The sequence below is a fragment of the Pithys albifrons genome, chromosome 4 (assembly GCF_047495875.1).
Source record: "Pithys albifrons albifrons isolate INPA30051 chromosome 4, PitAlb_v1, whole genome shotgun sequence".
Classification (NCBI taxonomy): domain Eukaryota; kingdom Metazoa; phylum Chordata; class Aves; order Passeriformes; family Thamnophilidae; genus Pithys; species Pithys albifrons.
Genome location: NC_092461.1, coordinates 86,202,259 through 86,328,876, shown reverse-complemented (window position 1 = coordinate 86,328,876; position 126,618 = coordinate 86,202,259). Strand labels below are relative to the sequence as shown.

The 126,618-nt window shown below is 36.4% G+C and overlaps 2 protein-coding genes across 3 annotated transcripts; both read left to right on the top strand.

Annotated features, from left to right (window-relative positions):
* Window positions 1–7,030: 7,030 nt before the first annotated feature.
* TMX3 (thioredoxin related transmembrane protein 3) lies at window positions 7,031–35,827 on the top strand. Of its 2 annotated transcripts, XM_071554896.1 has the most exons (16): window positions 7,031–7,446; window positions 7,715–7,769; window positions 12,359–12,398; window positions 13,593–13,716; window positions 16,536–16,581; window positions 18,099–18,179; window positions 19,504–19,603; window positions 19,851–19,928; window positions 21,267–21,333; window positions 23,624–23,722; window positions 25,696–25,753; window positions 26,458–26,511; window positions 26,827–26,883; window positions 29,375–29,504; window positions 31,677–31,745; window positions 32,865–35,827. In XM_071554896.1, the coding sequence occupies exons 1-16, from the start codon at window positions 7,389–7,391 to the stop codon at window positions 33,129–33,131; spliced, it is 1,383 nt and encodes a 460-aa protein (XP_071410997.1). In that variant the 5' UTR covers window positions 7,031–7,388; the 3' UTR covers window positions 33,132–35,827. The 2 variants fall into 2 exon arrangements, with proteins under 2 accessions (XP_071410997.1, XP_071410999.1); XM_071554898.1 differs by lacking the exons at window positions 31,677–31,745; window positions 32,865–35,827 and adding an exon at window positions 31,585–31,670 and having other exon boundaries at window positions 7,338–7,446.
* An 18,960-nt stretch (window positions 35,828–54,787) lies between these two features.
* LOC139671663 (protein-glutamine gamma-glutamyltransferase 5-like) lies at window positions 54,788–70,226 on the top strand. Its single transcript, XM_071554895.1, has 13 exons — window positions 54,788–54,917; window positions 57,240–57,419; window positions 57,697–57,939; window positions 58,871–58,989; window positions 59,488–59,616; window positions 59,823–60,000; window positions 61,033–61,165; window positions 62,062–62,165; window positions 62,245–62,487; window positions 64,281–64,607; window positions 65,478–65,635; window positions 65,953–66,086; window positions 67,032–70,226. Exons 1-13 carry the CDS (start codon window positions 54,911–54,913, stop codon window positions 68,716–68,718), a joined length of 3,642 nt encoding a protein of 1,213 aa, XP_071410996.1. The 5' UTR covers window positions 54,788–54,910; the 3' UTR covers window positions 68,719–70,226.
* Window positions 70,227–126,618: the final 56,392 nt, after the last annotated feature.

Below are 126,618 nucleotides of genomic sequence, written 5' to 3'. Positions count from 1 at the left end.
CTCAATAATGACTACAGGGGGAAACCATAAACAGAGCCCACAGAAATATAAATCTGGTCACAAAAATGGTCAACAGAGACAATGCCAAGGACCATCCTGAAAGAGAGATCCTTTTCTGTCTTGGCACCCTGGGATGGTCCTCAGTGACTGGAAATGATGGAGGTGGTGGGCATTTATAAAATCTCATAACAACTGGATAATCTGCAAACCCCTGCAGCTTCAAGAACCTTCAACAGTAGTTAAAGGGGTCCAAGTAGACTAGTGCTTATGAAGTGTCAGAAAATCAAGCCTCTGGTGAAGAGGGAGACTGGAAGCTAGTTACTTCTGCTACTCAGAGAAAGGCTCCCACTCTTTTCCATTTGGAACATTTTGACAAGCAAGTGTCATCACTTATGTAACCGCCCAACCAGACAGTCACCAGCATGACAGAGAAAAGCTACATAACATCAGCAGGGAATCATTGCTTTAGTAACAGTATTATGTCAAATACAAACAGAAAAGTGTGAAAGGGGAAAAAGAACTTTATTTAGTAGCCTTAGTAGTGCTAAGAAGCAATGAATTTTTTTAACTGATAAAACCTAATAAGAAAGTGTATTCTAATTTAACTTTATATCTGGTGTAGGTTCAGAGTATTCGAACCATGTAAGCCATTCACACATTACCATGGGGAGACATTCCCCTATTAAGTGAATGACAATAATGAAACCTTGTTCTCAGATCCTGGATTCTGCAGTTACATCAAGTTAAAGAACTTCTTGCCAAACAAGTTGATGTAAATTCCAAAGCCATTATTTCTTTTACTGCAACCATCTTTCTCTGTTAAAGAAAAACAATACTTGCAAATAGAGGCATTCAGTTTTCTAGGCCAGAGCTAAAAATTATCAAGATGTACAAGTACTGTTTGTTTAAATTAGTCTGAATCAGGTCCTCAAGAATTTACTAATTACTTTTTCAACGTGTAATTTCTACTTTTTGCCTGTCTACTGACTCAAATTACAAGGTTTTTATTTGCCAGGTGACATCTGTTGCTCACCAAGAATACCTCTAAATTTATCTGACAATATTATTACTAATGTGCTTTGACTTAAATTACACCAGCAGCTATGTTAAGTAAATTAATATAAAGTATATTTTCTTTTGTCTTTTCATTCTTGCCTCCTATATGCTGAATATTTTTGGTGTAAAAAGATGTGGCTAAAATAGGAAGAAAATACTGTCCTTATGTTTCCTCTGGATGTCCCTAAAATACTATGAACATGTTATGGTTCCTATAGTCATAATGATGCTCAAGTATTCTGGCAGCCTGCAGAAGAGTGAAAATTAAAGTACAATACAGCTAAATACAAATCTCATAGAAGATAGGTCGCTAGAGTTTCATGCATTTCTTTTGCATTAATTATTCTCTTGGAGTTTCAAACTATATCAAATCAGTGTGGCAACATACAGAAGATCACTGCACCAACAATAACAGAAATTAAGATGTGAAAACCACCCCTCAACTGAAGTGTAAATGTAAGCATTGCAAAAAATTACTTCAAACTGTCTCAAAACATTTCTTTAAAAAAAAGAAAAAGGAAAAGAATGACTGCATTAATTAAATGACGTAATTGGCACAAGTCTGATAACTGCTGAAAAAACCCCCCACAAAGATAATTGCCAACAAAAATAATTCCAATGCCAATTTTGTTTCATTAGGGAAAAAACTGTAAAAACACATTCTAAATCTGGATAAAAATATTCTTATTCCTTGAAGTGGATAGCGTGTATTTCAGCAGCAAAAATTCAGTTTGACTGCCACCCACCCACACCCTGATTAAAACATAGATACCTAGGATTTGAAACTTACTTAGCAGATATGGAAAGAGTGGATGGAAGTTTTTTATTTTTTTTTTTTTTTTTATTTAGAAGGCAAGCCTAGCTGCTGGTTCAGAAGGCCATGGCTGGACGAGAGCACCTGTCCACATAGCTGCAGCAGCTTATGACAATGCCCAGCTGCATTACAAGGAGGTCAGGAATCTGCTGGAGCTGTGTGAACAAATCCCTTGCTGTGGGTGAGTGTCAAGGGCTGCTGTAGCAGGACAGCTACAGTCATGGAAACTGGGAGAAGCTGCTGTTGTCACCAGAGGCATTGCTCCAGGACCTGATTGACACTGTCTGCACGACAGTCTGGGAGTGGTGTGAGAAGAGATCTAACATTAGTATCCCATGTAATTACCTATCATGCTGTGTAATTGCCTGTAATTGCCTATTGTTTAAAGTATTATTAAAGTTTTTCTGTGGTAGCATATTCCTGTTCTTGCCAGTGTTTCCAGTGTAGAAAGCATTTCGTTCATATACTAACATGATGATCTGAACACTAAACTGACTCTGACATAACCCTTTGGTCATAATTTCAGTCTCTCAGAACAGACAAATCAGAAACAGAATACATAAACTGAATGCTGAAAATACGAAAATCAAATGTGTATTATTCTAAAAATTAAATTCTGGAATAAGTATATATTTACTTTTCTATAATATGCTATTTTTTTTCTTCCACATAACTCTGATAGGGAGGATCCAAGAAACATACTCATGATCAGCAATGAGAATTAATACCTAGTACATGCTGGATCATGTTAAGTGTTCTCAAAGTGATTTTCAAATTATATAGTACCATAAGATAGGAGGTTCTAAATAAGTGATATATTATAAATGATAAAGCAAACTTTAGAGCAAATCCAGCCAAAAAAAAAAAAATGTTTTTGCAAATATACCGAAAGACCACCAGATGTCTCTGTAAGAAAAAAATGTATATAAATATACAGAAATAAAAATGTAATGCTTAAAAAAATAATTCAATCTTCAACACATAAACACACAAACCCAACAAAAGCATAAACAAAGAAACAAACAAAAAGACCCAAACCCTAAGGATCAGATCAATTTTCAAAAGTAAAGTTATGCAGAAAGGTAAATTGTTAATGCAGGACCAGACAAGTCCTACTGCCAGTGTCAACAATTTTAATGCCATAAAAATTATGGCATTAATTCAGACTGTACTTCATGTTGGGCCCTGCAAAAACTGCAGGCATTCTTATGCAAAGCATGTAAAAATACCCAGTGTACCAATTCACATGTTCTAATTTGACAAGAATTTCCTTCACTACATGCTCATCACTACTTTTATTTTAATTACAACTAATGACAAACATGTGACTGGTTAGTTTGTTTTATTACACAGACCTAGGTACTGATGCAGCTAAAGTAGTACAGACCCACTATATAGATGCAGTCACTGTGGGAAGATACTACATATCACTACAGCTTATTCCTGTAGTGAAAGAGAAATAAACAGCACCAATAAAAACTATTTATAGCAGCATAATTTTGCATATTGTCTATTAAAATATTCAATATTAAATGATGCAATTACTGATAATCTTGATTGTGACAGCATAGTATTACACATGAAGACAAATACTTCCATTGTTGGTGTGTAGTTATACAAGTGCATAGATGTGTTTTCTAAAAATGTGACAACACAAAAACCGTTTGTTCACAAATGTGCACTTAACACTTTTGAATTAAAGTGCATATCCTCCTTCCCCTTCATTGCTGCAGTCCACCTGGTTCATATGAAAAGCTATTTAAGTAGTATTTATTCAGATTTTTGTTCTGCTTAACATGTCTTTCGACAGAAGTTGTGAGCACTGTAATTTTAACTACTTGATTAAAGCTAAATACCAAGGAAAGTACAGAACATGTGTTCCTTATTAATAAGAAATATATTTTTCTATATTTTCAAAATCTCTTTTAATTTTGAAATAGTTACTACGTTAATTCTGGGACTACTTCTACTAAAATTAAAATACATATTTTTCCACACTTTCTCAGATTTCACATAACAGCAAGGAAAACATGAATAGCTGGAAGAATTTTTTGAATAAAATCTTTGTGTAACTGTTCAGAAATACCATTTTGATGTTTAAGCATTTCATACAGTAGCAAATATATTTAGTAAATATCATACAATGAAATAAAAACATAAAGTAAAATTTATATAAAAGGAATAGTAATATATACTCCAAAAGAGTAGCATCATTGCAGGATACTGCTGGTAGCAAAATTAGAAGGCATGTGAATTTCTTGGTTTTCCTTCATTAGACAGTCTGTTTTCTTTCCAGCATCTCAGCTTCATGGCTTAACTTCTTTTCTTCCCTCCCTATGATGTGGGTTGCATTATTAACTGATCACCAAATCTACCTCCAAAACTTTGTCCATATCAGAATACTCTTACATCTTCCTCTATGGCTCTTTTTCTTGTTCAAGCTCTCATTTTGCTTTCTTTCCTCTTCCCCCCACATCCTTCTTTTATTCCACTCTTCCATCTCCTTCCTATATTTTTAATCTACTCCTTCCATACAAACTTTCATGCCTGGCTGGGCAGTGCTGGGAAGTCTCCTTTAATATGATGTCATGGATACATTATCCATTTTATAATAATAAAGAAGTGTACACAGAATTTTAATATTCTAAGTATTTTATTTATGCAAATATGTATTGAAATCAACCTTGATATTCTGTTTACAATGTTAACGAATCTAAGACAGAAATTCCCTTAAAGCACAAGTCCACACATTCCAGTAAGCTAAGTCCACAGTGTATAATTTAGATGGAGTTACAGGTAAATCCTTTTCCCTGCTTTTCAAAAGGGCCAGAAGAGTGGACAGTCTGCACAAACAGATCAAAAATTGCACTGCAAAGCTACCTTCAGCACGTCATAAGGCAAAGCCTGGATCTTGTCTTTGTTGAATTTCCCTGTCTAATAGGTTAAAAAAAAAGGGAACTATTTGAGACCTCAGGACCATTAAATCTTCCTACACAATATGAATTAAAAGGAGTCTTTGAACCCTTGTATGTTCAGTTTCCAATGTTTCATTGATTGCTGGTCTTCTTATAATTCCCACCTTTTCCAGCAGTACCTCCCAGAATTTCAACACTATTCTCCGGTTTTTTTGCTTCTTATCCTTTTTCATATCTCCTCAGTGTCTATATGAAATCAACCTTTTTCTACAGTAAATTCTCCAGTGAATTTAGCAATCTATGATTAGTAATACATTAATCCCACATTTTTTCAAACGAAATATTCATAGTAGAAATAATAAAAACACAAAAACTCCTTGACATTTCTTTAGACCTCATCCATCATTATTCAGTTTATTTGTTTTGCATTTTACATGCTTTTCCCATGATACTTTTACTTGGCTGCAGTGCAAGAACTATCTTTTATACACATTTTATGCAGTAAAGCTTCAGCAAAAACTGTATAAATAAATATAACATAGTGTTGTGTATATAGGTGTACATAAATCTAGTTACAAAGAACTAAATATACAGTGACTCCTTCATTTCAAGATAAAATATTTCAAGAATAGTGTACAAGCTTGTAAACTATTGGAAAAGACAACCTTGACTTGCTAAATGGAAAAGTTAGAACAATCATGTTCCATTAATTGCAAAGAGAATAAACTTCAAAGCTGACAAATACGAACTAGAGGGATTTACTCAAATCTATACAAAACTATATAAAATGTTTATTTCAATTTTAAAGTTATTTAAAGCCAACCATGAGCTATCTGAGTAAGAGAACAGGATTATACTAATTTAACAGTTCCTTGGCTATCCCCATTTTCTCCCGTATGGATTTTCTACTAAAAGATTGATGGACTAAATTGTTTTCATTGTCTCAGTCTAGACAGCAGCTAGATTAAGATCAAAAAGATGCCAACTTTCATTTGGTCAGGCAAACAGACAGTGAAATGCATGGAAAAGAAACTCTCTGCATTCAGTGAATAATTGTAAGAGTTTATCCAATTCGAATGTTAGGACCTTATTAGTTCTTCCATCACTGGGTGCGGGGAGATGAGGGGAAAAACCCCAAGTTAAATAGTCTTTTTAAGATTTAATGCTGAATAATCCTTCAGTGAAATGTGAGTAAAAATGTCCTTCATGCACCGGAGTCAGATATTTCAGAATTCAAGTGCGAGCTATGGCATTATAGGCCTTATTTCTCAGCCAATGAACATATGATATGGAAGTTGGCTTTTCCAATGGGCTGGACAACTCTGGGGATCATTTGATGAATCCAACATGCTTTACTCACAAAGCATTAAGAGAAGGGGAACAGCCAGGAGAACACCTATCCACATACATGTAAATACAAGCAGGTGTGCACACACATATACAGAGTAACCCAAAAATGAGACTAATTCCTTTTCCAACAAAGACCTCAAACATTTGCATGTACAGCTGAGGAAGGTAATTCCAGTAGAGGGAGAAAGGTGTATGCAAGAACTTGGACTGCAGGAGTCAAAACTGAGAAGGAACAGACCTTGAAGTCACAGAATGGCTGAGGTTGGCAGGGACCTCTGGAGGTCATTTGATCCAAATCCCCTGCTCAAACAGGACCATCAGGAGCTGGTTGTTCAGGGCCATCTGGAGCTGGTTGTTCAGGACCATGTCCAGGTGTCTTATGACTATCTCTTGAGGTGGGAGTCTGGTGGGGAGTGCTCAGTCACCCTCACAGTGAAAAAGTGTTTCCTGATGTTCTGTAAGATTCAGTTTATGTCTGTTGCCATTTGCCCTGTCACTGGGCACCACTGAAAACAGACTGGCTTTGTTCTATTTGCATCCCCCTTCAGGCAGATGTACACATTAATAAGGTCCTCCTGAGACTTCTCTTTCCCAGGCTGAGCAATCTAAGACTTGCTTTCTCTCAGCTTTTTGAAAAAGTGTTCTAGGCAGGTTTCCTTGACCTTTTGGAACCTGCAGGTCTGCACTGACAGATGAACAAGGTAGTCGAAAATAGGAGACTGCAACAGGTTTGAACACAAAGAGAAAGACAGGGCCGTCAAGCAGAAGGGAGGGAGTGTCTCACACCCACGCCGAAGGAGCGCTGCTGTCACCACAGCCCAGTGGCCCGCGACGGGCTCTACCCACGGCCGACAGGAGGCAACACGACAGGCAACACGCGTGTTTAGGCTCAGAGGAGGACGCGCTTTATTTTTCCAAGGAACCAGGGCACTGATTCGCCTGCACGAGAGTCTCCCCATTTGTGGGTAGATGACAACGCTCAGTCTCGCCGCGTCCCGACTCCGGGTCACGGTGTCACACTTCGCCTCCCCTGCCCCCCCGCTGCCTCTTTCAGCGGCGCGGTGAGCACAGGCCCGGGCCGTGGCAACCACCGCGGCCTCTGCCAGACTCGCCCCCCCCGCCCGCGGGAACGGCCCCACAGTGCGCGGGAACGGCCCCCAGGACTACCACCGCCCCCCGCCCGCGGCCTCCGCGCCTGCGCCGTCGGAAAAGGTCGGCGCTTCCCGTTCCGGCCGTGCCGCGGCTCTGGTAACATGGCAGCGGCAGCGGCAGCGGCAGGCAGGCCGTCGCGGGGCCTGCTCTGGGCGGCAGGTGATAGGCGGCGGCCGCTGGGCCTTCGGGGCTGGGGCTGGGGCTGGGGCTGGGGCTGGGGCTGGGGCTGGAGCTGGAGGGGAGGGGAAGGTGAAAACGGTGAGGGTGGGAGGCGGGCGAGAGGGCTGCGGGGAAGCGCTGGAGGCGTGTGGGGACGGGAGAGGGAGGAGGGGCGGCTGTCAGCGCGGTGAGCCTGTCCAGCTGGCGTGGGTGAGACCCCCGGAGTGGTTCGGACATCCCTCACGGATCGCTTTTCCTTGTCCCGCAGTGGTTGCACATGTCGTGGCGTCAGGCGCGGGTTTTGTGGAGGATCTGGACGAGTCGTAAGTACTGGGGCGTCTTGACTTATGGCCTAAATATTGCTTTGTTTTCTTAGGGGGATGATGACCCCGGACTTTGTGCATAGTGTGCTAGTCAAGAAAGCTGCTCTGGAAAAGTTTTTCTTAGCAGTAACGGCAGAAAGATTGTAGGCTGAATTATCATAGAATATCCTGTGTTGGAAGGGACCCTCAAGGCTCACCGAAGTTCAACTCCTGACACTGCACAGGACAGCCCCAAGAGTCACACCGTGTGCCTGAGAGCATTGTCCAAACGCTGCTTTAACTCTGTCGGTGCTGTGACCACTTCCCTGGGGAGCCTGGTCCAGTGCCCAACCACCGTCTGGATGAAGAACTTTTTCGTAATATCCAATCTAAACCTCCCCAACACAGCTTCATGGCATATCCTTGGGTCCTGTCACTGGTTACCCCCGAGAAGAGATCAGTGCCTGCCCATCAGCTTCCCCTCGTGAGGAAGTTGCAGACGGCAATGAGGCTTCCCCTCAGTCTCACCTATTAAGTAGGTTCAGTTCATGAAGCTGAGGAACAGTTTGATTTTTCAAATTTTTAAAGCTGTTACTGCAGCTAGTGTTGCCAAACTGTTGTTGGACTTCTTTTTCCTTTCCTTCTTTTTGGTAGCATCAATATATTGGTATATTCATGCCTGCCTCAAGTAAAATCTGACTGCTTTTAACCAAGTTATTAGAGTTTACTGCGTAGCTGCCATGACGGGTTGGGAGAAAAAGTGTAAGTGCATTCATGCATGACCAGAAACGGAAGAGGGAAAGAGGCCTGCAGGACTAGTTCGTGGCTGCTTGAAGTGACAGTTACATCCCAGTGTAAAAATGTGCCTTTACAACAGAATTAACCCCGAGACTGTGCAGGAGTTGAAATGGAAAGTCCTGCCATAAAGTTGGTTGTATAGTGCCAGTGGTTGTGTACTGCCTTGCTTTAGGGGTTTGATGGCTACATAGTTGCTGTCCCCCCCCCAAAATTGCCCAAAAATGGTTCTGGGATGTTTTGGTTTTTTTGTTAGATCAGCAAATTTACCTTAAGTGCTACAAAGCAGCGCAATTATTAGAATTGAAATAGAAGGTATGAAAAATAGTAGCTGGTAGGGGAGGAGAAGGTGGCATTATATGGCTGCTTTATGATAAAGTTCAGCCAGTTAAAGAGAATGTTTTCATGAGGGTTCCATCCACAATAAATTGCATCAGAAAGCTAAACACTAAGAAAACTATTCACCTTTTTACCACACTGCTTATTAAACGTAAGATCAAATGAGGTTCAGTGGATTTATGGGTGAGGGAAGGGAATTGTGGAATGGGTACTCCAGAGAGATACAGTAGCATCTCTGAGTGGTGTTGAGAAAAAGCAACTGAACACAGGAACTGTTTGGGCTCGATTTTCAAAGCTTGTTTTTTGAGACGTGACTCATCTTTTCAAGGTCTGAAGGTAGACTAAGTGAATGTATCTGTGCTCACATTCCCATATGTTTCCACAGGTGTGAATTTAAATGTATTTGCTGTTTTGGAGTGTGAAAGTATAATTCTGTAGTCACAAAACATTTATAAATAGCTGTCGGAAGAAAATTCCACTTTAGAACACTTGGTTGTTTCAACTACAAAACTGTATAGATACCTGTCTTTGCAGTTGTAGGAATTGATGTGTTCAGGACAGGTTTTGTGTTGTGGTTTTTATGGCTAATTGGCAAATGGTGAAAAAGGTCAGGAAATCAATTTTAAAATAACAAACCTGGGAGCAGTGACTGGAGAGATTTCAAATTTTACATTTTATTGGTACCTCAACGTGGAAGTTTTGCTGTTGCTGAAAGCTTTGGGGTTTATTTGAATTTTGACAGTTGTAAACAATACCAGCTAGTACAAAGTGCAGATCCCTTTCCCAAGCTTGCAGGCTATGGGAAAACAAGTAACAGAGCAGATCTAACAGGTGCAGGGTACTCAGCATCACCCAGCTGGGCCATGGAAGGGATGGAGAATGAGAGCTGTGGTACCTGTTGGCTTGTGCTGTTCTGATGGTGGATCTGTTGCCTCAGATCAGTACTCATCTTGCTGTGTTTGCAGACTTGTTCTGGTTTGATAATGAAGCAGTTAAGTAACCTGAGTAAAAAGGGAAATATTTTTCTGTCTGTGAGGATACATTGGTGGCTGAACCCAGGATCAGAAGCATCAGAAGAGGTGCAAGGGGAGTTAGAAGGAAGACAGCAAGGAATAAACACAACAGCTGGGTTAGTTTAAGGCCCTTGGTTTTCAGTTTTGCTTCATGCTGGGTTTTTTTTTGACTGTTCATTGTTAAGTGAGGTGCTTGGTTTAAGTGGAGATTGAGAGAATATTTGATCATGTAGTTTGGAAGACGTATGTATTTGAGACAAATAATTTTGATTCAAGGATGTGCAACACTTATGTCATCTTTTCACCAATGTGATTGTGCCTCTGTCCTCTAGGAGAGGATTGCACAGGTCAGTTATTAAAAAGAGACACTGAAATCTTACAATTGGAATTGTATTCATAGGACCTAGAAATACCACCTTCATAAGGTGCTTGAATCCTTTTTTGTACAGAGATTTCTGGTTTTGTTCAACAGTACTTTGTTAATATTGTCAAATAACTAAACCATTGACATGACCAAAACTAGAATGAGTTTCAGTAGTTAGGTTTTTGTCACGATTCAGATTTTAAGTTTCTGTGTAAGTTGATGAAGTAAGTGTAAATGAGTAGTACATTGAAATTTATTTTCGTAAAAACTATAGTATTTTTTTATATTTTCTTAGGCCAAAGGTATTACATGCCATTTGAATGTTCAATTTCCAGATGTTTCCTTGCTTTTCTGTTTTATTTGCTGTCTGCTGGTTTTGTAAGGTTTCAGTCTACCTTTCTCAGTGATTTGATGTTGTTTGTAATCACCTGTGACATTTGTACTGTGGCAGAGGAAGGAAAATGTTTCCTTGTAAATTCTTCTTCTACAAAGCAAAAGTGATATTCTAAATTGAAGCATGGCCCAGGCTCTTATGATACAGTAGCTACTTTCTGCCTCTTGCATCATAACCAATTATTTGACATTGTAATTGGGAGTTAACTGTAGCTCCGTTAGAGTTCTCAAGAGATGCCAGACTCTGACTGGTTCTTTCATTAGCTTTATAGCATTTAGGATGGTGAAGCAAATTTTTAGTGAGTTGGTCAACTAAGCAATTTTGTCACTTAAAAATACTGCTTTCCTAGAGTGCTTTTACATTAGTTGGAAATACCTTTCCTGCTATACAGGCTTTGCAACCTTGTTATGCAATCAATACAGAATGCTGGAATTTATCAGTGAAATGCTGCATTTCTAAGTTTCAAACACTCAGCACTGTAATTAAATTGTATATGTGATTTCTGAATTCTTTCTTTCAAACAGTAAGCCAACATCAGCATTAGTATTCTTCAAGACCATTGTGGACTATTACAGATTCAACTTTAAATGAAATATAATAAATGTTCTCTGGCTCTGCTTACTGCCTATGAGCCATTTGTAGACATGGTGTGTATTGGGAATTGATAGCTGGGCTATAACTTTTATTAATTGGATCTTGGATTGTAGATCACACACTGCATAATTATATAAAAATATTCATCTCCTCTCATAATAAGACTGTTGCAATATAAATACTGTATCATGTATGTTATAGCATGTGACACTACCCCCAGTCCTGGTCACTTTTATGAGGCCTGTCTTACAGAAAGAAACCTTATATTGAGTTGCTGACTTATTTAATTCTCTACATAGAAAACATTAACCAATGCAATAAGTCATGTTATCATGTAGTGACAACAGTTCATTGAAATGTGTAAGCAGAATTTTAGGAGGTACCAAATAATTTTGATTTATCAAATTATATTTCTGTTCTAGAGGTTTTAGCATTTAGTGACAGATTTACAGTTAATAAAGCTGGTCAGTTCATTTAAATATCATTTGATATCCTTAAGGATATTCAATAGTGCTTGTGTATCTCTGTTGTCAATAATGTAAATGTTTTTATTCCAGTAAGTTGGTTTCTTGTGTGCAACTTCAATAAAGCCATAAGGAGACACACACACAGTAGAATGTTAAGGGAGGTTGAACTAAAACTGCCTTGTGTGTTAATATTAGAGATAATTTAGTTACTTTACATTCAGTAAAGCTAAGATTAATGGTGTAAACCAATGCTCTAAGAGTCTGTATTGGCTGATCTATAAAAACATAATAGTCAACAATATTAAATGCAACTAAGATAACCGCAAAATAATTCTTCCTCTTAGATTACATATACTAATCAAATATCTTTTGTGTATATTCTTATTTCGTGATGGTTTGCTGTTTTCTTTTGTCATTTTCCAAGACAAAAACCCCAAACAAGTACAGCTTGTTTGAACCCACGGTACAGCTCTGTGTATAGTAGCACGTGCAGAGGCAATGTTTGTCCTAAAAAATATTAACTTCCTCTGTTTCCCCACACCCAAGGAAGAAACTTAATTATAGACTTTGCCTTTTTCACACATACACTTCGCTGTTTTATTTTCAGATATATGATTTGTTGGTTTCTGTTTTTCCCTTTTTAGATTTAAAGAAAACCGTAAGGATGATATTTGGCTTGTAGATGTGAGTATATGAGAAAAGTGGGAAGATCTGCTAGTGGAAATCAAAAGACAGGATGTGCAGTGCTACACTGTAGTAAGGCTGTTTCATCATTTGGAAAATTGTACATGATGCAGAAATTGTCATGACAGTAATTCTGACAGGATGGATAAGCAATCTGTCTGTATTGTTCAGGGTGAACCAGAAATTGACTGAATACTGGATGCAGATAGGCTTCATTTTATATTTTTTCGTTCTTGAAAAAAGAACACATATTACCTAACACAGTCAGGAGTGATACCCTCTTTTCAGAATTGTTACTGTTCCATTCTGTAATTATACTTGCTAATTTGTGCTCTAGACATGTATTATCACTGCAGGATCACCTGTATGAGAGGCTTCTTTTACTCTTCTAACTTTAGAAAGTTTCAGTGCTCCTTATTTCAGGGACAAGGAATTGTGAAAAAAAAAAGAGCTTTTTTGTGAGTGAGGTAAAATTCCTTTTATCTCATCTGAATACGTACTGTAATTCTCAAAATTGTATTCAGATTTGTGTTTTCTGAGTGGGAAAAAGTAAAGTAAACAAAATTCAACTTTGTGAGGTTGTGACCCGATCTTGTTATACCAAAACATTGATGTTTTCCCTAATAATTTCACTGAGGTGTTGCAGCAAGACATAGGTAGAAAGGTGAAATGAAGTCTCTCAGCTTTGCTTGGTCCTGAGAAAATGGAATCGATTTTTCACTGGGCTTCTATAAAAGTAGTCGCTGAAGAACTTAAATCCAGAGGGCAGTTTGGGGAAATACACATACTTATCTATTGCCCTTCCTTTCAAAATATATAATATTTCTCTGTTGACAAATTTTGACATAGTCCCAGAGAGATTGTTTACATGATCTATTAACTGTCAAAAAAAAAGAGGAAGGTAGTCCAAAAGGTTTTCAAAAATGTTACCACACAGTCAGTTTTTAAATAAGAAATCATATAATAATGCAACAATTTAATGTATTCTTTTGAAACTTGTGTTTTCATATTAAAAGTATGACCAAGTCATAAATTCTGTATGTCACGCTAGCCTTGTAACTAACTTGCAATTTTATTAAGACATAAGGAGCACCATGACTGGAAAATTAGCCTTGCTAATGATATAATGGTTAATTGTAGAATCAATTTCTACTAATTTTAATGGGTTTTTCATAAAATATTTTTGTTTCTCAGTTTTATGCACCTTGGTGTGGCCACTGCAAGAAACTAGAGCCTGTGTGGAATGAAGTGGGCATAGAAATGAGAAACATGGGCTCTCCAGTAAAAATTGGGAAGATGGATGCAACTTCCTTTTCTAGTAAGTATGGTTTGGTTGGGGGTAATTTCATTGCAGGCTCTGTTTTGAGACTAGTTTGACTTTTTTTTGTTAAGTCATTCTTCTATCTCAAAGGACAACTATGCAAACAGTCATTGGAGAACAATTTCCTGATCTTTCTCTTTCTGCAAGTGACAACTTGCTGTAGTGTGCAGTTTTTGTCACATTTGTTTCTGCCTGTGTAGGGGATTCTTCCTGACAAATGGAAGGTAAAAGCTTTTCAAAGATCTGCTTTTGATATGTGTCTTAGAGCACTTATATAAGCATTTTTATGTGCTGTGTCTTTTGACAGCATCCAGTTTTGGGTTCCTTGTATTACTATTGGAGGAATGCTTTTTTCTCTTTCTGTTATTCTTTTCAGGTAATCGGTCCTTAAGCTGTTACACAAAGCCTGCTGAAATCACTGAATTTATTGTTGAGCCAATTTCTTCCCATGTTTCTCTGCAAATGTCTTCTTGAAGAACCAAATTCAGCTCTAACACTTTCTATTTTGCTGATGTTTTTCCTATGTATTGACCTTTTCAAAGAAAACTCAAAACTTTAGCTGTTCAGAGAAGTGGTTTGAGTAGATGTGAGAGCGTTGTTGAATGTTTATCTGTATTTTCATTGTTTTCATATGCTTGTTTATTGTCATTTCACTTAAATCTATGTTGAACCAGGAGGATATTTAGGAAGGAAGGCATAGGGAGGATTGGGGCCCAAATGAGAGCTATATATAATAAAATTTTGTTAATACATGCAAGATTTTTAATTAATACCCATTAAATACAATTATTCAGCTGTGTTGTATTTGCCTAAAATATTATGCAGAATTCTTTTTTCACTGATATTCTGGTTTTTCTATGCTTACATACAGCAGAGTTTGGTCTTTTGAGATCGAAATGATTTTATCTCAAACACCAAATTATTGTATGTAGCTTTTTCTATAAAACCACATAAATTTGACTCCATGTATCTTAAAGATACTTATTTACTGTAGTAAGTCTGGGGAATAGAAGTTTCAAGTTAATTTTGTGGATCTCTAACTTAGCAGTCATATATATGTAAAATTCTAAATCATATAAATTGTATGAACTCTTACCTTGAAATATTTGCATCTGTCATCCTCATACTGAATTCTTATATTTTATACTTAGACCAGAATTGGCACATCGTTTTAGTTCTATAACTCAGTTTTGTATATAAAAATTACTAAAAGCTGCAAGGGTTCCTTTGTGACCTGGAAAAGTTTTTCTTCTCACATTTGTTGCCAGTTTCATAAAGAATGGTGTCCAATAAATCTTATGGAATAGCTTTATATTTTTATGTTGAACGTGGGAATTTTGCAACATCTGGATATGGAAAGCTTGAGTCAACTCTGCTTAATATCTTTCCAGTCTAAAGATTTGGTGAAATCAAAGTAATTTGGTCTAGAGAGTAACAGAAGGAAATGCAGCTGTAATGTGTAGACATATAACTAGGAAGGAACATGAGTGGTTGGCTCCACATAGTTTGTGTTCCTAATAGGAGTAGGAAAGTAGAGTGAAAAATCTGAACTCTGGGTAACTTGTCTTCAGAGAGCTGGCATCACAGATGAACATACAACTAGTTCAGTAACTGTTGTCTCTGGTAACTCTGTGTTATGAGGATACAGCAGTTCTATCAACAGAGCAATCACCTGGTGTGGTATTATTTGCATATTCAGGAGGGTTTGCCTCAAAGTTGACTGAACGTGATCAGAATAGCAATACAATACACCTCGGACAGACACAATTGCTGCTGTTTGCCTGTACCACATTCTTCATATGAAGTGAAGGTGATGATGTAAATAATAGGTCACCTCCAGGTTGTTGAGGGGATTTTGTTAATATCCAAAGGTGGGAGGTTTAAAAATAATGTATTAAAAATGTCTGTGTTCTAGTTCTGTTCATGCAGAGCTGTACAAGAGCTGTATAAGGAGAACTAAACTGTCTGTTGACAGCTGTCACGTGAAAGGGAGGAGACACAGAAATGCAAAGATTTCTATTCTTACCTGTATTAAATAAAAGTTATTAGCTATAAGCACCCTCAGAGTAATCAAAGCTTTATGGACCCAGCACTGCCTGCCGGACTCTGGACAGAACACAGGCTGGAAAGATTTTTGACTCCCCTGTGAGGACCACACTTAAGCCAGGGAGAAATTATTTGCTATAAGCGCCTCCAGAAAAAATTGGAGCCTTATGAAACCAACACTGCCTAACCACAAGGCCAGCACACAGGTTGGAAGGACTTCTGACCTCTGCTATTGAGGCAACACTTAATAGCAAAAAAAAAGAAAAGAACTTTCCTCACAGTAGCTCCCGAAATAGCATTTATTAATACAGGTACATGACAATGACTATATGGGTTACTTAGTCGGTGATAACATTTAACTGCAGGATTGTACAAAATACCCCAAAGACACTGGCACAAAACACATTTTACAGGCCACTCCAGCAGTATACCACTCCCATGAGAAACTTAACCAGCAGAGGATTGATTACTAAACAGAACTCAACAGTTCAACACCACGTGTAAACACACTCAGTAACCCAAAAGAAAAACAACAGGAAAAATACAGCTACTTCCCATTAACACAGATACACCCAGTGAGCTATAACAAATTATAACTAGTAAGGCATAAGAAAATAAAGTAAGAATTTAGTTGCTTACCCCTGCAATGTTGATGGAATGGGGAAGACAGGGTAGCTCTCAGGTTGCCCTCCCAGAGGTGGAAGTTTTTCTCCCCCAAGTTGCAGTTGAACTACACTTGGTTCACTTTGGCATTAACACATTTCTTTCAGGTATTGCATCTGAATTTGGAGTGCGAGGCTATCCAACAATAAAGCTGTAAGTTTACGCTTCCTGTTGAATTTCTAACACTGATTTCATAAAAGTAAAGGAAAAATAGTGCTGTCCATTTAAAAATCTCAAACAAACCAATCACATAAAAGACTTAAACCCCAAAACAAATAAAACCTCAAACACTTGACCCATCTCATGATGGTATTGTCTTTGCTTTCTACTGGAATGGTTTACTGTGAAATTTAGTCATATCCAACATCTTATTTAGAAACATAATTCTTAATAGGCAGGTTAACAAATTTTAAATTCATTTAACTGCTCTTTTGTATGCAATTTTGTAGAAGTGTGTGTATATGTCTTTCAAGTATACATACACACAATTATAATTGAAAGGAATGTTGTGCTCCATTTGATTTGACAGCTTTAGAGTGATTTTGGCAGTGAGTGCATACCTGAGTCTTGTTAACTTTTTGAAAGCTGCTGATTGCATTTTTTCATTTTCAGTTACCTCTCTCTTCACTGTAGTGTACCTCAAAAATTTCTTTAAATGACAGTATGGTTACTGTATAAGGTGAAGTGTGAGTGGAGATGTTTAACAAGAGAAGTATATGTAGGTTTTTTCTTCACAATTTAAATAAGTCAATGGAGACTAAAATTAGAGGAAAATACCAATCCATACTGATACTCTTATGTTCTTGCTAGTCCAGCACAAGGTCATATTAAGTACTCAGTAATTTTTAGTACTTTTTACTATGAAATACTGTGAGTTTTAGTAGGTAAGCAGACAGTGCTCATAATATGTAATAATAACTCTTACCAAGTTAGTTTTCTCAAAAAGGTAGCAGAGTTTATTAATCTTTAAGGATGAAAAATTTCATTGGCATATAGAGGCATTGAAAATTGAGTTTATCATTATTTTTTTTGCCTGTGAGTTTCCAAAATCTCTATGAACTCAGAGAACGCCTGTTAGAATTAGTAAAATGTACTATACTCTTAGAATGCAAGTGTGCTGTATCCGCTGTTAGCAGAGTACTGGTAGCTGACCAAGACGTTGTGGAAGCTTAATTTAATACATCAGTTTGGAAGGTTTTGCAGAGTATTTGATACCTCTCAATTATTTAAAAAAGCACCCCAAAAACATGAAAGAAGTTTATAAGTTTGTTTTTTATAAGGATTAATCTCTCAGTAGTATAAATGTTGAGTGTTTGGGGTTTGGTTTGGATGTGTAGTGGGGTTTTTTTTTATATGACCATAAGCAAATGTTCTAAATTATCTGTGTACTTACAAAGTAAATGGCTGCTGTGCACTAGAAAAAAGTAATTGTAAAAGAAGGCTAATTATTTTTACAAGTCAATAAATCAGATACTGTGTAAATATGTTTTTACGGCATAATTGCATTCTATCGTGTAATTAAGTTTTATGTTTTGCTGACTACTTCTTTTGCTTATTGCTTGCTAAAAGGTGACTGTAATAAACATGGAAGATTGAGTAATTCTACATGTGTAAATGTAGCTTAGGTCACTTCAATTCTGTTCTTTTTTCTGTCTTTCCTATTTATCTAGCTTAAAAGGTGACATGGCGTACAACTATAGAGGACCTAGAACCAAAGATGATATAGTTGAATTTGCTAATAGAGTGGCAGGGTAAGTATACTCTTTTGTGAAACTTGGTGGCTTAAAACTTGTGTAGCATTTTGAGGTGGGCCAAGAATTAGAATGGTTTGAAAAAGACCAAGATGCTGACATGAAGTTAAAAATTATATGTATGATACATATGACTATATGTGAGGCTGGTGGTGAGTGGTGTGGAGTACATAGAAACTGGCTACTCACAATCCCTTCTTTACAGTGCAAGAACTAAGGGCTTTTCAAAGTAGTGGAAACTGAACAAATGAAGCGCAGGGAAGTCAGAAACAAGAATGCCAGTGTAAATGTTGGCCGATAGATAGACATCAATACTAAGGCAGAAGATGTTTCATGCTCAGAAGTTGTGCATCTGAAAAGCTGTGGCCATAAGGCCATTTCCACATATGGTAATGCTTTTAGAGAATTGTTCGTAGCAATTTCATTTGGCTTTTTCTTTCTTCCCTACAGTGGCATGTGGCCTCAAAATGTTATTGATACATAATCACTGGGGAGAAAGAAAGTCACATTTCTTTCCTTTATTCTTAAAAATAGTTAAGAAGCCTTGATATAGGTACAATAATAGTTCAGAAGCCTGTAGTTTAGGAATATTGAGCAGTCAGAATTCTTTAGGATTATTTATTTCTAAGATCGCATTTCATAAGAGCTGTGCATGCATTCACAATTTTATCTCTCAGATGATTGAGACTTTATTGTGGCCTTTCACTAAGAGGTCTTGTAAGAAAAACAAAGAGACTTTATATCAGGCTCTGTGCTGACAGGATAAGGGGCTATGGTTTTAAGCAGAAATAGGATAGATTGAGATTAAATATAAGAAAGAAATTCTTTTACTATGGGAGTGGTGAGACAGTGGAATAGGTTGCCCAGAGAAATTGTGGATGCCCCGTCCTGGAAGTGTTCAAGGTCAGGCTCGGTGGGGCTTTGAGCAACCTGGTCTAGTGGAAAGTGTCCCTGCTTATGGTGAGAGGGTTGAACCAGATGATCTTAAAGGTCACTTCCAGTCCAGCTCAGTCAGTGATGTCATGCATGTTGACATTGTAGCAGCATTTTGTACTAAGATATCAATTTCAAATTTAAGTGTGCTGTTTGAGGAACACACCACGTTATTTTGAGGGGGAATTTTCTTTTTTCTTTTTTCCTTCTAGTTGAAAATAAAATAATAAACTGAAAAATTAATGTGCATTTTAGAATTTAAATTAGAAAAACTCCAAAACCCCAAAAAACCCACAAACAACTGTATGAAATTTTCTTACGGATTTTTATTTGGTTCAGTTTTTCAGATTGCAGAAACTGAGGTTGTCTTTCTCATTTTTTTCCCTCCCAGACCTCTTATCAGGCCACTTCCTAGCCAGCATATGTTTGAGCATGTGCAAAAGAGACATCGTGTGCTTTTTGTGTATGTTGGTGGTGAATCTCCTTTAAAGGTTTGGAGCTTGATTAAAAAAGTTACTTCTTTTGACTATTCACAGATTACTTTAAAATATCTTTTAAAAGACTGAAGTGTGTGCTTGTAACAAATTTGTGTGGTTTTTTACATTCATTAAAGTGTTTTTACAGTTTTGTCTTACCCATATTTTTAATTGCTCTTTGAAGATAAAGTATGTCACAAAGCTTTTGTTTGATCTATACGAAAAGTTCAGCAGTTTAAAAACATTGTTTGTATTTTTTCAGGAAAAATACATTGAAGTTGCTTCAGAACTAATAGTTTATACATACTTTTTTTCTGCCTCAGAAGATGTGGTGCCTGAGGTAAGCTTTTTCCATTCCTACTCTTTTCACAGAAATGGTGTTGTTCTTACATATATAATTTTGCTGTTTGGTTGGCACACAGATGGCTTCTTACAGTATATTTTCTTTTGATAGATTTCAAAGTAATTGCACTGAAACACATAATTTTTGAGTGTATATGAGGCAAGAATGCAAACCAAGTTTCAGTCTGTCATTGCTTTATTTTGGCCTAATTACTTGCTCAGTCATATTAATAAAATTAATCAGAACATACGTGGGACTCAATGTGGTCCATACAACCTGCTCAAGAAAGTAGATACTTGGATTTTTAGCCAATGCAAAAGTCTGGTTGCTCCCAACAGTACTTTCACCAACCACTTTTATAACTAATTTGAGGGTCTGTGCCGTGAAGTACTACTGGTGCCTTAGTAATCAGAGACATTAGTGAAGAGGTAAGTTATTTTCATCTTGTACAATACAGGTGATCAAAACATCAGTTTCTGTGTGGGGCTCAACCAGTCCAGTCTACTGGCTGCAGAATTCTCATGTGGCTCTTTGGAGGAGTCTGTAGCAAGGAAATTGTGTATAGTTAGTCACAGGGATAGAAAAAATTGGTACTACTATTGCTAGTCTAACCATTGTTGCTTACCTGTTGAAGCAAAATCAAGAGGCTTTTTCATTTATTGTTATCTTCAAGTGAGACTTAAGTCTACTCCATGCCTAATAAAGCATGATTTCAAAATTAGTTTGGGATTAGTGGGGTGAGGACTAGCATAATTTGTTGGCTTTTTTTTTAGGTAGCTGCATAATGTCGTAAGTAGAACTGGCCTCACTATAAATGGTGTATTGTTAGATTTCCAGAAGCCTTGTATCAAAGGCCACCTCAATTTGAATATTGCTATTTGCACTTCAGCCCCAGCTGAGCAAGAAAAGAACTGTTCAGTTGTGCAGTGGAAAAGGTGTAAAAGGCTGGAACTCTTTGAGATTCTGTGATCGCACTGGTGTAAGCAGTGAGCTTTTTTTCCCCCACAGAAGGTAATTTTCAATGTCATTAAGCTGAAGTAGTAATGGTATGCAGTATTCTATGGAGAGAAGCAAAAATGTTATGAAATTACTGGTTGCTACGGTTGTAACAAGCCTTTGCATTGTGAGATCTACCTCTCAAAAATACATTGATGTTGTGTTACTTTTAATATGCAGAACTTGATAAATTTATTCCAGCAAATGTAGAGAGAGAATATTTAAATGTACTTAGAGATTTTCCCCATGGACTGCATTTCCATATTTTCATATTTTTTTGTTTGTCTGTTTAAAAATCTTGTAATCTTTCATGGATTAATTGAAAACCAACTCTTTCAGTATGTGACATTGCCTGAATTGCCTGCTGTTATGGTCTTCAAAGATGGAACTTACTTTGTTTATGATGGTAAGTAAAAGTGGGCATTACCTTAAGATGAGATAGATATTTAAAGTATGTATGTAAAAACTGGAAAATTTGGGATTTTTTTCAAGGTTATGTGGGTGTTCTGGGAGATTCCCCGCTTTTAGGATAAGTAGCAGCTCCTTCAGGAAGAAGAGAAAAAAATGCAAGGAATTTGTTTTAGCAACACAAGTAGAAGTGATGATGCTTGCTTTGTGTCATGAGTAAGATGTAGATTCTAATATTATTGTTTTGCTGGTATGTGTCAAGAGTTATTCTTTCTCTCACTGTTCACTGTTCTCTCATCATATACTAAGTAGAAGAAAACTTACTGAAAAGGAATCACACATAAAATGAATTTACATTTTCAAACAGTGAATGAGATTTTCTGTAAGTGAGGAAATTAAACAAAACAAAAATAATCTCTTGAAATTAATTTTTTTCAGGTGTGTACTCTGCTCAGAGAGTGCGTGAAAGGTTCCAGGTTGAGCTTTTTTTGCCTTGAAAACACAGGCTATGTACTTTCTTAGTACAGCAAGCCTTCTTTAAAAAACTCAGGAGGAAGAGGCAGCTGATTCTGCCTGTATTCCCAGTTTTAAAATTTGGAGGGCCTTAACTGATAGCTTTGGGGCTATGTGACTTTCACATTTGTGTTATACTTTAGCAGGAAAGGATCAGACAGTGTACCCTCTCCTCTCCTCTCCTCTCCTCTCCTCTCCTCTCCTCTCCTCTCCTCTCCTCTCCTCTCCTCTCCTCTCCTCTCCTCTCCTCTCCTCTCCTCTCCTCTCCTCTCCTCTCCTCTCCTCTCCTCTCCTCTCCTCTCCTCTCCTCTCCTCTCCTCTCCTCTCCTCTCCTCTCCTCTCCTCTCCTCTCCTCTCCTCTCCTCTCCTCTCCTCTCCTCTCCTCTCCTCTCCTCTCCTCTCCTCTCCTCTCCTCTCCTCTCCTCTCCTCTCCTCTCCTCTCCTCTCCTCTCCTCTCCTCTCCTCTCCTCTCCTCTCCTCTCCTCTCCTCTCCTCTCCTCTCCTCTCCTCTCCTCTCCTCTCCTCTCCTCTCCTCTCCTCTCCTCTCCTCTCCTCTCCTCTCCTCTCCTCTCCTCTCCTCTCCTCTCAACTGACAGAGCGAACTGTGCATGCATAGAACAGTTGGCCATTCTGTCTATTTTTCCCTTCCTCAGTGTTCCTCACACAAAGAGGTTAAGGAGGTGTGGACTTGTAAATGGAGCAGTTGATACACTATTAAATAAATAGACTGCTTTAAATGGATAGACTGCTTTTGCTGACTTGTTCAGTGTGTTGACTGTGGAATGGCCACCTGAAACTGGTAGTTTTGTGACACTGCTGTTTATGCAGTGTATGTATGCAGTACATAATGCCGGTACACCTGCTGTTTAAATAAAAAAGGATATCTGCATGTATGGGTGTCCCTGTATGTGTTAGATTATACTCAGACTATACTGTAAGGCTTGTGCATTATAACTTGTTAGATGCATCTACACACACACATCCTTACGTGGCATATTGTGGGCTGCCCTGTAAGTACACCACTTACAAAAACATCTGCTCCTGGTTTAGTTTGTTTTAAGTGCAAGTTTTTGCTGTAAGTTAAAAACACATCTCTCTGAAGATAATTCTGCTGTTTTCATTTCTGAGGATGAGTAGTACCTCAGCAAAATATTCCAGATGGCCATAAAGGATATTTTTTGTGACTTCATAGAATGGATGTACTTGTCTTTCCTATTCAATCTGCTGCCTCCAGATAAAAATTCGCTCCCTAGTCTCCTTGATTTGCATTTAATTTTTTAAATTTTTTTTTTAAATCCTGGGGAAGGAAAGCTTGTAAGAGAAACCCTTTTGAATTAGCTTTTGCTGTATGGCCTGCTTGCTTTTTTCACAACTTTTTAAAACAAATGCAAGACTTGCAATAATCCAGGATTTTAATTCACTTTGTAAAAATTTTGCTCTCATAGTGTACCAGAAACATTATTTTAAGTCAAACAAATTATGACGATGCAGTTTAAGAGACTGAATGAGGTTATTATGTGCAACTGTTATGTATGATTGACTCTAAGAAAAAGTTCTGGCCAAATCTAGTTCAGTTCTCTGACCTTGTCTGGTGTTTTGGTTTGGGATTTTTTCCTTCCCCTTAGTAGAGGAAATGGATGCAGATCTGTGAAAAGCAATATCCTTGGAATTGCGTGCTACTATCTTATGGCACTGAAATAGTAAATCTGATGGCCTCTCTTAGGAAAAAATAATAGATGCATTAATTTTTCTTTTTCCTTTTTTTTTTTTGTTAGAGTATGAAGATGGTGATTTGTCATCCTGGATAAATAGAGAAAGGTTTCAAGGTTACCTTAATGTAGATGGCTTTACACTGTATGAACTTGGAGATACAGGTGAGATGCTGCTACCACTAAACCCTTTGACATCTCGTGTACTAAACAGTAAGAAAAAAGAGTTCTAAGGATATGGGGTTTTTTTAAATCTCAGAGTTAGAATTGATTGTGCCAGTCTTTTGTTAGTGTTGGTGAGACCTATTGTCTTGACTACAGGTTTCATCCAGAGCCTTGCCCTACAGCAGTGCTTTCCTCACAACATAAAACTTTGTATGTCTAATCCTGTAGTATTCACAAAAATTAGTAGGACTTTTAATTTAAGAGCACCTTAGGTTTTGCTTAAGTTATATATGAACTATTGGAATACCTGTGGGAATTTTATGACTAGATTTAGAAGTATCACATATGGACAGGTTTAGATGTCTTACTAATGGTTTTAGATATCTTTAAAACAGATATGGTAGGGAAGGGAATGGAGCATGTACCAAAGCTGACTTGGCTTAGGAAACCTAAGCTTTTCTCTAGTAAAATCTTTTGCAGGCCAAACAAAAATCATGCAGCCAAGTGACTTCTGGAATAGGCAAAGAACTTATACTGCTCTTAAAGTATACATACTCTGAGGTATCATAAAAAATGCTGAATGCTCTAAGTGTAGATTTTTCCAGGCCAGGGTACCTGATCATCTGTATTCCCTTTCAAAATACTTATATTCAATTGGCATTTAGTTCTTTCAGGTTTTAAGTATTAGGAAACATCTAGGTTCTTACATGTTTGTAAGGCTAATACTGTTACTCCTATATTTTAAACGGTTGCTTACAGAAGTGCTGTTACAAGTTTTTTAAATGTAGCATATTTCTTCCTGTTACATTTTTGTCTAACAATTACTCAAATTTTGAAAAAGAAAAATTTTGACTTTATTAATACAATGGAGAAATGATCATTTACTTTAAAGAAATTTACGTACCTGGAATTTATTTACATCATCTTTTGCAGTCTAAAAAGTAGTTGACTCCTAGTGTATTCACTAGGTAGTATCGTAGGGTATGGAAAGAAATGGGGAAAAGTGAGAATGGAGATATGGAAGAAGTGGGATGGGGAGAAGCTGTTGCTATTTCACAAGAAAGCCTAGGAACGAATCACTGATCTTGCCCTTAGAACTTTTCAGTATTATTGGAACAAAAGCGACTTTCTATTTTTGAGGAGAATGCTCCATGTGGCATGGTGATAAGTAGGAACAGAGCAATAGGTTGGCTTGGTGGAGAGGATTTTCAATAAATCATGGCGTCTGAAGAGAATTAAAAAATCAGCACTGTGTAGGCTTTAGTTAATCTGACTGATGACTGCACTGTTAGCAGATCTGCTTTCTAAACAGGAAGTGCTTAAGATTCCTTTGGCCAGCTTCTAATTCACCATATGAGTCTTTGGGTTTTGTTTTTTTATCCTTTTAATCAGAAAAACTTCACAAAGTAAATGTGTAAAATCTATATATTTTGGTGTTGGCCTTTAAGCTCCTCTGACAGGTCTGTGGACTAAATTGTCTTCTGATGTAATGAATTTTTGGCTGTGACAGTAAATTTTCCAATTTTTTTTTTCCCATAATCAAATTTTTAATAGTGTAAAAAGTAGTCTGTACTAAGTCCATACAATAATGATTCAGTGTCTTTTAATCAGCTTTTAATTGCCATTATTTAATAGTGGTCTCCATAGCCTCATATTTAGGTATATTCCAATTGCAGCTTTAGTAGGTACTTAATTTTTCTCTGTGTTTTCTCTTTTCAACTTCTTTCTATGGATATGCTTTTCATAGAAGGCTAGTGGTGTGGCATTAAGCCACATCTTCATTTATTTTCAGTAGCTTTTAGAAAACCACAGTTTGGTCATCTTGAAGATGCCCTTTGGTTTTGAGGTTGGTTTATACTTAAAAACTAATTCTTGTCCCTGGAGAGTATCTGCTCTTCTAGGTTGGCATATTTTCCATCTGTGAATGTTTGTTTCTTTTTAAATGGTTTCAAGAATTTTATTCCTTTTTTTAGGAAAACTTGTGGCAATTGCAGTCATTGATGATAAAAACTCTTCAGTGGAACATACCAGGTACAGAACTGAGTATTGGTGACACTGTGGGAGAAATGTGTTGGTATGACAAAGGGAACTTTGGAAGTTTTTTAATAATTAAGAAATTCTAGGTTAAACAAATGGGTTTAACTTGGAAATGTTCTCTAATTTTTGGCTTAGTGTACTTAATTTGCTTAATTTATGGCTCAGTTGAAGCACGTGTGAGTTCAGTGAGATGAAGGGAGTTTCTGAATCACTGCTCTGCCACTTGTTAATGAGATCACCTGAGCCAACAGTGATCTCACAGCGTTTAGAAACTATTGTGTCACCTTTTAAACACAGATCAGAGTACTTGAGCTCAGATGACTTTGAGATGAACTTAGTCAGTTTAAACAAATGACTGTACTTCAGTTCACTTGCATTAGAAATTAATTTAGTGATGCTTATATATTAGTTGTCTGTGGAACATTTAGAAAGGGGTTGGAGTTTATTGAAAAGACTGAGAGGAACAAGACCTTCCCCTGTCTGCTCCTGGTTGCATACATAACTCGACTATGAAAATACTGTTCAAGTACCTTGTATGCTATTTTCAACCTTTGGGAACCAAGCACAATGAACCAGGTGTTTTTGTTAATCCTTATTGCTGATGAGGTACAATTTGCTGCTTTCTGAGGAAATCTCTATTGTTTATATTTTGAAAGTGTATATCCTGGATTATCAATATAATTTTTTTTCACCTCCAGACTAAAATCTATTATTCAGGAAGTGGCTAGAGATTATCGGGATCACTTTCACAGGTAGGCACACATGGTACTCTGCTATCTCAATTGAGCTTCTGTACTAACCTTTCTAAGAAAGCAGTCTTTCTTTCTTATATAAAAAATGTTTTAGTGCCTGCTTTTATATTTGTATACTGATATTTAATAATACCATTCTATTAACTGAGTGTGTTTTGTTGTGCTGTCTTCTAGACCATCACTTTTTTGAATTGAATTGCTGAATGCATGCGTTTGTCTTCAGTTATAGGAAAAATATTTAAGGAAAAGCTTTTGCTGAATTCCACTATTTTGTTTTCTTTTTCATCATTCCTTTTTTCACTGTTTCTCTTACAGGGATTTCCAGTTTGGCCATATGGATGGAAATGATTATATTAATAGTTTACTAATGGAGTAAGTAAATTCTTATTTGAATATTCTTTCTTCTCTTATATTTGCTGTCAAGTATATTTAATTGAAAATAATCTTATGAAGAATTTCTGGCTTTCGTAGCTTAAAAAATAATTGCTGTCCTCAGAATTCAGGATGAAACACAGCGGTGCTTGTTTGTTAAATTAAACTGCAGAATTTAATATTAGGAGTTTGGCTTGATAATACAGATTGACAAGCTTATCTTGTAGTTCTGCTTTGCAAATTAATAACTGTTAGAATTGTAGGATTTTCATTCTTGATGTGTTTTTAAGACATGCACAGAAGTATGCTTCTGCAGAGAAGAAGCAAACAATGCTTGAAAGATGCTGTTTGCCCTTGATGTGTATGTGGTACATTTTGAAATACGTAAGTGGTTTAACAAGATGTTTGACAGTTGCTCTTGTTATGCATGATTAGAGTTCAGTTGCTTGGCATTTACAGTTGACTACTTGTTCTCCTCTGGCCTTTGGAGTGAAAGAAGGGAAAACTGTGGGTCTGTGTACCAGCTCTGTAAGTTTTCCAAATCTCTTTCTTGGGTGTCAGAGCGTTAATAAATTACGGGCTGTAAAGGATCTAGTAGCTTTATGGGGACACAGGGAGCACAAGATCTGGATTTCTGTGGGATGTCTGTAGATTAACACCTGAATACAATTCATTTGAAAACAATTGTCTCTCAATTCAAGTCAAGTAATGTGATTGAGCTTTGTAGTTGCCAAAAGTGAGACCTTCCTCACTTCATTAATTGCTTTTCCTTTTCAGGCTTTTATGTCGGACTGTCTGCTGAGCTGTTTCAGCTTGTTCATCTGGCAAAAAAATATTTTTTGTCTAGGCACTTTGGAAATGTACTTTGCTGATTCAACAAAACCCTTACACCTCTTTCCTTCTACTCTGCTGAGTACCAAAACTGATGTGCAGCGAAGTAGGGGAGGGAGATGAGATCCCTGGGAGGAAGGAAATGAAGGCAATAAAGACAAAACTGACACTTAGAGTGGTAGTGATTCAGTGGCAAGGTCTGTTCTGCTGGGGTGTTTAGCTGAATCTGCAAAATGCCTGATTTTAAAATTTGTAGTATAGGGCAAGTTGTTGTTCAAATACTCACAGACTTCTAATTATTTTCTAAACATTTCAAGTATAAGTGGAAAGCAGCAAAAAAATGCAGCAAATTATGTTCAGTGTGACAAGTAACTGTTATTAATGTGTCTATGTGAATAATTCAAGTACAACTGTATTGCAAATGCTTTGGTTTGTCACCAGATGGCAGTAAGTGGAAATAGAAAAGGTCCTGTGAATAGTAAGAAATGTATCACAGAATACTTTTTTACTATGCCAGAATCACATAGGAACAACTTCTGTTTCTTCACAAAGGACAGAGTATTGTACAATTTGTAGGAATAGAATTAGTAGACCCTGATAGAAGTACATCTATGAACTTGGCTATAAATCCATGAGTAGACATTACAGTTTTTCTGTCTCTTCAGCAGTAGATGAACATGCTTTTCTTGGATTAGTAAAGGTACAGTGAAAACTGAACACAAAAGAAGAAAATAGATTATGTGTTTTACTGAAAGCAAAAATTCAGCTTTGTGTAAGCAAAGGTGTATGTTAACTATCGGTGAATGTAGAGTATTAATTCCTCAGTTCTTGGAGGAAACACATTAAATGTGCTTTTATAAATCTCTGTACAGTATATAGATTCTCTGTATGGAGGTTGTCTTTCAGCTGCTCTACAATCAACTAAAAGAACTTCAGTTACCAAACAGTTAAATGCAATAGAAACACTGCGGTTTTGTTGGATTTTTTTTAGGAGTCTTTCTGCATCGCAGTAATAAAACTTCTGTTTTGACTGGGAAGATGTATTTTGGTACAAGTTCATAACTTGTTACCAGGCACTTGCAAAAATACCTGACTTGGTTTGAGTGCTTTTTACTTATATTTTTGGGGTTTTCCTAATAAATAGAAAATAAAAATATCAAAGAGAAAGTATGCTTAGAGAATCTTATGTTGCGAGTTGTCTCTATGGACAAATTTTTGTTTGGTTGGGATTTTAAAGTTCCTTTTAAAGGATGACATTATTTTGTTATTTCTCTAGTTACCCTTACAGTTTCTGTGGTGCCACCTTGAGAACTGAGAACATGGTCTTGAAGTATTCAACCTGCTTGGAAGTGTAGAAAGTTTTCATGTATAAACATTAAATTTTTCACTTTTAGGTTTGCATTTTAATTTAAATTAGAACCCAGAAAACTACACCTAAAATATGAGAAATATTTAGAATACTTTCAGTGACTCAACCATACTCAACCATTCAAGTGATTCTCTTCTCCCTTCTCTCATGCCTTTAAGGAACTGCTATAAAGAACACACAAGAAAATGAAGGTTAATGGATATCCTTTTAAATGATGTAGGGATGACTTGAATTCCAGTATTTTACATGGTAGTTCTTCAAATGTATAAACTGTCTGTTTTATGTTTCCAGTGACTTGACAGTCCCTACTATTGTTGTATTGAATACCTCCAATCAGCAGTATTTTCTACCAGATAGGCACATTGAGAGCACAGAAGACATGGTTCAGTTTATTAACAATATCTTGGATGGTACAGCTGAAGTAAGTCTTCATTGTGACTTGGAATATGTTGGTTGCTGTTTATTTCCTTAGGTGCTAAAGTGGAGAAAAGTTTTGGTAACTCGATTGTTATGCCATGTGTTTTATCTTCCTGTCCTATCTGCCTTATTGTCTTGTGTGCTGTCAGTAAATATGTGGTTGTGACTTCTGGAGTTGTGCTGTTCCTTGCTGTTCCGACTGCAGAACCTCTTGCAGAAGCAAATTTTATTTTGTTGACAGCATAATATCTGTTGGCTTCTTTTGATATTCCATGTATTGGTGCACTGGTGAATGGAGAGTTTTTTATGAATCATCTGGTTTCCATTAAATGCACTGGTTTAAAATTTTTATTATAGTGCATAATTCAACTGTGTTCTTTCTTTTGGATGGTAAATTAATCAAATGCAATAGCTGGATGAAAAGTTCAGATCCAAAAAACAGTGGTATACTTGCATTGCATGTTAGACAAGGACACAAGCTTACCCATGTCTGCTCTAAAACTAAAATCAAGCTGTCTTTTGTTAAAACAAAGTTAATAAATTCATCCGTAATTGATGGCTTGGATAATTTCTTACTATTTATTCTCTCCATATACTTTAAGTTAGACAGAAGGCTGTGTTGTGTGGATTGGAAAAGAGATCATGGATCAGAGCTTTCATTTGTGCTTATGTGGGAGGAAGGCTTTGCTGTGATGGGGAGCAGTGCTAGCAAATAATTTGGCTGCCTCCCAAGCGAACCCTGTGTTGGTTTAAGCCCCAGTTCACTGTACACTGAATGCTTACTGCGTTAGCTTTATCCCACTTTCCATTATGCCAGCAGTTTTAGGTTACTTGGTGATAATGGCAAGTAATGCTAAAGATCATTTCAGTCATATTGGGTACTTTGGTTTATTTAATCTGACAGATTAGTGTAGAAATATAATATAGGTGGATTTACTTGCTCTTCATGACCTTACTGCCTATGCTTCCAATTGCCATGGAAGGGGTATTACTATAACTTCTTTGTTCTTCAGTTCTCACTTTTTTAATGCTTTGTTAAGTGCGTTGAATTATATTATCAACATCTGTTAGTCTTTACTTGAATATATCCTTATGAAATTCATTTCTATCTAGTTTTTAACTTTAAGGAAATTCATTTGTGATGCCTCGGTTTGTTGCCATAGTGTCACTTGGGTCTTTCTATCTTTTGTTTGCAGTATTGCAGCTAGAATGATTAAAGGTCAGGCTAAATTCACATCTCAATGCAAGACAAAAATGCAGGATGTACCTTCATTTAAGCTGTCTGGTTTTAAGGTGTCTGTAGACATAAAATGGCACTACTTTGGCTACGTTCTTTGCCCAATAAGTTATTTGATTGTTGAGGAATGACAGTCTTCAAAGTATGCTGGTAAACAACTAATAGGATGTAGACTTTGTGAACCACAGAGAAATTTCTGAGAAATCCAACATCCCCGCGTTCCCTTCCTTGGAAAGTGTTGGATTATTCACCTTGACTTTCTTGTTATTTTCTGTAAGGCCCTGTAGGTAACCTTTTGTGAGTCTGTTTCATCTTGGTGGACTTTCTTGCTGTTTGAGAGGTTTTGGTCAGATCAAATGCTGATCAGTTGACTTCCACAATTGGATTTATTTCTCTAGAACCTTAGCAGGTTAAAACTAGTCCTGTTCAACAGACAGATTGCCCTCAGATTCATGTAGTTATTTTGAACACTGCTAAATTAGGTGGCAATGTAGGTATAGTCTTGACACAAATTTTGTTTATTGCACCTTCATGTCTCCTTTTTGTTTAGTTCTTAGTTTTTTCTAACCGTGCTGTCAAAATCCATAAATGGATATCCATCAGCTTCAGGAAAGTTCAGAAGATCTCAGCAGTTTTATCATTGTTGTATCAGGACAGTTGCTAGTTTTTGTTAGTGTTTATGGTAAGAGTGAGTGCTAGCCGACTTTTCAAGTTGACACTGATTGTTAAAGCAATTGTGAGAGACTTTTTCGTGAGACTATTGAATAATAGTTATCTAAACTTGACAAGTTGGAGTGTCTGGGCATCATGAGATGTAAGAATAATTACTTTTCATTTCCTTCTAAAGGGACTTAAGATTGCAAGGTCTGAAGAATGAACTTTTGGAATCATAACTGAAAAGTGTCAGCAGTTTTGACATGGTTCCATTTGAAATTTCAGGCACAGGGAGGTGATGGACTTCTGCAACGAATCAAGAGAATAATCTATGATGCCAAGTCTACTATAGTGGTAAGTTTTGTTTTCATTGAATTAAATGTTACCGTTGTCAATCAGGATGCAAATATTTTCAGAGGGTTAAAAATATTTTTGTACAAGTTGTTTTATATCATTTATATTGTAGGTATGTGTAAATTAGATTTAAGCCAAATGAACTTCTTGATTAAATTTTTTAATAATATATGTGATAAATATTCAACATGGGTTATTTTCTTAATTTTTCACTCTTTTTCTATATGTCTGACAAGTATTTTAAGGGATAGAACAGGGAAAATTCAAAATCTTTTCCTTGACCCTTTTGGCATGCTTTCCTGAAACTGGTAGCACTTCCAAGTTCTTAGAAATTTTACAGTTTTGGTCTAATTATGTAAATCATAAAGGGATTAAATACTATTCTTTGTGTAGATTTAAAGCAAATATTTGTATCATCTTTCTTATTAGCTAATGATACTTAACAAAGTTTTGTTAACTGAAGATATACACAAACCCATTTCTTCAAGTGTCCTGCACAAGCAAATAAACATGCGCTGTGAATTTAAATTGAGACATGTCTCTGTATGAGTGGCTTCTACTTCTGCAAATGTGCAACTTTTAGCCGTAAGTTTCTGAAACCATAAACACTTCTTTCTGTGCCATGAAGCCACTCTTCAACAGGAAGCTGTCTAGTTACAGAACATTTCTGCAGTTCCCTTATTATGCAGACTAATTTTTGAGACTGAGACACAAATAAAAGATGAATCTGGTTCCCTCAAAGAGTTTTTTCAACACTGTTAGAACAATTGCTTCTGAAGCTTCGAACAATGAATAGGGTATGCAGTTGACATGTTAACATTAACTATCCCAATGCAATGTTGTAATATTTGAACTTCTAAGTCTTTTTTTTGTAAACGTATAGTAGGAATTGTTGAAGTTGAGGACTCATTGTCATTTTTGCAGAAGAACGCAAAATGAAATAAAAAAAAAATGCCCAAAGCAACAACAATACAAAAACAGAACCCCAAGCCAAGCAAGCAGAAAACCCCCCCAAAACCTACCCATCCCCCTAAAAAACACTGATTCCCATTTTAGATGTTTTTGTAACTTTATATATTCACTGAAAGTGTTTTCTACTTCAAATTTCTGTTTCAACAGTCTGTGTTCAAGAGTTCACCACTGCTGGGATGCTTTCTCTTTGGGTTGCCCCTGGGGGTCATCAGCATTATGTGTTATGGAATCTGCACAGCTGATACAGATGGAGAGGTATTTGAACACGAGGGAGCTAAAAAGGAAAGTGGCGATCGGGAGCTCACAGATGAAGGCAGTGAGGAAGAGCAGGAGGAGGAAAAGAATGGAAAATACACAGAACTTTCAGATGGAGAGCTTAAACAGAAAGACATAATGGAAAAGAAAAAGGACTAACTTATTTAGCAAGAGAATGCCCTAGAATATCCAAATAGATTTATTTATTGAAGGTTGTCATGTACTGATGATCTTCATGAAAGAGGAGTGTTTTGTCTGCATTATGGTAGTTTTGACCTGCATGTATTCAAATTTTCTCAGAAATTGACAGAAAAAAATAAATGTTCTCTTAATTGTCCTTAATAGATTAATAAAGAGCTACTTAAACTAAAAAAAATCTGCAGATACAATTTTACTCCATTTTTGGAAGAGTTTTGAATTGTTCATTTCAAACAAACAACGAACAGTGAGATAATGTTACTTGGGCCTTACTCTATCTGATGAACTGCTACTAGTATAGCCCAGCTAAGCACTCATTCGTTAAAATTAAGGCTGAAAACTAAGAAAGATGAAAAGAGCTGTAAAGTCTTTCAGAGCCTGATAGCTAAAGACAAGTTACAAGTTTTCCAAGAAGTCATGTGTTCTTATGAGAAAGAACCCAACAAGCTTTTCTAATTTCTCAAATTGAAAGTAAGTTGTTACAAATTGGAGGACCATTCTACCATGTAATAATATAATTCTTGGCAGTCAAGGATGTTTACTTTGTGTAAGATGTGGGAGTTATGTGTTTATTAGTGCTCTAGCAGCTAAGAACATTGGAAAACTACTTTATAAACCTTTTAGAACATGATTGCCTTTTTGTTTTCTGTGAGTGCTTGCACAGACATATAGTGCAAAATCTCTTTTAAGTTTCCTGAATCCACAGCATAACTTGTTAAAGGAAGACATAAATATAAAGAAACCTCTGATTATTTTGGATAACTCTCTAATAACAACCTTTTGAATGGTGTAAATTTGTTTTAATGTGTTTGATTGAGATTGTTGTATATTTTTGAGGTAGTTGGTTTTGTTTGAGACTGTTGCCTACTCTGAAGGAGGGAGTTATTGGAGCATAATACTAACATTCGTGTAGATTGATCAGTATAATGCATTTTCGTTAACCTGTTTCATCATAAAAGTCACTTTTAATAAAACTCTGTGACTGCAAAAAAGGACTGATTTGTGTCTAGGGTTAAAATCTCAAGGATAAGCTATAAAGCAGCCTTTGCATTGATGTCATGGAGTGTACCACAGAAACTAAACTTACATTGATCCTCTTCGAACTATTCATGTGGGATTGGGGTTTTTTTTTCTCTTTTTTTTTTAAGGCTATATTACTATTTAATACATATTATAATGTCCTCATTATAAGGCAGCTTGACTACATGAGAAGTTACTGTGATATAGCATTAAATTAAGGAAAATTAAATAGAAATCCTGAGTAAGCTTAAATAGATAGGTTGTGTGTTTGAGTAAATCTGGTGATGCATTAGAATTGTACCCAGGGAAAACATTGTATCCTTTTTCCCTGTAGGGAAGAAATATGTTTCTTCTGCTTAAGTATCATGGCAACTGTTGGTTTCATGTTGCAGTGCAGAGTAGATCCCTGCCTTGAAAGATTTTTGTTATCAAACAGTATAAACAAGGTAAAAGAGATGAGGAATTTTTTTCAGAAAAATTCCATGTTTAGTTTTGAATCCAACCTTTCTCCTTTTTGGGTGGAGAGATAAAAAATAAGTTCATAGAATACCGAGTAGCAGGTAGCTGATACTATTTTTTCTCCTTTTTTACTTTCTCTGTTTTCCTTCTGTGAATTGCCTTTTTTTTTTCATTTTTGTCATTATAGCTAGCTGTACATAGTGACTTGAGTTTTCTTGGGTTTTGTTGATGCTTTTTTTGGCAGAATTTTTGAGGTGTAGTTTTAGTACATATATGAAGAATGAGATGCTTAAAAATGTGTTTAGAAAGGGTTTTTTTAACATGATATTGAGCTCCTGAGTTGTTTATTAAACAAATTTTAAAAAAAAATCTCTTAGTGAGAAAACTGTAAATGCCTTTGGACTTCAGCATAACTCAGTGCTGATACTCAAAATATAGGACTATTAAGGCAATAATATGTTTTCTTTTTATTTGGCTCTTTTCTTAAAATTTCAAGACAGATTTAGCTTGGGCTGGAAACGTGCAGCTTTTGACTTAATAAAAACACCTAGTGATCACTGGATCACCTTCTATGGAGTAGTAAAAATAAAAAAAAGAAATCGGAAATTTGCTGCACTGCTAAGAGCTGTTTCAACTATGAGCCTTCTTTTTTTTTTGTGGTTATTTTTGTATGTGTTTATAATCAGTAGTAGCTGGTTAACTTGATGAGAATTCTGAGGTTTGGACCTGAATAATGATAAATACTGTGGAAGAAAGAGATCACACTGTTAAAACTGTAGCACTTAATGGCTAGAGTTAGGAGGAAAGCCTGCGTCTCGGTCACTTCTGAACTCTAATATCCATCAGTTGCCTACTGAACTATTGAAAACTAAACTTGAAATGTACTGATATTTTTACCAAATTCTTCTCCCAGCTATATTGAACATGTCACGGGGAGAGAAAAAGTGTACAAGTCATGTATTGGGTGTCAGAAGTGATGTGAAATTAAGGCATTTGCTGTGGTCACACAAGTAATCTGGAATGCTGTCTGAGGTGGGGGCATTTTATTTTTTTTCTTCAGTCTCTAAAGATTTCTTAAAGCAACTTCACTGTAATAAGTTTAGATTCATAAAGCAATGCTGCTTTTCTAAGTCAAGTGTAAGCTTTTTCTTTTTCTGTAATAAAAAACATTTAAAACAGCTTGTTTCCTTTGCTTAATTTACACTGTGCTAAGCTTAGATGTTACACACTGTATAGGAGGGTACTTCCTGGAATCCTTGTTGTAAATGTACTTTAGGCCTAGAGTAACATGGTACAGAAATGCAGCTGGTATTTTGCAGTAATAATCTCTAGAGGTAAGAGTTAATATTTACTTACCTTTGATTTAGTGAGTGCTCTAGCAGTATAGAACAAATGCATTTCTGAAAAAGAAATTTTAATATACCAGAATTAAAAGAGTTTCTGTAGCAAAGGGAACCTGAGGCAGACTGTCACAGCTTACATCGCTTCTGGAAGCACTCCAGTAGTGTTGACACGCGGACGTGCACAGTCTCATGCTGCTTCAGTATTTGCCTAGGCTGTTCGAGCAGCTTTTGTCCACACTGTGGCGCTTCCTCCTTAACAGGTGGAAGGATTGCACTCTCGTACAATTGATGTGCTGAAGATGGCACAAAAGTGCTTAATTCTCATGAAGTAAAAGTTTTAGCTTGCTCTGTTTTGGTCCAGAACTAATTCACTCTATCTTTTTTCAGTATGTTTGGAGAAGTGATTTTATTTGGAGGAGTGGGAGGCTGGAGAGTTGTTCAGATGACAGCCAAAAGCTGCCTCCCTGGAAAAGGGTGCAAAACCAGAATGAATTTTCCTTAAGTTGTTAAAATCTCATGAGGCTACAGATGTTTCAGATTGTATTATCCTGTGACAGACTGGTATTGGCTCTCAGTTCTTCTGAGGGAGCAAAGCAGCTTTCTACTGTTGTGTTCTCATCACTGAGCACATTGCTAACCGATCAAATCGTATGAAACTATTGCACCTTATATTGCTGTAACTGACAAAGACAATTCTGACAATATTGTACTGAATGCTTTGTTGGACTCTTTGGGAGGGTTTTGTAAAATGCCTATGCAGCGTACACATTCCCATAACAATTCTCTTTGATTTTTGAAATATTAACCATTTTAAAGGATTACCATGTCTTGTACACAGTTTACTGACATAAAGCACAGTTTAGCAGCTGATGTGAACTCTTCTGTTGCTAGCAAACTTTTGCTTACACACTAAGGAGTGTAGAAATGTTTGCAGTTGTTTAGCAAGAGTAAATAAACTACAGGTATTTTATATAAAGCATTTCTGAATGGAAAACTGTGGCTTTTACCAATAAATCCTGAAATATATCCAAGGTACTTTGAAGAGTAGCAAGGAAAGCTCCAAGCTGATTAATGAGAGCAATAGTTTTGCTCTGTAGCTCAGCTGAAGGATTGGTGTAGTCTTCATCTGTGTTGATGACTGTCCTGACCAAATGAGTGGGTAGTTTTAGGTTGTCTTGAGCTAAGAGAAGCTTTAGTAAGCTCTAAGCCAGACACATGAAGGAGATAAAATGCGTAGACAGGAATAATGTGAATGGGAGAAAGGAATGAAGCAGGACCGTGTGTCCACCTTTCAGTGTCTTATGCTTTGAATGGATGAGTTACACTTAACATACACATGTACCACTGGGAGTTTGTCCTTCCAAAAGAAATCTCCACTTACTTTATAGACAGCTTTTGGCTGGATAAGTTTGCTTGGTGAGTAGCATTACTACCAAATCAAGGTTATGTATGAATGTTTATGCAGTTTCTCAGGAGAAACATACGCTCCTAATCACTCCCATACTTTAATGGTTATCATTTGTTCAAAACCAAAACCCAGCTCTCTTCCATCTTAGGTTCCCATACTACTACTCTAAAGGAATGACAACTTGCAGTGTGCTTAAGTATTTGCTTAGATGGCAACTTCTAATCTTAATGCTTTCTTAATCCAATAAATAATGTCAGACTTGTATTTTAATCTTAAAAAGTGCTTTGGTTTTTTTTTTTTAAATTTAAAAAACACAGATATTTCAACAGTTGCTGCAATTTCATTCTTTTTACCCGAGTAGAAAAATCTGACTCTTAATCCAAAGCAGGCAGGGTACCATTCACAGAGTGTTAAAGCTTTAAATGCCTCAATACTAAAAGAAAAAATATTTTGGGATGTCAGTACCAAAGTTTTTAGTCCCAAAGTAATTCTTTTTTTCTTTTATCATTTAGTCATTTTGAGTTAGAACTGACATTTTTTTGAAGAGAAATGCAGAAGGAATGCATATTTTTAGTCTTTATGGTCATTTATTAAATCCCTAAATGCTTCAATCCCATCCCAAAATGCCACAGGTTCCAAGAGATGATGCAGTATATTGTAATGTAAAATTTTTGAGATTTATCTAGTACTACTGTGAGGTAAGAAGTATCAAAAGTATTTTGGAATAGGTTGAAGAAGAGGAAGTATTTTCTAAAAGATAAATAGTATTGTTCTCCCTTTGAGTGCCTCTTACAGAGAGACGTACCAGTATATGAGAAGTACTCTTTGGAATGGATCTTTAAGCAGCTGGGAGCTTCTTGTATCACATTGTCATGATTTAAAGTAGAAGGATTTCAAGAAGAGATAGTAATACTTGATTTCTAGAACAGGATTTCAATGCAATTATGAATCTGGAACATAGTATATTTGTATTTTTACATGTTGCATCATGTGTGTATAATTTAAGTGATCTTTCCTAGGGAGGAGAGCTGTCAGTGTATGGTTTTAGTTTCCAGAGAGCAGCTAGAATTCAAGCATGATTCAGAAGCATGGGGTTCTTTCAGTGTACTGTAGCTGCATCAGCTTCAGATGTCATAAATCTAATTGCTAAGATATACTAAAAATAAGACACTGAGTCTCTCACTTAGCTTTGCTAAGGTTCTGGCCATGTATGGCAAATTAATCCAACTCAGGCATTATGTGTTAGCTAATGGAGAATGGTTATCTATGACTTAAACAACTTTGACAAAAGTTGCAAGCCTTCTTTTAGTTTCGTAAATAGTGGTTATGAGGTGGTAGGAATTTTTCATACTGACATCGTTAACTGTTGCATATAAAAGGTGTGATCTTGGCTGGAAACGTGCAGCGAGGCTCATAGGGGAATGAAGGATGCAGTGAGGGCTAAAAGTATGATGATCTTAAAGTAAGACTTCCTCATGTTAAGCTGTAGTGGAGACTAGGTAAGAGTTGTAAAGTGGGTGCATAATAAAATAATGAAACTTGTAATATTCATATTCAAATAATATGCTACTCTATCATGCCAGTCATCTTAAAAGAGTGTTAATAAGCCTCATGTTGTGTCAGGGTATAATACACCTTGTTGGTAAGAAAAAGGGAAGTTTCCATTGCACTGTCAGTTCTTTTCACTTTTTCCTTTGAGAACTAAAAATGCCTCAGTGTTAACCTTGGTGTGAACTACCTCTGCTGAGATCCAACACCAGTTGGTTTTGCCATGTGTTTTCCCAGAAGCAGGAGCTCCACTGCACGGAGCGGTGGCTCTGGTGAGCAGTGGCCTGTGTCACACACATGTGGGTCAGCCCCACAGTGGTTTTCAGAAAGAAGCTGGCCACAGGGAATGTGAGCTGGAAAAGTGGTGGTTGCAGAGGCTTCAGGAGCCCCAGCTTTGACACACAGGATGTGTGCTGAAGGCACAGGGGAAAGGACGCTCTAAACACTTCAAGTCATCATAACATAGCTGTGATGACATATCAAAAGGTGAGGAAGAATACATAAGGTACAAAGGTGAGCAGACAAAAAGCCTGTGGGGTGTTTCCTTTGCTCAGGCCCATGCATGCTTGTTTGAAGCTGGGACAAGGCCTCTCCATTTTGAGGACAGCAAATTCATGGTCATAGATGTAGGCTGGTCTGTGCCTTTTGGTCCTTGGGCAGTGGACTTGCCCTGTCATGTTTAAATTAGAGTGTAGACATGCCATGGAGCATTAAGTTCAGTTTCTGGCCATCTTCCATTGACATGGCGTGCAGTTTTAGGCAAGTTACTCAGGCCGTAACTTCATTATACTGCAACTTTAATGACAGTGCTGGCTTAAGGTGTTTCTTTCCTCATGCCTTTCTAGGCTGTCCTTCAAATTATGGCCAGGCAGGCTGTTGAAAAAACAGTTCTGTGAGTGGAGTAATGAACTGATCTAGGTGAATACAATACCTTTTGACAAAACATTGTGCCAGAGTATGCAACAAGGGTTTGGAGGCAGCAGCAGAGTGGAAAACTTTTTAATGATATTTCATGACAAGCTGGCTATGCTGACTTATTTATTTTGCCCTTTGCTTCCTTCCTCCAGAAAACAAAGGTGATTTGACCGAGTCCTTAATCAAGAGTGAAGAAACAGTGGGTTGCTATTCCAAGATCCCTCTTTCAGTAGTGCAGTAATATTGTTTATAATTCTCTTTACATCTCCTTTCTAGGAGAGAGTTAAAAGGGAAGAAGAAAGATCTGAAGCCTTGTCATGTTGGGCAAAATGCATCTTGCATGGGATATAACTAGGTGAGAGTGGGAAGGATGTTCGTCTCAGTATAACTGTGGGGAATCACTGTCATAGTGATAGGATGACTCACTAGGTTATACATTTGTAGATAAATTCTGTTTTACAGTTCTGCATGTGCATTTAAAACCACATAATGCCTGAAGTCTGAGTCCAGACTCAAGAATCCTTTTCATTTGTGCATGGCTACTAATGCAAATAACTAAGAGAAACAGGAGCTACATTATAGAAAGGGACAGGATTTTCAGACTTGCATTTTAGGAGAAAAATTTGTTTCATGTGTAGAGAAAATAACTAAAGAAATTTTAGACTAATCCATCTGGCACCTAGCAATTGCAAATTTTTTAGTATAATTTTCTGTATGAGACTCTAAGACCTTTATGAGGTGGATAGATTTAAGAACTGTTGCAAGAGAAGCTCAAATGAAAATTTCAAGTGTCCGAAATGCTTTATTTCGGAAGCACTTTTCCCAAGTTACATGAGAACAAGGTTATAACCTTGGATAAACAGAGGAGGCAGTACCAAATCTATATATATTATGTTCCTAGTAACTTGACAGAAAAGCAGAGGGCACCTATAACCTTCAGTGGCCAGAGATGTCTCCTGACAAGTAGCAACAGCACTGACCACTCCTCGTGATGGAAAAGACCACTTTCTTCAAGCAGCTGGTCACTTGCTTGTTCTATCTAACAACTTGTTCTGGTTTGTTTACCTACTGTTTCCCATTCCTCTTAATTTTCATTGTCTGTTTTTGTATTTTGCCCTGCAATTCTTTTACCATTTCAGTTTCCCCTACTCTATTCCAAGTTGTTTTGTTGGGTTTTTTTATTCTCCTTTCTTTCCTTCCCTATATATTAGTAGTGATAAATATACAGAAAAATCAGACAATTATAAAACAGTCTGTAGTTTGAAATCTTCATTCAGGCTACTATTTGACCTCTCAGATTGTTTCATAATGATGTTGTTTCCCTACTGTGCCAACGTGCTCAGTATTTTGATATCTAACATGGTTTTGCTCATTAATTTTGACTGGCTGAGTTGAAATTAATAGGCTATTTTATTATTAAAATAAGATGAAAACTTCCAGGTAAATTACAGATTTGAGATTCAATAGATTTTTATGCAGTATAGAAAACCTCTTGTCTTTGAGCCTTGTACTTGGGAGTTGCCTCATTTCACTTCTGTATTTAGAAAACTGGAAAATTTTGGATTTGCTTCTTTTGAATGTTTGCTACAGTTAATGAAGGATTTAAGGCTTCCTTTCAGTGATGAACATACAGATAAGCATTTGCTGACTAATTTTGTCTTGACCTCAGATGATAAACATAGTCTTACAAACTACTTCTTTCTCCCTAGCTAATTATTAATTTCCATGATTATCGTAGCTACAAACTTATCTGCTACCCTTATTGCTCATACTGTTAATCTTTGGATTAGCAATTGATGTCTAGTTAATTAGAATATGGATGCAGAGCATATATTTTCAGATTAAAAAAGCTGTGATTTTTTTTTCAGTCCTTTCCTCCTTGTCTCCTCTTTTTATAGTTTTGAGTGAAATCTAGAGAAAGCAGGTAATGTGATCTAGCAGTGAGTAATTTTAATGCAATGGAACAATGTTTGTGGAAAACAGTGGTTACTGTCGAAGAGAGGTTCATATGTTTGTTCTCTTGGAAAAACTTTTAACTGAGGACAGTGAATGTTCTTTGTTTTTTCAGACTGCTATCCATAATGGCACTCTGATTCTCATCTAGCCAAAGAGTACTGATGGAGACCTCCTTCTCCTTCCCCATCTTTGTTAGCATAAATATAAACAAATTACAGTAGAAAAAAATTACTGTCCTGTGCAACTGATAAGCCACGTGGGTGGTCCTCATAATGAAATTAAAATATCTCATATTGCTTGTTTTAGATTTGACCAGTGCTTCTGTAATATTCATAAGAATAATTCCCAATTAGTCCAAATAGTTTATGCTTGAGTAGAACTCTAAGATTTCTATGGATTTTTCAAACCTTTTTACCACTGTCCTTTATTACCTTTTTTTCTTTCCTTTTTTTTTTTTTTGTGAATTACTTGTTTGCCAGCAGTATTATGTTAACAAACTTCTGGCTGTGCAAGCTCTAAATTTCTGTACAACCTGCAGAATTGGAACAGGAAAAATGATGATTCGGCAGACTCTTGTAATATGCAACTCCCAAACATCACATTCATTAAAGCTTTTGGTTTAAGACTATTAGCTAGTGTAATTTCTAATATCTGTATCTAGTGTTTGCAATGAGCTGAAATGTTCCATTTTATACGGTGCTGTTTAGTCTATGCCACAGCTCAGGTCTCAGAAAAAAAATTATTAACTTAGTCCTGCAACCCAGTAGTTGAGGTCTGGTAAATTGTGGTTCATTGAAATATTTGAGCCATGGTCTCTGAAGAGGAATGGCTAAGGTAATGCAAAACTTACACAGAAGTTAATCTACAGACTGTTTAAAGCAAAATAACCTCCCTTTCAACTCTCTAAAACACAACTGTTAGAATTCTAAACTAACTTACTTTGCTTTCATTGCTTTTGTATTTCACTGACAAGCAGGTTGTTCAGCACCTTAATGCTGTTTTAGAGTAACTTGCTGTATAATGGTAAATAATTTAAATTTATAATTTTATAAACTCCATTTATGTACACACTTGCTTTGAAATATTTTTTTATGTGGACAGTGTAAGCACAGAAACAATTAGACTATTTCTAAAAGGGAAAATCCCAAGGAGAGAGAAAATATAAAACTTCAAGATAAATTCATCATTAATAAAATAAAATTTCACACATAGATTACAGGTGTTACTAGATCAAACATTTAACAATGATAATGATTTAAATTAATATCTGTGTCTATTGAGTTTAATATATGCACACAAGGGCAATATTAAAGAACTGTTTAATTATTCATTAAGTCTTCTGAGACTCAAGAAAAAAATCACACTGACGAAAAGAGAAAAAGATTATAACTGTCAGTCACATGTATAATTTAATTTTTTAATAGCATGTGATTCAATTTCTGTGTAGGTTAATACAGAAAATACAGATTTTTTTTCCCCTGAAAAATAGATGTGTGGTCTGTTCCACAGAAAATGAAAAGAACATCTCTGTAGTTAACACTTCACATTTTTCAACAAAAATTAAGACAACTCTGGACAATTGCTTGTGACAACAGACCATGGAATTTAATTGGGATTTCAAGTCTTAATCTTCCAGCAGTTCCTCTCTGTCAACATAGTAATACTAGTAAATACCAAGTCTCTGAATCTGTGTGTTAATGTGGGATCTTAATCATTAAGAGCCTAATCCAGTGCTCCTAGTGCAAGGCTGCTGAAATATAATTGTATATTTAGAAATAATTCAATGGAGGGGAAAACACAGAAAAAAATTTTTTAAAATGTTTTCAAACCTTTTCCTTTAATATTTTCTCTTTGCAAATGTTCTAACATATTTCATTTATGATCCCCACCATTCAGAATGTGTTTTGTGACACATTAGTTACAATTGACCAATAAAACCCAGAAGTGGCTTTTAATGCTTTATGTTTGAAAATAAGTGGTTAACATATTTTAAAATTCTAACATATATATTTGAGAGCAAGATGACTGTCACTTGAAAAGCCCTATTACTCAAGAGAGAGACTACATTGGTACAATGAACCACAGATTTGATTTGGGTCTAAAATAGTTCCACGGATTCTGTGCATAAGTTAGGCTTAAGTTACAGTTGTAATATTAGTTGAAGGGCTAAATTATCACCTGCAAATTGTTTGTGTGATTTTTATGAACAAGTTTTCTGAAATGCTTTGATTATCCTCTGAACTGTCTTTTGAGCAATCCAAGATAATACCTTTCTATAGATAGATAATGCACCTAAAAGGTTGAATTTGCTTGAAAATTGCTCTGCTGTGCATTCCAAATGGGGTTCCAAAATGTCAAGGATGATGGTATTTCCTAACCAAACACCTTTTTTTTTTCTTTCTGAAGCATCTGGCTACTTTAACTCTATGCATTTGTTTTTACTGTTGTAACCCATTCACAAATATATTATTTTCTGCATGCTGAGATTTTTTTTTAATTAACCACTTAATCTATTTAAACTTCTCTTTTCTTAAGGAGAAATCATTCAAGTTAAAAGTATGTCTAATAAGGAACAATGGTATTTTTCTGTTATGTTCTGTCATTTTTGCCTTCTTTATTTTTCCAAGAATTTCTGTATATATTTTTTGAAATGAACTTGAAAGACTGTCTGCCAAGTTAAGGGTTTAATATATATATATATATAAAGCCAAATTTTTGTAAGTTTTATATCATACTGATGGATTGACAGAACAGATACTTTTGAAAGGTCAGTACAGTAGCAGGATACAGATTTAAATATAGATTTTTCATATCATACCAGAATTGATACATAAGCAAGTTAAATTTGTTTCTATAAATAATTATTTAATTTTCAGCAGATTATAAATTACTGAATATATAAATAAAGTATAAATGACTTATAAACAAATAAGTAAAGTTCATAACTTTGTCATAGTTTCTCCCAAATCATGAATACTAATTGAATGTGTATGGGCAAAGTTATGGGAAGAATATATTTTGATAGGCAGACTTTAAAGCATGTATTGGATTTATTTACTTAAAAGATCTAATAAACCTCTGTTTTTCAATGTGGAAAATCTATTGAAATTTTTAACACAAAAGGGAAAACACTGGCAACAGCATACATTCAATATTAGAAAAAAAACAGGCAAAGTGTATATATATCCTAATATCATATGCAATTTATTCATATACATATTTGTCCATTTAAAAAATTATTAAAGAAAAGTACTGTCATGATGGCAAACCAGGTCTGGGATCCAGATCAGCCCTGATGTTTTCCTAGATTGGAAGCTCTTTGATGTCATAATGAAAGCAGTGGAATTTCAGTACAAATGTGTAACCTGTTCTGCAAGAGTGATTTGTTGATCATAGTAAATGGCAAATGTTAGATAGACATGCTGTTTGGGGTGCTGCTAGGCCTGTTCTTTCTGCTCATGAGGCCTTTATAATGTGTTTGCCATTACTTACACACACCTAAATGGTAATATCCCCATAATTACAGTTTTGTATGTCGAACATCTGAAAAAATATCTATCTATGGTTATTGTGTTGGGATTAAACCATGAGATGTGTGTTATTAACTTGCTTGGAGAGCTTAATGCAGATTGTAACTAAGGTGTTTGTAAATGTTGCATAATGTCCTAAAACTTGATTGTTCTAATCTTGTGTTATATCTTTTATCATATTTTATAGGGGTTTGTTTATATTATATGCTGTGGAGGGTTATCAGTTTTAAAAGTTTTGATAACCTGAACATGAATAGAAGCCATCACACTTTGGGAATTTCTTCAATGTGGGCAATAACATGCTTCAGAAATATGTATGAACCTATTTCATCACAGTGAGGTTGATGAAATGTAATGTGTTGCTTTGTGTCTTAACATGCCTGTGGTTTGTATGTAGCATATTGGTTAAGAAATGCAAAACCTGGAATGTATTACTGCTTGGAGGAAGAAAAATAAATACTTGGAAGGGGAATAATTTTTAATAGATTTGATGACATTTACTTGTAAAAAAAAAAGAAAAGAAAAAAAAGATTGGTCAGAGTATTGGGAAAAGAGGGAAACATTTTTTAATTAAACAATAATCTCTCTGTCCTACTTTGCTCTCTTCTTCTTCACTATTTTTATCAAGTTTTCTTTCTGTGCTAATGTGTCCTAAGTTCTAAAAATTATTTTTCTGAACAAGTTGAAAATTAGCAGTAGATGAGAAAAATGTTTTCTGTTGGGATGTGTTCACTCATTGAGAGGGAAATTCACAGAAGTCTGCCATACTTGAGATTAGAGAAGGAAAAAAAAAGAGGTGATTATTTAATTAAATATGATTTTTTATCTAAATGCTGAAGAGGAGAAAACTTTGCCATAGGGGCTTTAGGATTAGATCACATATGATTTGGGAGATAAGAAAGTCACACCTACACTGTTGGGTTTGAAGTAGCTTTTCCTGTTTGTCTAAGCCCCAAGAAAATATTATGGTTCCTGGTGCATTGGTCATATAACAGGCAGGTGTGTAGCACTCAAAAAACTCTGAAGAAGGTACCAGTTACCCTTCCTAATTTTAATGAAAAATAATAAAATAATACCAAGAGTTGGTAATAATAATTACTTTGTTAAATATTTATTTGATGCTGAGACACTAAACCAAACCCAGCTCTAGATTCTTTTTCATTACATGCTTTTTACCTGTGTATATAACAGGAATGATTCCTGTTTCCAGTGAAATGGAGCAGTGATTCATCCCAGGTCTTTTTCGTTCCTCCTTACAGTCATTTTGCACTAGTATGTGAGTAGTAAAAATTGGTCTGAATAGCAAAATGGAAGCTGGTGTTCATTTTACGTTAGCTTCAGAGAGTACATGCCTGTGCTTTTAGGTTTTGCTTTAAATTATTATAGTAGTAAAAGATATACTTCTACTTTTTGTATGAGATGATTTTGACTCCTTTTGCTCCACATAATAAAGACAGTCTGTCTAATATAAAGCTGTTTTCCCAAGTCAGGAAAGGGGAGGTACACATGGAAGATTTGTCTTGAACTGTTACCAATTAAAAAAATAACACAATGAGTTACCTGTACTTGTTTTCTTCTCCAAAGAAGCACGAAGAATTTGAACTTTGGCATCATCATGCTTTCTGTTCCAAAGGAAGATGACAGAGTTTGGAGCTGTGCACAAGGTTGATGACAATCACTACCCACTATCTTTGCCGTTTTCATTTTAATGATTTACTATTTGGATGATCATTAGCTGGAAAGAAAAAATGTTTCCATAAGTATACAAGACATCCAGACTCATATCCCTAATTACTATTCTTTGGAAAGATGACAGCACATTTTACTGTAATTATTGCTCAGCTGAATGTGTGCTTATGAACAAGAACTCATTTCAGATTATTGTATGTGATGTTAGGATGGCACTCTCTAATGTCTGATGTTTGAAAGCAGCAAAGAATAGACTTGATATGCTTACTGATTTCTAAATATAGCAAAATTATTTGCAATAGATCTTGTGAATATTCAGTTTCTTAGAACAGAAACTGAGAAACTCAATGTTAAAAAAAAAGCTTTAAAACATAATTGAGCAGAGGATTAGACCAAGATATTACTGAAGACAGCTGGTTTAGTTTAAAATGCAGTAAATCAAGGCTATGGCTACTGTAAGTTCAGCATACAGAAAACCCATGCTTGTAGGTAGCAAACTCGCCCAAAGCATTTTAGTACATCCTTAAAATATTGTCATATTTAAAAGCTGACTAGAAAAACTGGAAAGGGCTGCTTGAAGTATGTGATATCTGGGTGTGTAGATGTCTCCCTGCTTATTTTCATGATGCAATTTAGTTGTCATTCCACTATTTTTTTTCTGCATTAATGAAGTTCCGACAGTGAAGTGCCAAGAAGGAAGATGTGACATGGATTTTATTTCTGAGTGTCAGCTGAAATACAGAAAGTCTGTGCAACTAGAAATGTATTTAAACAACTGGAAACTGAAAGTAAAATCTTACTATGGATTTTCTACTGAAAATAATTCAATACATGAAAAATTAATGAAAAATCATGACATTTTTACTCTGATGCATTAGGAGAAGTTGCCTATGTATAATGGGGAACAGTGTGTAGCCAATCATTTCTGTATTACTGATCATCTTGGTATAAAGGCTCCATATTCAGTCCAATGCTATTTTTTTCAATATGTGAAAGATTTTCATTAAGAGTTGTGGAAACAAGTTGTCTCTGCCACTTTTCAGGACAAAACAAAGCATAGTGAGATGTAACTTAACACTTTACACTCGTCTTAACTTAGTTCATTCATTAACTTACTTAAAATTGAGTTTGGTGAACATAATAACATTTTATACCACATTCTGCTAAAAAAACCCACAACACCTAAACAAACAACCAAAACAGCTATCTTATTTTGAATTCTGTAATGTCTTTGATAATATAAATTCAAGCTGAATCAAGAATAACTATACAATGTTTTGCCAAGACACTTTCTCTATGTGTACTGTGGTTTACTGAATAAAAACTGTATATTGAAGCTAAGGCAGTTTCTGGTATCTTTCAGTTTTGAAGATGGTAGCACCTATATAGCTTTTATAGAACATGTTAATGGGTATTTTACTTAGTAAAACTTATTAAATATAAGTGGATTTGTGTATCTGAAACTATGATAGAAATGATAAAATATTATTAAGTAAGTGTGTTAAAAGTCTAATTGTGGCCACTATATGTTAAGGTGCTAAATGCCACATCAAGGACCTTCTACCAAAAGGCAAGAAGCAAGCCAAGAATGTTTATCGAAATAAAAGAAAGCCTACTGACTCAGGAACTTCTCGTGAATGGAGAGAAGGGCCTTCAGAGAAACATGTTGGCATTTCTACCTGTGTCTGTATGGTTGGGTTTGTAAAAGAGTTGGAAGTATTTGCTGCATCATTCTGAGGTTATGTTTGTATGCCATGCTTATACTGGAGCTGGAAGTGTTTACTGCTTTATATTGAAAGACATCTGTTGTGTTCATGCCAGTTCTGACTTAAGTTTTGACCTCCTTTCATACATTGCCATTAGTGGTTGAGCTGACCTGTCTGTCCTTTATGACCAAGTAATGAACCAGAGGTAAAAATCTGTTGCAGGAGCAGAGTTTGAGTTGGATGAGCAATTAGAAGTGGAGTGAAGCCTGTAATACATCTAAAACAAATACATGAAAATACTTCCATCATGGGGGAACACTAGCTTTGTCTTGTGCTATTGCCTGTCTCCATGAAAATCAGCCCATCCAGCTCCCTACCCGCTCTGACACCTCATTCTGTGTCTTATGCTGTATTTATACTGCTGAAAACAGAGCTCTGTATTTCACTAAAATCAATTACTAATCCCCTTGTACTGGAAAGTCTCTGAAAGCTGAGGCAAATACCATTAGAGCAATGCCACTGATTGGTGTTCCAGCAAATGTGTTGGTTTGTCTGCCCAAGCCTGCTGTCTAATTATTCCTAAATAAGCAGAGAAACCACCAGCTGTCAGACAAATAAAAAAAAATTGCAAATTAATTGAAATGTATTTGTTTCTTTCCTAAAAACAAACAAACAAAAAATCACACACACAAAAAAGGCAAAAAATCCCCACAAACCCCAACAATAAAAAACCCCATTAAAAAAATAGTGATACTGGACCCTACAAATGAGTTACTAGGCTCTTACACATTAGTATCTTCTATATATATTCCAGGTTGTGTATGTGTCAATATCTACAGAAAAGATCTAAAAGGGCTAAGAATTTTATGTCTGTTACGGTTAATTTTAACTTATGTGTCTTCTACACCCAACTGTTTAAAATAAAAACTGATCATAATTATATATTTTTAAATTCAAAATAGGCAATGCATGGGAAATTTTAGATAACTTATAAAGGTTACAGCATTCCGGTGTTGAACTCAGTTTTTCAGAACAAAAATATTTCCTCATCTCTATTTTTAACATTAGTTAGTTCTTAGGTGAAAACAAGAGCTTTTTATTTTGGAAATAACGGTACTTGAGACTTACTTTTTTTGCTGGGATGGAGACATGTATTTTAGACCCATGCCTCAAGATGTTGAGCTCTACCCCTATATAAGAAAATTTTAAATAAACATCTACAAAAAGCATTAGAGGAGAAAATGGATATTTAAAAACAACAAACAAGCGTCATTAAAAGTTGAAGCTTTCACTTAAAAAACAGAGTAGGAGCCAACTTGCTTTCTTCCAGAGTGTCTCAAATCTTCTGTGATCCAACCCAGTTAATGTCCTTCCTTGTTTTATTCTTTCAACTCCCACTGTTCAGACTAAGTCTTTTCCAATTAGCATTTCCTCTACAGGTAAAAGACCCATTGCTAGGGCAGTTAGACTGGTGGGTTATAATCACAGGCTGGGTGATTTATAGGCTTTTCTATGTGGGAAAGTTACTGCTCAGTGAGCTGAGGTTTGAATTTGCAGTAGTGCTAGCTTATTCCACTTCTGGTTTTAAATGTAGCTGGGAACAAGCTCATTGAAAAGTGAGCTTACAGTACTCAGCATAGGTTACTTGGCAAATTACTCAGCTGTAAATTCTAGCTCAGTTTGTGAAAAGGGGTTGGGGTTTGGTTTCGTTTTGGGTTTTTTCATAGACAAATCAAATGTTTCTTTTTATTGAAACATACTAATTGACATTTATGTAATGTTTATGGTTTTATTCTATTAAGTTAACCCGGTCACTCTTGCTACTGTTATTAAGGTACATGAAAAAAGCCAGCCTATTAGAAAACAAAAAGAAGCTGTGGAAGTGCTATAGAGCAGAGGTAAAGTACAAAAGTAAGGCCTACACTATGACTCAGGTCTAGGTTCTACCCTAAATATGATGCCAATATGCCTTAAGCACAAATGATGTTGCTTGCTGTCATGAGGTTCATATCCTTTAATTGTTTGACCTTTCTGCATTCTACATATACTGCAACATTTTAGGTGTGTGTGTTTCTCATCAGCACCTTGGCTATTGAAAAAAACATCGTAATAAATGAAGAAAAAAGTGGCTTACACAGTTAATAGAAACCCAGTAAAGAGCTAAGAGACAAGATAGGAAGTAGTCCATTAGAACTCAAAGCCAGTCCTATGGTCCAGCTTGACTGGAAGCTGCCTTAAAGGAGTTTTTGGTTTCTTCATATGAAGACTGGTGGTTTCATTGTGTCAGAAATCACCTGTAATTATTTAATGCTACTAATTTCCTCCAGCTTCCAGAAAGACAAAGTTGTCATGTACTTCTTAAAAGACACAGAGTTCTTGTTTAAGATTCCATTTGAAGCATTTCTGTGTGCTAATTCAACTGTAAATATGGTGTTGTAATGCTTGCTTGCACTTAACAGAGTACCTGCCAGTGCTTTCAGGCTCTTTAATGAAAGGCAACTTCATTGCAAATTAATTTGAGAATTTTAAGAAACTCTGGGTGTGTTCTGTGACAGAGTTCATGTTTGCCAGGCAGTAGCCCTTCTAATATGAAGCTTCTAAATGTCAGTTGTGGATTCCTAACAGATGTGTTTGGTTTAAAATTAACCTATGGCATCCATCTTTTTTCTTCTCTATCCCCTTTCTTTGTTAGAAATAAATATTCCTGAACACTGGGGAGCAGATAGTGATGCCAATTAATGATTGTAATTATCCTACCAAGACATGTATCTTTTTACTTCATCACTCAAAGATCAACCTCAGGTCCAGCAATCAAAGGAATACAATTATATGACCAAGTGCAAAAAGTCAACTTCAGGTTTGCCTGCTGACACATGAGTAAGTTGCAAATGTATTTTAGGAACTGCAGTTACCCCAGCTTTCCAGTAGATGGCACTTTCACCAAAACACTTTAATCTCAATTCACATATTTTCTCATTCCTTCCTGTTTCCCCAGTTGAGCTGTCATTTTCTGTTCCTTTTTCTTGAAAGGATTACTGGCTTGGGTGCTTAATTACTGCAACTTTTCTATCGTTCCCAAATATATTAGTAATGCAGTGGAACTGCATCAGTACCATTGACAGGTGTTCTTTCTGTGATTGCAATGCCCTGTTCCTCAATCCTTACCCTTTCCTGGTGGCTTAATGGGCAATTCAAAGCTATGGAGATTTCAGAGCCTTTAGCAAGCTCACCACTTGACTTTGTAAATGCTCATCATATGTCTGTCTATTGCAATGTAAGTAATGTAAAAAACAAACAAATATAACCCCCATAAAGCCTGCTTTAAAAAGTAAATGTAGTCTGTACTATTTTAAGTACCATACAGTCCAAAGTAAAGGTGTTTAATGAAACTTCATAACTGGAAGTACTTTAATCCTCATAAGTGTGCTATCCTGCAGAATTTTCAGGCCTGCATCAGGCATATTGTCTGCTTTGTACTTTCAGGGAATGTTGGATGCATAAGATACTGTAGAAATGTGGTAACATGGAGGACAGCTTGAGTGTACAATGAGTGAAATGTTAGGGAAAAAGATGAAGGAAGAGGGGAAGAGTGCCTTCAGCTGGGAACAAGGCACTATCAACCTCATGTTGGATACCTTGCTATCAGGCAGGGAGGGGAACTGTTTCTGTACAGGAGGAGGCACTTTGGATAGATGGTAGCAATCTGCCTTGGAGGTCAGAAATTGGGACCTATCAGTTGTTTATGGAAACCATAAGCTCAGAGGCAAAACCTTTCTTTGAACCTTTGAACTCTGTTTCCTGCTTGTGCTCAGTCTCCCATGCCTCTTTCTTTAGAGTGGTGGCCTTGTTACATGAATGACCCGAATCCAACTGTTATGATGCAGGGCTAAGTAGGCAAGAAGGGTAAGATAGGCAGAGTGTAGCAAGAGAGCTAGTATGCTATGATTTTCTACCTTGTTAAAGATTCTTACTTTGTGTGCATGAGACTTGGGCTTGAGTGAGAAGAGCAACCAGTCTGATAGCTGTGAGCTGGCAGCAGCAATTGGATGGCTTTGCAGAAACTGATAGGCAGGAACTCGGGAATCTGGAAGGCTTTGCTTAAGGGCTGGGCATCTATATAATGATCCTGCAGAGACAGGTAGGCACCAAAGCAGCTTCAAGAATCTAAGCATACTCACTAAAGCCAGTGACTCACACCCATACAGAAAGTGTTCTGCTCCTGATTCAGGTCTTTATTATTTTAAACTCTTAATTAAGTGTCTTTGAACCCACAGGTGCAGCCACTTACTGATGCTTATTTGTTTTCTTGTATTTGTCACAGGCTTTCATTTACCAAGATATTTCAGGCAGAAGATTGAACTAGATGTATTTGAGGGGACTTTAATATGTTCTTGGAAACTGTGACCAACTTTGGTACTTTTCTGTTTTCTGGATACCGGTATGCACATCTGTTTGAAGGCAGGTCTCTGGTGGCTGGCATGGCCACTACCTTTTTCCATTTTTCAGTGAGTTGAATTTTAGTTGTCAAATGGGAAATACTAAGAAAAAGAAAATGTTCAGATATATGAGAGATGAATGAAATACTTAGGATTCACACATTCATGTCTGCCTATTGACTAGCCAAATATTTACAATTCTCAAAATATGAACACCTTGAATATTATGTTCACTTTCATATGCATCAGTTATACAAATCTTTTAAACATTTCTTCCAAAGCCACAGTTGATGTGCTTTTTCTTTGCTTTAATTTCTGTGAAGTTATTTCACAATACCTGAGCTATTAACTTGTGCTTACTAAGTTATTTCAATATTAGTTAAGCTGTTTCATTTTGTGATTTCCTAAAGCACTGTCTAGAACCCAGGCAGTTATGCAAATCACTAAACTTCACTTATTGTGTTTGAATCTTTCTATATCAATGAATGACTTTTTTCAGTTATAGGTTTGTTTTGTTTGCGTTTTTTGGTGTTTTGTTGGTTTTTTTTCATTTTGTTTTGTTTGTTTGGTTGATTTTTTTTGTTTTGCTTTAGGGTTGGGGTTTTGGGGTTTTATTTTTTTTTAATCCAAAGGAGAACAGCTTTGAGGGATTTAAAGGATAGTTTAAGGTGTAAAGCATGGCATAGAGGAGTAAGAATGATAGCAGGAAACTGTAGCAGAGGTTCATTGTGGTTTTGCCAGAAGAAATTTTAATCCATGTCTCCTCTTCACAGGCCAATGTCCTCATCAGTGAGTGTGCAAAGAAAACACTGCTGTGGTTGGTTTATTTTATTGTATAAAATATGCCTGGGCCTTAAATAAAATATTGCATATTTTGTGCCAAAATATTCAAATGAGTTTTGTTCAAAGAAACTATTGGAAATTATTTTCATCATTTCAGAGGAAGGTGGGTGGATTAAGTTAAGAAGCTGTAAAATGGTGTGCTGGAAAATAAATACATGGAAAATATAAATAATTTATGTAATTTTTAGCTTCAATTTTGCCATCAACTTCAAAAACACTTAACACATGCCCTCTGTATGTTTTACAATTTACCTTGAAAAGTATGTAATTGGTCATTTTGCTCCAACCTCCACTTGGAGGGACTGCTATGCACTTTCTGAAAGCTGGGCTTTTTGCCTATATTATAATAAAAATGTCCATTCCTGATCATATTCTGAGAGTAGAAATTCAGCTTAAGTCTAGTAGTCTTTATTATTTCCCTATAAGTGTCTGAAGATGTCTAGCCAGAAGGGAACAGCAACTGCTGGGATTTATGGGAACTTTGGATGGCTAAAAATAATGGCTTACTCTAAAATCTGTTTAGTTTCATCTTGGTTTAAAAATATTTTTGAGACAAGGCAAGTTGCAGGACATTGAGAGTACTATGCTATAGATGAGGTACCAATATCTCTCCCTCCTTTCAGCCACAGGACTATCCCTAATAATGCTGGAAGTTAAAATGAATCATTTATGAGCATCAGTAGACACATGGGTGGGGCCTCTTTTTAAACTGGTATTTTGTTGATGCAACATGTGTGACGGCCTCTATGTTCTGAATATAAGTGTTACTGAGAGGAAAGTAGGTTGGTTTCGCAGAGGAGATCTGCCAGACCTTGCAGCGCACCTTGCTGAGGAGCAGCTACCTCCACCAGTACTGTGCTTTGGATATTAGTACATGTAGAAGAAAAATGGAAGGTGAGTATCTTGAAATTTTACTATCCCTTGAATCAGGACTGAAAGCAGAAATAATTAAACAATCAGGCGTACAGACATAAAACTTTGCACATATTTTTGTGTATGGCATCAAGTCTGGATTACTTCTATGTTTTAATGTTCTCTGTGGAGTTAGTAAGAAAGGGGGAGAAAAGCAACTTTTGAAAAAAACCCCAAACTTCTAGAGAGAAAAAAAGAGAGCTATGGAGAAGATTTGGTGAAAAATCAGCTAATTTTGAGATAAGAAATAACATGGAAAAGGATATAATTTATTTCCAGCAGGAAGTAGAAAGTACTAGTTTTCAGTATTTTCATGCTATAAGCAATTAATTCACAATGAATACCTGAAGTATTCTGCCTTGAACAAAGGTAAAACATGAATTATTAGAGAAAACCCAGCGAATGGTATTGGTGGTTGAATTTCTACCAGAGGCAGAAAACCAGTAAGAGATGTGAAACTGAACTGCGTTTAATATTTTTCTCTAACTTGCCTTTGCTTAAGAAAGCAATGTGCTCCTTTGTGATCCAGTTGCGATACTTAAATCTGATAAGGAAGCTGTGGGCTGACTTAAGAGAAGTTCCTTGGGAAAGATGTAACATCTCAACTCCCTGATGTTCCGGTTCATCTGGATTAATGAGTGGATGAAGAATATTTGTCTTGGTTTATAAATGCCTCCAGAGGCTAGGCAAGGATCAGGTTCTTTCAGTGTTCTTGTCCAGAGGAATTTGCCATGTGTGCCATAAGCACTTTCTGTTTAACCACTACACTATATTATGGTTGAGAACTCTCATTAAGATATGAGATTTTCAATTCTGTTGCTCACTCTTCTCAGCAGATATGATGTATTTGTAAGCAATAATGATGTAATCCACTGCCATATTTTTTGGTTCTTTTTGATAACGTGCATGTTTTTGACAGGGTAGCACCCAGGTCTGCATTTGTTGCTGATCTCTGCTGAAGGGCTTAATGACCACTTCATTAATGAATTTAAATAGTTACATGAGAAATGAGTTGGTTTTTTTTCCAAGGAAACAAACCAGAGAAAGCTGTTCCTTTTTTTTCCTCTCTTCCCTACCCACCCTTCCCCCTCAATTAATTTTAATTATGATTTACTTCAGGATGTGAGCCTGGGAAACTTCACTGGTTTGTGTTAAAAGGGTCCTAGTCCCATGGACTTAACTATGAGTCTCCTTTTATGTGGATACACCCTTGGTTCTACATGGGAAAAATTTGTTTCTCTTAAATACCATCTCTGTATTCAAGTTGGTGCTCATACAGTTAGAGAAGTTGAATTGTTAGATTTTTCTGTAGGCTTAGCTGGACCAAAGTTAACTCTTTGGAATTATAATAATGTACAAGACTTTGTACTTCAGTAAGCCCAATTTCCAAAACTGCTGAGAATATCTGGCTCCCATTGTCTTCAATTAGAGTGAAGCACTTTTGAAAATAAAAAATTGTATGCAAATAAGCAAAGATTAATGTTGCCACCCATCCTTCTGGGACCAGTGTCATAATTACTCCTATGAAATGACTGATATGCAGGCATGATGCCTAAGGGGAAATCAGCCGAGATTTTTATCAAGCTAATCATAGCACTTGGGATAGATTGTCAGCATTTTTTAAATGTCACAATTTGTGAATATTTCCTTCTCCTTTAAGTTCCTCAAAGACATCTGCAAACGTTTTATGACTTTAGGAGTGCAGACTGAGATATTTGCATTGTAGATATTTATATATATTTTTTATAAATCATTTAAAGTACCACTTATGCTTTCAAATATCTGTATTTGTTATCCTGTTTTAAATTATTTTATTTACATTATTATTTTACTGCTTTTATAAAAAGCCCTCTCAAATGATACCACGTGCAAAACATTTGTTGCCTAGCTGTGATTGAAAAGTAACTGTCTGCAGATAGTGTGTTGTGATGTGGAGAGAATACTGCAATGCAAAATCAATATTTCAAAGAGAGATACTACTGTTGTCCCTCAGCATCAAGGATTTATAATACAAGAAGGCTCTATATAAAGGAAGTGAAACTTGTACCACAACTTAAAAAATCAAAGGGTTAGACAAGTTTCTATCTTCAAGCTAGGAAAGTGGTGAACTTGTAAGGGTACTTTTATGGATGTATGTCTCAATTTCAATGTTGCTGAATTTTGAATGAAGTCTTTAATGACTCTTTGAGAGTTATCTCTATCTTTCATCATTACCTGCTCTTTCACCTAATCTTAACCACAGCCAAAGATGGGACCTTAATTATATGTTCTTTTTAACTCTGTGTTCCTTTCTCTTTCCTACAGTCATTGAGCTGGGAGATGTCGACTTGAACTGTCCTTCCAACTGTCAAATACATAATACCCATTTCTTTGGAACTGACAGACAGATAATAAGGAGAGGGCAAGCCTTCAGTTTTCATGCTCATTTCCAAAATCGGGAATGGGATGACTCTGTGGACCAGGCTGTTTTCACCGTGGAGACAGGTAGTTGCTCCCACTCTGTAGCCTTTCCTAGTTCTTTGCTGGTTTGTAATATTTCCCATGATCTACAATGACAACTCATTCATCTTCCATGTGAGGAGAGTACCTTCCCCTAAACCAGGCTGTTCTGATATGTAAAGTTTTCTCACTGTGCTACAAAAGTGACAAGTGAAAGACACCTTTGAGAGCTTTGCCTTGCAAATGATAGCTAGGCAAATTACCAGCTTTTTACATGTACTTTGTTTAGTCTGATGGAAGTTGTTTCTATTTTCCTGAAAAGGCCTCAGACCCTGTGAATCAAATGAGACAAAATGTACCTTCCCCATGGGCAGATGTCTGGATCAAACCTGCTGGAGTGCTTCCTACAAAATTCATCAGCCAAAATGCATCAGTATCAGTGTGTTTCCTCCCTCTAATGTCTGCATTGGCCGTTATATTCTCAATATGCAAATCACATCTTGTGGTCACACATATCAGCGATGTCTTGGAGATTTTTATGTCCTTTTTAACCCTTGGTGTGCAGGTAAGGACTCTAGTGATTATCAGATAGTTTTAAGAATATTACAAGTAATGAGTAAAAATGTTGAACATATTTATTATTTAGTGCTAAGTGAAGGGTAGAGTCACATAAATGATGATAAACAGAGGGATTTTGTTTTGTTAGTTTTTTATTTTTTCTTCCAAGTTCAAGACTGTCTCAAGCCAGTGTTTTGATTTGTTTTCCTAATGATAGTAGGGGTGAAGTTGAATATTTTCCCACAGTTTTTACAATGTCTTGACAGGATAGAAAGCCTTGGGAACAAATTGAAATACAGAAAATTTCCTCTGTTCATCAGAAAACATGTTTTTACTGGGAGGGGGACTGAACACTGACACAGGTTACCCAAAGGGGTTGTGGAGTCTCCATCCTTGGAGATACTCAAAAGCCATCTGGGAAACTGGTGAGAGGCAAGGCCAGATGACCTCTAGAGGTCCCTTCCAATCTCAGACATTTTGTAATTTTGTGAATTGTGTTATCACCTTGAAATAACATAGCATAAATGCAAATTAAATTCTGTAGATCTGGCTCTGGTATCAAGAAATTCTGGACTCTCTAGGACCTTGCCAAAATCATTACATGACAAATATGCACATTGTCTGTGCTGATTTGATTGAAATCAGATACATGACTCTACATGCTCAGTGTTTGACTTGTAGAACAATTTCGTGTGAAGACAAATTGCAAGCTCTTCCATCAGGTGACTAATGCAGGGAGAGACTTCATAAAGATAGTATCTAGCTGTAAGTAGAAATGAATTGACTGTGAATGTTTAAAGAGCTCACAACCTTGTACATTCTTAAAAGTAAAAATCAAAAATTTGGGAGAAAAAGAAAGAGGTATTCAGTGAAGCAGAAGATACAGAAGTGCCAGAAATGTACATTTTGTCTGAATGATAGCTCTGCATCTTTTCCAGATGACCCTGTATATATGGACAATCAGGCCCATAGAGAAGAATATGTTCTGAATGAACATGGAATACTGTATGAAGGAGTTTACAAGCATATTACCTCTCGACCATGGCACTTTGGACAGGTACTTTTTGAAGACATATTCAGAAATAGATGTCATCCATATACTGATAAATGAGGCATTATCTGTACTTTTTTTTAGAAATGTATGTTATATTTGTAGTGAAAAGTTTTTAGAATCAGTCCAAACTATGCATTCACAAAATAAAAAGTCTGAGAAACTCACTCTAACCCAAGTAACTGGAAGGAAGTTTTCTGTAGTAAAATTAAGGAAACTGCACAGTGTTCTGGGGACAGGTGGAACAAATACTGTGCTTCTGAAGGAAAGTTATTCCATTAGTCAAACATGAGTAAAAACACCTGGTTTTCTCTTTAATTTTTCTTCAGGAAGATAGACAAAACCATGCTGACCACTAAGGGCTGTGATTGATTAAAAAAAAAAAATTTACAGGAAAGGAGAGAGGGTAGCCCATATAAGTGAAAAAGACTGGATTATTGATAAGGAAGGTACTTTATCAGTGTCAGAATACCATGAAGCCTATGTTAACCTCTCTTTCCTCAGTTTGAAGATGGGATTCTGGATATCTGCTTGAAGATCTTAGATATGGGTGCAAGTTACCACCATGGCTCTGATCGTGACCACTGTTGGCGCAATGATCCTGTGCACGTCAGCATGGTGGTAAATCATATGGTAAGACCTCCAGTGGCATGAGACCTCTGAATAGACAGGGTCATGCTTCATTATATGATAGAAGAACAAACTGTGAATCCTTTCTGTGTTGAGATTCACAGGAAAAATACACCTGTAACACTAATCTCTGATGATTTTGAAACATGCTTAGGATGTGAAGATATGGTCAGTTATTTGAAAAAGTTGTTTTCATTTTCTCTTTCTAGATAAGCAGCCATACCACTAACAGTATCATGAAGATTCCAGAAAACAATGATTACCTGAAAGGAACAAAGCCTTTTTCCTGGAATGGCAGTGTCCCTATTCTTCAGCAGTGGTACAACGGCAGATGCCGGCCAGTGAGATATGGGTACTGTGGGTCTCTTGCTTCAGTAATGTGCACAGGTATGATATTTCAGTCTTCCCTTTCCTAGTTTCCTCACAAAAGGAAGAGAGAAATCAAGGATCAAAAATTTCTGACCCTAAAAATTACTTGAAGATTATTGCTCATAAGCATTTTACTAGAAAAGAAATTGAATATTTTTCTCATGCTCCTCATATAGTACTTATTATCAACTTACTCTTTTCTTATACAGGTTGAAGGGTAAGAAAAATATCCTGCCTTTTTGTTGACCTTTATACTCTATAGTTATCAATACTGCAATGTCTATTTATACACAGAGCAACTGCAGCATCATTGAATCTTAATATTTAGGGTTGGAAGGGACCTTAAAAGGTCACCTAGTCCAATTTCCATCATGGAGCTAAAATTTATGCTTTGGGTGAAGTTTGAAGGATGTCAAAAAACACTAAGTTCCAAACAGGAGGAAGACCTCTAACAACATCTCCTTCAAAACTTAAAAGCATCAAACAACTTTCTCCTTTTACTGTAAACGATGAGATAATAGTGGATTAAACTATACAGAAAAAAGATTTGAGTTCCAACTTTACACCATTTATTTACTACACCTGCTTCTACATTGAACATAGTTAAATTGAAATCCCAGAGATGAATCTACATGTACCATACCATTAACAAGAAAAAAATAGTGTTTTCTTAATGCAGAATCGGGTTAACGATTTTTGATCTTAAAACTGATCCAGTTTTCTGGGGTTTTTTTGTTTTGTTTTTTTTTTTGTGAGGGGTTTGTGTTTTGATTTTCTGTTTATTTGCTTGATTTGTTTTGTTTTGTTTTGTGTTGTTTTTAACCTGGAATACTCACCAGCCATCACTTTCTGCTAGGTTTTATCAGACTGCTTTTCAAAAACTAAAAAGTTTTGAAGACAAAATCACTGCATCCCAAATATTGCCTCCTATCCAACATGTTTCTATAAGTGCCAACTGGAATATAAGAATTATTTATAAAATAAATTAAGGATTTGCCTGATTAATTGAGATTTGTAATAACTCATTCATAGTTTTTTTTTTTCTTTCAGTGATGAGGTGTTTGGGAATTCCAAGTCGTGTTGTCACGAACTTCTGTTTTCCATGCTCAGTTGAGAATCCCCTTGGCATCAATGAGATTTTTGACTGTGCTGGCAAAAACCTGTGTGGCAAAGACAAGCTATGGTAAACATGAAAAACATAAAGCTCTGTTCCTCTTTTTAAAAAATGAATGATAGAAAAACCGGCATAAATAGATTTTCAAAAAGTAAAAAAGCAAAACCTCTTGTCAGAATACATGCTGCCTGCTTATCCTTCTCAGCTGAAAAAAATAAGGCCATCAAAATTAGTACCTCTAAAATATGAAGATCACAAAATGCAATGGAAAATTAATTATTAATCTGGACTATTGTCTTCAGTTATAATTGCTTGGTTGATAACTACATGCCCTCCTGATGTTCCTTATAATGGATTACATTATTATTATTTTAAACATTTAAATTCATGGTCATATAACAATGATATTATCACTCTTCATAACACGATTTCATGTTTTCACCCTTGGCCAGCATGTTCAGAGTTTCACTACACCAGAATTTGGTTTGTGTCCAAATCTTATATATGTGATCTTTTAATGAATTTTCTGCCATATCACATGTCAACAAGATGAGATCAAACTGAAATACTAAGGGAATGAGGATCTTATTTTAGGATAAACTACTTAATGGTTTATTTTTAATTGTTATTAAAAATATGACTAAGAATGTGATTTTTCTCTAAAGAGTCAGGAGAAAAGTGCTAGGAAAAGAAATTACTTAAGCAAAATAATTATATTGTCATGTTATCAACTAAAAGAAGCACATTTTATAATCAGGTCTGTGGGGTTCTGAAACAAATTTCCAGTCTGAGTGATGCAAAGCCAACAAACCCAGTCATGTCCCCAAACATCATTAACAGTGTTAAGGCATATAAAGATTTCAATTGACTAAAAAATTATCTCTGATATGGTTCTCCTCTGTTATAAGGTATTAAACTTGATAATCTAAGAGATGTCTTTACTTGTATATTCCTTCATCCTACAGGCGATACCACTGCTGGAATGAATCTTGGATGGCTCGCAGAGACATAAATCAGTGCTGTGGTGATTGGCAGTGTCTGGATCCAACACCTTTGGAAACAGGCAGAGGTAACTCTCTACTATAACTGTTACCATTTTTATCATGTTATGTTGTTGAATTTCTCTATATTTTTGTTCTCTGTCTTAGGTTTAGCTTGCAGTGGTCCTACATGGGTTCGAAGCATCAGGGAAGGGGAACTGGACTTGGATTATGATGGTCATCATATGTTTTCTCGAGTAAATTCAAACTATGTTGGCTGGCTTTCCCAAAACAATGCCAAAAGAACAAAATTTTTCTGTGACACTTGGCCATGTGGACAACGTCTAATCACCAAGAGTGTTGGCAATGAGCAATTCGAAGATATCACTGGAGCTTACAAGTATGAACTAGGTATGATGAAAACATATTAAATGGGTTAGAGGAAATTTTATATGCTAATCATATAAAAGTATCAATGTAATCACTCCTGTGTTAAAATATGTAGAACAATCTTAAATTGTCTCATTTTGGGGGTTCTTTTTGAGGATGATGTTTTTCTGTTCAAAGATCTTGATTTTTAAACTTCTAAATATACTTAGATGATTCAAACCAAAGACAGAGTAATTAGATCCATTTAGGATAGGATAGGATAGGATAGGATAGGATAGGATAGGATAGGATAGGATAGGATAGGACAGGACAGGACAGGACAGGACAGGACAGGACAGGACAGGACAGGACAGGACAGGATAGGATAGGATAGGATAGGATAGGATAGGATAGGATAGGATAGGATAGGATAGGATAGGATAGGATAGGATAGGACAGGATAGGACAGGATAGGACAGGATAGGACAGGATAGGACAGGATATAGGATAGGACAGGACAGGATATAGGATAGGACAAGATATAGGACAGGACAGGATAGGGTAGGGTGGGATGGGATGGGATAGGATGGAATAGGATGGGGTAGGATGGGGTAGGGAAGGGGAGGGGAGGATAGGAGAGGGAGGAGAGGATACAGGAGGGAGGGGAGGGGAGGGAAGGATATTTCATTTGGAAGGACCTACAACGGTCGTCTCATCCTACTGCCTCACACTTCAGTACTGACTAATATTAGGGGAATTGTCCAAATGCCTCTTTTAAGGTGCTAACAACCATGGGACATCAACCACCTCTCTAGGAAGCCTGTTCTAGTGTCTGAGCAGCCTCTCCATAAAGAAATATTTCCTAATATCCAGTCTAAACCTTCCCTGGTACAGCTTTGAACCGTTCCCATACTTCTTGTCACTGAACACCAGCATAAAGAGCTCAGCACCTCCCTTTCCACTTTTCCTCAGGAAGCTGAAGAGAATAATGAGGTCACCCCTCATCCTCCTTTCCTTCAAACTAGACAAACCCAAAGTTCTTAACTGCTCCTCATAGGACATGCCTTCAAGGCCTTTGGATAACACTATTTGTGTGTCCATGTTTTGGTCTCTTCTGTACAGTAGTTTAAAATATTAGCAGACTTAGATAATATAAACCTCCACAAATTCTTCTGTACCTAGGATTAGTGTCTTACTTGTTGCTTCTTGTACAAGGTCTGCCAGAAAATATACCTACTTACTAAATTCATGTATTATTAGGATATTCTTCTATTCTTATGTTGGTCTATGGATTACTGATATTCACATTCCAGTAGAAGTTACGTGTTCAACCAGCAAAATTGCCTAAAGGAATGAAGGGTGGATCGTAGCTGACAGTACAATTGCAAGCTCTGTGGCATTCTTTCTTTTTTCTTAGGAGGAGTTGGTTGGGGTTTTTTTTTTGGTGTGTGTGTTTGCTTAGTTGGTTGGTTTTAGTTTGCTTTCCTTTTAACAGGAACAAAAAAGAAAGCAATTGAGAGTTTCTTTTTTTGAATAATTTCTTTTGCTTTTTGGGATTTCTATGACCACCTTTACTTACAAGTAAAATAAGGTGTGTTTGTTTGTTTGTTTGTGTTTTTTTGTTTTGATTTACCTTGAGACATTTATTTTCTTCTGTTCACTCAGACTGCTGAATCTTGTGTCTTGTTATCTGGTGGATTTGTGCTACACCAACCCACTACTTTAAGCTCCAGGAAGGAGAAGCAATAAATTTAATTATCTTTATTATTTGAGTAGAATAATAATAGGCTTCTTGTACCTCCAGCAGATTCATTATCATGTATATTCTTCAACAGGTTCTGTGAAAAATAAAGAAGCCTATTACCGGGCGTACAGGAGAATTCACCCAGGGTACTGCAATGCTTCCAACTGTCATATTGACAGAGAGTTATCATCTCTGAAAAACCCATTTTTGAGTGACTCTGGTATTAACATGAGGTTAAAGATGGCTAACTGCCCAATGTATGGTGAAGATGTCCAACTGCATTGGCTGCTTGAAAATTTGCGTAATGAAAACAAAACCCTGAAGTTTAATTTGTCTGCACAAATTATAACCTACAGTGGTTGCCCAATGGATCAGTTTTGGAAAGACAGTGTGAATGTCACATTGGGTCCTAGGGAAGGTAAGAAGGTGAAATTGTCTAATACTCTATTCTTTCCAGGAAAGTGCTGCTTTTCAGGATCTGTGGAGACTTCCTAATAGAGTTGGGAAGTGAAACATATGCAGTGTTAATTATTAACAGCTGAATTCCCTTTAGGGTGTTCACTCAAAAATCAACACAGTGTCAGCACTACATGTATAGTGACAGGTAAATTGTAGTCTTTCTGTAGACAAGTAAATTATACTTCCTCAAGGTTTAGAGATTCTTTTGCAAATTGTTTCCGATCAAATTTAAGTTCTGGGCTCTGTACTCATTACAAAGATTAAGTTGCAGTTTTCTATAAGAAAGGCATTGTCTAGTTTGGCCAGAAAATATGATCCAGTATAAAACACCTGCACAGAACACCTATACATACCATATGTTGGGAAGTGCAAAGGTGTAGCAGAACATAAGTACTTATTTCCCTGGTTAACATTTTTTTTTGAAGAATTAAGACCCCTTTAGCTAAACCAAATCATTATAAGACCAAGCTTTTTGATGCTATTAAAATTCTGTTTTACCAAGCTGTAATTTGACTTCATTGAATTATCGCTTGAAGATTTCTACTGAAATAAAAGTTTCCAAATTTTTGCTAGTACTACTGCTCCTGCTCCTGCTACTACTACTACTATGACTACTACTACTACTACAAAACAACAACAATTAATACTCTAGTAAATATACTGATATATTAATTGGCAATGGTGAATCTTATTTTTGAACATGTCTGCTTTAAAAGATGTTGTGATATAACTTGATATTTAATTGAACCATTGTAACTTTCAGTTAAATTTTAGGAGGAAGGAAAATGGGAATATTAGTAAAAAATAATAAAATAAATTTGTTTTACAGTGAAAAAAATTCCAATGTGTATATCATATAGTCAATATGGACCGTATCTCTGTGATCACAACATTATGAAAGTAGTTGCTGTCTCAGACCCAGACTGTGGAGAAGTTCTGATGGTGAGCAGGGATATCGTGATCAACAGACCACCTGTTATTGTAAAGGTAAAGAAATTTAATTATGGAATTTGTGATCTAAGTAACAGACTTAAGGACTCTTATTGGCTATTTCCTAGGTACAATGCCAATAAACTTGAAATACTTCACATTTTTCTTTTAATATACATTTTTATTTTAAAAGATCGCTGTGATTTTTAAAGTTAAACAGTTGACTTAAAGTACAGAGATCATAGAAGTAAATCAGAAAGAAATATGTGTGTGAATAATCCTTCTTTTTTATTTTATTCCTTACATTTTTTTACTTAATTGTTGAGTTTGTAAGAGTTACGAACATAAAACGGGTTTGTGTATTTTCTGACCAGTTTCTGAGCCAGCCCAGACTGAAAGTACCATGTACTGCAGAGATCTCCTTCTGCAATCCTCTCCAGGAAGATATGAAGAACTGTGTAATGACATTAGAAGGCTGTGGTTTATTCAAAGAGCCAATGACCATTGAGTAAGATAATCAATTATTTAAATGGAAATAATTTAGGAGTTGACTAAGGTGTGCCATATCAGACCATATTTTGGGGAAGACTACAGTTCTAATATTTTGGTATTTAAAATCTGAACAGGACTTTTTGTCCCTTTTTACTCTGAGACTCCATTAAAAGCCTCATTCCTCTTGAAACTGATGGATCATTTACAGCTGGCACAACTCATTGCTGCTTCATTTTTCTCAAGAGTTAATTTAAGTGGGTATATCAAATTAGTATCTGAAAGGAAATCCAGTCTTGTCCTTACAAGAGGTGCTAGCTGAGTCCCTTACAATCCCATTGAGTTTATAATAGAATTCTCTAAATATTCATGAACTGGCACCACATATAGGGACAATTAGAGAATGGCAGTGAGAAACAGCAATATGCATTCTAAACTCATAGTACATTAATCACAGGAAACTGGAAACTTCCTACGAAAAGTAGCTGTTCATTAATATGCATTGCTGCTCTTCATGACAAGGAGAACTGACAAAAGTATGACTAGTTTGAACAGAAGCAATTAGGAGTTGTTCTCACTGAATAGTAATAAACTTGATTCCACAAAGCTGCCCCATCGAACTTAGACTGCTGGAAACAGGAAGCAGTAAATATATCTTTGAGGCAGAAGAGTACTAAATTTTTTAAGAATTCAAAAGAATATCACAAGTGATTTTTCAGTTCCAATTACAGAATTGATTAAAGGAGTTTTCCAAATTTTCCCTTGGGAAAGAAATTATTACCATGTTTTTCAAAGCAAAGAATGTGGGTTTTTTGAAGTAAGACAAGAATAACAAAGTTGTCATAACAGTTTGTCTCTAAAAACATGCTGTAGCAAATCAAACCTAATATTGTACACTCATCTTGTAGTTCTTCAGGTCTCTGAGCTACCCAGGGCTCTAATTCTTTTCCTTCTCTTGCTCCAGTTTGGGAACGCTGGCATCCAACCAACAGGCACGGACTATTGTGGAGTTCACACCTTACAGGCTTGGCAGCCACCGGCTCCTGGCCAACTTTGGATGCCACAAGTTTGCTTACTGCAAGGGATGTGCCAAGGCCGAAGTGTGTTGCCCTGCAGGCCAGAATGGTGTCCTGCCTGTCAGCCAGAATGGGTCACTCCCAGTGTGTGAGAACGGCTCCCTCTCCATGAATGGCTCTGGGCCTGTCCCTGTGACAGACCCTGCATTCAACTCCATGTGTGAATATATATGTATCCCAGTGTGCAACCCAAACTGCAGTGCAGGAGGCCAGCCTGTGTACGACTTCGTGTACCTCCCTGCGGGTCATCCCTTATGCAACTCCATCTGCAACCAGGGATTCAATCCAAACATCAGTTCTGGTTTTGAGATGGCATGCGATCCTGGGTTCCGTGTCGTATGTGAGACTGTGCCTCCTGCTACGTGTACTCCAATGCCTCCATCCATGTATGGCTCTATGCCTGCCCCAGCATCCAACCCTGGGTGCACCCCTATGCCTCATGTGGTGTTTGATTCAGGTTCTGCTCCCACACACTTGCCTGGTGGAAGTGGAGGGGGGCCAATGTCCTATTCTGTTTCTGTCCCTGCGAATAACGCGGTGAGTGCATTGCTGACCCACTTCATGGCTGGCCCCAGTCCCACTGTGGCAACCCAGGCAGTCCCTACCCATATGTCTGCTCCACCATCCTACTCAATGTGCTCTCCAGTCGTCCACACCATTGGTAGTCCCATGACACCTGTAGCTCCCCTTTCAGTGCCTAGTGCCTCCATCTCACATGTTGTTTGTGGTTCCACATCCTCTCCCACGCCCCAGCCTCCATGTGGCCCAATGGCCACCCTGCCCTCCCAACCCCTGAGTGCCCCAGTAGTCCGTGGCATGTGCTCCCCAAGTCCCTGCCCAGTGGCTTCCCCGGTGCCCCGCACTGCTGACCGTAACACTACCCCAACAGGACTGCAGGTGGGGAGTGCCTCACTGTGCTCCCCATCCTCCCGTCCTGTGGGACCCCCAGCAGCCCACTCACTGTGCTCTCCAGCACCCCGCCCGGTAGGGCCCCCTGCAGCCCACTCACTGTGCTCTCCCACCTCTGCCTCACTGGGGGCTGTGGGGACCCGCCCTGCCAGCTCACCCGCCACTCAACCCTTGGACTCCTCAGCAGCAGCATGCCTCCCACGTCCCCCATCCCCGCGCCCCCTGTCAGCTGCCGCTGCCCAGTCCCTCTGTGCCCCCACCACTCGCTCCATCTCCCGGCTAGTGGGCACCCCGGGGTCTCGCTCACTGTGTGGTTCTCAGTGGGGCCCCTCCTGTGACACCACCACTCGCTTAGGTTCCCACTCTACGTGGACTCCCGCCTCCCGATCATTGTGGAGCTCCGAGGGGCGCTTGGGCTACTCATCCCGCACTGCCTATGGCACACTCACACGCGCTCCTTACAGCTCCTTGTCCCGCTCCTCCTATAACACCTTGTCCCGCTCTGTCTACAACACCTTACCCCGCTCCACCTCTCCCTCTGCTTATGCCACCCTGACCCGCTCTGGATCATGCCCCTCTGGCAGCACCCTGGCCCTGGCAGGGTCCCGTAGGACCTGGAGCCCCGAGAGGGGCAGTCTCACCTATTTCAAACGCAAATACCTGTGATGGAGAGGGAAGACCCAAAGCCAGTGTATTAAAGCCAGTGTGTGGACACTTTGAAAGAGGTTAGAAATAGGGTGATAGAGAGCAGTGCGCATAGTCCTGAGCATTTATTTAAGGATTTGAGATGTGCCAGAAAGCAGGCTGTGAGCTAAATGCTGAGGGATGCATTCGGTGTAATACTTGTATGTCTTGAGATACAGTGGGTGGAAGTGACAAATAAATGTGCTCCCCGTGGAGCCGTGGCAACAACAGTTGCACAGTGCAGGTAATCAGACTTACTTGCTCAGTCAAGCTGTTTTATAAATGATGTGCTTTCACTCTCTCTTCTCTTGATTTCTTGCAATGCGTATTTCACAGATCTCCCTGGGCTACAGAACTCGTAGCAAATCTCTCTCTCTACATGAATTGTGCTGTCCCTGAGATTTTGCAAAGACATGGCAGCGGACATGCCTTAGGTCTTGCCTAACAGACATTGGGCCCCTGAGCCCCAGTGCTGTGACTCAGGTCAGTTCTATGTACCCTCATATTTCCCTGGTTGTGAGGCAATGAAAATTGTGGAGGTTTCGGAGTAACTAAATTGTTACAAATCAACTGAAGAGTTGAATGGCTTATTTTTTTTCCTTTTTTTCCTTTTTTTTTTTTAATAATAAATTTAGTATTGCTACTCTTAATGTTGTTCCAGTATCAGAGATCCAAAGGCCAGATTAGAAGGGCTACAAAACTAAATGAATAATTAATACCAATTTATTTGCTTTTACAACTGAATGTTCTTAATATTTTTCACATTCCAAAAATTTCCTCATATATATTGTGTGCATGTAGATTCATGGGAAAAATTCTAATTCCACATCTATGCCTTTTTGATTCAATATAGCTAGGAAACTTCTGTCACTAGACCTGAATTAGGGAAGGATAGATGACTTTTTCCTTTTTTTCCAACACCCAGCCCTCCCAAATGAAAGTTTAGGAAGGTATATGGGAATGTACTGCATCTTCTTCAGATGACTGATACTGTTTTGATGCTAACCTTCTCCAGGTTTTTTAGGACTCGAAATCATATGTTGTCATAATGAAACTGCTCACAAGAATTTAGGATTTACTTATATCTCCCATCCCTCCCTTATTTTCCTCTGGTACTCCATTATTTTTAGTAGCAAATGTTAGTGGGGTTTTGTGGTAAGATAATTTTGCTGGTGCTGCAGAATTTTCAGTTATGTAGCAATAGTATTTCAGTAGTATCACTGTAGTTCATGGCCCTATGTAATGAGATTGACTTAACCCTCTGAGGATTTTGAAAAAGTGTGCTGTCAGATGCTATCTATGAGCATGCCAACACTATCAACTGCATAGTAATTCTGAATGTGTTAGAAGAAATATTTGTCTGGATATTGTGGTAGACTGGTTATAATTCTGTGACTTGTTTTTTTTTACACAGTTTCAATAGTCTCTGTTAAGTGTATACTGAGAATTTCTTTCCCTGATTGGCAATAAAAACAGGAATTAAAAATACATGTCATTCTGGTTTTTGGTTTCTTTTTTTTGGGTAATACCTCTTGAAAAGTGAGGAATAAATCTCTCCAGATGAAAGAGTATGTGATGTCTCCCCTCTACTCCATTTTTTGTTAAATTCCCTCATCTTTTCCCAAAAGTCTGAAACCAAAGCTTCAAAATAAGATCTGAAGCTAGGGGAAATCTATAGATTTCCTACTATACCTGAAATACTCATTTTGGTACCAGAGGAAAAATAAAGCCATCCTTTTTGCTCATAATAAGAATTTCCACTTGTTTTCCACTCATTGCATGAGTTTTACCTTTGCTTTCATGGTCTGTAAAACTCCCCATTCACAGAAATGCCAAAATCAACAAACGTTCGGGTGGCAGATGAAGAGACAGAAAAGATAACAACACTACCTACTTAAGAAAAAAATGTGATTTTTATTTTTTGAGAGAGGTTTAATAGTACATGGCAGCTACGTAATTATCAAATAGCATTTCTGATATCTTTTCCCAGTAGAGGCTTGACTTCTCCAATGTTCCTAGTTTCTGACAACAAGCTTGATTGCATATTTGAGAAACTCCAAAGATTCAGTCACTAGGAGTTTTTGACAGTACGTGCAGACTTCACTCCCCACTCTTCTTGCTGTTATATGCTGAATATGCATTACTTTTGAAAGCTGTAGTAAGTTAACCAGAGGTATAGAGGATGACAGAAATCCTTTAAGGTCAAAATTATTCTAATAGAGAAGAAAATATATCGAGTGTGTTGTTGTCCCATACTGTCTAGGAATAACAAAAGGTACCTAGTAGTCTCCTAGCAAAGTCCATTCATTACACAGTCTCATATTCATTAGGTGGGGAGCAACACATGGACACCTAAGCAAAAAGAGCCCCCAAACCAATAACAAGTCCACCAAACAACAGAATATAAATTATCTCCTTCTTTAATGTTTATGAACTAAAAGTTCTATATTTTATAAGGTAACTCTTATGACAGGAAACATGGTTTAAATTTCCACAAAATTTCCATTTTGCTTTGTGTGGGTTGGTTTGTTTGTAGGAGTTTTTTTCCCAAAATTGGCAAAAAAAAAAAAAAGACAGACCAAACTGACAGTATCAAACATATTTTACTGAAGTAAAACTCAACAAGAAATTAATTTTTTTTCCAAATATGTTGAATATATTGAAGATTACAGTGTTCAGTACCATGGTGTGATACATAAAGATGTCTATTTTAGAGAATGGAAGGCCAACTCAAGCATGACAGTTATAGTCATCAGCTATTAAATACAGTCAGTACTGCCATATTTTTGTGTTCAGAAATACATTTCTAATTTTAATCTCTGTTCAGCCATGCATTTTATTTAAGTGAGGAAAATATATTTCCATTTTCCACTAAGCAATGAAGTTGAAAAAAGGCATTTCTTCATGCATTATTATAGCTACCTTTTCTATGATTTAAAATAATAAATGGGAGTACTGGAATTTATTTTTATATCCAACTAAAATAAGTTCGTATGTATCTTAAAGATGAGAAAGAATCTAATATGTGGTAGTTTTCAGTTCTTATTTCTAACAGTTAGACCTTTACTAATAATTTTTAAATGAGAAGGTTTGAAGATTTATCTGCAAGTTAACTGTTTCACTTTTAATGCTTAAGATTTGTGCTTATTTGGATATTTGGTGATGACAAACCATAAAATGCTTGAGTGAAATGTGATTAATATATTCCATTAACTGCAAGAAGATTGTTGAAAGGTATAACTCAATGGACAAATCTTCTTCAAAGCATTAGTTATAGAGGTAAATTAAATCTGATCTATTTTATCAAAGATGATTAACTTAGGGAAACACTATTAATTTAATTTAGTATTAGAACCAAACAAAATATTTTGGAATCTGTACTATGAATTGTATAAAAATAAAGAAATTAAATATGCTAATCAGGAAAATATGTCAGAATATTCAAAATAGAAATGATTAAAAGGATTTCTCTTTCAGTTATGCTGCATTTTTATGTCATATGTTGTATGCTTCCATTATATCTGAATTTTCAAAAGTCAATTTTTTCATACTACATTTGCAGAAATGTTTTTATAAGGAAAGATCTTTATTTGTAGAAGGAATTCCTATTCAAATATTTTGCAGAAATCCTTTTGATGTCTTAGGTGGGAGGCATTTCTTCCATGCCTTAGTATATTCTTCCTTCTTTGTCTTTGAACTGTAAGGTATATTATATAATGTGCTCACATGCTCATTTGTATTACCTGTCTGACTCTGACTAACACCGGAATGAAAAGTTTCATGAAGAATGCCAGTGCAGGATTGAAAATAGAAACTATTCCCAGGCCAAGGATCAAACATAATGTATATGCACAGCTGAGACTTCATTACTATTCTGTTGCTTGTTTGTAGAAATAATTAAATCTGCTACCACATTACTTTGGATTTTAAATCTGTTTGTTTCAGATGGCCACACCTGTCTAAATTTTCAACTAACCATAGTTTTTTAATTCTTCTCTCCTGAGAAAATTACCATTGATGGTGCTCAGTAGATTGAATTAGCTATTTGGACAACCTGTATGTTCACTAGCCATGTTACATTGGGATTACATTAGTGTTTTTTCCATAAGCCATCTGTACCATTGCTACAGGGTTTAGATAAAGAGCATTCATTGATGCATATGATTTAGAAATTAAAAATCTAGAAAACCAAGAGTTATGTAAAATGAAAGGGAAATATTTATGGTGTAAATAAATGTCACCCCCATCTACTATTTCCTTTCAGAAAAATCTCTTCTGTGATTCTAGCGTTCTCTAAGGCATCACTCTTTCTGAATATCAAACCTCAAATTTCATTAAACCTCTGACACTATGTTAATGTACCGTTAGATTAATTAGAAATAAAGAAATGCTGATGTTTGAGATAAATATTACCAGGAATCCTTGCTTCCCCAATCTATTAAAATATACCAGTAAACCTAATCCATCATCTGCAGCAGTTTCTGGGTATAGAGAGCAGACACCGGCTATTAACTCTGACCTAAAAGTACTCTGTACTTCTGACTGAGCTAAATGTAGCATCTTCATTCTAATTTTTGCTTATCTGTTAATTTCGTTTTGACATTTTGTTGGCCTTTATCCCTTTTGCAAACAGGTGGAACAATTAGAATAGCTAGAGGCTTCTCAATTGCAAATATCATCAAAATTGCTACAACAGCCTTGGTTAGACATTTCAGAGTATCTAATAGGGAATTCTGTCTTCAGAGCAAAGCATTATAAGACTGAGAGAATGCTGAGGGTTTTGTAATGATCTTGTTTCTTTCCTTTAGGTGATCTCAGTCAATTGTATAATAGCATGAGTCATTAAGGGTCCCAACTGCACATTAGCTGAATACTAACATGTGCACTTTTCTGCATCACTGACTGAGGCCACTTGCCAAGGACAGTATCAATGCAGAAGGAATGATAAACAGGATTCATTGAGACCTGGTCTATAACAACTTCACAGTGAAACTTCATATGCTTCTATAAAACTAGGTATATAGCTTATTCAAAGATCACAGTTCAAACTAAATTAATATATTGAAGAGTTATCTCATACATAAGGCAAAAATTAGGCACTATATGCCAAAAATTACAATTCTGAAAATTTTGCGATGGATACTCCTTAATTCTGGTGAGATCCAAACCCTGTAGGACTCTTACTGCTCGTTTTTAAAATCTTGAGGTGTCTAGATTTATGTCCCAATATGTATTGATATTTGAACCAATGTAATCTGCTTTCAACCTGGTGTGCTTCTTATTACTTTTAAGACCAATCAATGTCCAGAAGCTAGGTATTTCCAGCCTGAATTCCTTTAGTAGTAAAATTCTTGATGTGATCTGAATGTATATAACATATCCAAAAATTTTATCAATAGTCTTCATCATTTGTATTTAAGCTACTCTTTAAAGTTCATCGTTAATGCAAAATGCAAGCACAGTTGTAAGCTAGACCCAAAATATAGGAAATGCATACCCAGTTAAGTGTATTATCAATATCCCAAAGGACTTACTTTCCTTCTGTTTCTCTCATGATATCATTTTTTCCCCATCTATAGCAGAAGGGTGCTGTCTTTATCATTACACAAGAGACAGCAATTTTCTCTGTCTGGGGAGAGCATTTCTGAAGGCAAAGAACATATTCAGTTCCAGTAAGCAAAGAATCAAGTAGGAAACTACCTCTTGAAACAAATGTTCCAGGCACTTGATACTGCTGTACTTTAAAAGAAAGGTTTAACTTCCTTCTGCTGATTCTCCAAGGGATGTTCATAAACCCTATAGCATAAAGTTTTTCCACCTGCTTGTTTGCTAAATGATTTCATCCTGAGTGTCTCTGGAGAGTAGAAGACAAACTGCTTGCCAGCGTTTCCTGTTAGTGTCCAGGCCACTAACACCCTTGCCAACCACATACAATCACATCCTTGATTTATTTTAGGGGGAAATGAATGAATGAGCGGGAAGCTCTCAAACATTAGTTGTTACAGAGATTATGTAGAAAAGGCATTGCTTTCTCAGTAGAAGTTTCTGGTTCAACCTGATGATCCCTGTGGGTTTCTTCCAACTCAAGAGTATTCTGTGATTCTGTAATTCTGTTCATACTCCCTGAACTAAAACCTTATTTCTTAATCCCAAGAAAACACATTCTTCCTAAGAGAAAAAATAAGTTTGGGGGTTTGTTTTTGGTTTTGGGTTTTTTTTTTTTTGAGGTGGTTTTTTTGTTGGTTTGTTTGTGTGGTGGGAAAGAGGACAGTCTTTTGATGATCCGAGCTTTGTAATATGAGTATGTATTATATAGCTGTTCACACACTCATAAATGACATTCACAGAGGAGAGTTGTCCTAATCTGTCATTGTGGATTGGCTTAACTACTGAACTCTTTCCTTCTATGCCCTGGCTGGCCTGAAATGATGAGGCTATCATCTACCCTTCTGTGAGTACAGAAACCACTTTGATGTCTGAAAGGGAACTTATGTTAATGAGTGTGAAAGGAGCAACGACTTTCAAGCAAGTGGAAGTGATCATGCAAATACAAATAATAAATATAAAGATGTGTAAATGTTCTTCTGTCCTAAATACATTCATCTTACTTTTTCACTTCTGTGTGCTGCTTTTTAACAAAAGGTTGTCTACAAGAAGATTTAATCTGTAAAGATGTAAATATTTTGAGTTGGTTTTAGATGTCACCTTACCTTCTGTATTTTGTCTGATAGAGCTCTAGAAATCTGACAAAAGAAAACTGTGAAAAACTTCTGCGAGGTACTGTCTTTGAGGATGAAATAATTCTTATAGTTACAAATACATATATTCAAATGTATGCAAGTCCATCTGCAAAAGACAGAAATTTCAGCAGAAAAATATTAGTTGTGTTTAGAATTTCACCACAGCAGCAGTCTGCAGTCATTCAGTCAGTGCAGCAGTGAGTCTCAGTCACATATAGATGGCTGAGATGCTTCAAGCTCCACAGGGCCTGCTGCTGCCACGGCTAAAGGGTTAGCACACACAAGTACTTTGGACAGAAAGGATTCATATCTGGAGAACAAGCAAATTTGAAATTATTTGAGTATCTGTACTGAAGGTCAATTGGTGGAAGTATTAAATAGTTTACATTCATGTTATTTTGGTTATATAAAAAAAAATATTCCTTTATTTTTCATTTTTTTTATTTTTTCAGTTGAAGGGTAAATAATACAAATACTACCAGTAGAAGTAAGGTAAAACAACTGCTGAATGTGCAGATTATAATTTTATGTTAATTTTAAAGCCTGTGATTTATCGACTAAGTTTCTGTTCAAAACGTTTAGTCCTCAGCTTGGTCTTGAACTCAAAAGTAAGCTAAAGGATGGCTAAAGACTCTGATCTTCCTTTCACAAGTATAGATATACATATATTGGTATATTGGAGCTAAAATCTCTTGCATCTGAATTTTAAAAGTGAAAGGAATATACTCTCTGTTGTAATATAAGGAATTACTTGACAGGTCCACAGCAAAGTATATACCCAAAGGCAAAAATTTACCCAACAGTGAAAATTTACCCAGCATATGAAAATATTCAAAATATTCTCCCTAAACTCCACGTAAAATTGCCAAATTATATGTTTTGTTTTCTTTTCTTTGTTTGTTTGTGAACCAACAAACATTTGAAAATAAGAAAAAATCAAATCTATTTATTGTAATAATAGAGCAGATAATGGAAATGAAAGAGTACTCTTGTTATTTTCATTTCATCTTAAATCACTTCAGAGCTGAGAACATGGGTATTTTCAACAATACATATTGGATATAGTGCCAATTGTTTGTAATCTTAGGACTCAGGTAGGAATAAGAAAAAATTTGACAACCTATACTTAACACAACTAGACTTTTCCACATTAATAGGAAAATTGAAGAAGGAAACTTATTCTGGATTGCAGATTTTAAGATAATTTTGCTAGGCTTTTATGTGAGCACCACGGTTCTGTCAGAAACTATTATAGTGTAAATTGCAGCTAATAAACCCCTGTTATTATTCTGAAAATGGAAAGGAGCTCTTAGTTAATGAGGGATCTGAGCACTGCTTTATTATTTGGCACAATGTTGTATTTGATTAAAAGATAATGACATTGGACACATAACTATTTGGATTTGAGTTGCTACTACAAATCAGGATACCTGCCTTATGAATCTGTGTTAATGCACTTAAGTAAGGTAATGTTTAAGTAAGCATTATTTTCACCTGTCTCGTTGGGACTAAAAAGTGCATTTAAAATAGAGCAACTGTTTAATTATTTGTCTGAGTCCTGCCTAATGTGAAGATACTATTCACCACATGGCTTAATGAATCCCTTGATAATAAACTGAGAAAGCTATAACTGAAAGATAACAGTGTGAAATAAGAGCATTTTAGTTCTAAACCATTTATCTCAGATATTAAAAGAAAGAAAACCAGTAAGTGCTTCATGACATTGGATTGGAATAAAATAATTACTTTTTTTTGTTTTAAAAAATAGCATATTACCAAAATGCTCAGTATTGACATTTTTTAATTGCAGAAAGTCTAAAGAGAAAAAATAGTAATGTAAGCCTTTGTGTATTTTTATTGTTCTCTAACTAGAAAACATCTTTTGTGTTGATTCATAATTTCAAGGTACTTGTGAGGCAGGACTAAGATGTGTATTTTGTGGGATAGCACTGCAATAATAAAGTCTTTAGAGCTTGAATGTAAAAGACCTGAAAATTAAGCCCCATCAAAACATTGAAGTAAAACTATTTGGGAGGAAACAATTGACATTCTGTGGTGGACATTCCTATTTTCCAAGATCAGCATATAATGATGCTCAAATAGTTTCTTTTAATGAAGAAATTCTGACATCTATTTTTCAATGTCTGGTAGACTGTACATATTTTCACAAGAGTAATGATTTAGAGTGAAAATACTTGATTTACCATTAAGAAAATCTGCTTGAGTTCCCTGGCAATGCAGACCTTGTACTCCAAGTTTTGACCTTGCCTGACATCTGTCAATGTTAAAATCCATGATTTTAAGTTTGTTAATTAAGAATTTTGCACTAAAAGTGAGTCTTATTCCATTTTGTGTTATTTATATCCAAGATTATTTAACTGAGTGTCAAGCTCTCTTTTGAGAGATGTTCACTGGAAATATTTCTACTTTCCTAGATTCCAATAAATTTTAATTTGTGTAATATATATAAGTAATGATGCTACTTGTCTGACCCTTTGTAATTGCTTTGGTATCTGGTCTTTTACTCTGGAATTGTTATTGTATAGCTGATCACCATGTGACTAAAACCCCAAGAAGGAACATCACAACATTTCAAAGCCTTCCTCTGTGTAAATCTTCACCCAGCCACCCACCCATTTGTAGGGGCTTGGCCTGTGCTGGAGGGGTCCAGCCTGGTGGAGCCATGCAGCCATGAAGCAGAGCTGTGTGCAAGTGTCTGAGAGAGATGACTTCCTCTCTGTCTTCACTCTAAACCTGCTTTGAAGCTGCAGCTCTTGCCCTTAGTCTTGACTGAGCTAGGTGGCAGGTACTCCTGAGCATCCTACCTCCCCATTCCTGACCCTGACCGCCACCTACGGGCTGACATCTCAGCCTAGCTTCAGCTCATCCCCATCCCTGTGTCCCAGCCTAGCCATCCTGCTGCTCTGAGTCCTGCCCAGGCCCTGCCCTGTCCTTCTTGCTCGGGAGCTATGGGAGCAGCTCCCATGATGCCCTGCTGGCAGTGTTGTCACGCTTGTCTCTAAGCTCGGCTCCCTCGCAGCTTCCTGACAATCACACCGACCTCCACTTAAAATTTTGATTCATTCCATTTTCTCCTAGGGCTGATTTTGCCAAATATTTCTTGGACAATCTTTTATTCCAGGCCTGGCATCATGTGGGACAACCTCTTGCTTCATAAAATCATCCTAGATATTCTTCTTCCTTGACTAATTCCCAGTGGATTTGGTGGAGCAGGAAGAAACCTGTGGAACTGTAGGGCATGAACTCTGTGTGTATGAAGGGCATGTGAAATCTAATAATAATGTTTGAGCACCTGAAAATTGTATTCTAAGTATAAAATTTATTACCTATATTTCATCAAGGCCTTCACAATATTTTTTTTCATTAGCAATTTTTCATCTTCTTCATTAGCAATATATCATGTGAATAATAAGTATTTATTACAGTTTCTCTCTGGGCTGAAATTATGTTTCAGAATGAAAATAAAAATGATTTATTGACACAGAAACATACTAATTAGCAGCAAAATCCCTGGAAAATTAGGATAACATAGAGCTTTGGCAATGAGATGTCAGCATGCCTACCTCTAATAAATTTTCAACCTTAGCATGAGCCTGTGAAGAATAAATGTCACAGCCTTACTGATACTAAATAGAGAGAGCAAATAAAAAAAATTATATAATAGTACTTTTGCAAGAATGAACTTGAGATAAAAAATAAAATGTTGATTTTATACACAAAATTATCAACAAATATTTTCTGTTGAAGAAATTATCTTCTTGAAAGGTAAAAGTTAATAAATAATTCTTTTTTCCTCTTTCCCCATAACTGTATTCTATCATAAAAATTTGTCTTTTAAATTGTGAATCAGTTGCTACCATTATTACTATGTCTATAATAATAGTGATTATTCTTATTAATAATTAATTATTATTATTAGTTACTATAGATCTGCAGTTTAGGTTCTCAGTTGTATGGCATAAATAATTTACAGAAATTGGCAAGAATAAGGACAGACCCTTTCCAGATGGGCAGGTTGCCTCAGTGTTGACTTTTTAGTGATCTGATTCCCCAAATGGAACCAAAAACCCAAACCAGTATCATAAGTTCTGACATAATGAACAATGAAAATTCCTTGTCTCAAAATTATTCCATCAAACTCAGCATGCGGAATTACTCTGGAACTATCTAGCAGGAAGTATGGAGCAGAAGAAAAAAATATGGAGAACTGTAGCTGACTCAGGCGGTGATACAATACGATTTTACATTATGATTTTACCCAGTAACTGCTAAAGTATATAAGAAAAGAAAAAGCAGGAGATGATTTTGGAGGGTGGATAGGAAAGCGGGGCTTCTCTTTTCCCAGGTTAATACCCTAAACATTTGGCTACTCAGATAAGATCATTGCTGCTTTATAGCTTAGAAATTTCCAGACTCTTGCATTTCTTTCAGTTCAGTAGCAGAGTTTCAAACTGATAAGTGAAAGAAATGTCACACAAAATAGCCTATGATGACGTGGTATATCATTCTGCTAGTTCAGGATTCCTCTTTCCTGTGAGCTAACCAAGAGTCTCTGGAATAAAAAGAGCTAACGTCATCTCCTCCCCTATAAAAGAAAACAGTGGCTGCACTTTATAGGAAGATCAACTCTATCAGTGCCAAGTGTGCCAAAGAATGTTTAGCTTGCAGGTCTTAGCCTGGCTTTGGTGCAAACCAGCTTCTCATGCTGCTCAGAGAGCATGAGTGCAATGTGCAAGCTGCAAGGTTTGGCAAATGAGAAGAAGCAAACCAGGCACATACAGAATTACAGTGCCTTCCAACTGAAGTTTTCAGAACTGTGCGTGTAGGTACCTGCATTTGTCAATATCTCAGTTTAACAGCTTTAACCCACTGTGAAATTTACCTTTACTTTATGATAAACTAAAGAATGCTAGGAATAATTCCTATGATCAAAGATTACTTTCTCTATTTTCTTACTTATGCTGGAAACAGAAACTGAATTGCAAAATCACAGTGAATTCAGTTTTTTAAATATATAAAATATTCTCAGATTTCCTGCTTATTTTTTAAACCATAAACATATGCTGGCATTGCATATTAGCATTTATATATGGCTAGCAGTCTATGTGATACACTTTTTTTACTTCAGGTTTCATTGGTTTGCTTTCAGCCAGGTGTTTTTCATTTTGCTTTGAGTAACATTGTAGTCATTTTAGTTAATAGCTCTTTGGAGTGCACAGAATCAACTGAATGATGATGTCATCCTTTTATGTTGGTTTAAGTCTGCATAAAGTGGCACTACTACTTGAAATTCTTGGCCGTATTTTCTTGCCCCAAACATTGTCGCTTGTGCTGTAAAAATACTAATAAAAACCCCCCACCACCTGGCAGCTGAAGAAGGTTCTTTGAAAAAAAACCACACAGTTGGGAGAGGAAGGTTTACATTTTGAGGGGGGATTGGGGGGGAGAGTGGTTGTTTTCTTTCTTGGGTTTTTTCCCCCCAGGTTAATTATCTCAGATAACTTTCCCGAGGTAGTTCTTTGCAAGGCTGTATGACTTCATGTGCCTGCAGTTATGGGTGGAGAAATAATTGCCCAGGAATGAGGGGGTGGTGGGATGACTCTTTGATGGTTGAGCTGGTTTATGTCATATTAAACTGGTTGTGAAACTGCAGTGTAAAGCTATTTATACATGATAGTCAGGGTCTGTTTCTATAATTTATAACTTCTGTAAATTGTATAATTTAAACAATAGTGATGCCGGGAATGACCCTTCCCCCAAAAAACAGGACTTCGAGCCACGTTAGTGTAGGGTAAGATAAAAAGTAAAGGTCCTTTAATAACACAGGGCCTACAGCCCACAGGAATACAGGATGACATGCATGTGTTTCAGTTCTTGTTTCTATGGCTTTTATAATAAGGTCCCTCCAATCATTGCTTCACACATTTCTCAGTTCAGCCCCAGTCCCACCCCTGGTCCAACCCCCTGGAATTGGGTCTGGGGTTGTCAAGACCCTCTGTCTTCATCAACTCTTCTTCCTCAGGCACACAAAGATCTCTTGGAGCTCATCCAATTCTGGCTTTTGGGTCACTCTGACCTATGTTTATGTTTCATTTTGTAGGCCTTCTGATATCCTTCAGCTCTTTACCTTGGAAAGGAGTCTAAACAAGATTAATTAACTAAAGGAATTTGAGCTCCCTGTTCTGGGACAGGGGTGGTGATAGAAAGGCATTAAACTTAAACTGTTAGAAATATTAACCCTCTAAAAATCTACAACTACTGTGTTCCTAAAATCTACAAAATGTGAAAATCAGAACAAAAAACCCTTTGGCATCAATAGTAATGAGCAAAACCAGGAATAATAGAGGAAAGCAGTGAGATGGACATATTTGCTACTAAAATATTCCCACTCTTACTTATTTATGAATGGACTTTGGTAAATAGACACACATATATGAGAAGATACAACAAAAAGAAACTCAGCAGACAAATAATTGTACTGTTCTGATTTCTGTGACTTTAATAGAACTTTTCCTTCAAACTTAGAACTTTAATTTTTTTTTTCCAGCAGAATACCTATGGGGTTAGTAACTATCCCTTTTTATGAAGATCCCTTTTTTGGTAACACCTGCTTGGTGCTTTGGAGATTTTGATGAACATGTTTACCACCATAACATCTATTTGAACATACTTCTGAGTCTAATTATTTTTGCTCAAATAGTGTAGGAGACTGCTTTACTAAAATAAGAAATAAAAAGCCGTACTCTCTCTAGAGGAGTTACGAACATGAGATTTCATTGGAAATATAAGTATCTAAATTTACATGTCTGTTTTACTGTGTAGAATATACAAAAACATCAAAGAAGGCACCTCAGAAATACTTAATTTTTCTATATTCAGGTAAGTAGTCAGAATAATCAAAGCTTTCTCTAATGAAATGTGTAGGGCAAGTGAGAGCAGGAAGTATTTGTAAACGTTTATTTGAACAAGTGAGTCAGAGTCCCTTGGATAACATTTGCAACATTTTTCCTTACACAAATACAGGGGAAAAAAAGCAACAGTACAAGCAAATTTTAATTCTCAGGATTTTTAAGATTTTTTTTTAAATGTCCATGTCAATAAAAACTTAGTCTAGATATCTATGTGTCCATCTTTGAACCTTTCCAATGTCCTTTCTCTGCTAAAAAAATTTGCAGTCTTGCAGGACAGGAAAGATGTTATTTAATTAAGGCAAACAAAGAATACACATGACAGGAAGTTGAAAGTTACTCAAAATGAACTGTTCTGCTGAAACATATTCATGCAATTCTGAACTAAAAAAAAAAAAAAAAAAAAAAGATATAAAGCAACTGATGCTTTGCATCCTTCCTATTCCAGGTAGACCTGTACTGGAGTTCCACAAAATAAGAGATGCTTCCCAAGTACACTAACCCTCCCTGTTACCGAAGTATATATAGATCATTGTTTGTCCCCACTAATTTCCCCTTGGCTCTAAAATGTATATCTACATGGCACTGCAAGTCAGTAGAAGTGAATTTGTAAAGCAGAACAGTTGCTGAGAATCCAATATCTAAGAATGTGTTTCAAGACTATATGTAATTGCATGGCACTGATCTCCCAGGTCAGCTAACTCAAAAGAAATGTTCGTATGTTTCAAGATGATTCTGAAATATAAAGCAAAGCTCATAATTGAGATTTGAGAGATTAGCTTTAAGAGCATATCTCTGTTCCACAATTCTTGTGCAAATGTACCCCAAATACTGTAAACATATGTGTACGTATCACACAGTGACTTCGCACTCCTGGGCATTGTGTTCACTCCCCTTCATTCCTTAAGGACTCTGCCTGTAGTCAGCCAGGCTGTTCTTTTTCTGTACTTATTTTCACTGTCACTTTCCTGTCATGGTAAAATATGAGGTGAATGAAATATATCTTTCCATGAATACTTTCCAGGTTCCTCCTCTGACTGCGATTGCAGAAGCAATTGTTTGTGATTGCTTGAATAGGCATGATTTTTCCTTATCAATTCCTCACATAGCAGACTATGTCATGCTGCATCCTGTCAGCATGCCATTGAGAAATGCTACAAACTTATTTATTCACCACTTGGAAGCACTACAGATCCTGTGCACTGAACTCACACTCCTGTAAGAAAAGATTTCAGTCAAGTAAGGGCCTATCAATCACAGTAATTGCTGAGTCATACAAACCTGTATCATTTTTATTCAGGATTAATTCCTTACTCTAACTGCTTTTCAGGAGAAATAACAGAATTATTTCATATATACATAGTTTTACTGCAAAACTTAAAAAAACACTATGGCTTACATTTTTTAAACACTTAAACCCACACAATTAGGTCAAGAACCTATTAAGGTCAAGGTTGGATATCTAAGCCACAGGAAACTCCCTGCCAACACATAAAAATTCTATGCCAAAATCCCCTTCTTGCTCCACCAGAAAGGCACAGCTGGAGTTAATAGAGCTTTCCCAGGCAAGTTTATAAGCATCAGGAAGTGCAGGGTGTAGCATCACCATAAATACTTCCATTTTATGAACATGACATACATTAAGAGTCTTCTATTTTGGAATGTAAATACCACTGAGACTGGCAGCTGAGCTGACTCATCAAACAGGAGATCATCTACACTTGCAGAGAAACTGAGCCTGCTGCATGTCCTGCTTTGAGTGTAGTGTCATGCCAAGAGAAGGTGAGGCTGAAGGTGGAATCGTGGTGGAAAGGAAAAAAAGTGATAAGCTGTTTCCTTCTTTTTTACCTCTCAGTGTATACAGGCAAAATCTATGTCATATTCTCTCAAAATGTTTATCATATTTATCATGTTAATCCCTTATTTTCTAGATATTTCAGCCTAAAAACAATGTAAATTTTAAGGCACATTTACACTGAATATTTTGTACATAAATGAAATGATATGAAAATATATTTTGCAGTTAATGGAGTAAAATGGATTTGATATACCACAAACTGATGTAATTTGCTGTAGTTTTTATCTTTCAGTAAAAAAAAAAATGTTTTCTTCATTAAAGCAGTGATAGAGTAAAAACAGACATGGAGACAAAAAATGGTTATTGATCCCAATGCACCCAGTGAAACTGAACAGGGCTTGGCATAACGGCTGTTAAGCCAGAAAAAGAGGGACAGCATCTCCTCTAGCTGGTTGCAGCTAAGGTGCTTAGCAGACCACGGAGAGAGGGTGAGAGAAAAGCAATGAAGCATAAAGCATCAGGGAAGAACAGATACCAGGATGACAAGAAAGCAGGTAATGACTGGGAAGGAGAAAGAAAGAAAACAAACAATGTGTTTAAAGCAAAAAAATGAAGACAAGCAATACTTCACAATCCCTGCTGATGGGTAATTGGTGTTTCATTAGGATACCTGGTATTTATCAGAGAGAGAGGGACTGGGAGTGTGTGATGTGGGCCTGAGTTGTCCAGGAGGCTGCTAACAAGGTCACCTGAGGGAGTGGAAACCCAGCTGGGAGCTCTGGAATTGACTTCTTGCAGTGGGAGAGAAATGGGGCTTACACACCACATAGTGCACAATTGCATAGGCAATCCAAACATGTCCATTTTTGTTGTGCTGTAAATTGGCTTCATTTTAAGAATATATGCTAATTCTGAAAAGCATCTCCACCTAGTAAACACACAGGATTTGATCTTTCAGCTTACCTAATAATATGAAAGTGTAGATCTGATTTCAACATTTTAACAAGTCTATTAGCCATGACTTAAAAAGCCTTACTGAGTTCTGAAAGAACCCTCCAAATGTCAGCATATAAACATACAGCTTTTAACTATGGAAACTTTTAACTATGGAAGTTTCAACTATTGAAACTTCTCTCCTGTCATTTTGTTTCTTAAATTTCCTTTTTCTCTGATGAAAGAACAGATCAAACTTGCTTTTGCAGCCCTTTTCTTCAGTACATTTTATGTTGGCATGCTGACAAATGATGCTATGTGCACAGAAAGGAAAAGAGAGTTTGAGCTGGGACAACAGGTAGCTAAGGCACCAGGACAGATGTTTTGCCTACCATCTGTAACATCTTCATATGTCTAACTGTTCAACGAGGTGGGAGAACACACTTCTCTTGACACTAGACAGGAACATTTTGCTGCATATTGGCTTATATTAATGTGACTTAGGTGATAAAACATCACCCTTTCCTCTATGATGTCTGTAGACCTTCTATCCTACAGGGTTGTAGTGGAGTTTTTTCATCTTTTTAGCCACAGCTGCCATGCCCTTCCCAGCCAAAAATTGCATGAATGATCAAATGTAGGATAAATGTACAAATAAATTATTGTGTATGGGGAAAATAAAACGGATTCTGAAATGCTGAAATTTTTGGTTTTGTATTCAGAAAACATTTTATTAGTACTAAAAGAAATCTCACAAGCAGGTCTTTAGGGAGTCCGCTGTGGTTCTCCAGTTCTGATGACAGTTCTGCAGTGTTGTTTAGGACATTTCAGATTCTGATCCCTACAGGTCATGCCATCTGGCAGCTTTTGCAAGGGATTGTTCATCAGCTACAGAAAGCCTGAATTGGGTGCTTGCATTCTCTGATGTACTCGCAGTATTATTCATGCATCCCTTGTAATGAGGAGGTCAGATGGGTTATTCTGCATCTGTTAAGATTCCTTTGCTTGCTGGAGGCACTCATAGCTGCCTTAATCAACTGAATTTTATCCCTGTGCAGATTTAGACTGGTAAAATACTGTTGAATAAAAAAGAACATCTGCTCAGTTGTTTATTCAATGTTTAGTTAAGTTTTTCAAAGTAAGGTCACTCCAGTGTTTCCCCAGTGTATTAGGATTTCCGCACATTGGATGTGAGTGGGATGTTTTGGTGGAATATAGCTACTAATGGAATTGAAATGGCTAATTTAATCTATAGGGCACATAGTGGTTTTATGATACTGTGTTTTGTGGGAGTCTTAATAGATCCTGCAACTTAGGACTTCTGATTCTGTTACTATATAATGGGGTATAGTAAGCAAGAGCTTTTATTTTGCACTGAATAATACTATTGTTTAAGCTACTGTTGCATTTTATATAGAATCTTGAAATTGTAATATTTCATCCTTTCCTATCCTGTCTTTACTATGTACTTCAGTCAACAGCTTAAGTGGAGTGAGGAAGCTAAGTCACAGCTAAGAAAATAACTGGAAGACAAAGCTAACTGGGTTCTCAAACCTTGTAAAATGACCAAATGATTATTTTTAGAGACACAAAACATTCAAAAGTAAATTCCTTTAATAGCGGTATAAAAAATGTGGAGATCTTTTAAGCTAGCCTAAAAATCTTCCATTCTCTTCATATAACATTTCATTTCTGAATTTTTGAAAAGAGATTTATATCATACTGCATACGACTCATATGTTATTTAGGTTACTTGACTTTTTCCCTTAGATATTAATTCTAACATTCAGTCATAACAGATGGACACATTTGCAGTGTCCCTGCTGGTGTCAGGGTGTCCCCATGAGGCTTCCTCAGGTAGTCTTGGATCCTACTTTTAAAGGCTGGGATTGCCACACAGCCTAGCCCACGAATGATAACCACAATATGGTGTCTGATTTTTGCAGGTGACCACATTTGGCCATCCAGGACTGCAGAAAGTAAAACTACAGTAATACCTTTGAGGAACAGGCATATCCCAAATAAACCATTATATATGCTGTATTTCATATCTCAAATGAGAGCTTCTAAACAACATGGAGGCATAGTAGTGTGTGATTTTTATGCTCTTTTTTTCATTTTTTTCCCCAGGAAGAAGAGAGAAGATAACTAGTTTACTTTATACCTCTGTGTAATTGGCTGCTCTGATTTATACCATTTATGTTATACCATTTATGTTACCCAAATTGTTTTGTCAGTAGAAGCTCAGTCCAGAAAACGTTTTTGTGCCAGAATTGCAGCATTCTAAACACCCTAACAGTGTCCAGCCTAGAGAGGGTTTCACCTAGCGCCTTACTGTACAGACACCTATTTGTGTCAGCAAAGCTCTCACAGCTATCAGTTCATCCCACCTTGATGCTGCTGCATGGGTTATGACTTCCACCTCACTCCCCGCACTGTCTTGTAAATATTTAAGGTACTACCCAAAGTGTCAGGTTTCTAGAAGCAACAAGAACCTGCAATTAGTGAGGTTCCAATAGCCTAGATTGGCCTGTAAAGTCCTTCTTTCACAATTCCTGCCTCTGTAACCTCCTCCCCAGCCCACCAGCAAGCATGCAGCCCGTGTGCAAATTGTGTTCAGAGACGCTGTAACTCTAATCCTGGAGCATCAGAATAGTGCAGGGACAAAGAGAATGAGGGGTTTTATCAGTTCATCACATGTGTTTGCTGCTTCTTCCTCCTAAGGCAGTCCTCTTACCCCTCACACTCTCTCCGCAGGATCAGAAGTCCTGCCAGCAAACCTACTCTGGCATAGGCTTCTCTCTCCACAGGGCCACAAGTCCTGCAAGGAGACTAATGAACAGTGGGCTTCCCACAGGGCCACAGCCTCTGGTCATCCGGTTTCTCAGGCCTGGATGCCTTCTCCACAGACTTCAGGAAGATCTCTGTGCTTCTGCTGACCTCCATGGGCTGCAGGGGCTCAGCCTGTCTCGCCATGGTCTGCACTGCAGGCTGGAGGCTTCAGCACCTGGAGCACCTCCTGCCCCTGCTTCTTTAGTGACCCAGGTGTCTTCAGAGCTGCCTCTTTCACATATTCTGACTTCTCTCTTCTTTGGCCCCAATTACTGTTGCGAAGCAGTTTTTTTTCTCCCTTCCTAACTGCATTATCCCAGAGACACTACCACTGATGCTTATTGGCCTTGGAGCCAGTTGACCTTGGCTCCACTAGACATGGGAGAAGCTTCTCTCAGCTTCTCACAGAAGCCTCCCCTCCCCACCTCCACCACCAACACTTTGCCATGCAAACCCAGCATATCTGTGGAAATGTGTCAGCTCCAGTCTTGCTCTGGGAACACATCTCCCAGAAAGGCAACATTTATTTCTCTCCATCCCAGTCATCTGAGCTGCTGACTGCCTAAAGTCTGTGGGGATAATGTCTGACAGACACTCAGCTCCACACAGGCATTAGACACCCTCTTTCTAACAGTGTGTTTCTGCTTTGAGGAAAAGGACTCTCTTTCAGGTCCATTTTGCCTGATGTGCCCTCAGAGGAGGCTTCTTACAGTGCCTGGCTGGTGGTCCTTGTCAAGCAGTGGCAATCTCCTGGATAGTGAAGGTAATTTGTGCCTCAGTCATTCTTTTGTATAAATAAAAACTTGCAGCTCTGTCTGTGTCATTGGTATTCACTGCCAACATGTTCCAAGTGTGAGAGCAAGAGGTTTGCTCCCCTTCCTCATCAGGATCTCCTCAGGCAAAATTTACACAGTAAATTTAGCTCACTCAAAAAAATACATGCAATTGCCAGAAGTCCTGCCTTTCACACCTGCATTGCAAGTGCATTGGGAAGTAAATTACAGACAACATTATTATAATATGTTAAGTAATACAGAAATATTATTTCAAATGTGACACCTGCCTAACGACAAAGACTGTAGGGCGTCGTAGATGTATAGAAATGTCTGCAGCCAGTTGCAATGTTCTCAGGACCTGTTACAGTTTCTCTCTCATGATTTCTTTCTTTTTCAGTATAGTCATTGAATCAGTTCCCCACTGAAATGGAAAGACACTATAATAAAACTTTCTGCAGAAAAAAATACTGTATCTAGTGTTCTGTGTTTTGAAATTGCATATTATCTGATGGCTGTTTACAAGAAAAGTAATAGCAGAAGCCTCAGTATACTAGTCATCATGTTTGTACAGTGACAGCAAAACTCATACATATTCAACTTCTCAGGATCCAGAGCTCATCTGAGTACAAAAAAAGTTAAAACTCTGAAGGCAATTAAAAGTCTATGCTGCAAACATTGTGAGCAAACATAATGTACTGACATTGGCCTTGGCAAATGACCACATAGTGTTTGTAGACCTTACCACATAATTCAGACTGCATTTCTCCTGTGCTTAGTCTCTTGCCAATGATTTTTTTTTCATTACCACGGCAATAACTTCTCTCAAGTTTGAGGGCTTCCTCCCTTGTTTTGCCCACTTGTGTGCCACATTGTGTTCTGAACTTTATCTTCTCACATCGCTTCCTTCTTAGTGTTGCCCTTGCTGTAATAGGTGACTGGTCTTTCAAGATTTCTGTTTTTAAGAAAGAATGAGAATTGTCTATTCCTTTCACCTAATTAATAATTTATTGCAGTTAGGTTTTTTTATTTTCTGTTTTACGTTGTTATTTGAGATCACCTTTTGCTCATCTGTATAAGTACATCAATCCTATGATTCTGTGTATATGTCTTTTCTATATATACTGCTGTGATGTTACTGAAAGACTGAGAAATCAGTGAGATGCACCATTGAAGAGTTATGGTAAGCCATGGCAGAAAATGTTACCTTCATTCAACAATGTGACTAGATGCAGGTACTTTCTGCCAGGCAGAAACATTGCATTTTTGTTCGGTTCTAGAAGACCTCTGGTATTTCTTTTATTGCTGCCTTCATTAGTTCTGAGGGTTTATGAAGATTATTTTTTAGAGATGAAATAAAAAAAATAATGTTTGGAAAATCATTATATTCTCTTTACAGCCTTTTGAGGGTGGAAAGAAAACTTTTCTAGTCCTAGCACAAGTAGGTGGCAGTAGAGATACATACATATAATGACATAGATGGTAGAGCCATAACTGCTATTAGTAGCAAGGGTTTTTTCTCAGGAACATCAGTAACAAAATATGTAGTATGTGGTATTTTCACTCTGAAATACTGGACAAAACTGAGCTCACTGATGTGGGGTTGTTCATCATATCTCCAAATGAGCTCATTCTTAAAAATCAAGATAGAAGTGGGTCTTTTTATTTATTACAGGTTTATGAAAACTTAGGTTTATAAAATTTACCCATTTTAGAACTTGTCTTGTGCTTCTCAGATATGAACTTACTGAGGGAGAGTGTGAACTGCTTGTAAGAAGACAAACATATCTCTTCTGTTTAAAAATATCAACATGATATCTGAATTCAGAATTCAGTGTCTACACATAAGTAAATACTTAATTGTGAGTTCACTGTAACTACAATAGAGATTTCATTATTATTTCATTCTTCTTTTATTTTTTAGTATTTATTTAAAAGTAATTCAATATTTGTATAGAATAGACCAGTTACCCAAACAGTGGCTAGTTTTCTAGAATGAAGTTCTACCAAGAAAAAAAAAAGTAAGGATATGACAGCAAAAGGAATAGTAGGAAAAACAAATGTAAAACCATCTGTCAACCTAGTTTGCCAAAGTGCCAGATGCTGCCTCTAGTAGACTAAGTTCCATTAATTTGGCATCTAGATGGTCCTTTGTAATGAGGCAAAACTTTGACAGTTACTAAATTTTATGAATGTATGTGTGCTTGGTTTTACTCTGATATTTTCAGAAATCAAGCTTCAGCAGAAGGCACCAAATGCAAAATGGGTAGGTACAAGCCTTTAGAAAAATATCCGTAGAAAACAAAATAATTTTGCATACATTATTTTTAATTTACTTTAAAAGGATATTTATGTAATTTCTGTCTCTTTATAAGTGTCTGTGAAAGACATATCTAGACTGCTGTTGCTCTTTAAAGAACAGTGTTAAGATAAAATACAGGTAGGCATGTAGAAAACCGATGTAAAGGAATTTTATTATTCTATTTATGTGATTTATAGAAAAAATAGAAGAACAGAGTTTAGGAAATAAGTAAAATGTTCTGCCTGGGCTGAATAAGAATAGCCCCAGAAAAATGAGTCATATGAAAATGCATAAATAGTTTCACTTTTAGACTATTTTTAACAATTAATCAACAGACAGTATGCTAAGCATAATTTTTATACTCTACAAAAGAGAGAAGTCTATACTTGAGGAGTTCCTTGCAGAATGCAACTCTTTCTGTCAGTATATGTTCTTAGAGGTTATTTATAACATGATTACAGACAGTATTGCACCATCTTGAAATATAAAGATATAACAGAAAAATATATAATTCCATAGAAAAACTATATAATGCCACAAAAAGTTTTGGAGCCTGAAGTTTTGCAAGCCCATCTGGAGCTCCAAATAGTTGATTGTTTATATTTAAGCAACCTAAAGGAACTATTTTTAAGAGAGAAATGTGAAAACTTGTTTCCTGATTATCAAGCTGATAAACTTAGACCAGAGGCCTTAGTTATTTAAAAATCTGTATTTCAGTGTTTATCATAAATGTGATTTCATCAATTCCTCCTACCATTAAATGTGCTTCTGTTGAAAAACTGAGCTTAAAAAAATATATTTTAAAAATTCTCCATTCTTCTTTGAAAGTAATACAGTAACTTTAAAATTTGTCAGAATTGGGTATAATGGACCAAAGGCATCTCAATGGAAAGACACAGAACACAGTATTCTTTTGTGTAGTGTTATCTTCTTTTTCAAACAGTTGATATTTCAAAAATATACCACACTTTGTGAAAGTCGGGCATGCAAGAGCTTGAGAAGCCTGAGAAGAGAGTTAGGAATTTCCCTACTGCCAAAAGCATGAGGAGTCAGAGCCCAGATTGTCACTGAAAATCCTCACAAAAGCTCTCTGAAAATAGCAGTTAGATTCTGGAAGCCTTTCAAATGCTCTTTCCATTTTCATTTTGGAAATAGAAAGAAGCTCTATTATTTCTTCTTCATAATGACTTAAGATGGACAGTCAATGTTGTGCATTAAAAAAAGCCAGGGGCAATGGGTGGGAACAGGAGGCAGCTGTTATTAAAACTGGGTGGGTCTGTCTGTGTTTGTGTATATGTCTGTGTGTTTGTGTATATGTATGTGTATGTGTTTGTGTGTTGTTTTTACCTTTTTTCAGTTTTGTTCATCAGGTTTTGGGTAATAAATAGAATACATGTCCCCATTAAAAAAAATTATATATAGACATATATTCAAAAGAAACTTTGCTGATTTGTCTCCTTTTTACCCTGCTTATCAACACTGAAAAGTATGTGTTTAGCTTTGGTAATTATACTGTAAGTAGAAATTAAGGCTTTAACTCACGTAGAAGGGGGCATGTTAAATAAGTTGTTACATATGAATATGCATTACTTGGAGTAATTTTTAGGTAGTCAGAGTGACTGTGAATGGAGAACTGGATGACTGGGGCAAACAGTAACAATGAGAGAAGCAATGGAGACTGAGGAATTTCAGTACTTGGTGGCTGCAGATGTTTAAGCAATGCAATGTTAACTGGCGTATCTCTCAGGACATGGAGTATACAACTGTGGAATGAATCTGCAGTGTAGGGCAGCCAAGGTGAAGGAGAGCTGTTATGAAATTTGTAATTATAATATTTGCTATTTGTGTTAAGACAATTAAAGGGCAATGGTGGCATGTCAACATTTAAAACAAAATTATAACTAATTCCATCACTTGGTCATTCAGCTACTAACCTGGTCAAATAAGGATGACTTGCACTGTTTGTCAACAGGACATCATAAACTTTTAAAGTATTTTTTTAACTATATATTCTGCCTGTGGGTAAATATGCCATTTCAAAACAGTGAATCAAGGAATAACTCTTGTACTGAAAAGACTACTATTAGTAGTAAGTTATGTACCAAAAAATATTATTAATATGTTTCTATAGCCAAAGTTATGTTTTATGTTGGTTATATCTGCTGGAATGCCTGACTGCCCTCCTGACAGCATAGGTTCTTCAGTCAGTTCTTTTACATTCAGTGTGCTATTTAGTGAACAAACTGCTTAAACAACAGTTGATTGGCAAACAGGTGTTCAATTGCATCTATATTGTACTTCAACTTAAATGTATACTTTGTCCCTTTAAGACTCAAATGTTAGTACAATAGTATTTCTCTCCTAAGCAGCTAAAAGTAAATTCAGTAAGGAGGAAATTGCTTCAACTATGCTCAGTTCTGTTAATCCTTCACCTCCTTCGCTCTGGTTTATGTATAATCCCTTCCCTCTCGGCTCAGGTATCAGTTTCTGAGGAAGCTCATCAACATATTTTGCAAAGAAATCTATTTTTTTTCAAACCCTAGCAAGGCCCCATGAAAGCAGAGAGTAGGCTTGTTACTTGTTTGGTTTTTTTTTTATCTTCATGTTACCGCTCAGATGCCTTTTATTTTCCTGCATAAGAAAACAAGCATGTAAGTGGCACTGAACTGCAGTGCACAGCATTTAAAAATGTTTCCTCAGAAATAGCTTTTGCACTGCATGCTCCTGCCTTTCACCTCTGCCCTCTCTTGTACATGAACACCTATGGAAATAAATTCAGAAAGAGAGAAGTTGAACTAATTCAATGAAATGCAACATTTCACATGAAGTTTGGAGAGCACAATAGCTGAGTCTCTAATTACATTAGCTGTCCTGTGATCAAGGCTGGTTTTAAGGCAGCTGCTTAGGCCACATTTTCTTCCTTTAAAGGCCCTCATGCTCTTGTAAGCTTTCAAAACTGTCTCCTTATTTATTCTCAGAGTATATGCTTTTGTAGGTATTGTACTACCTTCTCCTCTTCAATTATTTAGTAAGTGTATAAATAAAAGTCTGTAGTTTGGACATTTGTTTCTTCAGTATATCTTAGAAAAACCTCTAGTTTCTCTTTACTTCTGTCCTAAAACTCTGCAAAATAAATGCTGAGGTGAGAGGTCTAAAACATTTTTGAGGTTGTTTGCCCCAGAGAGCTTAATGATGATGTGTTAATCCCCAAAAGCAATACTTCCAGCATTGGCCTATGTGGCCAAAAGTATAGTTTTACATTTTAAAATTGTTATAAGGAATTCTATTCTTCACTGTCGAGACAGATACAAGTAAGCAAACAGAAATATTTTCAAGCATACTAGGTTATTTACGAATGAGCATAGAATAGAAGGATTAATTCCAGTTGTAGAGGAAAGGAAGGTGTCAAAATCAATCATAATTACTGCAGTTAATTGACAGCTGAAACATAGGACATGGGCATGTTATGGACTGCAACAATATGTATTTACTTTTATAGAGCAAAACATGCAATTTAATCTTTATTGTTGGAATGAATGAGTCTTTTCATTGATAACAATTTTAGTCTTGTAATTAACAGCAGGCTCTTCATAGGAAGATAAATGACATTGATTTCAAATTTGACTGTGAAAAGTAGGGTTTTTTTCTGTAGCAACTACTGGTTTGGGGTGGGAGTCAGTTAGTCATGCTCTCTTTAGTTTACTCTTCATGAATACAGGCTTTTGTTGGAGATCAGTAAAGTAATATGTGAACGTCTCAATGTTAGAAAAGATGTGTCTGTGACTGAGTATCCTTGTTATTATGTGCACTGCTCTATGGCAGTCCTGTGCTGGACATACATGGCAGGTTTTGGTCAGGGCTGACTCACAAAAGGGATTGAGAGGGACTGAGACTACCATCACTAAAAGTTGGCCAGGGGAAGGTGGACAGAGAAGGTTTCTCTAAGTGTTTTTTTAATTGATTAGATTGTTTGGATTTTGATATTTTAATACCCAAATCCACCATCAAAAGTTTGTTCTAACTGTATGTATATTAATTTTAAGTAAAATTCCCTGAGTTGATACTCTTTTGGACACAACACCACTCTCCTAATAAAAAAAAAAAAGAACAAAAACCAAAAAACAACCAACCAACCAAAAAGACAACAAACAGAATACAGGACACAAAAAAGGGAGCCCACAAAAGCTGTCAATGCTTCTCCATAAAAAAAGTTCAGTTAATATCTCTTCTTAATTTTATCTGTCCCTGTGCCATGAAGCAGGATCTAGTGTGCTTTCTCTGTGTTGCACTTTGACCCTCACCAGCCTCCTTTATGTCACCATAGGCCCTGTGGAGCCAGCCTAGCACCTAATAGAATAGGGTGTCTATGACCAACAACTGCTCTAACTCAATTGATTTTCTCTTCAGCAAAGTAATGCGCCGTATTCCTCCCATTTTCATACTTCTTTCTCATTGTTCACCATTTAGATTATTTCCTCTGGCACTTCTTACTTTTCATGTTTTTTATCCACAGTTCTCTCCTCTATCTGCAGATTTCTTCCCCTTGATCTGTACCAGCTACAACGCTTCTGTCCCCTTCCTTTGCAGCTCTGCCATCAATTCCTCTTTCTCATATCTGCAGAAATGATGCCACTTTTTTTAACTTTTTTTTAAATTACCTTCATTATCAATCCTTTCATCTTCCCAGATACCTCAAACGCTTCTTAGCTGAAAATGGGAGAGACGCAGCTCATCATGAGCCATTCAAAAGGATACAGTGATTGCTGAACCTGCTCTTAATAATTTGTCTTGCTCCTTACTACCTTTTCTTTCTCCTTCTTTTTCTTTGTCCAGAGGAACATCTGGGATTTCTAAAGAAATAATGGCAGAAATCACATTCTCACACCTTTCTTACCTATCTGAGGGTTGACTAGAAAGTTAATATGTAAAATACCTGTCAACCTACAGTAACATCAGATGGAAAAAGGACATGAAATACAGATCCAGAGAAGGTTTCACTGTCTACCAGAAGAAAATAAGGATTTTGATCTTGTTTAGTTACTTGGTTTGAGTACATTTCTTTTTTCTGTGGCCAGTTTCTGGGACTCACTGGGTTGCCTGAGGCAGGGGCCGTGCACAAAGCCTAATGCTTTCTGTGCTGGTTTTGGCTCAAACAATGACACTCTCCAACCAGCAGAACCTGGTTTCTGTCTGCCCACTAATTACCTAGCTGCAACTACAGAGTTTCATTTTCTATTTCCTCAATGGTCAAATTTCAACTTCGTGACCTTCCCTTTTACTTAGAAGGAATAATGGAATAATAGCCATGAAAGTACTTTTTTTTTTCTCATTAGACATGTTCAACAAGAAGATGTCAGGATTGTCCCAATCAGAACTGGGGAAAACAAACATCACAGAACTATGACACTGCCATCATCATTGTAAGTAATTGTTTTGCAAACCAATAACAACTGTAAAAGCCCCAGAGCAGTGTGTGATAGCAAATTAAGACAAAAGAACATGCTTCTACACACAAAACAATAGTGTCAGGGCAATATAAACAGTTGCAAATGGGAGGCTTCTGTGGCTGCTCATATAAAGCAGCTGCTAAAAAAAACCTGATTAAGCACTGAGATTTAAGTCTTACTTTCCACCAAGTCTGTAAGATATTTTTTATTGTGAAGGTCCTGAGCTGTCATCGGATGTTGATTTAAAGAGACAGGTGATTATCCACAAAGTGAAAAATAATGTGGCATTATCCTCTGAGGTATAAACTCCAACAGCAATCAGAAACGGAAGAGATAGGAGGCTGCTGCAATAACTGAGGGAATAAAGCACTTACAGTGGTGGAGATGAAGTGAAGTTGACAGGAGTTTGATTTTGGAGTTGGCTGCACTGATGTGTCTTGGGTAGTTCCCAGTACAGGTATCAGCTGTCAGTACAACCAGTCAGTCCTGAGCATCTCTCTCTCTCTTCCATCCTCTTTTCTGCTGCAAACCCCAATTTACAATTAATACTTTAAATGAGCCTGCTGATGCTTACTATGTCCTATTTCAAAATGTCCACAAATGGCCTACAAGAACCACCATTATTTCATGGCCATGTATTTTTCCCTTAACTTGATAAGAATGACTGGTTTATTACAGGCTACCATTCACTTTTCTGTGTTTCTGTTCTTTCTCTCTTCTCCTCTTCCTCTTCCCTTCCTCCCTGTATTTTCCATGTCAATGAATTATAAATTATGAACAATATTCCTGTTGTAAGAAGGCTAATTATTGCTTATCTTCTGGTCTGGCATTGAGAAAACTTATATAAGGAAATGAATGTGAAGGAAAGAAAAGATGAAGATGAAATAGTGTTAGAAAAAGAGGAAGATGCAAAAAATGTGCACATTTAAATTATTTCTGTCTTTGCTCTCCTCCTTACCTCTGCTCTATTACAAATATGTTCTCAGGACACAACAGGAATTTTTGGAATTGAAATTCGTTACAGTTACATTTACCTGCAGACCTTTATGTCCATATATTAACAAAAAATTGTTCAAGAATTCCCTGAGATTCTCTCAGCTGTAGTAATCTCAGATCTTGCCATTATCACAGGCACTAACATATATAGATATCAGTCTTGCTTTCTGTCAGAAAAAAGGCCATTCTTTTGCACATCAAAAGAAATTTAAATAGATGAAGATTATTATTCTTGCCTTGATTTAGGGATCCCTGCATATCACCATGATTGCAGCTTTTTGCACTGATCCATATAAGATTGAGATCTCTTATAGATTAAGTTTGAGCTCTCCAGTACATGTGGAAGAAAGAACAATATTCCACTTATTTCACATGTCATTCATACATACATGAACTGCAGTGCTAAAAAGAAGCTGTTTTCTTATCATCCTGGAAACAAACACACATTTTATTGTAATTGTATTACATGAGATGTGTATTGTTATTTGACCAGGTCAAGAGAGGTATAAAGTAAACTCTGTCTTAAAAAAGGAGGCCATAAGAATGTGGGATTCTGATGAGCCTGGAGACACTACCTCGTTCCAAATTTCAAGCATAAAATTTGTAAGTTTTTCCTTTTTATTTTGAGTCATTTAGTCTGCAAATTTCGTCCAATTATACAGCTGAATTAATTAGCTTGCATATTCTCTAATGTCAGTCATAAAAAATGTTACACAAAGGCTAATAATAACAATTTTGGCTTTCTGTAGTTCTTATACACTCTTGAAAGACTTCAGATTTTCCCTTGGCACTCTTAATGCATGAGCTATGTTGAGACAGTGTGCAACAAAGGGTTACTGCTATTAGCAGATACAACTATTGTTGCCCTGGTTTTGTATATTTGCTAGAAAAACTTTTTAACCAGTGTTGCCAAGGAGTGAATTTGACCTTTTTCATAGTCTTTTCACCTATTGTAGACAGAATTCTCATTAAATGCCTGCTATTTTTATTCCTGAGGCATCTTGGTGTTGCTGGAAGCATATCAATTGATAACAGAACACCTTTAAAATAATTTCAGTACTGAATAAACACCTGTTCATTAAATCTGTAGCTCTCTCTCTGCAGTTTGGTAGCAGATGCTGTTGATGATTATGATACAGACTGACGGGCAAGTTAGATACTAATGGACTGTACTACTGATGAGTCTGGATGCTCTGGAAACTACATGTCAAAAAACTTTGTATTTCTCCCTGAAGTAAAACAAATCCTATCTGTGTGGAGGTCTGAAAAATAATTTTTTTTAAAATAATGTTAAGATCCAAATTATTATTTGATATTTGAACCAAACTGAATTCTCTAAGGATTCTGGCTTTTCTTGAGCCTTTTATTTTCACATGTATACTCTTGCAGAAAAGGATTTCTGGACGAGGGAAATAAAATTTCAAAAGCAGTGGCAGGAAATGGAGCTTGCTGTAATAATAATGAGATTTCCATATAAACTGAGGGATAGTGTTAGTCTTTAGCAATAGGCTGACACGGGATGTCTAGACAGACAAGTTTGCAAATGCCAAAAGTGAACCTGGAGTCAATTTTTCAATTTTTAAAAGTATTTTCAATGCTCAAAATTCTGCCTCTGTGCAGAATTAATCTATGGATTAATCTTAAGAAAGAAGGTAAAGCAATTAATTGTTGTCTCATAGGGAGCCACTAAAAGCTAAGAACCTGAGCTTCTTGGAATAAAAGTGAAGGTCCTTATGTGGGTAATTAAAAGCACAAAACCAGAGATTTGTATTGAACCTATGTTCTTCAGAATATTCAATTATTTGGGAAATAATATGGCAAGTGAGATGAAAAAGTGTCCTAACAATGTAGAGTATTCAAAGTGAAAAAAACCCTGTGAGAAACAGTGAAAGGGCTGCCTGACTTAGCTGGGCACAAAATGGCAGAAGAATGTCAATAGGTGAGTGTGAATGATGTAAAGAGAACTCCCACCTCAAAATCTAAGTTTACCTGAAGCTTAAACAGGGATTGAGGAATGAGACCTTGGAGTTGTAACAAATAGTTTACCAAAAACTTAAACGAACTCCATAAGCAGTAGCAGTTGGAAGCAAATAGGGTATTAAAAATTATTAGGAAAAGAATCAAGATAAAAATACCCCTATGTCTTTATTTAAAATCATGGGGCACTAACATATGTTATATTCTGTGCCATTCTTGTTTTTTTCAATCTTCTCAAAAATATTACACTTTCCTAGTGGTCAGGGAAGGGCAGCAATAATGATCAAAGGAAGAAAATAGCTTCATGTGCATGAAGAACTACTACTCTGTTCTATAATGATGCTCTTCCCAAGGCATTTCTTATGGGCTTCTCTTGGGGAGAGGATGTTGGGCTTTAAGGACCTTTGATGTGGCCTAGTGTGGCAGCACTTTGGCTCTGCCATGTCTGTTGTGAAGGGAGGAGTTTGTCGCCAGGGCAAAGCAGCAGAATTAAATTTCACTGAAACACAGTATTCCCCACTGCTTTCCTTTGAGAAAGTGCTGCTTTCCTTTCATAAGGGAAGTGTAAGAGTGTGTAAGGCTGTAAAGGCATTCAGAATAAGCACTGCCTCACCTTGAGAAATTCATAAGCATCTTCCATCTCTAAGGGGAGTTCCTTCCTAAAAGTCTGGAATTAAATCCATTCTCCAAATAAATATTTAATCTGAATTTTGAGCTGCATTTGGCTATGTCTTCATTAGAAAACAGGGCAGCAGAACAGGAGTAGATCTTTGGGGTGAGGCAAAAGGAGCCCAGTTCATGTGCCAGGGATGGTTCCAGGATGTGAACTCCATGTTGAGGGAGACAATGGAGGATTTCACTTCACAGCCATAACCCTAATACAAGACTATATGCTAATATAGATGTATTCTGTGGGAATCTGCTTCTTAGCCCTGTGCATAATGAGGCTAGACAGCACCAGGAGACTGACTGCAGACTCACAGCCTTTGTGTTCCTTTCCTGTGATACATTAATTATTCTTCTACAATAGTTTTGGGGTTTTTTTTTGCAGTACAACAGAACTTGAACAGAAAAACAGGGCAAAATTATCTGTGAACGAGTGTCTAGGACAGTCACCAGAGGCTGATAATTTGGGTTTGATTGCCTTTGGGTTGAGAACAGTGCTGATCAGCAGAGTGTTTGTGAGGTATTGCACTACCAAAATCTTCACACAACCTGTATAAAGATAATGGTATAATCTCATCTCTTCTGACAAAAGTGACATTTTACGCAACCACAACTAGCGGTTTATGAATCATAAAAGGAAGCAGGAAGTCCTCTCATGTTCTTCCTAAATAAATGGAGGGAATAAATGGAAAACATTTCAGTTTCTTCAGTGTTATTTTTTAAATCTAGTTCTAATGCCTGTTAAATCTTCTCTGACATGCATTGACTTTCCTAAAATTACAGATGGCCTTAATAGCCATCATAAGAAACAAATTATGAACAATCATGATTTTCATCTTATAGTTGTAGAATAGAGCCTTTTTTTTCCTTTTTTTTTTTAATTTTATTTAACAAAATGGGAACAGCAACATGGAATTAAAATACTATTCTGTTGAGGTCTTTCTGTGATATTTGACATACTATGAGCTTCCAAACCCTTGCATTATGCTTTACATTTCTATTTCAGTTTTTTAAACAATACATTGTTAGAAAGAGCTTTTCCTAAAATATGTGTATGCAGTAACTTGTTATCCTCACCAGTATCTGGCCTACCTTATCTTGGATCTCAATTCTATCAGAAACCACACCTGTGGGACCAAGGATTCTTTCAGTTCGCAATAGCCAGAATGTTACCATTTGATATTTTTTTTACTGACCTGGATTTTGTAGCATGGTTTTAACACTAAACCCCATTTAAACACTATCAAAACATAATTCTTCCTTCTGTTATTATTTTTTCACTTAGACCCTATTGCCTTTAGATACTAAACAAATACCTCTGAATAGTAACACCTACCAAATTTACAGTCATGGCGTTGCTTAAATTGTAGTAATTTCCTGGAAAGGACTCTGAAAGTGAGAGCTCTAGCCAAGAACACAAGGAAGATCTCAACTCCTTGTTTGTTTTGTTGTTGTTGTGAAATGGTTTGTTTGTTTACCTGTTCGTTTAGGATTCTTTGTTTGGTTTTGGGGTGATTTTTTTGTTTGTTTGGGGTTTTTTAATGGGAATTTTTTTTGATTTTTTTTATTTTTTGGTTGGTTTTTCTGGTTTTGTATTGTTTTGTTGGTTTTTTTTTGGTTTTTTTGGTTTGTTTGTTTTTTTTTTAAATTCACAGCAATTTTCAGCTTTTTTTTTTCACAACACAGTTCATTAAGTAGTTCCTTTAAAAAATACCACCCGAGTAGTACAGAAATATCTTTTGGATTAGTCGCTTTGTTGCCAGGAAGCAGGATGGTTAAATGTAGACAGAACATGCCCCAAGTTCCTAACATATCCACAGGGGTAATGAGGGCTTGGTGCAGTACAATGTTCATTGCATTAAATGGGGAATGACTAAACTTTTCTGGAGGCTCTCCACTCTAAGCAGCTATCTATTTTGTGTTATTGCCTACTTTTTATCTGCTACTAGTTTTTTCTGCTGGGAGAGAAAGTCATAGATGGCTGACAAAATAATGCAGTCCTCAGTTTTTATTTCAATGGAGAAATATTTTTCCATTAATATGTGCTTGAAATAACTCAAAGAATTTGGTTTTCATTTCTTCCTAGCAATACTTTTGAATGACCTGTACTTGAAAATACTTCCCTCTCAGGTTTCTCCTTAATTGCAGCATTAGCTTTTTCCTCACAGTATAACCACATCAAATAAGGACAAATGCTGGATTCTGCATCTGGGAGAGTGTAATTCCAGATGCCTGGAATTAAGTATAGGCTGGGTGATAGGTGGCTGGCATGCAGCCCTGCAGAAAGTGATCTGGGGGCTTTGGTTGAGGGGAAGTTCAATATGAACCATCAATGCTCCCTGGGAGCAAAAGGCCAACTGGATCCTGCAATGCTTTAAGGACAGTGCAGATAACCAGTCAAAACAAGTGGTTGTCCTGCTATACCTCAGCACTGGTGGGGCCTCAGCTGAACTGCTCTGTGCAGTTTTGGGCTCTGCAATATGAGCAGGGTATAAAAAATATGGTATGATCAACCAAGGCGGGCAATAAAGACAGTGAAGAGGGTGGAGGACATGACTTTGTGGGTGAGGATACTGGGTTTGCTCAGTTTAGAGGAGACTGAGGGATGACCTCATTACTGTCAACAACTTCCTCATGATGGGGAAGAGGTGGAGATGCTGATCTCTTCTCTCCAGTGTCTGGTGACTGGACTTGAAGGAATGGCTTAAAGTTGCAGTTGAATGTTAAGACCAGATCCTAGATAAAAGATTTTTACTAAGAGGATGGTCAAGTAATGGAACACATTCCCCAGGGGAGTGGTTATGGCCCCAAGCCTGTCAGTGCTCAAGAAGGAACTGGGGAATGCTCTTAGTCATATGGTTTAACTTTTAGGTTGCCCCTTGTGGAGTCAGAATTTGGACATGCTTATCCTTTTGGGTCCCTTCCAGCTCAGGATATTCTGTGATTCTGGGATCCTTCAAACCCCTCAAAAGGGAATTCATCGTATTCTCTGAATTTTTCTTATATTTCAGCTTTATTATATAGTTAAAATAGAAGTTGTTATTTAATCAAACATTAATTGGCAACAATTTTTTAGTCTTTCTAAAAATTATGAAATTTCTAAAAATTACCCTTCCTCTCCCCTCCACAGCCTCCCCCACTCCCCTCCTCCTGAGTAGTTGGATACCCTAAGAAAAAATATAGCTACCTTATGGACAAGTGGAAATCACTAATTTATACTAATTACTGAGTCACTCACTCCTTTACACAATTGGAAAATAGTAAGTGTAAACATATACACCAAAACCTCAGAAAAGGAAAATGAGGATAAAGCAACGCAAAATGTACTTTTTCAACTTGAATTTTTATTTACTTATAGGAAATATTTCTGTGTATGTTACTGCTCATAGCATTTTCACATAAACCTAATTTACATAGACGTTTGTTCTAATAATTAGCACACTGAAGAACAAACTAATGCTATTCTAGTTTGGAATATAAAAACCTACTTAAATGTTGAGATAAATAATGTCTAATTTGTGACAATTTTGCAACTTAAATCTTATTCATTTTAAATCTACCCTATTTTAAAAACATTTGTATAATAACTAAACCTACTTTAGAAGCAGACTGTTGTGAATAGTAAATTCTATTAAACATATATACATAGTCACAGAACTTTAAAATTTGCATATTTCCATTGAAATATCTCTACATTAAGTAGAATGGGACCCTTGAAGTCCCTTAAAATTAGTCTACAACTAATGAAAATGTCAAAAATTAGGTTAATCTAAAGCAGCTTCCACTCCATCTCAAAACCAGTTGTTTGTACAACAAAAGATAGAGAAGTATAAATCCTGAAAGTTCAATGGAGGGCAAATGATGAGATTTGTTAATAGTTTATGGATAAAACTAGCATTTACATTAAAAATCAGCATATGAAGGCCTTTGAAGTAAAAAAATTAAATCCTTGTAGTGTCAAACTGTATTCACAAAGAAAAGACACTTACGTGAAAATTTTTAATTAGATATGAAAGGACAGAGAAAGAAGACAGACAAGTCAATTCTCTTTCAAACTTGCTTTAATTTAGGCAGTTGGTCATGTACCTTTAGCTATGTACAGATTCTCCTTCAAGTGAATCTCCAAAGGAAAGTGGAAAAATGGTTTTATTGTGTCTAATTCATGCTGCTTTGGATAAAGCTGAATATAGTTTGCTGCAGATGTCTTTTTTTTTCTTTAATTCTAGAGAGCCTGTTTTCTCTGTTGTCAGTTTTTTCTCTGCACTTGCCTGATTGGACTTGGATCAAGGAAGACAAAAATCCTGCTAACTCTGTGTGTCACCTCTTCCTTCTTTCTCCCTGTTGTTGATACTTTATTTTGCTTCTGAAGATGAGATATCATTGTGGTCATTGTGATTTTTCCATTCTAGACAGTCTGTTTACTCCCACTGGGTATTTTTTATATTATCTCTTTAAAGAAAGATTTCCTTTCACTAACATCAGGCAGAAGAGACAGCAAAGAACAGTCTGAAGCATGGAGTGCTCAAGTCCTTGATTTTAGCTAAGTGTGTCAGGAAAGGCAGAGTTTTATCTGCTAATTTTAACCTGATTTATCTTTATTACTCATCTAGCTATTTAACCAGTCTATTCACATTTAATACATTCATGTTTTTCTTAAGGACAGCAATCTTTTGCAACAGCAGCATTTTGGTACTTCAGCACTTCCCCACTACAAAAGATACACCATTTACTTTCAAGAGCAGAGTTTACTTAAATAGTCATATAAACTTGCATACAACAGAGAACTCTCAGCATGACACAGAGCTTAAAACATCTTTATTACCACAGCCTCAACAACATTGCTATGAATGCAAGGTCTGCATTTTATCTCTTTTCTCACAGTTTTCTTTCCATATCTATTTGAATTTATATTAAACAAATCTTTTATAGTTAATAACCTATAACTGATCACTTTTTCTACCAATACCATCCATACATGTCATTTTCTAGCAATACCTTCCATACATGTCATTCTAATTCAGGGGAGGATATTTTTTAGAAAGCCTAAAAATACAATTCACTTTTGTATTACTTATATATTAGATGAATCTTAGGGTATGAAAATAGTAAAATTTAGTTTGGAATAAATGCTGAACTCATGGGAGACTTGTAACTTTACTTCATCAGTATGAAGTACTTTGTAAGGTGGTTGAGGATTGAAGTGTAATTCAGAATAAAACTGTATTCTGCTGCTTCTTGTTACAAATTTATCAAAGTAATTTAACAGTGGATTTCTCTCCTGTTGCTTGCAGTTGTAATCTTTCAGAATTTACAAATTAAGGGAATAAATTGTATTAAAATTTTTGGATCTTTTGAGTTATCTCACTGCTGTAAAGATCATGGACTCCCATAGTTAAACTCTGGGACCTACTGAAACAAATTGAAAATTCAAATCAATTTCTGTTTTCCTGCAGAAGGAGAGAGAAGAGTTGCTAACCTACAGCTCATCTGGAAATTGTGTCATCTTAAATATTTTTATTCATTTTTGATCCCAAATTCCTGAGCAAATTCAAAATACCAAAAGTAAAATTAAAAAGGCGTTTGAAGTACCTGTTGCTAAAGATGCTGTAATTAAATTTGGGTTCAGAGGAAGCGTACAATGAAATTAAGATTATTTCATACTGTGTTTTAGGAAAGACTGACTGTTTTACAGACACTGCTACAGAGGGCCAAGTGACACTATTCTCCAGTTCTGTCCTTCACTCAGAAGCCATGCAACTGACCCTATTCATCTTCACGTCAGTGGTTACAAACATATATAATTGATTTAAGTAGAAGAGCTTCTCAGAGGATGCTTTATATTAAGTGTAGGTATTACTGCTATATAGCAAGTAGAGTAACATGGGGTTTTGGTATTACTCTAGAGGGTTTCAGAACCTTACTTGAGTAAAGCATGAATAGAAAACAGCAAAGAAAAATCAGTACTCAGTCTACTGTGAAATACCTGTCTAGCTATTAATTTGGAATTCTGTAGGTGAAGGGAATTTCTCAGGGTATCAGTTTTCACAGACCACTTTGATTTTTAGTAACAAAATAAATAGATATTTAGAAATATATGTATATATTAAACATGAAATTTATTTTTTTTCTATATCTGTGACGGAAAATAAAAGGAAAAGCTTTCATCTGAATGCTATTCCGTGTCATAGCATTTCTGTGTATCCTTTACACACAACTTCTGGGAATATTATAATGAAATCTGGGTGGTCTATATAAATATCAACAGTTTTAGAATTTTCTGTCTGATATAATTTAAAAATCACAAGTTTTTTACATTTTTGTGCCATTTTAAAGGTAAACTGGCAGGAGAAGTGAACCAAACACAAAAGAGATAAGTCAGAGTTACAATTTAATAAAAATATTGCAATAAATTCAATGATACAAAGTGAAATTGGTTTTATCCCACATGACCCAGTAGTATAACCCAGCACCCTGGGGCACAAACAGAATGGTGTTCATTGGTTCCTGTGCTGAGAACCACGTGGTTCTCTGAGTCCAAAGTAAAAAGGAAGGGAAAAACCTCTTGGTGCAGATGCTGGTAGCAGTCTCGTTGAGAGTGGTGGTCTCCTCTTGTCAAGGTTCTGGTCCTCCTCTGGATCCAATGAGTGGTCCCAGAAGCCTCCAAATCCCAAGACTCTATGCCCTCAGGTTCAGATGGGAATGCCCAGTACCTCTCCCAGGGCGGGGAGTTCCACAATGGGTGATCTGACTCTATGAGTCATGAGGTATTTTTGGAATCATTGATGGCCCATTAGCAGACGTGACTCCTAGGCTGGGTGTGAAGGTGCTAACAACTCTCTGGAGGGGAGTTATCACAGCTCTTATCACCCAAATTAACATCCAGTTTAGAGCCCGAGGGATCAGGTATGCCCTGGGCAGCTGCTGCAAATGGTCCACTCTTAACAGTTCATGAGAAATGACATAGCGGGTGGCAAATACACAGCTTTGGCCACACCCACAGAGTCATAAACTGGTCCTGGCTGCTGAACTAGGACAATTTTTAATCTATATATTTGTTTGGTATTGGAGGTATGACTCAGATGTAAATATAATTGAATTCTATACCTTTCAGTGGTTCATTGCCCATCTGACTGACTTCGTATTATTTGCTTCTGATTACAACTGTAACATATATATATGTGTGTGTGTATATATATATATATATATATATATATATGTATATATTACACACATATATTTCTTATAGCTTTGGAAAATTCAGTTTACTCCTAATTAAAAAATCTGGGAGGCTGAACAACTGTTCTACTTTTTTTTTTCTTCATTTGTTTTGGTTTTTCTTTTAGATTGATGCTAATATTAGGTACAGCAGTAAGATTTTTACAGAACTGCAGTACCACAGAGCTAATGATTTTTTCTTTCTTTTTCTTTGTCTGGACATCTGGTGTCCATTAACAACCAAGCATTCTGATGTGTTATTCATCTGTGCTGATATTTCACAAAGGATTTTGCCACCTGTTCAATTTTTATTCACGAGTTTAAATATATATTTAGAAGGCAAGCTTTTACTACTTTTGGGTAAAATTGAAGAACACAGTATCAGAATGTGCAGTTCAGCAGGCAGTGCTCACAAAATGTACAAAATCCCACAATTTTGAATGTTGACAAGTTTACTTCTTCAGTCAAGGTTTGCTAGCAGTTATTTGGAACTACATATTTGTTGGTAGAGCATGAGTACAGTGTTGAGCAAGTCTGTCTCAGAAAGTATAGCTGAAATTTTCCCCTCTGATATTTGAAAGCTTGCATTTATAGAATAGGATGGACTTCACCCTGTGGCCCTACTACTAATGATATACAATGTGACACTAGTTATTCCTCATTAATCTGAGATTGGGATTGCAGACACTTTGAAGATAAAGAAGGAACAAACCCACTGCCAAAGACTAACAAAACAGGGTTAGAGAACTAATCTCTCTTTATTAGCTGTATGCCAAATCGATCAAGAGGCAGTCTTTTAAGACCTTTCAGTAATTTATAATGGAAATCTAGTCTGCATAGCTCAAGTGAAGAAATATCATTATACATTTCAAGGATCCAGTGAAATTTGGTATTATATCCAAAATAGTGCTGAAATATTCTAAGTAGTTAGTTGACGTGGATGCCTTTGAAAGCTTCCAAAGGACAAGCATGCCCAATTCAGTTTGTATTTCTAATTTAAGGAGCTAGTCACACAGGAGGTAATGCTCCTTTCTGATCAATGCTAATCAAGAAAAGTCAGAAGTGGTTTAAAATGTACAAAGTCTAAAGATTTAAAACGTACAAAGTCTAAAGGAGATGAGACGCTTGATACTTTGTCCACAAAAATAAGATGTCATTGCTCTGCTTAAAGTTGCAGCTATTTTGATGTGCTCAGCATCAGAAAGGCCAGTGTCTAGGGAGAATGTAAGGCATGTCATCCTGTGTTAAGATGGAATAATATCTGTTATGTTGGAAATAACATAGATTGCATGTCATACAACTGAACAGACTTTACTTGCCAGTGAGTTTTCTACAGCTGTAAATGTGTTTGATTGTAGGTGGAATGGTGAGATAGATGAAAACCTTTTCAATATATTTTAAAAATAGAAAACATCCCTGCCCCCTCCAAATTCTGGAATAACTCTAATTTGAGAATCCTACAAATTTTGCGTTAAGCTCTCATTTCAATTAAATATTCATAAATAATAAATTTACTTTGGGCTTGTTTTTAGCTACAGCATAATCAGCAAGGACAATGACAATCTCAGTTAAATACATAATTTCACTTGGTCTTGGGGTATGATCTTCCTGCATACTTATAAAAATTCCTTAAAATGAAACATTATTTCCTGTAGAGAAATTTTGTCTTTTATCTATTTCAAAAACTAATTTGCCTTTAAGTATCACAGAATCATCAAGATTGGAAGAGATCTTCACAGTCATCTAATCCAACTGTCAACTCAGTACTGCCATAATCATCCCTAAACCTATCCCCATATATAGGGATAATAATACTAAACACTTTGAGCCATTTGAAGAAAGTAACCTTACTCTATGAAGTCACCTATGCAATATAAATGACATTTTCAGATTAGAATGGCTTCAGATGTTGTAAATTTGAGAGTTATCTTCCACCCCTGGTTATATTCTCTGCTACTTTTTTCATAGGAAGTAAATAGTTCAAAAAGGGAAAAGTGGCATTGTAGATAATCCAGTCCAAACTTGCCCAACTTCAAAGCTAAATTAGGGTGCTCAAGGCCATAGCTACACAGTAAGTGATTCCAATGTTACATTTCTTTGATGTTTCTATGTACAAAATAAAACCCAAATTCATTAAGAACTTTGCAAAATCTGTTTACTGTTTTAAAAAGTATGAAGAAGGCATGTTTGCTTCCTAAAATTTTAGTTCTTTTCGTCTAATTGACTTCACAATCCCACTAAATAAATAAAGTAGCTCTTGATTTATGAAGACAGAATCATACTGTTATGACAAAAAACAGAGCTATCTTTTGATATTAGCATTCTCAGACAAATGATAGATCACACAACAAAGTCCATAAGAAGTATAGTTCACCAAGCTAGACCAAATTTGCTTGACTCAGTGTCAAGTACAGTAGGAATGTATCTTCTTTCTCTCATCGTAGGTAAAAATTACCATTTTACATTGGTTAAGACAACTATTTCAGTGCAGATTTAAAATAGTAGAACATGATTTACCTGAAGAATGAGATAGAGAAGAGACTACAAGGAATACAGGTACAAAGTCTTCCTCTCCATGAACAAATACATTTTATTTCTCTGAAGTGATTTTCACAGAGATGTTTACGTGTAGAATTACCTTTAATGTATTTTTGCCTCTCATGCAACCTCTTGTTCAGCTTCTACCACAGAACAGATTTTCAATCTTTGTGTCTGGTATCCAAACCCACTTAATTTTCCTGCTGTCACACTGTCCTTCAAACACTTCTGCTAGTATACTAATAGGGCTCCTTAAATGTTTTCTCCCACTTCCTGGAACCTATGCTAAATCAGATATGCATACATTTCAGGGGGGAAAGCAAAGTTTCTCTGATCTTTTGTAACCTTTGAAATTCTAAATGCTACTTCAAAGTCATATTATTAGTTCTTGGTATAAAGATCAGTAGAATTTAAAGACTTGTTTTGCAAATATTGCAGAATTTGTTTGAAAGGCTGGAGCACTCCCTGTTTTCATTTTCTTCCACATAATTAATAGAAACAGGAGTACAGCTCTATTTATTCCCCAGAACTGCTTGAGAAAAAATATTTTAAATTGATAACCAGACATACATTTTAAAGTATTTTGAAATATAAATCTACTTTTAGATTCAATTTTCTCTTCTAGGCATCCTGCAGAGAAAACTATCTATTTATTGTGCTTGAGGAAGCAGGGATCTTGCAAAGTATTCAAAACTGCATCATTTCCGTACCCACTTTTGGTCTCTCTGTAACAAAATGTAACAAAACCAAACCAAACAAAAATTTTGCTTGAAAGAATACTTACCTTGCAACTGAAATGAGACATGAAGGAACAGACTAAGATATCGTAAGATTTCATTTCTCTTTGAAGTAACAATACTGGCATATAACAGGTTTTGATATCTGAGAAAAAAGACGGTATCCTGAAGGAAAGATGCCATAAGATCTTTCACCGACTAACTATAGGAACAATATATATATGATTTTTAATATTACATCTTAACTGAAAGGGATAATTCAGTGTGTGACACCTGAATTTTTTTCCCAGAATTTGGATTATACCACTGTATATACTGTAATGTGAACGTGGTCTTTCCGGACATAGAGTGTCCAGAATTTACCCTCAGTAACAGCTACTTTAATGGACATCAGTGGCATTGGCCTATTCTTATCTGAGGCCCACAGTTTTCAAATCCATGCTATGGTTTTTGTGATTATTTGTATTTAACTATCACATTTTCATTAATTTTAACAGTTATACTGAATTAATTGTGATGTCTGTGAACAAAACACAATTGTCTTTAAAAAATTATTGCTCCTGGACTCAAAAGACTGAGTATGTTTTCTTAGCTCATCTATTCCTGCAAGGGTTTAGACTCTGAACAAGGAAAATAATCGGTGTGGACTTCACTTGGAAAGTATGAACATCAGTCAAAAATATGCTCTGTAGATTTCACTAGCTTCATCCTGGATTTCATGCAAGACTGTATGAGTTCCCATGTGCTGATTTTGGATGATAAAAGGACAGGCTGAATGAAACTGGGCTTCTTATTACAAAGCAACATGGACTCAGTGTACCAAAAGTTATTTCAATAATTTTGTAATTGTTTGAAAAACTGATAGTACACTTACAGGTGGGTAGTGTTTATTAAATCCCTCTTGGCTACATGTGACCCTCTGTGCTTTCAGTTTCTGGGCTGAGAGCATCTAAAACATAAATTTATGCTCTACCTCTTCAGAAATCTGTATGCATCTTCCTTTAAATGTTGTTGAGACTTGATGGCAGATAAAAATCAATATTGTATAAAAGTACAAGTCAGAGGAATTACAGTTTTATTCATACAGAGATTCAAAATATCTAGATGAAGTTTCTGATCCATACTACCATCCCCAATGTCACTTTCTCCACTGGCAGTCTGAAGGCTTTATATTAGTTTATCAACACAGCTCCTCACTCCAAGACTCTTAAACACCACTTAAAATGAGGGGCAACTTTAAAAGGGCATTTAAGATGCTGCAGAGATTCAGGAGGAGACTGTAATTAATTCCACATAAGAAGACCAGCAAACATGTTTTCATGGAATAACTCTAACTTAGGTCTACTTCAGATTCCTGAAGCTTTTATCTTCCTTTGTTCTCTTTAACAGGTACAGCAAGGGTTTAGAAAGTCAATAACAGAACATGGAGTTTCGGCTACTAATCATCTGTGTTCCCTGTGATTGTATCTCTTTTTAGCTTAATGAGTTTAGACAGTGTAAGGGCAAGATTTTATAGGAGATGAATTTCCTTAAACCTTTCATGATTTAAGCTAGCATTTTTAGTTGTTCTTGTTTTCAGAAGTTGTTATCACTTCCAGCTTTTCATTTATTAAAGAGGTCAGATTTGTTCTGCTTTCATAACAGTACATTATGAATGCCACATGGTGTCTCTGGAATTTGCTATTTTGAAAAGTAGTTTAGAAATATCTGTGGTGTTAGTGAAATTGGTGTCAATAAAAGATTTACCAGAAATGATATTAAGATATTTAATTAACTTACTGCCTCTCAATAAGATGAGATTATAGTAAAAAGAAACTCATATGTATTAAATGTCATGTGCAGTTCATTAGTTACATTCTAAAATGTCCCATCTTTCACAATATATATTCTACCAGTAGGTCTTGTGTCGCAGATCTATGACTATCTGCCAAAACATTTCATTAGCTGAATGAACCATGATAGAGACTACAAGACGTGCATGTGTTGGTAGTCATTTATGTAGTTTGAAGTGAATCTTGTTCCCCAATGACCACATTGTTACAAGACTTTTCCTTATCACTTTTGATCTTTCTGAAAGCTGTTGAAAAAATTCAGTCTTCTGGGCAATAGCCTGGTTACTTTTAGCATGTAGGACATTGTTTCCTGCTCCACTTCTAATGAGAAGGGGTGGGATGAGCATGGGGTTCTGTGGTAACTCTGCTTGCAGCATTTGATTTCCTACTTTGGAGGCTGCACTCAGAAGCAGATCAGATCTCTGAGTCTGTGAAGCATAGAGATGAAGTTCTCTGGCTCTCAGTAGAAACAGTAGAAAATCTGCCCTATCAAACAATTTAAGCATAGCCTATTTTGTTCTTCCCAGATACACAAAATTCTAGGGCTGAGCAGGAGCCAGGGACAGGAGCCCAATGAAGTCATGGTGAGAGCTGCAGTAATAATCCCAGAGAAAAAATCAATGGGAAAATGACCAGTATTGAATAGCAAAGGTGAGAGGGCATCTATGTAACTCTAGATACTGACATTTAGCTAATACTTTACCATCTTAATCTATGTCAATGCAAACATTTGCTAGCCTTCTGTTGTCTGTTTAAGAGGCAGTCAGTGCAATTCATTGATGTACCTTGCTCAGATTTGAAAGATACCATTGCAGTCTGCATTCTTCAGTCTTAATAAATTCTCAGGTGTTGCATTACCTTCATGAAAAGTTTATATAAACAACATTAAAGTACCACAGAGGTGTTTTCTTTCCTCTCTTAACTATGGAAAGCTATCAGTTTTAATACATGTTTAACGTGCCAAAAATGTAAAAAAAATTTATTATTTGCTGTCGACCATATTTCTAATTAATATAATGGAAAAATAATTCCCAGGTTGACGGCCATTGACTGAGGGAGAAACAAGAAGAAAAAAGACTTCCAGCATGCTCCGTCCGCAAAGGCATCCAAAGCATTTATTAGGGGAAACTCAGGTTTATAAAGGGTTCTGAGGGGAAGGTTCTGGAACTAGGAAGGGACTGGGTAAAAGCAGGGGTGGAGTGTCTAAGTAAGTAAACCAGATAGCCAATGAGACAACAGGGTCTTGGGTAAAGGTGGGAAAACTAACCAAGGGGGATTTAGGGATCAAGGCTAGGGATGGGGAAAGGGTATAGGAGGAAGAAGAGGAAATAAGGGGAAAACAACCAGAGGAGCATTTTGAAAATCATGGGGGAGGGGTAATGTAACATTATCAAAACTGTAAAAACTGAAACCCATACAATGATAAATCCAATGAACTTGAACAAAACTTTGGTTGCAACAGTCTTAACAGTCTCTCAGGTTGTTTTGTGTCCTCCGTTGTCATCCGATGTGTGTTCTCCCACAGCAGGTTGTAATTACTGTTGGTGTTTATTTCTTGTATGACCATTTCTAATATATTGAAGTGTATAGGAGTAGTTCAAAGTCTGTATCTAAATTTTTCAGATAGTTTCTATAGATATCTGTACTCAGTTCCTTGCAACTTTGTAAAAGTTTAATACATTTAAGCAGACATTTTCAAGAAGGCATTTCTGGCATATGCAAAATGTTTTAAGGAATAAGTTCAGATTAAAATAAATTGACAATCCTGAGAAGCAGGCTAGGGGAAAAGTAATCTTGAATCCATGTTAGGAAAGAAATTGTTCAATTTTGCATTTAAAAGCTTTTTTTAAAAAATTCAAAATTATATAGTTATTTAATAGTGATAATTTGACTTACCCAGTTTTAATCATGTTATAAAAAGTACAAAACTGTTGCCCATAGGGAGATTTTTTTTTATCTTATCTAAATTACAAGAAAGTATAATTTTGTAAGTGTTGATATGACTGTAGAAGACATGCATGCTATTTCCAGGCCTTTCTGCTCCTGTTTTTTCCTTCTAGTTCTTCCTCTAATGTGTAAATGTCTAATTTTTAAAGTAAAAGAGCTGAAAATACTTGGTAAGAGTCTGTCTTCATTAATCATTACATCTGCTGTTGGAAGGTGACAAGCATGAAGAATAAGAAAATGGATGTGATATGAAAGGTAAGGAGGGAGTAATGGACAGATTTGGGAGAAAAATTGGGAAAAGTTGCAAGGGTGAGAGCTGGGAAGTAAGTGAGCATAAGTGGTGGACCATGGTGTAAATCAGTATAAAGCTGAGAACTGAGCAGACCTAAAGCCAAGAAGATTAGGAGCATTGAGTGGTGTTACAGGAGAAGGTAAGCAGCTATGCTGTGTGAGAGCAAAAGCCAGACACAGAACAAGGAGAAAAGGCAATGTAGAAGGGTGTGGGATAGGCTGAAACGTTCACCGCAGAAAATTTGCCTTCAAAACCCAGAACTGAATACAAGACTGAATATATCTATCCTTTTTTGCTGTTAGTATTGAATGACAGAAGAAAAATGTGTGCAAAATAGGAAGCAAATGAAACAAAACTATGAGTTTTAGAACTCTAACCACATCAGGTCTGACAATTCTTAACTAGGTCTGAATTTTGAACCTTACATTCTCTCTTTTACATTTTTTTATCTATTAATCTCAGTATTATTGTAAAATACAGAATCCTATTTTGGCCATTCAGGATCACAGTATGAGATTTCTGTCTCCTGCAGTTCCTATGACAACACACCCAGCTCATTGTTTCTGTCATTTTCTAATCTAGTAATCAGGTACTTTTTCTTCCTTTTGTGGTTTACCTGCTACACAGTGAAATCAGTTGACACATACAGGGAACTAGCAAAGACTATTCCCTTCTTAAATCTAGAACTTGTAGCATCAGGTAGACAATAAATAATGTATCTGTAAAAGTCCATTTCAGTGCCATGGATGTATGAGGATATCGGTAACAAACTATTCTTATGCAGAAAGTACATTCCTCCAGTCAATTCTGAGCAGTAGAGCACTAAGTTGTACTGACTTAACGTATATCACTTTACTCAATGCTTCTCTAAAAAATTAAAGTAGTTTTACTCAGTTGTGGCCACCTGATATTTCAAAGTTGAAATCTTGGCTGAGTTAATTATTTCAGTTTGACAAATTAGCAACAATAACATCTGCCCTGAGAAAACAATAATTAATTAAATAACGGGTTTATATAGTCTCTTAGCAACAGAGAATTATATAAAAATTTTCACAGATCAATAAGCCTTCTGGAATTGATATGTCCATGGTAGAAATAGAGATAGTTAGCCTGTAATATTTTTACAGAAAAAAAATATTTTATTGCAATTAAAAGAAAAAAAGGCTGTACTGCAAAAATTGGCATTATAACATCCTGGCATACAGTTTTGAAAATTCTTTCAATTCCTAGGTTTAAGGCCTATTTCTATAGTGAAATAAGTGTGTAACATGCTTAATAGATGCTGGCATTTGGTTTTGCAATAGAAAATATAATGAAAAATGTAGTGGTGCTACTTTGACTGTCCTGATTTTTTCAGAATACAGGCCAGAAGAATGGAATTGCTCCCTGATCAGAAGAATTCATATTAGCCTAGGGAAGTTTTTTTCTGTTCAAGATCTACCTGAAGAAATTATATCTCCCTCCAATCTCCTATGTATTTATATCTCCTAGAAAAGCCAATGATTTGGAAGTGAAGGTCATTTACTGGGCGCAAAAATATTTACCTTCTTCCTTTCTCAGGAACAACGCAGGTTTTCCTCAAAAACTAGTTAAGACTGAAGCCCCATTTTAGTCTCTTAAAGAAAAAACTCTGTTAAACTGTTGTATAAAGAGAACTTTTTGATGAACACTCAGTACATCTGATCCTGTGGATTACAATCCTGAAAATCCTATTCAGTGACAGATAATTTTTTTTAATGTGGTGAGTTACTTCAGGTCCATGATGCTTCTCTTTGTTTCCTATCCCTTCTGTCTCAGCATCTTGCAACACTCAATATTTTCCATATCCTCTTGTTGCTACCAAAACTTTAGGATTTTTCCTCCTTTGCATTTTGTGTTGATTCCTCTTCAACCAGAAAATAGATGAAAACTCTAAAAAGTAGTAAACCCTTAAACCCCTCAGGATTTAGAGGCATCTTACTGCTACCCTTTTTCTTCCTTTTCATTTTCTTCCTGTACTGGGCATATTAAAAATCTGTTTTCCTGGAAAGATCATGACATAACTCTAGAGTCTCATGAGTTTTCCCATAGTTTTTATTTCTTTTATTTTCATTTTTGTTACTGAGTTCTGTGTAACCTGATTTGGGGAGAAAATGGAAACTGAATAGATATTTACCATCTCTCAAATGGCATCACTGTAATAGGTATTGCTTTCTGATTAACAAAAGATTAATATTACAAGATGACAGAGAAATGGAAGTTACCTACTAATCTATCTTTTCTGATGTTATATTAATGATGTAGATAGTGTTCCTCCTGCCACCTGAAATGTATTATGGAAGTATCCCTATTTGTCACTTTTAAAAATACTACAACAGTTATCATGCTGTAGCTTATTGAGGTCAGAGACTATGTGCATTACTTTTCCATTTGTAGAAATTTACTTTGTCACTTACAAATAACTTCTGTGTCTGTGTTGGTTACCCATAGAGATGCTATTACACTATCTCTCAAAAAAATCTGAGTGCTAGCTGAAGAACACATCTTAATTTCAGTCATCCTTGTAATTTACATATCACACCTCCCCTTTTTCACTGTTACTGTCTCATCATGGGTTATTATTAGACTCTGTCACTTTTGCCTTAGACACAGAATAATAGGCTGCAAACGTGTGTTGTCAGCTATGGAGAAAGAAAAAATATAATTTGAAACTGTTTGGTTGTACTAATTGAGAAGAAGCCTCAGCTAACTTTTGACTAACCTTTTTCTATATCTGTGTTAATTTCAAAGTTATTACTGGCAGAATAATGACTTGGATACATCAGGGTAATTATGCCCTGCTTTGGCATAATCAGCTTTCCATTGTTTTAATTGAGGCATATATAGAAGTATTTAATGTGTGCTAAAAAATGCATCATAAAAAAGCCATTACATGTTCTAACATCTATTGATATCTAAAAATCTCATTTTTCACCACCTTCAGGGTCATTCTGTTTTTCTCTTTCTACTGCTAATATGGTCTAGAAATATTGACTGAGATCTTTAGCTTGTTGATTGTATTCTCTTAAATCTTGCTTAGACACTTGAGGTTCTTATCTCTAGATGTACTGCAAACAAAGCAATCTCAGCTCACATTAGACACAGTTGCAGTCAATTTGCGGCCTGTGTTGGATTCATATATTTTTGTCTATATTTTAGAGTTACCAGTTCTACTGTTGATAGGTGTTCAGGTTGCTCTGGGCTAGCCATTTCTGGAATGCACCAACTGATATGTGTTCCCCAGGGAAGACACCCCAATGGTACCTATTTCATAATTGCATCTGTTTTAACACAAAATGCTGTAGTGAATTGGTTAATATATGACCTATGCGGAAGGGGATTGCCATCTACAGTGTTTAATGAGCCTCCACCTCATGTGATTATGAACTAGATATGATTTTAGTTGTGTCTCATTCTTCAAGACCTAGTTAGATGAGCCATTGCTGCATGCCCAGATCCTTCATTCTGGTAGAGAGAGTAATCCAGAACTTTTAGTACATGGAAATACATTTCATAGATATGAACCAATGTGTCTACAGATCATAATGGATTATACTTGCAACCATGTCTGTAGAAAGGACATGTTGGAGCTTGAAAAGTAGTGATTTAAAATAAGTTTATATTAGTTCTTATACTTTCTATGGCCATCAGTAGGTCTGGATATGTAGATGAGGAGAGAAACATTTGATGTCTTTCTGCATGTGTTATTCAACACAGGCCCTATCACTGTAGAGCGGAGTAGTTTGACTGTCCTAGTAGTGGGAATGTAACTTGGGACAAGAAAGTTCACTGTAGGCAGGACTATATCTTTCTCACATACAGTTTATGGCTCCTTGATGGTAACAGATGTAAGTAGCTGAGGCCCTGAAATGGGGATTTGTGATGTGAATATAGTGGAAAAATAACTATTAAATTAAAGGTAAGACAAAAAATATTGCAAGACTTGGCATCAGTTCTGGCTTGTAGATATTTATACCATTTAACTTTATTAATGAGAACTTTCATTTTTCCACCTCAACAGCCCTACAGATAACTGACATTTCTCAAAGTAAAGAGAGGGATTCACATCCCAAAGTACATTTACTGTATTTTAAGGTAAATCTGTGGTTTAATAGTTACAGATGCTTTACTATTCTGTACAATTGGTTTTCCAAGTACATAGTTTCCCATGATCTTTCTACTCTATACCTACTGTTTCCTTGGATTTTCTATTAAGTGCATCCTCCAGCAAGATAATTAAGAATGACAGAATGCCATCATTGATGGGACATCATGTGAAATTTAGATGGAATTGAACACTAGTCTAGTAAATTTTATTTTCCTTAAAACATTTGAAAAAATGTATATTCAGTGTAATGTCAGAAAGATAAAAACTTTCATACATTCATAATGAATATTGCAAATAATATTGCTAGATAAAGAGTATATATGAATATAGGAAATTATTATGTCAAACTAGATGGTTTCCAAGGCAAAAATTGAAAGATTAACATATGATCCAAATTTGGATATTGAAACACAGAGCGGGAAAGAAAGGCTCATACTTTGTTTAAGTAGAAAACTCAAAGCACAGCTGTGAACAATCAATCATTGTAAGTGACAGAAAAATTGCTGTATATCAGTAGGCTGAGAGGGATATATTATGAAACTCTTGAATGCACAGAATGCTTTTCATGTTGTTTTGTTAATAGTAACTATTTCTTTACAGAGGTGTTTTGAATAAAGAAGTTTCTGAAAACAAATGTATTAAGTTTTTATTTGTTATCATATTTTTAATAATTTGCTATTTACACATTTGTATTTTCCTTGATTAAGAAGTTTATTATATAGAAACACTGGCTTTCAAAATATATATAGACTGTAAAAACTATACTTTCAGTTTGGGCAGTAAAGTGAACCTTAATTATGTTTTACATCTTGTAACTTCATGCATCAGTTCTTCCCAAAATGACAGCAATCTGAGACTTCTGAAAGAATGTAGCATTAGACAACAGAAATTGTCCTCATAATAGCTTATAATCTATTTTTGGACTTTTGCTGCTACACTGATTTATTTTTGTTCTCTGATTATAACAGTGCATATATTTTTTTTCCTTCTTAAATATCAGTCTACTGCAGGGAATTCTAGGGTTCAATGTATGTGACAGCAGATGATGTTAATAGCAATTGTAGCAGAAAATATATTGTCAAATGTGTTCTTGTGATAAGACAGACTTTTACCAGCAGAGTTCCCTTTCTGTAGATCTGAAATGAGCACTAACAAAAAGAAAACATATGCTTAAATTTAGAAGAAACAATAGAATGGAAAAGAAGCTGTATTATGAAGTATGACACACAGTAATGAATAATTTATATTTTACTTAACAAAAAAATATTTACCTTTCTGTTTCTGCTGGTTTTCTCTCTGTGTGCTTGTCTATATTTGTCTGTGGCAAGTCCTATAGGTCTTAAATTATGGGCTTTAACTCTTGAATATTTAGTAAGATAATTAAATCTAGACTACACACCAGAATCATCGTTTTCTTTTTTGCTAGTTAAGAGGCAATCTTTCACATTAATGATGAGGAAAACAAATGCTTTGACCACAAATGAGAAAAGAACATAAGTAGGATATGAAAACACACAAGGTGTGTTATAATCTGACCACCAATGTACAATACTGAAACAGTGTACAGCAAGCCAATACCAGCAAGCCCTTAGACATACTGCTCTTGGCCATTAGCACACAGTCACACAGCTAATGAGTTATTCTCTCCAGAAAAGTGTGTGATGGATGTCAATACTTAAAGTCTAACTCACAAATCTCCCTTGATGGGAGATTGTTTTTCACTGCTGGAATTCATCTTCTTTCTCAGAATGTGTAACATAACATGCAACAGTTCAATGTTTGGGACCTGACCCTGTTAGGATAAAATCAGCCCCATATCCTGGTTGAAATGAATTAGAGGCATTGTTTTTCATGAGCTGAGTATTTAACCTGGAGTCAACTTTGCCCAGATTGCTTTTGGAAATTAAAGAGAGATGTTAGTTTTATTTTCTCTATTGAATTTTTTAAAAATACTGGACCTTGAAGATATACTTTGTGCATTTCAAAGTCCAGATACTTTAAAAGTTGTTTATTACAGTATATTGAATCTGTCTGGGATAGAGTGGATTTTCTTCATATCAATCCATACGGTGATGTGTTTTTGATTTGTGACTATTACAATTTTGATAACACGCTGCTCTTTTGGCTCTTGCTGAATAGTGCTTGCATGATGTCAGGGTGTTGGGGATTTTTGCTTTGTTTTGGTTTTGTTTTGTTTCATTTTTCCCACTCTGTCTCATCAAGTAGGCTGGAAGTATATCTTCAGGACAGCCAGTCTGAACTGATCAAAGAGATATTCCATACCAAATTATGCTGTGTTCCATGGTGGAAGCTTGGCAAAGGAAGAGAAAATGGAGGCATTTGTAGCTATAGAGTTTGTCTTTGCGAGTAACTATGACATGTGCTGAGGTCCTGCTCTCCAGGAAATGGTTGAATATCTTCTTGTCAATGTGAAATAGTGAATAAATCACTTATTTTGCTTTGTTTGTGTGTACAACTTCACATAACTTATTAAACTGTTCTCTTGAAAATATTTACAAGTAGCAAAAAATTTCTTTACTCTTAGACATTATGCCAAGTCCTACACTCTCTTTACAGAAAAGTCAAATAATCAAATCAAACATGGTAAACATATATTTTTGTCCATGAAGACTAGCTTTGTAGGTATCTGCTTTATTGTGTGGATTAAGTAAGAGTCTGCTACTAGTCAGATTGTGCTTTTCATTCTGGAAGAGTATGACAGTACTTCAGAGGCTACAGGAGGTATTCATAGGCTTACAGCAACAGACACTCTGTGGTCTTCAGTGTTATAGCACAAGAAGGGCAAGGATGGGAGATTCAGCTTCCCTGCTAAACTTTCCCTCACCTGACTTGTCTGTTTTCAGAAAATATATTGTGTCAGGAATAAGCAGAAGCATTATTATATTTGTCCAAATAATTTATAATTAAGTTCTTCAAATATACAACATACTGCTTAAAAAAAAAAAAGAAAAAAGAAAAAACAGATCACAATGTCATACTTGTTGATATATATATATTTAAATGCTTCAGTTGAGAGGTAAAAAAAAAAGCATGAAATGCCGTAACTGGGTTGTGAAAATAACAAATAGATGCTACTTCACCAATCTTCAAATATTTTTAAAAGTTATAATAAATATTATAACAGTGAAAGAAGTTTAATAGGAGACACATTATACAAAATGGCTGATTTGATTTTCTGTTGGGTTCTATTTTATAAAATAATTAACTTGTTTTTTCCCCTAAAAGCTATTTTTTGCATTTTTGGTAAAAATCGGAATTATTTGAATTTCTTTTTAGTTATCTACCTACCCTTTTTCAATTCCTTCATTTCTTTTAGAGCCAGTTATGTGGATTTAGCATTACAGAACAGCTGAGGTTGAAAGAGACCTCTGGAGATTGTTTAGTCAAGTCTCCCTGCTCAAATCAGTGTCAGCTCCATCAGGATGTTCAAGATTGTATCCAGCCAGGTTTTTTAATTATCCCCAGGAATGGAAATGATACAGCTTCTCTGGGCAACCTGTTCCAGTATTTGAATACCCTCACAGTGAAAAAAAAAGTTTGTTTTCATCTTAAAGTGAAAATTTCTGTATTTCACATTGTGCCTGTTGACTCTCACCTTGTCTTTGGGCACGTTTGACAAGAGTTTTATCAGCGGATTGTAAATAGCCCGATACGGTGGAAAGGATTCTGCTTCCAGGAGCAAGGCTAGGAAAGCGGCAAGCAGGACTCCCCTAGGATCAGGCCCCTTAGAAGCAAAGGTCGGCTCCTCACGCCTCTGGCCCGGCGACCATCCCGAACGGAACAAGTCTGCACTTGCCAGGAGTCCATGAGGAAAAGCCCAGTTTAATGCCGCGCGCCAGCTATAAGGAGAGCAGGGGAATTCCCCGGATGTAGGCGGGGAAGAGGGGCGGAGACGGGGAGGAGTAACGCACTTCATTGGGTGCATGCAAACGAAGGGAAGGAGAGAGGGGAGGAGCGGCAAAAGGACCAATAGGAGAATGAGGTGGGCGGGGAAATTCTACCGTAGGGCTTCCGGCACTCTGAGGCAGGGACAGCCCCTGCCCGGGCTCCTGCGGCGCCTCGTGGGCGGCCCCGCCGGCAACCGGCCCTATGGCTGGGTCGCGCCCGAACGGGGGGCTGCGACCCGAAGGGTTTTGTGGGAAGAGGAAACTTGGATAAGGAACGACCAAGGGAAAAATAACCAGGGTAGCCACGTTAAGGGTATAACATTTAGACTGGGGAAGCATCAATATAGGGTGTGAACTTACTAAAGTCCTTATAAATCTCTCGCAGAGCTTCCATATTCGGGGAGTCGGGTTCCTGGACTTCGGCATCCTCGTCTATCCATCTCTTGTAGTATTTTTGCCACTGTGTAAACCCCAGGTCTCCTCCGACAGAGTTTGACTTCTCTTTTTTTTTTCTTTTTATCTAATTTTATGAAGCACTGATATACATTAATGAGATCACTCCTGAGAATCCTATTCCCTGTGCTGAAGAGTCCCAGCTCCCTCAGCCACTCCTTACATGGTGAATGCTGCAATCTCTGACTCATTTTTCTGCTAGCTAGCAAGAAGCAAATCTAAACAATTTTCATGTCTCCAACAAACACAAGGGAAACAAGATAATCTCTCATGCAACAGGTTTTCAGCATCCAATTTGTGAACTAAAATAACAGAAAATTCTGGTAGTGATTTGCTGAAAATATGGTCAGAACTTGCATGATATAAAGAGTATAGATAATGAGAATTATTTAACTCAATAGTTAGAGGCAGGATAACTGTTCATAGATTATCTATGCAAATCTGTGTATTGTGTATTCAGAAAATGTAATGAAGAGAATTTTACAACTTCATATTTTTTATCTTAATCTTTAGAAAGTTATTATAATATCTAGTTAAATCTTAACTAAAAATTACTTTTTGTAAAATTAGTTTACTACTGCACATAGAGAAATCAAACAGAAGTAATAACTTTTTCTGTCAACATTTTTTTGTAAATTCATATTTCTTTTTTTCCCATAGTGAAATAGCATTTAAAAAATCAAAGAATACAATAATATCCTTACACTTTGTTCTCTTCCATTTTTGCTGCTCAGATTCTAATCACCTCCTCTAGATCTTCCTTTAAGTGGATGTCCCAAAGTTGATGTAGTTTTTATGTTAGAGTTTTAATTAGCAGGTTTAGAACAAGGGAGACTAATGACTTTCCCTTGTCTGTTGTTCATTACAACAGCACATTGTTTCCTGCTGTGCTGATTCCTCGATATCTGTGCTTTGGTTTTCACTTCCTTCCTAAGGTAAAATACAGTACACATCATCAAAGATTATCTCATTGATCAGGACACTTTCAGCTCTGATGCTGTCCTTCTAGTTGACAGTTTATTCCATTATCCAAGTTGTTAATAAGTCACTAAACAGAACTGGTCCAAGGCAAACTGTAAACGACAGTTCTTAAGTTAAGGCATTGAGGTCGGTTGAGATTTTTTCTTCAAGCAAGTAGAACAATTAATACTTTGAAACTAACGTTCCAAGTATCTTTGGTTTGGTCTTGTTTATAATGAAGAACAAGAGCCTTATATTGGAGTCAATATTGGCCTTTTGTGCTTTATGATGAAATAAAATAAACAATTGAAAATTTTCACCTTTGATGCACTTAATTAAGATTAACATATCAATACAACTGTGAGGTATAAATTCAAAGGAATGGTAGTTGTTCCAAAGTGTTTCATTATAATGGATATTATAATGAATCACCTGTGAAAAATATTGGAACACATACAGAAACAGACTTTCTAGTTTTGCTGAGCATGTGCAGAAATCAGTATGTCAGAGGCTGAATATGAATGCACTGCCTTCTTCCTTCACTGAAATGGTTGACTAAAAAGCATAGTTCTATCTCACTGGACCCTGAATACAATTTTCCAACTGAACAGCTTTGGAAAGAGATTGTTTACATCAACAACAAATTTATAGTAAAATGCCTGGTGCAAGATTTGTATCTGACATCATGGCCTTATAGGACTTATTTTTCTTTCTGCTTTGGTGTAAGTGGTCCACATTTTCAACAGATTACTTCGATTTTATTTTATCTTTAATGAGATTTAATGCCATCCCCTACAGATGAGCAGCAGTAATACAACACAAAATCAATTTATTGTTCTCTTAGGTATTTAGAACATAAAATGCCAAAGGTGTTAATGTGTTTGGTAAAAGTCTACACGTTTCTCTACTGACAAAGTGCAACAATTCCTGTTTCAGGTTTTTTCTCGCACATACTCAGGTTTGTTTTCATCTTCTCCAACGCTAGGCCTTTTTTTAGCTCTTTCAAGTCCTCTGAAGATCCTAGCATGTCACAATAGAAATTTACTAATCCAACAGAAATTAAGACTTTTGTTATTATTTTAGCATTGTACAAAACATTTTAGTAACAATGAAATAAGAAATAAAGCCAAAGAGGTTGCAAAAAAAAAATCAATTTATATACAGCCACAGAAAAATTCTGACAGTAAAATCTGATAGCTGCAGTGAGTCATAGACTCATCTTCTCACTGCAGAAAATTCTGCTTTTCTGTTCTCTGTTAGTTCTTATGAAGTCTTCTATAAAATTTTCGCACCTACTTTCACTTTTCCTGTGCTGTTTTCTTCTCATTCATATCTCAAATTACCAAAGGGTTTTAAGTGTTGAAATGAATGATAGATAGACACCAGGGTACTTGTAAAAGTCTACCTCGAAAGACTTTGCAATGGCAAGCGTCTACAGCAACAAGTACAGATCACCATAGCCACTATCCTATCTTAGAGTGCTAACATTATGAAGTCACAATTAAGAATCTTGGATGAGAGTAATATAAATACAGTTGTTTGTGTCAGTAACCAGGGGCTGAATTTGTAAATGAAACTTTGACAGGTACCCTGATCAGCAGAGTAGGATTACTGCTGCCTTATTAGCAAAAGAAAACAGATGGTTTTGTCAATGACACAAATAGGTACTTGACACTAAAGTTATTGCTGTCAAGTGATCACTATGAGATGTCTGCTAGTCTATCCAAGGAGGTCAATGCTTCAATGCGATGAATACAAAGGTAGATAATAGGGAGAAGATAGGTCTAAGATTAGGCATGAATTTCCCAGAAGAAATAGGGAGATAATGAGTTATACCAGTATATTTCATGCACCTCTTTCTAGGTATTTGATATTACATCATCATTTGAAAAATGGCAAATGAAAAAGAGAATAAAATCAAAAGTATCCATTAACTTGGGCTAACATAAATAATCTGAAATTTTTCCAAAATTTAGACCAATTTAGACCATTTTTCTTTCCTGTGCCCAAGTATTTTAGGGGTTCAGGTTGACAATCCTCAGCATCCAGAACTATACAATTACCAGATACCTGGGGAAAATTTAATTTTAGGTGATATTTTTTCCCAATAACAGTGTATTTCAGTGACAGATTTAGAGAAAAAATGTTCAATTTTTCAGGGCGGCACTTAACTTACTAATGTGTAAGACTATGGCTTCTTGTAACTCCTGATTCATCCTATATGCTCTTGCCACGTTCAGTGACATTTTGTTCCACCCCAAAGCACAGTCCAATCTAAGTGCTGAATGAAGGAGCAATAACTACTTCTGGAAAATTAGTATGCACATAAAACCTGGAAGAGTATCAGATACAGTACACTTAATTTTGATTGCATTGGGCATACATTTCTCATTCTCAATTCACTTAAATAGCTGCTTAAAAAAATTTCCCTTGAAACTCTGTGACTGGAATGAAATAATATGCCTAGTCTTTGTCTTTGGT

Bases quoted from the DNA above. Each gene is read 5' to 3' on its own strand.
- TMX3 (XM_071554896.1), top strand. From the start codon at position 7,389: ATGGCAGCGGCAGCGGCAGCGGCAGGCAGGCCGTCGCGGGGCCTGCTC. The intron at 7,770-12,358 runs GTAAGTACTGGG...TTCCCTTTTTAG, and splicing joins GTGGAGGATCTGGACGAGTC to ATTTAAAGAAAACCGTAAGG. The intron at 26,884-29,374 runs GTAAGTAAATTC...TTATGTTTCCAG, and splicing joins ATTAATAGTTTACTAATGGA to TGACTTGACAGTCCCTACTA.
- LOC139671663 (XM_071554895.1), top strand. The intron at 60,001-61,032 runs GTATGATATTTC...TTTTTCTTTCAG, and splicing joins TGCTTCAGTAATGTGCACAG to TGATGAGGTGTTTGGGAATT. The intron at 62,166-62,244 runs GTAACTCTCTAC...TCTCTGTCTTAG, and splicing joins ACCTTTGGAAACAGGCAGAG to GTTTAGCTTGCAGTGGTCCT.